A 144,179-nucleotide genomic window follows, 5' to 3' on the forward strand; every position below is an offset into this window, starting at 1 on the left:
ATTTTTATATTGTGCCCAGTATTTGTGTATTGTGTACACCGATCAGGCATAACATTATGATCGTGAAGCGAATAACACTGATTATCTCTTCATCACGACACCTGTTAGAGGGTGGCAGTTAGTGAACATTTTGTCCTCAAAGTTGATGTGTTAGAAGCAGGAAAAATGGGAAAGTGTAAGGATTTGAGCAAGTTTGACAAGGGCCAAATTGTGATGGCTAGACAACTGGGGCAGAACATCTCCAAACTGCAGCTTTTGTGGGGTGTTCCAGGTCTGCAGTGGTCCATATCTATCAAAAGTGGTCCAAGGAAGGGTCATGGGCAGCCAAGGCTCATTGATGCACGTGTGGAGCGAAGGCTGGCCCTTGTGGTCCAATCCAACAGATGAGCTACTGTAGCTCAAATTGCTAAAGAAGTTAATGCTGTTTCTGATAGAAAGGTGTCAGAATACACATGGCATCGCAGTTTGTTGTGTATGGGGCTGCATAGCCACAGACCAGTCAGGGTGCCCATGCTGACCCCTGTCCACCTCCGAAAGAACCACCAGTGGGCATGTGAGCATCAGAGTTAGACCACAGAGCAATGGAAGAATGTGGCCTGGTCTGATGAATCACAATTTCTTTTACATCACGTGGATGGCCGGGTGCGTATGCGTCACTTACCTAGGGAGCACATGGCACCAGGATGCACTATGGGAAGAAGGCAAGCCGGTGGCGGCAGTGTGATGCATTGGGCAATGTTCTGCTTGAAAACCTTGGGTCCTGCCATCCATGTGGATGTTACTTTGACACGTACCACCTACCTAAGCATTGTTGCAGACCATGTACACTCTTTCATGGAAACGGTATTCCCTGGTGGCTGTGGCCTCTTTCAGCAGGATAATGCACTCTGCCACAAAGCAAAAATGGTTCAGGAATGATTTGAGGAGCACAACAATGAGTTTGAGGTGTTGACTTGGCCTTCAATTTCCTCAGATCTCCATCCAATCGAGTATCTGTGGGATGTGCTGAACAAACAAATCTGATCCTTGGCGGCCCCACCTCACAACTTACAGGACTTAAAGGATCTGCTGCTAACATCCTTTGCCAGATACCACAGCACACTTTTAGGGGTCTAGTGGAGTCCATGCCTCAACAGGTCAGGGGTGTTTTTGCAGCAAAAGGGGGACCAACACAATATTAGGAAGGTGGTCATAATGTTATGCCTGATCGGTCTATATTGTATTCAACATTGCACTGCATGTCGTACTCATGATTTTCATTCACTATAGCATTAGTGTATTTACAATAAGTTGATCAGATTTGACTATAGATATTTATGCTGTCTGTTGGTGTAAGAAACATATTTTAAACATACATATTTTGTAATATCCACACTTGCCCCAGTCATACCCCTCACCTGCCACATAAAGGAGCATCACCAAAATACTCGTACCTGAACCACATTAGCCTACACTGGGTAAACCCAGCCTGATCTGCCGGCGATTTGATTTTGCCCGGCAACTCAGTCTGGAAACCTGTACATTAATTTCTACTGCTTATGTTACACTTTTGCGGGAACCAATCACAGAGTGGCTTATCCACCTTGCTCGCTATTGGCAGGTATAACACGATGACAATAGAGAAGCGACGGCAAGCACGACCGTCAATCAAATTCCTTTTAACCTCTCGATGATCCTGAATGACTTCTTTAGTTTAGCAAACAAATCGCTCGAGTGGGTGTAAATACAACTCACTTTCATGTTTTTTTTTTGCAAAGCCTGCAAAAATCATTTGATGCCAGTAGAAAATACATAGCAGACTCCCCAAACCAATGTTCAATTTTAAATTGAGCTTGGTCTGGTGATAGCCAGACAAACATTAGCCCTTATTAGCCACCAAATATAAAGCCCTGAACCTTCTCTATCCTTGCTAAGTCTTGTACCTTTCAAGTGCATTTGAGTGTTTCTCTTACCTGTGGATTTACCCATGTACTACCCTGCTGCATTTGTGTTTCCCCTTTATTACCTTGTGATTTGAATTTGTCTGCTCAGATTGTTCTCTCTGATTTTGAAAGGTTTGTCCCTTCTAATAAACTTTGCACATGGATCCTAGAGAGTCTTCTGTCACATTTTTTTTTTTCTTTTTCCCAATCCATTTTGTTATTTTGACTTGGTAAAAGAATTAAGGGCATCTGTTATGCTTTTGGATAAGTGGATTTTTGGAGAACGCAATAAGCAGTGAAAAAGAACTCAATTTTGTACTGAGAGGAGGCTTTATGTGCATGCACTCAACATACGCAACCCTGTGCCGAAATTCAAGTCCTGTAACATCAACAATATTCATCCTGAGCAAATAAAAAAAAAGAGTGAGTGAGGGGAGGAAGGTTTGTGTGTCAACTTGCTTTCGGAGAGATGAGAGTGTGAGAAAACAGCTGATATCATTTATCTACTCAGCGGAAATTGGTATTGGAAGCGTTTATTATTACAGATATTTCAGTATTGATATATATCAAGAACTCAATATTTTTGACAACCCTACATTGCTCTTTCAGATGGCTTTTAAAGGGGTCTTGAACTGCATTTTTTTATTATTTCCTAGTGTTTCCCGACGTGAACTTGTAATGTTTGTACAATTTTTACATCAAACATTGTTATAATTTAGAAGTAAAATCTATTTTTCTCTGGTCTGAGGGCTTAAAAAGGCGTGTCTGCTATGAGACTTCAGTGTAAACACCCACTGCTGTGATTGGCTGGCATGTTTGCATATAAAATAAGTCTTATATGTAGAACTGGTACTTCCAAGTATTTAGGGATTGAACCCCCACTGCGATAACTTTACCATGTTTTTATTGTTACAGCTGTCAAGATTAACTAATTGTAAAAAAAAAAAGTGTTGATTATAGCACGGTCCACTCTCGTCGCATGAAAGCATTGTTGCCAATGACAGACAGCCTGTCGATCGTGTGATGGCAGTGATCATTAGGGCCCAAGCCCTGAAAGGGTGAAGGCCCTATTGTTCCCTAAATTGTGTCTAAAGCGAGTCGAATCACGCCAATCCTATTGGCCGGCGACAGCCTATGACGTCATACTAGTGCGACCAGACAGTATATAAGGGGCGACTAGAGGACATGTCATCCTCTTTTCGTCTTCAGTGACTGTTTTGTCTGTTGCGATTGTTGTTTCAAGGTAAGCCAAAACTAACTATGTCTGAGAAGCATTTCAAGTGTTGTGCTGATCTGTGTCTGAGATTTCTGGCACCTGAGGACACACACAACTTGTGCGTACAATGCCTGAGTGAGTAGCATGCGCATTCAGTTCTCGAGGGATCTGTTTGTGTTCATTGTGAGCGTCTGCCTATGCAGATGCTCACAATCTGCCTGTCAATCTTCTCGAGGGAAGAGGGACAGGCATCTGCACCTGGCGGCTCAGGTCCTTTTCGTGCTGAGGCTGAAAGGAGACTCAGGTCGACTCAAGTCAGGTTCAGCAGATAGTGCTCTTTTGGCTCCTAGTCACACTGAAGAGCAGATGATGGTTGTTGAGGGCAGTGAGAGTATTTCAACTGAGCCCGCGCGACCGCCGAGACGTTTGTGAACTATCTCGTTGGTGGTGGAGCGTCAACTTTGAAGGCTCCGGCCCTGCCTACTAGACTGCTTAAAACAACTTCACGTTTGAATGGCAGGGCATACGCGGCTGCAGGTCAGGCTGGTGCTGCACTGCACACTATGGTAGTGCTTCAAGCATAACAGGCTGATCTGTTGAAAGATTTGGACCAGGGCCAAGGTCTTTTCCCTGATGCGGTGGCCGAGCTGTGCCGCACCACAGACCTGGCTTTCCACGCCACCAAACAAACTGCTGCCGCAATCGGTCGATCGATGGCGGCGATGGTGGCAACGGAGAGACACCTGTGAACCTGGCTGACATCGGAGAGAAAAAGAAGGGTTTTCTCCTCGATGCGCCGGTCTCGCCCCTTGAGCTTTTCGGGACTTCCATCAAGGCGGTGGTTGGGAAGTTCAAGGAGGCGAGGGCACGCTTGGTGGCTTTTAACCCTTTGAGCGGTACGGTCCCAGATATGGGATTTTTATTTCTGTGCCCCTGGGCATACGGTCCCACCTTTGGGATTTTGGAACATTCAGCGACGTCACAGATTCAAGCTGTGCTTTCACGCTTTGGCTGCGAGACGGATACGCGCAGCTCTTGTCATATATCACAGCTATGCAGTGTTTTCAGCCACACATTTTTTTTTTTAAGGTTTCATACATTTAAATATGCATAAGCATTAAAACAATACATTTAGAATTTATAAAATACACACTGATGTCAGACATACATAATTTACCAAAGAATCCACAGTGAAATGTATAGAGAATACAAACAAGTAATGCTTTGCTGAGACTTTCACATAGTTGAAAATAACCAATTCCGAGCAGCATTAGGATCCTTTGGAAGGTAATGTTATTTTATTCCAGTCAGTATCCTCACCTCACCCTCACTAATGCGACAGTATAGGCAGCACCAAAGCACCATACGATGTAGAAGCAGGTGTTGATTTTTCACAGAGGCAGTCTTTCGCTTCACTATGGCATAAAAAACAGCACATTCCACAATGAGTCATTCACTGACCTTGGTTTCAATAAAAGTTGTTTTTGGACTAATGGGGAAGTTTTCAGTTCTGAAACTTACAGGATATTCTTATAGTATGATGACCTCTTATATGTCAAAAGCTCAAGGAAAATTTTATTTCTCAATTCATGACCCCTTTAAAAGACTAGCTACAACTGAAAATGTATATTATATATAAAATTAAACCCGCTAAAGTGGCTAGAAGTGACTGCATTACACAGAACGGCTGAAATCCACCTGCATTTGGCGGCATGAAAAAATGCTATAGTAATTTATAGTAAATACTATTGTGTTTTTTAACCATACTATAGTAAATTGTAGTATACTGTATATTATAGTATTTACAACACTTTTTTAATGAATGCTACAGCATACTGTAGTATTAACTATAGTGATTTGATAAACTGTAATAAATACTGTAAACTGTAGTGTATTTATAATACAGTTATAGAAAACTTAGTACACTATTGGGTAAGTATTTGTTAGCCTACTATGTTATATTACACCTATAGAAATACCACAACAAATTAATTCAAGTACTTTACTATAATATGGTTTAAAAACACTATAGTATTAACTATAAATTAAAGTATTTTTTCAGTATTCCAAGTATTCCAACTCTAGTATTCCAACACTAAGTGAACACAAAAACGTGCTTTTTCCACCATTGGCATTTATTGCAACAAGGATTTAATGCAACAAACATTTGTACTATTTAACTGGACCAGAGGTGCTTTTTCCCCTTAAAAACAAGATACTTATTGATCCCGCCTCTACAACAGCCCAGAAGGCGGCGGCATGCACTCGGTAATGCGAACCGCCAATAAACCAAAGAAGAAGAAGAAAAAGAAAAAGAGCAACAACAACACGCGCTTCAAAGTTGTTTGTACATCCACCGAATCTAACAAACGTATTTTAAAGTTTAGCTAGCTCAGTATAGGCACTTTTACTGCGTTGAATTAGTATGCGAGTTTCATTGCATATAATCTCCGCATCCTAATGTGGAGAAGATGCTTTTAAAAACAAGCAGGAATAACTCCATTAAACAACGGAGATATATGTAACAGTTAGTGCATACGTTTGCAATTCAGGCATACTGTTATAACGATGGAGTTTATTAAAGAAGAAAGTGAAGACATGAGTTATTGTGAGCCATGCAGAGTGAAAGATGAAGATCCCGAGGAACAAAGAGGTTGGTGTAATTCTTGATTGATTGATTCATTCATTAATAACTGCTGAGGAACAATAATGTAACAAAGTTGGCTGTAGTTATGCATACGATAGTTCACATTTAAGTTAGCATATGGTATCCGGTCTCACTTTATATTACATGTCTGTAACTACTATGTTCTAACGTTTAAATTGATAATTTGATACTGCACTTATTCTGTATACATGTTCATTTAAAAAATACCTGCATGTAATTACAGCTGTGATTAATTTCTGAAAGTAAAACTATTATTACACTGTGGATTCTCCCTTATTCTTGCCTTTTTAACATTATTGGGAAAACCAAAATGTTAAGCACACATTCATTGACAACCAAAAACATTCACACACAGCGCTATCTAGGTAGTCAGCTTCCTGACAATTCTGGAATTTGTCAAATATACAGGGATATTTTTGCTGTTTATAAATCATACAACACGCTTCAAATGATAATTCATGTAAATATGCAGTAATCCATATTCACCTTTCAGATTTCACTTCCAAAATATCCATTCTGTTTAAAAATACAACCTACAATATTCAGCAGGCAATTTTACTGTAAATCTGTTACTGTAAATCCGTTTTAATGAAATGAATGACTTGCTCTAACTGTTGCTCTGCTCTTCGAGAACACGCTTGCACCACCTGATGGTGAGGTAGACTAACAGCAGATGGAGATTATGCTCGGTATTCTACTGCTTTTCCTGCAGTTTCCTGCAAGTCCTAGTTTCCACAGACCAATTTCACCTCAGATGGAGAGTACACCTTCTCACGGTGTCAACTACATCGTTTCAGTACATTTTGATGTCCCCATTGGCTACACAATCATGGGGAAGACTGCTGACTTGACAGTTGTCCAAAAGATGACCATTGACACCTTGCACAAGGAGGGCAAGAAGACACAAAAGGTCATTGCAAAAGAGGCTGGCTTTTCACAGAGCTCTGTGTCCAACCACTACACACAGACGTATGCAAGACATGAGTTTCAGCTGTCGCATTCCTTGTGTCAAGCCACTCTTGAACAACAGACAGCGTCAGAAGCGTCTCGCCTGGGCTAAAGACAAAAAGGACTGGACTGTTGCTGAGTGGTCCAAAGTTATGTTCTCTGATGAAAGTAAATTTTGCATTTCCTTTGGAAATCAGGGTCCCAGAGTCTGGAGGAAGAGAGGAGAGGCACACAATCCACATTGCTTGAGGTCCAGTGTAAAGTTTCCACAGTCAGTGATGGTTTGGGGTGCCATGTCACCTGCTGGTGTTGGTCCACTGTGTTTTCTGAGGTCCAAGGTCAACACAGCCGTATACCAGGAAGTTTTAGAGCACTTCATGCTTTCTGCTGCTGACCAACTTTATGGAGATGGAGATTTCATTTTCCAACAAGACTTGGCACCTGCACACAGTGCCAAAGCTACCAGTACCTGGTTTAAGGACTATGGTATCCCTGTTCTTAATTGGCCAGCAAACTCGCTTGACCTTAACCCCATAAAAAAATCTATGGAGTATTGTGAAGAGGAAGATGTGATATGCCAGACCCAACAATGCAGAAGAGCTGAAGGCCACTATCAGAGCAACCTGGGCTCTCATAACACCTGAGCAGTGCCACAGACTGATCGACTCCATGCCACGCCGCATTACTGCAGTAATTCAGGCAAAAGGAGCCCCAACTAAGTATTGAGTGCTGTACATGCTCATACTTTTCATGTTCATACTTTTCAGTTGGCCAAGATTTCTAAAAATCCTTTCTTTGTATTGGGCTTAAGTAATATTCTAATTTTCTGAGATACTGAATTTGGGATTTTCCTTAGTTGTCATTTATAATCTTCGTAATTAAAAGAAATATATCAGGCTGTGTGTGTTTTTGAATGGAAATAGTTAAAAAAAATAAACTTTTTGATGATATTCTAATTATATGACCAGCACCTGTATAGACAAAAGTGCATAGATATGAAGTTTGGTGGGCTTTTATTTTGGAATAGAACATCAGAATGTCATGAAACTGTGTAGTTGACACCGTGAGAAGGTGTACTCTCCATCTGAAGTGAATTTGGTCTGTGGAAACTAGGACTTTCCTTAGTTTTATAAATGTATGGACAAAACATTGTATATATGAGTGTTGGAGGGCTTTTATTTTGGAATTTAGCAGCAGACAGTGTCAGACTGTGAGGTGTACTATCATTTTCAGGTGACTTTGGCCTGTTAAATTTTTATTTATATTTATTTATTTAGGCCTTTTTTCCCCCATTTGCTCTGGGAGACTTTTGTTTTGGAATTCAGCATATCATACAGTGACAGGGTCCGAGGTGTAGGCTACTATAATTTTCAGGTGAAATTGGGCTGTGAAATATATAAATTTTCATTTATATTTATTTATATAGGCCTGTTTTATTATTATTATTCAGGCAGACATTTATTTTGCATTTCAGCATATCATACAGTGACTGTGAGGTGTACTATCCTTTTTTTTTCTAGTTATTTTCATTTATTCAGACAGACTGAGTGAATAAATGAATGTGAAACCGCTTTGACAGAAGAATACTTTTCAGATCAGTTCTCTGACGGTCTTATTGTTAAGCCCCACAAAAGGCACAAAAACATTAAAAAGCACTATAAAGTTTCCTTGCACTATATACCAAGTGTTCTGAAGCCATTCCATAGTTTAATTTGAGGTACAGCTAAATATTTAAGTCGTTAAATTAAAGTTCACGAACTTCACGTAAATGCCTCCCTCCGCTGCGGCTGTCAATTCAGCCTTCAAACTGCGTGTCACGTTCGGTTACGACAGTCAACACAATGAAACTCCCTCCAAGATGATTCACTGTTCCTATTATTATACATCATCTGTAGACAAAGATACCAGTAATACAATACCCATCAATATATTTGTGCTTTTAACTTTTCAATGCGGAGCGCTGCCGCTGCGCACTGTGAGTCCATGTTGCTTCAAGCGCATCATTCTGCACACGGGATGCGCATTTGCGCTTTGTGCCGCTCTGCATGGTAGCCGTTCATATTATTACTTTTGCGCAATGAAAGATTAATAGCATTTTTTGTTCTGTCCTATATATAATATGTTGCTGCCTCATTAAAAAAACTCCACTATAAATTTAAAAGAAATGTCTTTTTAATTTTATAGTATATATTTATGTGTAATTATATTTAGTTTGTCATGTATGACTCAAACATTCATGAAAAACAAGTCCTGAGTCATGGATGAAGGAGTCAGAGAGAGAGAGAGACCGTGCACTACATACAACAATACATTACAATAAATGTATACACACACAAAACAATAATACGTCCATGACGTAACACACATTTTTTTATTATTACTTGAATATCGGATCGGTATAGGCCGATACTGAATCCCAGGTATCAGTATCGGAAGCCAAAAAGGCGTATCGGAGCATCCCTAAAATATACAACCATGATGATTTTCAGCCCATAAAAATGCGAGCCCTAAAAATACAATGCATTAAAATACAAGCATGGTTAATGCAATGCATATTTTTATCAAGTAGTGCAATTCAAGATGCTTTTTGTTTCAAAAACGTATGGCATTATTTTACTTCCATATGCTCTGAACCACTGATTCAAAACAAAAGATTTGCAAAGCTTCGAAGCTTCTTGAAGCAGTGTTTTGAAATCGCCCATCACTAGATATTGTTGAATAAAGTTTTGTTTTTTGGCACACAAAAAGCATTCTCGACGCTTCATAACATTAAGGTTGAAACACTGTAGTCACATGAACTGTTTTAAATACGTCTTTAGTAGCTTTCTGGTCAATGAAATTGTTAATTATCTTGCTGGCAATGCAGGCCTCACTGAGCCATCGGATTGTATGAAAAATCTTAATTTGTGTTCCAAAGATGAACGAAGGTCTTATGGGTGTGGAATGACATGAGGGTTAGTAATTAATGACAGAATTTTTATTTTTGGGTGAACTAACCCTTTAAAGGTGCTACAGAGGGTGTTTTGTTTTATACATTTTTGCAATATTACTTGAAACTGTCTTTACTAACTGATAAAAGACTATTCATTAGCTGCACTGAAAGGAATAATATTAATATACAAACATCAGCCAAAACATCAGCCAATCGTTTACGCTTGTCAATCACTGCCATTACGTTCCTTGTGAGAGACGTGCACGTTGGCCCTCTGGCTTGTCAGTCACTGCCATGACGTTCCTTGTGAGAGACGTGTGCGGCTGCGCGCTCCAGTAACTTTCCACACTCCACAGGTGCCGCATGCAATGTTTTTGTCAGGAGACAGGAGTAACAACTGCAGATTATGAGTTACCTGCGGTGAGTCCGACATAATGAATCCACTAACACGACACAGCGAATGCCGGTGGTAAACACTCGTGTTCCAATACTCACGCACGAGTTTTGGGAGGCGTTCCCTCGAAATGTATATCAATATTTATAATATAAATCAAAATGTATTGCATTTATGAAGAAAAAGTTCAGCACCCAAGGCTCAATTGCTATTGCCTCAATGGTGTAGTGTCTTTGGATGGATTAGGACTGTTTGTGATTTGGTCTTAGTGACTTAGGAGTCCTCTTGACTACTCCTAACTTTTCACAGACTTAGGAGCTAGTTTTAGCGCTAAAATGCTTTGTGAAGTACTCCTAGAGCAAAAATTTAGGACTCCTAAAATTAGGACTGACATGCCCATTATTTTTAAGAGTTTCTCCTAAATTGGCAAGTTAGGAGCTACTTTTAGCCTTAAGATGTTTTGTGAATACAGTCCCTGAATTGCAGAGCTGGCACATATTTACATTTACATGTTCATCTAAACGCCACTCTGAGCAGCATTGGCGGCATCGGGATGTTCGTTTACATTATATCGCTACAAGGTATTTCCAGCTCCTTAGTGAAAAATGGAAAAGAACTTTGTTTTGAGAATATCATGGCCTTAAAAGAACTTGTCCATATCTTGGAATGAATTTTGACTTTTTGTTTCTTATCACTTTAGGCTTAATGAAAGTGAAAGAAGAAAGTGAAGAACCGAATGAACTTGACGACAAGCACCATTACTATCAGAATTCTTCTAATTTCAATACTGAAGAAAAATCTTTAAGTTGCATACAGACTGACAGGCATTTGAACCAAGAAAAGCCAGAACGAAAAGAAGCCAAAAGGTCATTCACTTGTTCAGAGTGTGGAAGGATTTTCACTCAAAAAAGATTCCTGACGAGGCACTTAAGAGTTCACACTGGAGAGAAGCCTTTCACATGCGTTCAGTGTAGGAAAAGTTTCACACGCAAAGAAAGGCTTCATATGCACATGAGAATTCACAATGGAGAGAAGCCGTTCACATGCCCTCAGTGTGGAAAGTGCTTCAGAGAGAAAAGGATCCTTAAGAATCACATAAGAGTTCACACTGGAGAAAAGCCATTCACGTGTCTTCAGTGTGGAAAGAGCTTCACACAGAAAGTAAACCTGAACACACACATGAGAATTCACACTGGAGAGAAGCCGTTTGCATGCCATCATTGTGGAAAGAGTTTCGCTTGCAAAGGTAACCTTACTATGCATGTGCGAATTCACACCGGAGAGAAGCCTTTCAAATGTCAGCAGTGTGGAGTGAGTTTTACAGAGAAGAAAATCCTTAAGAATCACATTAGAATTCACACTGGAGAGAAGCCCTTCACGTGCTTTCAGTGTGGAAAGGCTTGCACGCAGAAAGGTAACCTGAGGATTCATATGAGAGTTCACACCCGAGAGAAGCCTTTCACCTGCCATCAATGTGGAAACAACTTCAAATGTAAAGCAAGCTTTAATTTGCACATGCGAATTCATACTCAGGAGAAACCTTTCACATGCCTTCAATGTGGAAAAAGGTTTTCGCAAAAATCACACCTGAAGATTCACATGGTAGTTCACACTGGAGAGAAGCCTTTCACGTGCCAGCAGTGCGGGAAGGGTTTTAAACGTAAAGAAAGTTTTAACGTGCATATGCGGATTCACACTGGAGAGCGGCCTTATGCGTGTGACCAGTGTGGAAAGAGTTTCATACAGGTAGTCAGTCTTAAAACTCATCTGTGCTTTAAATCCCCATCAGCACTGAAAAAACACCTGAAGATGAATGGGAATGAGAAGCATCAGGAAACACATAAGAGTGTAAACGCTCATGAGTGTGGTGAAGCCTTCACTAAAACTCGTGAATTGAGAATGCACCAAAGAAATCACAAAGAAGAACAACACTACAAGTGCTCAGAATCCCTGAAAACAAATGAGCGCGTGCACACTGCAGAGAAGCCGTATCACTGCCTTTTATGTGGGAAGAGGTTCAGCTCCTCCAGAAATCTACAGACTCATAGAAAAATACTCTGCTCACTAGGCAAAGAAGTGGAAACTGTGTAAATGGTATGACATTTAAAGTAACACCCAAAAACCCAAAAATGAGGGGCAGTAATAAAGTAAGTAGATTATTGATTCATAAACCTAGGTATGATATTGAAAAATGCTACTATTTTCTTCACTCATATTTAGGCACAATATTAAGATGTACGTATTTGAATTGCATATAAGATTTCCATCCAGTTTGATGGGGGATTTTGATCTAATTGACTTGAGAAATTCAAAGCTCACAGGGAAACCCATCTCTAGTCTCTAATTATAGTCTCTTTGATTCATATTTTACTAAGAATGAATAAGAAAAAAATAAGAATATTGTTCAAACTTCTAATTGTGTAAATTTTTTTCTTTTTTTCTGTTTTGGGGAAAAGACCATTAGCTTTTACTTGAGGAAGAGTTGTGTGTGTGTGTGTGTGTGTGTGTGTTCTGTCTCTTTCTCTGTCCTTTATAGGATTTGGACTGGCGGCAGCAAGGTGAGAGATTAAACAACTGTGCAGGGGTTGAAAGGCCCATATGAGAGGATAGAACTATGAATATGCTGTTGCGTGACATTCTGAACTGAAAGACTCTTTTACAATTTGACAACTGATTTACAAACATGAAGGCCATGTTGGAGATTTTCCAAGTTTATCTATGTGTTAATAAATCAGAATCCTGTGCGCACTTGCGTAAATCATTGATACTTGGCTGCTATAAGTTGCACGTGATGTCACCGTCAGTTATGCCCATTGAGTGGCAGCGTTGGTTTTAAGCGTGATTGCCGGTGAAAAACGCATAAAAAATGGGAAAGAGCTTTTATGCGATTACACAATAGATTTGACAAGAAATCAGAGGTATATTTTTACAGACTGCTGAAAGCTAAAGAAAAGAGAAGCAAATTGATTGTTGCAATTCACAGAAACAACTGGACTCAAGGCAGCAAAATGTGGATTTGCAGATATTTTGTCAATATGTTGAATTTTGCGGTAAAATCATACCATATATACAGTATTGTGTTGGTATATATTGTATTGACAACACATCAGTTAAATATTGGCAGGCTCTTTCGCCACTCAATCCAACTGAGGGGCGGGTTCTGGCAGGAAAGTGACGTCAATGCGTACCCTCTATTGCTGTATTCAGTTGTAAAGCAGAAGCGGCCTACAAACTCCTTGATGAATGCTAAAACAACTTTCTTTTAAGTAAAACATTATTTAATTGTTTGTAACCTTGATTTGTGGTCTTCATTTATCTACTGGTCTGCAGGTCTTAACTGTATTAACCCCTGCAATATATTATCAACTAAATAATTTCCAAGACAACTGACTGAGCAAAATGGACTAGTGATATTAAAATTGAGTGATATAGCATCTTACACACAAAAGCCATTGGCACATGCTGCTCTGCATAGTGGCACATCAGGTTTTCATTGGCTTGTGCCACTTCAGCTTCATACTCGTTGGTCCTGTTCACTGCCATTATAAAGCTTGGATGTGTCAGGATACGTATTAGTATACCTCTGATTGTGTTCATCAGAAAGAAGAAAGTCATATACACACCTATGGTATGTAATCGGGTTTATTACATCCCAGAGTTGTTTCTTTTTAATATAATTTTTACAGTATATTTAAATATATATATAATATAGTTTTGATAACCAGCATGAATATGCCATCATAAATTGACACTTACCAATCGGATATTTCATATAATTGTAAACTAGCATGAGAGAAAATGACACAAGCCATTATAAAGTGACTGGCATCAACCATTCAGAAGTGTGCTGGACCTTGACACTGGCCCTTCACAATGCACATAGATTGAAACTCATCACCTTTTAGTGAAAATTCACCTTTTTGAGATCAAAATAAATCAAAGTACTAAGAGAGCAATTTAGGCTTTCTGCTCTCTAATCACTTTCAAAAAGCCCACTACTTCAAAAAGGAGCAGGCGTAATAAGCCATTGCTTGTTCCACTTCTCACAATTTAAAAATTCTTATATTTTACAGACCTATTAAACATCTCAAGCAACAGAAAATGGCCTTTTAGCTATATCTTTTCAAATTATTTCAACTACATTTAAAGAAAATTGCTTTCCGTTAGGCTTAAGTAATAGAATTTTTGTATGTTAAAAACAACAAATAGGCTATAACACTTAGGCTATGGGGAAATGGCTAACACATGTTAAAGATTTGTTTTAGTATTATTATACTATAGTACAATGAACATTTCCACGGTCATCATCTCATCCAAGTTTGTTACTTGGTAGAAGGAAAGACTTATTCACCAAGTCATCAATAACTCTTATTAATTAGGAATATATGCATATTACAATGTAGTATAACACATCCAAGTGCATTTATAACCTAAATATTAATCAATAAAATGTAATTTAAAAGTAGCCTAACTAGCTAAACTTATTGATAAATGTCTGTTGCGATGTTTAATAAGAAAATAAGCGTAATTTGGTTTAAATACATAGCTAGTAGGCTAGCCTACATATAACCAAATTATGTTTATTTTCATGAACTGTGATAAATGAAGTGTAGGCTACAGGCAAAAATCTCTCTGTATTTTCCTCTCCTATAAAAGTATCACGCAGACCCTTTTGTGCAAATATTCTCTGTATGTTATTTGGAAAACATTGTGAACGACAATAAGAGAGTTAAAGCATACGTGTGAAATCCAAAATAACGCGAGAGATGATTTGAATCACGTGAGTTGGACGATTGATCACATGATCCAGTCACAACAAACGCGCACACTGGGAGGAGTTTATGCCAAAATCACATTAATCTAACGAAAGTCCATAAAAGAGTTTTGGGATTTTTATTTTACGAGGTTTTCTTTGCGGATCCTTAGTTTGGTTTTAATGCAATGAACATTGTTTTTAATGGCATTGGAATAAATTACCACGTAAAAACTGATGGCCCAGTAACAACTATCGTAAGTAGCCTACGGACCTGCGCTGATGTTACTGCTACTGACACTATTGTAACAAGACTTTCCATATAACCAGCAGAGCTCTGACATTAATCTGATTAAATCAACGCATGATTTCGCTGCTGGAAATGCCAGCAGTAAGTAAATGGGTAATTCAGTAATAATATGTCCGTATCGGCCGAGCTCCAAGGGTCCTAGACTTAAATTTGATATCAATTAACTCACAATATTCAATATACAATGTTCACAAACAGACCAAGTGCACAGTAACTCTCGAACAAACCAATGACTTAAATTGTATAAAAAGAGCAAGTCACTGAAGAAGATACACGTACGAGTTAAACCAGTAAGTTGTTAACAATATAAGATTCGACTCACACAAAATGACATTGTGATGATTTCAGATGAGATGTTTGAACATAGAATTTTAAATATGAAACTTAATTTAAGAAATGTTGCTTGAGTAAATGTCTTAATATACCTATTTTGTTTTATTACCAACATTTGTTTCTGTACTTACATTTACTTACATACTTAATGTTTTTGTTTTGTGTAAATATTTTGTCATTTCATTTTGTGAAGTATGCTATTAAACAATGTTAAAAAAAAATGTGTGGAAAATATAAATGTAAATGCATAAAGACTGATAGTCTCTATCAAAATAAAAACAGGTTATGTAAATAACGGTATGCTTGCCTTGTGTAAATTCAATTACTGTTTTGTGTTTTCCTTAGGCCTGGCACCTTTAGTGCAATTCACCTGTAAATTCTGAATAGATTTATCATCCTACAAGTGAAGAAGTGTATCCAGTCAACCAGGAAAAACTAGGTGTAACAACTGGGATCTTCATAGCATAATACTGTTAAGTTGCTGTTTATTAAAGTGGAGCCTGAAGACATGAGCGATCCAGAACCATCGCAAATAAAAAATGAAGATAAAAATGAGGAAGAAAAAGGTTTGTGTCCAATCTTGATTCATTTGTTGGCTGCTGAAGAATGCAGTCACCAGATAAATTATGTGGTGACACGAAAGAAAATCATAATGCACGTAAAATGAAAATTGCATTAAAACTGGTATCATAACCAAGTAGATCGAAATGAGTTGATCGAATTGAGTTTTGACAATATAATTTATTCATTTCAGCAGAAGAAACAGAGGAAAATCAAGAACCGAATGAAGCGGCGTGTAACCGTGAAACGGACCATCAGTATCAGAAGTCTCAGCATTTGACAGCTGGAGAAAAATCATTCAGTTCATCACAGAACATTGACAAAGAAAGAACTAAGAGAACAGAAGCCAGGCCATTCACATGCCTTCAGTGCGGGAAGACTTTTAAACGGGCCACGGATGTCAAAGGTCACCTGCGGTATCACTCTGGCGAAAGGCCATTTACATGTGATCAGTGCGGTAAGAAATTTATTTTGGCGTCACACTTAAAAACGCACCTGTCAATTCATTCAAACGAGAAGCCTTTCTTGTGTTCTGTCTGTGGCAAGAGTTTTTCACGCCTCTGCACTTTCAAAGATCATGAGAATATACACACCGGGGTGAGAGATCATGTGTGCTCTGAGTGCGGCAGCGCCTTCATTACAGCCAATGCCTTGAAAATGCATCAGCGAGTTCATACCGGAGAAAAACCGTACAAATGTTCACATTGCGGAAGGAGTTTCAGTCATTCGGGAGCCCTGAAGAGACATGAGCGAGTGCACACTGGAGAAAGGCCATATCACTGCCCTCTCTGTGGGAGGAAATTCACCCAATCCAGCAATCTGCTGACTCACGTGAAAAGACATTGTCCAAAGTCACGGTGATCAAAGTGCAAATGAGGACGAACTGACATTCGGAAAAAAAATACAACAATCACAGACAGACAAACTCCAGATATGCCATTAGTCGAGAATGAACCTGTTACAATAGCCATTGTGGCCACATCATTTTTATATTTCTGATTACATGTTCTTGATTATTTCTGATTAAACTCATGAAGGAATTAATAAGAGTATGCCTGATTAACTAAACCTAAAATTTTGATAGATGTTATTGATAGTCAACAGAAACATTGATGGGTCTCTGCATGATCAATGACACTTTTACTAGCATAACATAAAACAGTTTTTAAAACATGGACAGGACGGTCAAGTCACCTTAATGTATAGTGCTTTATACAATACATATTGTTTCAAAAAGGGTTTACAGTGATAAACAAGAAAATAATGATTCAATAGTTGTTTTCATCCACCTGTTTTTATGCGCATATCATGTTGTGGCAAATTTGATGTTTCTTCAGTTCTTGTCTCAAAGAAAGTCGAATTTCCAGGTCCCAGGAGATTAACTTTATTGACAAGCAACAAAGTGAAATGCCAGCTCCACATCTAAATCTCTCTAGCCAGGGCACAGTTTTTATACATTATTCTTATCTGTTAAAACAGTGTAAGATCCACCCCTACAGTTCTTTTCTATGATCTCATTTACAGGTGCTCTACAGGTGCCTTAATCTCTCGTGGTGGAATTCTGCCAATTGATGGTCAACCCATTTCCCATAGGCAAAATGAAACATTGTATCAAAACCAATCAACGCTCCCCAGAGGCAAGAAGCCTTCACATGACACCCCTAATATTGATCTTATTCATTTCACAGCTATCTGTTGTCTGGTGGAAAATTACCAGCAAAATATGCTTAGTGACCAAGTTAACTTCTCAGACACATCTGACCCTTAGAGTCACATAGGCCAAGAGGCCTCAAAACACTTTTAGCTTTTATAGTAAGCAAACCAGTTCTACAATTGTTTTCTATAAGATAGATAAAATACTCTGTCAATCACAGGAAAAAATGGGATATGCATAAATTCTATAAATGTGCATACAAAAATGTATGCGCTCAATTGAGGATGATTTCTTTTTTATCGATATGGATGAACTATGATGGAATTTACTGAATAAATCCCTCGATGTGCAGCAAAAATCTGGACTAACCAGTGGATCATTGCACAGCATCTCAAATGTTGGTTTTAAATTCTGAAATGCCTGAGCCAATGTCTGTCATCAGAATCATTTGGTATAATGACCTCCCAGAAGCATTTCACACGATTGCATTCACAAACACCAGCATCCAAAAGCAAGATGAAAGTGTTTATTGTTTTTCAATAGGCTTGTTTGATTCGAAGCAGCGCTGCACAGGTCGATCGGTGTATGATATCAAAATACTGCAAGAGTGATCAGAGAGCAGACTGCTCTGTATGCCTTTAAATTCACTCCTGCGGTACTGGTACCATACAGTAAAACACAATGGAAGGGAATGCTGGGGCCAATTTGTTAAGGTTAAAATATTGTTTCAATGATACAACCACAAGACATAAACAGACATCCATGTAACATGTAACTACCTTTTCAGTGTAACAACAGCCTAAATCGAATGTATAAATTATTTTTTAACAGTTTTACATAAGAATTTTCTTTATTATATTTAAATAAAGGCGGAATTACAAAATTACCTTTAGAACATCAAAGATCACAAAAAATTAAATAAAGGATTTAAATATACAGTATATTAATATTAATAGGTTTCAAAATATTGATAAACTCGATGAAGTCCAGATCTGAACAGAACATCTGGTGAGTTGTTTTACACCAGTAATTCAATCTGTATGGACCTTTTTCATCTTCTTTCTCTTTTGAAAAGTGGAAAGACAATAGTGGGTTTTGTTTATTGGAGCAAATAGGAATTTGTTGTGGTCTCCCATTCCATCCTATTTAAAAAAAAAAAAAAAAAAAAAAAAAAAAAATTAAAGAAGAAGCATTAAACAATGAGGAATGTCAATTTATGCAGTTTTTATTTTTATCCAAATGAGTGAAAAACACCACAAATAAGAAAAAGTTCTTAGTTTACTGATATAATAAAAGACTTCAAAACAAATTAACCTGAACACATGATTTATATCAAACTAAAGGTCACTGCATGCATTCAAGAGGGTCCAGCAGAGGCATTTTCTGTTTATATAGAGGCATATCTGTTTCAGAGGCATTGTTTTGTGTCTTTGCTGTCTTCACAGCTTCACAGACATTAAACCATCCTCTAGTCTCCTTCAGATCGCTGATTTACTGGAGCCTGTATGCTTTCTATCAGCTGTTGAGCAGCAGATCACCGCCACAGGATTCACTCCTTCAGGCAGATCACTTGTCTAAACTCTCGGATTCTGCACGAGTACAAGCCTTTCCCATGATCCTCCTGCTGCTTCTGGCTCTTTCCGCTGACCTGCAGCTTTCTGCCCACCTGCCTGACTGACAGTTCTTCTGGGGAAAAGTCTTGAGTGTCCAGTGTCAAAGCAAAGCCGCTTCCCTCTTTCTCCATTGTGCAGGTGACTGAGCAGATCTCCTTCTGCTTTATACTTCATGTTCATCAGCACCAGCCGGTTAATTAAACTTTCCAGGTAGTTCCAGATTTGTCCACTGGTGGGCAGCGTAGAGACAGGTGATGATTTCACATTCTCATTCTGGAACATACACTGCCTCAACAGGCATTTTAAATTTAAATGATAATTTATTTATATTTATTGATATGTATTTATTTTTATTTAATAATTAGTGTAAGAGCCACAAGTTCTTTATTTCTTTATATAGATGGAGATTTAATCACTTTGAATGGAATCAGTGTAATATTGAATTATTTGTAAATATTTATTTATTTATTTTTTTAAATATAAGATTGGAACAACAGTTTTTTATTTATTTATTTATTATGTTTTTGGGTTCATAACAATTTTCAAAAGTCAGTATGGCAGCCATAATAAACCATAGAATAAATAGGCATATTTAGTCAAAATTGAAAGTTTTGTTCCAAACTAGTTTTGGACTAGTAAAACTCCAGTTGTGACTGTGTTGAACTCAATGAATTGCTATTCAGTTCCATTTCCTGTGATTCCAATTCAAATTCCATATTAACATTCCATATGGTAAAATCACATTATGAAATAAATGTGTTTCTTTAATACACATTGACCACAATTATTGGCACCTCTACAAATTCTTAGGAGTAAAATATCTCTAAGATATATTCCCCCTTCATATTTACATTTTAGCACACCAGGGTGAACATGAAACTACCCAGCCATGGCTTCCTGTTTCACAGGAAACACAAAGGCCAAATTCCCTGAATCATCCACCACTATAAGAACTTCAGAATATGATCTGATGTGCAGCAAAAGATTGTTGAGCTTCACAAAATAGAAAGTCACTATAAGAAAATAGCTAAAGCTTTGAAAATGTCCATTTCCACCATCAGGGCAATAATTAAGAAGTTCCAGTCAACAGGAAATGTTATGAATCTGGAAGAGGACTTGTATCTATATTTTCTTAATGCAAGGCAAGGAGGATATTGACCCAAAACATCATCATATGTTTACATTACAGTCCTAAAAGTAGACAAAGAGAACCCACTCAAACAAATGAGACAAAAATATACACTTTGTTGTTATTTATTTAGAAAAAATATCCAGTATTACAAATCTGTGAGTGGCAAAAGTATGTGAAATCTTTCTCTTAGTATCTGGTCTGTTTCCGGTAACTACTGATCTGTCCTGCACAATGACTTGAAGGAATTTTAGTCCATTCCTCGGTACAGAACAGCTTCAACTCTGGGATGTTGGTGGATTTCCACATGAACTGCTTGCTTCAAGTCCTTCCATACCATTTCAATTGGATTAAGTCTGGACTTTGACTTGGCCATTCCAAACATTAACTTCGTTCTTCTTTAACCATTATTTGGTAGAACGACTTGTGTGCTTGGGCTTGTTGTCTTGCTGCGTGACCCACTTTCTCTTGAACTTCAGTTCTCGGACAGATGTCCTGACATTTTCCTTTAGAATTTGCTGGTATAATTCAGTATTCATTCCCAACCACCACCACAGTCCCAACCACCACCATGTTTCACAGAGTTGATACGGTTCTTATCCCCACAACATGTGTTTTTGGAAGTGAATCATGGTACAGACAAAGGAGATTTCTGAGGAACTCAGAAAAAGAGTTGTTGTTGCTCATCAGACTGGAAAAGGTTATAAACCATCTCTAAAGAGTTTGGAATCCACAGTCAGACAGGTTGTGTAATGGAGGAAATTGAAGGAAATTGCTAACCTCCCAAGGTCGACCAGCAAAGATCACTCCAAAAGCAAGACATGACACAGTCTGTTAGGTCACAAAGGATCCCAGGGTAACTTCTAAGCAACTAAAGGCCTCTTTCATGTTGACAGATGTTAATGTTCACGAGTCCACCATCAGGAGAACACTGACCAACCATGTTGTGCATGGCAAAGTTGCAAGGAGAAAGTCACTGCTCTCCAAAAAGAACATTGCTGCCTGTCTGCATTTTGCTAAAGATCATGTGGACAAACAGATGGCTATTGGAAAATGGAAATGTTTTGTTTCATTGGAAATGTTTTGTGGACGGATGAGACAAAAATAGAATTTTTTGATTTAACTGCTAATACTTTTGCCACACAGATATGTAATAATGGATATTTTTTCTCAATAAATAATTGACAAAGTATATATGTTTGTCTCATTTGTTTGACTGGGTTCTCTTTGTCTACTTTTAGGACTTTTGTGAAGATCTGATGATCTTTTGGGTCATATTTTTACAGAAATATAGAAAATTCTAAAGGGTTTCACAACCATTCAAGCAGAGCTGTTGAATTAAATACACTAAAACTGCACTCATTCAGGGACATAATGTTGATCCTGATCTTGTCAGGCCAACACTCCAACACCAAACCCAAAGGAGTCATGCTTTATCTGCGGAGGAAGAGTGCTTAATCGCTCTGCGCTTTTTTGCATGTGGGACTTTCTACCAAGTAATTGGTGACAATATGGGAGTGAGAAAAGCAACCATGATTAATGTGGTGAAGGCTATGTCAGTAGCACTGGGCAGTCTGATCAATCAATTTGTTTCTTTTCCCAAGGATGACCAGACAGCTCAGACCAAGCACAAGTTTTTTCAAATGGGGAACATGCCTAGCACTATTGGTGCTATTGATTGTACTCATGTGCATATCCAAAAACCTTGTGAAAGGGAGTAGGAGTATGTCAATCGAAAGGGGAGGCACAGCATCAACATCCAACTTGTGGGCAACGTCGACCTCATAATAACCAACTGTGTTGTGAAATGGCCAGGGTCTGTTCATGATGCATGTATTCTAAGAGAAATGCACTATACAGAGAGCTTCAGTCCCACCGATCAAATAGCATAGTATTGGGAGACAGCACGTATCCACTCCTACCATGGCTAATGACCCCTTTTTCAGTTGCAAACACACCTGAGCAGGCACGCTTCAACTCCTCACATTGCAAAACACGATGCCATTGAATGCATAAATGGAGTCCTGAAGAGATGGTTTGTGTGTCTTGCGAGTACAACCCAAGGTGGCATGCAACATAATCCTTGCCTGTATTGTTTTGAATTACATCGCCACCAGGCGTCATGTCCCTCTTGATGACAGTTTTGATGGGCCTGAACCTGATGTAGAACCAGAACAACCACCAATGTTCTTACCTAATGAAGGACACACTGGACATGCAATTAGAGATGCAATTGTGAGAAATTACTTTTAGCTAGGCTACTGAATATATTTGTTGTTATTGCCATTAATATACTGTGGAATTATAGAGCTGTGAGCAACAGTGACATTTATTTGACAGCTGACAGATTTTTTGTTTGTTTGTTTTTGTTGTTTACCATATCTTTTGAAAAAGTGGGCCCATTGTTTAGATACATGGCATCCCATATTCTATCAAATACCAACAAATAAAAAATCAAAACCTCACCGCCTCTGCTACAAATCTAGTAATGGGCCATTGTTGGATCTTCCATCAGGACAATGATCCAAAACAAACATCAAAATGAAAATGAGTCACTGAGCACAAAATGAAGCTTCTGCCATGACCATCCCAGTCCCCTGACCTGAACCTTATAGAAAACTGAAGATTAGAGTGTATCAACATGGATCTGGAGATTCTGTATGGAGGAATGGTCTCTGTCTATATTGCCTCATGAGTTTGGAGATCAGAGAAGACTCAGAGCTGTTATTTTGGCAAAAGAAGGTTGCAAAAAGCATTGAATAAAAGGATGCCATTAATCGTGGCCAACATGCATTATACATATACATATATATATGAAGAGTTCAGATGCAAAAGCCTCTAAGTGCCTTTTCATTGCCATTAAAGTAATATAACTGAACATAAACATACATGCTTGATAAAAATGCTCATTACAAGAAAATTTCAGATGGCATTTAGAGGCTATTGCATCTGAACTCTTCATATACACACACACACACACACACACACACACACACACACACACACACACACACACACACACACACACACACACACACACACACACACACACACACACACACACACACACACACACACACACACACACACACACACACACACACACACACACACACACACACACACACACACACACACACACACACACACACACACACACACACACACACACACACACACACACACACACACACACACACACACACACACACACACACACACACACACACACACACACACACACACACACACACACACACACACACACACACACACACACACACACACACACACACACACACACACACACACACACACACACACACACACACACACACACACACACACACACACACACACACACACACACACACACACACACACACACACACACACACACACACACACACACACACACACACACACACACACACACACACACACACACACACACACACACACACACACACACACACACACACACACACACACACACACACACACACACACACACACACACACACACACACACACACACACACACACACACACACACACACACACACACACACACACACACACACACACACACACACACACACACACACACACACACACACACACACACACACACAACTAACTAAGTAAGGGTGCTTAGTCTTATACGCTGTGTATATACCCTATTCTGAACTCCAGCTATATTCAAGGGCACTTTTCTATATAAAGCAGAACTATAAAGACAATAAACAGCAAATGATTTCATAATAGAAATAGGTTAACTTTTTAATAAAACAGTTTGGAATGATACTTTTTCAAAAACATTTAGATATACAGATGGATGACAAAAATGGCTGTTATCCTGCAGAGGGCATTTTGCTGGCATGGTTTGTGTTACAGCAGACCAATACAAAGCTTATCAGCTTTATCCTATGATGAAGCATTTCTATCCACATGGGAGTGTTATCTTCCAGTAATCGGGGCCCAGTTGCTCAAAAGAAATCTGATCGGATTTCAGCTATCCGATTGGATCAAGTCATGAAAATGTGCTGTTCACAAGAAAGAAAAAAAATTCTGGTAACACTTTACATTAAGGTTCATTTGTTAACATTAATTAATGTATTAACAAACATGAACTAACCATGAGCAATACATTTGTTACTGTATTTGTTAATCTGTTAACGTTAGTTAATAAAAATACAGCTGTTCATTGTTTGTTAGTTCACAGTGCATTAACTAATGTTAACAAATACAACTCTTGATTTTAATAACGTATTAGTAAATGTTGAAATTTACATGTTGTAGAAGTGCAGTTCATTATTAGTTCATGTTAACCTTATTGTAAAGTGTTAGAAAGATTCTGATATCAGATTAGATCACAAAATCCAATCTTGGATCAAATAGTCAGTTTGGGTTGTTCAGAATGTTTTAGTAAGATACCTCTGATCCAAAAAAATCTGGATTATCCTGATTCAGCAGAAGGGTGGATTTCAGGAACAAAAATCTAAAACTCTAAAACTGGTCAAAAAATAAAACATTTGAATAATGTAATGTATGCACACATTTATATTTTGCTCTTGATTAGTTTACCCTTTAACCGTTAAAGGGATAGTTCACCCCCAAAAAACTTTATAAACTATAATAACTAGTTAAATAACTAGTGAATCTGCTAATTCCAGATTTGGTCAACTGAAAAAGTATGTATCTGGATCAGAGTGATCCAATCCAATTGTGCTTTGAAAAACCACCACAAAAGTAAGATGGATTACCTGATCCTGGATAGCAAAACCTGGGATATTCAAATGTAGAGTTTGTTTACTTCATTACTTTGCTCACATCAGTTAATGAGTGATGCATAAGCATATCAATGCCCATTTTGTGCGTACACAATGTTTATACATCAGAATATTTTGGACTCATGCAGACAGTGCTCCACACTACCACCATCAAAAGACCAAGTGAGTGAATATCTTTTTGAAGAAAAGGTGTTTCTTCTGGCAACATGTGGTGACCCAACTCTATACTTCTTGTATGTTGGTTTTTCATTTAATTTGTCACCCATCTTTATACCAGCATTTCATTTTAAAGAAATCCCTAAACAGAAAAATCAAAATACAGCATCCTACAATCATAACATGTAATCCTTGAAAAAAAAGGTTGATTCAACTGATCAAATTCAGGAGAATGTCAGTTACCAAAAACAGATTGTAGGAGTTTAATATGAACTCAAATTACATGGCAGAAAGACATGCTATCATGTGTTTACAGCATTATAAAGAATTGTAATCATTATTCTGTAGCATCCTACATGTGTCCAGTCCAGTAAAAATGAATACACTGTGTAACATCGATGGATGTTATTCTGTCAAAAATACTGCACAGCCCTGTAATTGTTCACCTTTTGATAACGGTTGGGAGAGTTCCCTGTTTCACCCCATCCAATCCAACCCTCCAGTGAAGAAAGTAATTATGACACAACCCTACAGTGGTGTTTCAGGGGACTGCAGCACAGTCTTGAGACTTAAACAGCAGCTGCAGGAGGACGCTGGATTTGATGCAGCCCTCCAGCGCACGGCACAGTTTACCCACGGTGATACCCAGCAGACCCTCCTTCATCTTCCAGCGCTCCAGCGTCTGGTGCACTTTCTCTGCTAAGCCATCACGGTCATAGTCATGCTCGATGGTATCCACATCTATGTCGGTCAGCCCCAGTTTACGAGCCACTTGCTTCCAGTTGCCACCGACGTTCTGACGCACAAGCTCCAGGTGACCTTCAGTGACGGTGTGGTCCTCTGTTCATGACAACACAGTCAAATAGAGACATTCATCAGATGTGGCAAAGTTGGACCCTTTGAAATCTGTTTTATTTGTTTCCCAAAATCTGTGTTTTCCGTTTTAATTTTTCTGGATTGTTTTTGATGGTTCAATTCAATTTTAATAATCAAAAATAATGTCTAATCATTAAATAATTTATTAAAATTGTAACAAAAGTCATATAAAGCAGTAGGATTTAGGCATGTAATAAGGTAAGTAAAAAAAGAATACCCCCCCCCCCCCCCAAAAAAAAGTAAATATGACAGATATTTTTGTTATTAAATTAATAAAGAAATATATCTTTTCATTTGCAATAATACACTTAAGTACTGCAAATAGTCATAATAACAATAATTTATTATAATACAATATGTTATAATAAAATATCAATAGAATTGCTAATATTACTGACTTTATTATTAATAATAATAAAATATTAATAATATTTATAACAACAATAATAATAATTGTTTTATTTTTATTTTATTTTACAGAACAACAGTAAAATTACAATACTAACATGCAGGGACGTGCACAGACATTTTGGGGGGCAGGGGCTCAAGTGGAAAAAAAAGGGCACTTGTATTTATTAAAATAAATAAATAAACCCTTAAATATATTAAGACAACTCCTGACTTCCCTTACACTCATGCAATTGTTTTAGACTCCACAGATTTCTACAAAATAATTAATTCACATATAGAGACCATGGTCTTCTTTAGTATTCACTAGGTTTATCACAAGAGAAGGCAACAGCAACTATTTTCAAGCTATATATTTAGAATAAATGACTGCACCTAGGAGAGGGACATAGTTTCACTAATAATTTGTTTAAATCAATAAATCATTTTAATTTTTTTTTTTTGGTGTTATTGGAATACTTCTTTCATGAAGTGGACAGTTTTAAGATTGTGGTCCATTTTTGCTGCCATGTCTTTTACTCTAATGGAAAGAAAACTCAACCCTAACCTACACATTTAGATGGTGTTTGTTTTAAGCCTACTACCCTCCATCTGTTTGCATCTGTAGATTTATTCTAAATTAACCAAAACAAGCTAATCTGCATATTTAAACACGTCAATAATTTGTTTTCCTGAACTGTTAATGCATTATATATTATAACAAATGCCGGCAGAGGGCACCAAAAGCGTGCTGATTTTTGTTGTTAGACAGCACAGCACAATCAAATACACGATCAAAGCCAACCATGATTCAAAATATGTTATTAGCTAAATAATAATATTCGGCCACTTCTTTGTGATAGAAATGCTACAGCCACTGTAATTTCTTCAACAAGAATATGTGGACATCAAACATGCAAAGACAGAGCGAGGGTTTAAACTTTTGTTGATGTATTATCATGTGCGTAGATTTAAGAATAGAATTATGTAGCTAATGCTGTATTATGATTTTTAAATAGTTTTAATAAACCATGCATCCTTAGAAAACTGTCTAATAATGCGGTTCATGTGCGTCCATGGAATGATCCTCTTCTGGTATTGACAGCCCTACAGTTATCTTCACCATGGTTCAAAACGCAATGCATAGCACAGTAAAATAATTGAAATTATAATATAACATAAATTAGTATCAAATCAGGCAGATGCGTTGATGGTGGTCAAACTATTAATGCAGCGTTACATGTAAAAATAACCATAAATATGGCGCATGAATGGCGCGTCGCGGAGTGAGGGCATCTGAACTCGACAATGCCGACCTGATATAGTATTTTTTTAATTTGTTTTATTCAGTAAATATATTTGTTTGACAGGGAAGCTGTGCGCAAAGAGGAATATTAATTTATTTTAAAAAAAAAAAAAAAAAAAAAAAGCACCCTAGAAAAAAAAGGGCACTTTCTCTCGATAAAGAAAAAGGGCAGGTGCTCAAGCCCCTTTTTTGTCTATGTGTGCACGTGCCTGCTAACATGGTTGTCCCATTTTCTTTGCTTTCAGACATTAAACCATTGAGATTTTATTTTGGTGGAAACTTTTTGAGCAATGTTGCCAGGCAATGTTGCTGAGTGATGTTGCTTGGGCACTTTCCCATTGAGAAAAGGCAACAAATTTCTGGATAATTTAGATCGATATTTGTTGGCCATTCTCAATGGGAAAGCGCCCAAACAACATCGCTTGGCAACACTGCTCAAAAACTTGTCATGAAAACTTGTCCATACACCCCTGCATCCATGTCTGAATGGAATTGGTGCACCTGACGCAACCTAATTAATTGCACAGGACTCCCTCAACACTGACTATGACAACTGGCCGTTTTGCCCTAATAGTGGGACATTTGACCAAAAACCATGAAACAAGATAAACTTACTTGAGAAGCAACACTAGACAATTTTCTTCATTTGTTTATACTTATTAAACAAAAAAAAAATCTAACAGTTTTGGAGAAGTGTTTTAAAGTACTTAGATTAAGTTACTCAAGTAATCTAATGAAATACGTTACAGATTACATTTTATAGCATGTATTCTGTAATCTGTAGTGGAATACGTTTTAAAAGTAACCCTCCCAACCCTGAACTTTACGCAGCAACTACCTAGGCATGAAAGTGAGAAAGTCTTACCATACTTCAACAGAAGCTCATTATATCTGGTTCTGCTGGCGGATCCAATGGATAATGAGCTGAAGGGGCTGTTATCAGATAGTCGCAAATTCATTGTGTTGCAACTCCCGATTTGAATTGCACTAGCATTTGTGATGTTCACAGGCCAACCTAAGGGAAAAGCAAACAAAGCAGGAGAAAGTTAGAGAATGGTCCCAGTAAACCAACTCAGCAGTTTCTCATATCTGCAAACTCCGAACCAGCAGAAAAGGTGATGATTTAAACAACTTTACAGTTCAAATAATTAAAAAAAAAAAAAAAAAAAATGATAAACCTCAGATTTCAGCCTAATTCATAATTATGTATGTTATATATTACTGGTCTGAACAAAAATGGAAGAGGTGTTGATTGAAAATGTGAATTCACTCTCTGACAGTAGATGGCGCTTATGGAAAAGCAGAAATACAGTGGTTACTCCTGTAAAAAAAAAATAAAAGCACTGTGCTTATAAACTACTTTATTAGGCATCATATGGATGTAAGATGAAAAGAAAATGTCATTGAAACTTTTATGAAGATTTCCTTTTATTAAAATGACTGAAACATTAACTAAAATTAAAGTAAAAACAGAAAATATAATAATAAAACTCAATCCTAAGTACTAACAAAAACTGTAATATTATATCAAAGATACTAAAATAACACTGCCTTGAATTTGCACGAATTGTATGAATTGACCAATTTCAATGTCAGAATGGCAAATTTCATGCAAGCTGATGAGTTTGCAGGTATGAGTTGTTAATTGTTAAATGTACCTGAGTCAGACGGAGGACAAATGAGAGGCGAGTTAAAACGCAGGCCAGGGTTTGATTCCGACATGAGAGACTCTGCAGATACACTTTCTGGGCAGGACTTGAAACGATCATACGGTGGATGATGAGGATGATGAAGTCTGTCATACTCAGAATGCGGCACTGAAAGCTGACTTGCAAATTCTTGCCTTTGAAAATCATCAAACGAATTTGCAGCGGCAGGTCTCAGATAGAGATTGTCCTGTGGGGTTGGGTAAGTGGTGGGTTTAGTCCAAGACTTCACAGAAGACATCTGAGAAGAAACATCTCCGGCCAACCTGCTACTGGCAGGTTGCTGTGGGAGTGGATTATAGATGCTGTGTGATGCCATGTCAGGCTGATCGACTATACGACTACCATATTTGTGATAGTTGTACTCTTGTGCCAGTTTTAGTTCCAAATGGGGAGAGCTAGGAGGTGCTGCGTCAATCTCCAGGAGAGACTCTTCAGACGGCCTGAAGCTGAGGTCTTCAATACTGGCCTCCACCGGCCCGATCTCTGAGCTCCTCAAGGATGCTGGAGAGTCTCTGGAAGATGGCAGAGGGTCTGCAGACACAAGTATCATTATATTTATGAGCATCTGAATAGAACAAACATTGTTGCAAAAAAAAAAAAAAAAAATACAGACTATGAAACAACTTAATCAAATTCAGTCAGTCTTGTTGCTCTTACGGACCATTTACAGTGCAGGTCTTGATGCCCAATTACGATTTGTTGACTATATCTGTTTTTTTGTCCTATTGTAATTGCTCAGTCAATTTTTTTTTCTTCTCCGAAATGAATCTCATTTTTGAGGACCTAAACATGCTTGGAAATTTATGTCTGATATGGGTTTCAGAATCAGGTGTTGTAAAATGTAACAGCCCAATACCTACAAAAAAGTCTTGGGTGCAAAATCTGTAATCTGATATTTTGAGATTTCTCTGCAAAATTTTTACAGTTTTTGCCATTTCCAGATGTTGTATTTTAGCGAACTCCACCTAGAGCTTTAATCATATCAACATCATATTTGGTCAGTCTTATGTAAAGGTCTTTATGATGTTAAATTGCAAAGATCTAGACTTTTCACTAAAGGCTGTGTCCGTGGCGGCCTGACAAAGTTCGATGTTTCGCCATGAAACAGGAAGTTGTTGTAACTCGGGGATACAATGTCCGATCAGCCCCAAACTTCACGTTTTATTACAGTCCTGGCCTGAAGACATCTATATGGCAATATTCAGTAATAGTCAAAGTGGCAACTGTTGGCAGCAGGAAGTGTGGCACATCTAAATGACTTTGCCTTATTTCTCCTGAATTTACTCGCTTGCATTCATGCTGCCCACTGTTCACTGTTTTCCTAAAGCCACCGGGTGGCAGTGAGCCCGGGTGCGAGGGCCCTTTCATTGCTTTCATTTTTTAGCACCACTTTTAAAAGTGACCCATAACTAATATCTGCATTTACACCGTACACTTGGCAAAACAACCCAAGGTAGATGTACTGAACTGGAAAAGTTTAGGATGAAAAGGAAGTAAAAATGGCGCAATTTGCAATGGACGCAGACTTTGTCCTGGTGTCCACCAGAGTTGATGTCATTCGCCACCATCGTTTTTTCAATGTCATTCAACTTGCATTGACAGGGAAATATCTGGAGTTGTGTCAATTGAACCATGTAATGTAAATATGACCTCAGAAATGTGTGAAATTCAGGTGTGAAAAACTTGTTGCATCTTTCCCAAAAAGACTCTAATACAACATGGCTGTATTAGATCAAAAAGGTGCTTCTACTAAATACTGAGCAAAGGGTCTGAATACTTAGGACCATGTGATATTTCAGTTTTTCTTTTTTAATAAATCTGCAAAAATTCTGTGTTTTTCTGTCAATATGGGGTGCTGTGTGTACATTAATGAGGAAAAAAAAAATGAACTTGAAATGATTTTAGCAAATGGCTGCAATATAACAAAGAGTGAAAAATTTAAGGGGGTCTAAATACTTTCCGTACCACGTATATATATATTATATATATATTAGTCAACGTCCTGCTTGCCACAATGATGATAATAAATAATAAATGCCACTAAAATTTATCTTTGTTTTATAATTGTTTTATACTTGTATTTTCTTTTGCCTTTCTGTTTGGAATACAGTTAAATTTAGAGGATTTTAAAGGATTTTTATGTGTTCCAATTACAAAAGAAAAAAAAAAGATTAAAAAGTGATGTTAAAAAGAGGAAAAAATGTAGAGATTGATTGTGTTGGTCAGACGAGAAATATGTCAAATTTGCCTTCACTCCCTCAGCCATTGTATTAGAAACACTCAAGCAGCAGATTTCTGTAAATTAATATCATAATCACAGTTTTCTAGTAATGAACAGGTTTTCTAGTTCTAAACTAGTACTGTCTTTATACACCACACATTTCTAAGGTCATATTTACATTACATGGTTCAATTGACACAACTCCAGATATTTCCCTGTCAATGCGAGTCAAACGACATTGAAAAAACGATGGTGGCGAATTACGTTAACTCTAGTGGACACCAGGACAAGGTCTGCGTCCATTGTAACTTTTCCAGTTCAGTACGTCTACCTTGGGTTGATTTGCCAAGTGTACAGTGTAAATGCAGATATTAGTTATGGGTCACTTTTAACAGTGGTGCTAAAAAAACAACAACAACAACAACAATTAAAGCTGCAAGCAGCAATGACAGGGCCCTCGCACCCGGGCTCACTGCCACCCGGTGGCCTTAGGAAAACAGTGAACAGTGGGCGACATGCATGTAAGCGAGTAAATTCAGGAGAAATAAGGCAAAGTCATTTAGATGTGCCACACTTCCTGCTGCCAACAGTTGCCACTTTGACTATTATTGAATATTGCCATGTAGATGTCTTCAGGCCAGGACTGTAATAAAACATGTGAAGTTTGGGGCTGATCGGACATTGTATGCCCGAGTTACAACAACTTCCTGTTTCATGGCAAAACATCGAACTTTGTCAGGCCGCCACGGACACGGCCTTCAATCAAAACTCTAGATCTTCACAATTTAAAGCTGCAGTCCATGATTTTGGCCCTCTAGCGGTTAATAAACAGAACTGCACGCATCTTGCGGAAGAACATTGTAGCCGGAGCTACTTTTCTCCGTGTATGTCTATGGCGAGTCACGCAGTTACTGTGATACCAGTCCGGTCTGAAATAATCAGAATATAGTGTATAATATAATGTGTGTGTGTGTGTGTTTGTGGATGCCTCAGTGATAAACAAGAAAAATGGCACTTGATGTCAAATGGTTGCTGATCCCTGGTGTAAGTAAAATAGCAAAATCCCAACATAAATGTCATTTTATGAATACATTTGCTTACCTTCAGGAGTGAGTGAGTCTGTTGTGAGGGATTTCAGCTTTTCTACGAGCTCCTCAGGGCCCTCATACAATCTCTGTGGAAAAAAAAAAAAAAAAAAAATTAAATATTACTAGCACAACTGTTCTATATTTCACTTACAGGCATGCAGACTGCATCTCTAACAAAGTGTAGACATTCAAAGAGATTCACTGTGTAGTCAGCTTTTCTGATTAATATAACAGAATTTTATGAGATTGTGTTCATTGAAGTTCAGTGGCATCTTTTTAATTATTATAAAGGTAGCGCTCTTTGGGCGCTGTCTAGTCCATATAATAACTATGATATAACAAATCAGAATTCAAGCATGGAAAACGTTTTGTTTTTGACACTCAAAATTGTGATGACTGACACAGTGATAATCATAGGTTATAGCAAAGGATGAGAAATACCCTCACTAATTTCAGAAGCACCCTCTGTGATTTGATTTTGGAACCAGGCCTAGTCCAAACAAAGGATTTTGCTGCATTAGGGAAGGCAATTGTTATTTATTATTTGTATCGGCTGCCGTGCCCGACCATGCATATACTTCAGTATACTTGCTTTTACGTTAAAATTAACAGTGGTTATGAACATAGTCACTTTACTAACAAATAATGTATCTGGAGAGTTAATGTTGGGACGTGTAGGTTGTTGCAAGTGACACGTAACTTGGAACTATTTCATGGAAATCTTGACTGTGTATTGACTGTGTTACTATAAAGGAGAAGGAAGCAAAAACATACAGAAAACAATATCATATGACAGTTTTGTCAGTGCACATAAAAATGAAAAGGAATAGACATTAAATGAACATGTCTTACATCAGATTATTGTAGGCCTATTTGTGATAAAAATGAGATGGGAGGAAATGCTTTTGTGTTGAGCAAATGCAAAGTTTCTTGGGGAAACGTAAAAGTATTGTGAGAAAATGCAAAAGCATTGAAATATATTTTTTTCTTCCAGCCTTTTATTTTCCACCACCATGTCCCTTCAGGGGCCCCGTAAGGATCATAAAACAAATATTGCACAGGATAGAATATCATAGTATACTATTATACACTTATCTCAGTATTTTATGATAGTTGTATTTTTAATGTGCAAGAAATCTATATGAAATAGTGAAATCCTAACGTGAAGTGTAAACAAATAAGAGCAGCAATATATCAAATGTGAAATGTCACAGGATGTCTGTCATGAGCAATGAGGTAAAAGAGTCAATGAGTCAGTTTTTGGACTTCCCAACACTGACAGAATCACGTGACACACGAGCTGAGAGAAAACTAAAAACTCACCATCAGACTTTCCAAATCCTCTTTTACATTTGGTGCCAGCTTATCTTGGTAAAAAGGTAAAAACTTCTCATAGCTATCTGTAAAAAAAAGAAAAAAGAAAACAAACAAACAAATTGATAATCAGTTTGGTAGCTTACATAGTTTTTGGATACAAAATGATTCCAATGTGATCCAGGCCAAAAGTGAATGGTCAGCAGGTGCCAAATGCAATTAAAAACTGACTTTGACAAGCGAATAAAACAGAATGATTCATTATAATGAGAACTATATTAGCATCCATGGAGTGATCTGTCAATGTCAGTGCAGCGCACACTTCTTTTAAGATTTATTTTTCAGCCTTTATTTTTCCAGGACAGTTGAAACAGAGAGGAAAGTGGTGCACACGGGTTACTGAACATAATGAGCTGTGCTGTTTGTCACTAAAATACCGAAACTGTCAATCAATTTAAAATTCAAAATCAAATGAATTATATGCTAAGCCAATTCATCGCAATTAATTCCATATATAAGCATTAGCGTAACCGGTGTGTAAACGAAAGGTAATGATTATTGGCAGACCTTGTGTAGCCCCCGTGAGTATCAAAGGCCCCAGTTACACGCAGGCCATTGACTGGTAATCTGGCTTTGGGGCAGTTTTTTTTTTTTTTTGGACTGGCCCAGCAGGGACAGTGGCCCATTGGGTTGTCTTCTGTATTGACAAGCCAAATACAGAAAATAGCTCCCCATAGGTGCTGTTTTTCTTTAATTGGAGTGCATGGGAAACTGCAAAAGGCAAATCTGCAGTGCAAAAGCAGATCAGGATCAGTCTCACCCACACATCGCTGCCACTGATGAATGTCCGCTGCACTTCTGCCGCTCTATGAAGTGATAAAACAGCACAAGTCGCTTGATCCATTCTGATTTGACTCAGAATTTTGTTATACAGTCGTGTGATATGGGACATTACAGGTTCTGTGGTGAATTTAGCTATTAAAAAAAAGGCGGCCATGTAAATACATGACGAGGTAAATTGTATAATGGCAAAACACACAAGCTTGTCAATCCAGCACCACCCTTATAGTAATTTACCTTGAAGCTACTAACAATAAAGAAATATGGTGTTTTGGAAGAAATGTTTAATATTTATTAAAAATGATGCTATTGTTACTTACATTAAATGTTGCAGAATATAAATCACTTTTATAGAAGTTGTTTTTGTATTTTCTACATGTGTTTACAATATTTTTATTACAAATTCTATAATTTATTATTATTGATTTATTTTAGAAACAATAACCTTGGTAATCAAGAGCATGATTTTACCTGTGACTATACCATGATCTTACAGTTAAATAGAACTACACTTAAAGAACTATGGTAAATTCCATTAGGGCAAGGATAATTTAACAAAACAGCTGGATCCCATGAATTAAGGACAAAGCTTTTCTTCTCTTTAAATATGTTTTATGAACTTTTTAATTGAAGTAAAATGTTAATTCAATGAGTTAATTCAAAGATAGATATAACTCTTTACAAATGTTATGGTTTTCAAAGGGATAGTTCAAACCAAAATGTCATCATTTATGCATCCTAATGTCATTCTGAGCATGAATGACTTTCTTTCTGTGGAACATAAAAGATAATCATATGAGTCTGTTTTTTTTTTTTTTTTTTTGGTCAATAGAAGTCAAGGGTAGCCTAACCAAAATGGTTTGGTTACCAACAGTCATCAAAATATTTTTGTATGTATGTGTGTGTGTGTGTGTTTCACAGAGGACAGAAGGTCATAGAGGTTTGGAATGACATGAGGTGAGTAAGTGACAGAATTTGATAGCAGTAAATTTACTTGATGGCATCCTAGCTCAAAATCAGTTCTTTACTCTCTGTGACAAAAATGCAATATTAAATTTGTTCAGTAAATTTAATAATATCGGTCATTATTTGTCCCTGTCCTCATTTTATTTATTCATTTATTTACTCCAATTTAACCATTCAGAGATGTGAGTGCTTTGTCTGTGCACTTTACCACTTTATTTACATAATAATACTATCCAAAGCGTGTTCACACAAACAATGTCAGCTCTCACGTGAACACAACGCGCATGCGTCATGAAGCTCTCGTGAATGCGCATTGCAGATCGATATTTTTAAAGTAAAGTGGTAAATTATGTTTTATTGCACAAACAAAGCACTTGCGTCGCTTCATAAAATTGAAGCCAAATTGAACCACTGGAGTCACATGGTGTACTTTAATGATGTCATTCATTTCTGGACCTTAAAAGTGGTAGTTGCGTTGGTTTTGGTTGGAAGGGTGAGTAATACATTTTTGGATGGACTAACCCTTTAAAGCGAGTGTTTAAAATAACTTCTGTGATTCGATGTGGATTCTGATCACTGTATAAGGCAGAAATATTTATATGCGATGCAAAAGACTATACACGCTAACCATTACCTTAGTAAATATGGTAAATACGACTGCTTGAAGAAATCAGACAAATGATATAGGCTATCACAATTGTGCATTTATTTTATCTGTCAGTACGTCTCGTTTCTTATTGGACTGTCTGATATCCATTTTTTAGTTCTGCATATGTCATAAAATAAACCAGTTTCCTCTGTTTCTCTGACTGAATGTATTATATAACTGTTGGGACTGCCACTGGAGAGTGCTAAAGCTCCTCATGTCGTAGTTTCGGTGGAAAATATGTAGAAATTATAATTCTTTCTAAATACGGCAAACATACTGTCCTGTGACTACAAATAAACAGAAACAGACACAACTGAATTAGTATGTGTGTCATCTTTCTGTTGTGAAATAACTGTAAATACCACTTTATTTCTGTGACTAATGTGCAATCTTCACACAAATTAATTCATTATGATCACTTATTATTGTAAAACTGTAGTAAAATATTGATGCTTTGGTTTTAAATCTTTAGTAAACAACAAAAATGCCAACAAACGCCTGCTTTTATCATGTTCGTTTTGAGATAGCTAGTTTCCAGTGATTTCTTTCTGATTAGTTTTGTAATAAAACTTCCATTTATTGGTGAAATGATGGGTATGTGTGATGTTGTTCTAGAAAGCAGTGTTACAGACAGGTTTAGGTGAAACTTCTGGCCCGACAGTGGAAACACAGCATCATTTTGGGCTCTGTGCTACAGGTCCGGGGCTATTAGCCCAGCCAGGTCCGTTGAAAGCCCTGGCTTGTGCTGGCCCGACAGTGGAAAAACGGCTATTGAATGCATTCAGCTCCCTCGAGAGCCAAACGCACTCAAGCACTAGATTCTTTTCTCTCTACAGAGAATCAAACCATAACAGAGCCTTTTATGGCAAATGCATCACCACGAGTGCCTTCAATTTCCTCGACAGCCATAAGAGGAATACAAACAAGTGGCTCCTGAAGACTAAAAAGCTGATGATGTTTAACTCAGGAGTGCTATTATACTCATGCGATGTACTGCCCTCTGCCAATGATTATTGGCTTTTGTTTACACATGCCTCAGTTACACTATGGCATTCCCCATAGTGTCAATACCAGATGCAGCGCCAAAGTTTCACTTCAAAAGGGAGCTTATTGTTGTAGAGCCCAAAATCAAAACTTTGAAAAAGGGCATTATAGACCCTCTTTAAAAATAAAGGTTCCAAATATTTTTCTTTTTACAGTGCACTAGAAGAACCATTTTTGGCTCCCCAGTGAACAGTTTTTAAAAGAACCATTGTTTCCTTAGTGTAAAGAAAATTGTAATAATCTAAAGAACCCTTTTCCACTATAACCTCCTGACACCCAGCTATGGAGTTTGGTCCTCTGTAGAGTACGTTATATTTTAGCGAATTTCTCTGAGACCTTACATGTCACATTTTAAGTCCAGATGTCTTGTAAAGAGCACATTCAGGGCTTTTCAGTGATACCAAATATTTGGAGGTTTCACCATGACCATTCCCTCTTCTTGGTTTTTAAAAATGGCTGACATTAATTTAGTGATCAAATTTAACACCCTTATATGATAATAATTTGTAATTATCATTTAAATCTGACTAATTTTCAAATAGTTTGTCATAAATCAACATCTCAGGAAGATGTTAGGGGGTTTCAAATCAAAATATGACTTTCTGTTATGAAACAGGACATTGATTTTATACATGTCCACTGTAGGTCACCAGGACTTCAAGCATGTTTATTACGCATACGAAATTATTAATCAATATTCTTATTAAATATTAGATATTATTATGAAAATCTTGCCAATTACTTTTATCATTACAAATTGGCCCAAAAACACATGAATATGTAAATTAGATACATGGGAAAACACGTTTATGGCCATTTTACACACATATTGCATAAAGCAAAATGGATCAAATCATTCTGTTATATCTTTCATAACATAGTTGAGAATTATCTTTACACAAAGTTTGTATAAAAAATAAAATAAAAAATCCTGAAAACTAAAAATGTATTGGCGATTTAAAAAAAAAATCCCATTGTTTTTGCCTTTTCATGTCTATTCATGTCTTATATTATTTTTTAAAAACTGAGTCCTCTACAGAGGGCATAGCATAACATATGAATAAAATATCATTTTTCAATAATGTTATTTTCCCATTTTTTTTTCTTATGCAATGTCTAAACAATGTAATAACATGAAAAAAAAAAATACTAAATTCACGAAACTTTTTTTTCTGGTAGTCAGGAGGATAGAAAATTTTTTACACAATGGAAAGGATGGATTTCGGTTCACTGAACCATTGATGTCAATAATGAACCTTTATTTTTAAGATTGTAAATGAAAGTCCTAAATTGACAGAAATACTGCAAAACATGTTCTGGTGAGGAAGATTTGTGGTTGGTAAATATTCTCAATTCACTCGCATTGGCACATGTGACAAAACATTCATTTTAGGAGAAATCATCAGTGCTTCTACCTTTAAATGTGGGCCGGCACTGACTATCCTTATCCCAGCATGTCTTCATGAGGTCTATGATCTCTTGAGGTGTGTCACTTGGGATGAGTGCTTCACTGGGCCTTTCCCCCTGACACACACAGTGGCAGATATGGTCCTCACTTCTGGCATCTGAAGTAACAGAAAAAACACTTTCTATTTAAATACTGGTCTTGAGAGGCACAATGGCAAAAAAGGACTAATTGTAGAAAATGTTAAACTATATCATGGCTTTGGTGCAAATAAAATTGCAAGAGGCTAATAGAATTTTTTTTATTTTAGATATGACCCTTTTAATAAGAAAATGTGTTATATCAAGGCCCCCTTACACAATTGTATTTTTCCTTTGAGTAAGAGGAACTGTGCTATTTAAACAAACAGCAATAATGAAAAAACACACAGAAAGTCCTTCTGGCACAACTGTCCCCGGTTCGAGTCCCGGCTGAGCCAGAAGGCCTTTCTGTGTGGAATTTGCATGTTTTCCCTGTATCTACGTGGGTTTCCTCCGTGTGCTCCGGTTTCCCCCACAATCCAAAAACATGCAGTATAGGTGAATTGGAGATGCTGAGAATGCATGTGTGAGTTCCAGGCCATGTAATGGGGAGGGTCGGGGAAAGACCTGGCAACCTACCCGGAAAGATCATTGCCAAGAAAATTCACTAACAGTCTCTTGTATGGAAAAGGTCAGTCTTGCATGGAAAAGAGAAGCGCTAACATTGTCCTTCAAAATCAAAATGAAGTGGTTCTGAAATAAGACTCACTTTCATACGGCTCGTGGCCCGTGAGGATGACCCAAACTACAATGGCAAAACTGTAGACGTCAGATTTTTCAGTGGAGCGGGTGTGGATGCTCTCGAGGTGCTCCGGGGCCATATAGCACAGCGTACCAGCACCGCGCACAGAGGACTTCTTGCCCAGACGACTTTGACGGCGAGATTCCTCTTTCGTCAGCTTGCTCCATGTCTCAGATGTGGCCAAACCGAGATCTGCTATCTGATGAAAAACAAACAAAACCAGTGCAGAGGATGCGTGAAAATTCTTCTGTCTTTGGGTACAGATCGAGTCAAGACGAATTTGTTTAGTGCTATTCAGCTAAGTTTCCATCCAAAGCTTTGAATTTAATTTATGTGCAAAACTGGAATATCTCACAAAATATGTGTTAATAAAGTTTCCACTTCTTGGGAAATCAGCGCAAAATATCTGTAATAAAAATGGCACCTTTAATATGAAACAGGTCTAAATATTTAACTATTGCACAACATTTACAAAAGGATGTTCTTTGGGGAATTAAGAAATGCATTTTTTTTTTTACTTTTATATGGAAATGCTTGTCCACCAAAATGTTTTCAGGTTTTAGATCTTTGTGAATAACTTGGTTCTCCATGAGATAAACCATTCCCTCCAAGATTTCCAGAATGATCCTTCCTTTCACAGATATTGGAACGGTCACCTGGGGGGGAAAAAAAGAGAAAAGAGGAGATTATTCAAGTGCCACATTTCAAAACTGAGAAGGAATTTTACAAAAATGAACGTGAATGAGTTGTGTTGTCCTGGCACCCGGTTCACTAAAGGAGTTATGCAATTCAGGTAATGAAGCAAGCAATATCTGACTTGACTAAAATACAAGGACAGGGGTTTAGATACAGAAATGTTTAAAGTCACCATGAAGTCAAAATAGACAATTCTTGTTTTTTTTTTTTGTTTTTTTTTAAATGGAATTTTGCAGTATTTATTATAAATGATTTATCTGTGCACATCATCATTTAATTTTCTTTTTTTAATTCATGTGCCTCATAATCTTTAATCAAAATAACCTTCCCTCCATCTTGCAGTGACTTCTGATGATATGTATACTGGCGTGAGGGCGGGGCAACCTGTCACTCACATGAGATCCACCAATAGCAAACCACAACCATCCAATCAATTCTCTCCATAGACAAAATCAAACCCTTCCCTGCATTTGTTCTTGTTCCAGAAGCTATTTCACTTGTTCTTGTTCCAGAAGATATACATCACAATAGGGAAGAAAAGACCAGCGTGACTTCCGTTTTTAAATAATTCAACTCAGATAGTGATAATGTTCATTTTGCACATTAAAGCTGCAGTCCGCGATTTTTACTCTTTGTCGCCATCTCTGTTTGAAACGTGATTGCAGTCATATGCGGAACAGTTATCTGGACGTGCGTTGTGCCTCGGCACAGCTCGTCAGCGCAGATGAATCTAATGCTTGCTGTCAGTCACTGCACTGGTGTGGATACTGTTTTTCAGAATCACAGTTTCTACGTCTTGATAGTATGACCAATATAAGAATTTTCACTGGAAAATATTATCTGAACAAGTAAGTAACATGTCTACCACTTTTGCTCTGACCAACTGAGGAAAAAAGCATTAGGCCTACAATAAATCGCGCTGCCGATAGTGATTAAATCTAACGATCGCTTAGCTCGGATCATGCCAAACCGTGCAAATTATTATTACTGTTGTATTGTTTTCAAATTGTTATTATTAACAACATCAGCATTGCGTGACTGTGTATTTAGTGTGTATTAGTGTTACCTGTAGATTTCAATTTCTGTAGTCACTCCACAGTCCAAAGTCTTTTGCTTTTTGGCTACGAGTGAATCTCCAGTTGTCACTGATGATTGTCATTTAGATCTTTCTGGATTACAATCCACCATCAAAATGATAAGTTTAATTATTTCAGCTGCTGTGAGAACAGGCTATAAATGTGCCGCTACCGGCAGCATCCTCACATGATATAACTGACTAAGCCTCTCGACGGGACTCCTCCTTTCTGTTAATGGATGTGTCGTAATGACGCACAGAGGAACTGCTGCATGCTCAAATTTCCAGTGGAAATCCGCCATGTCGCTCTTATTATAAAACATTATTACAAGCTTACCGTTGTGAATCGAGACAAGATAATGAGATAGTTTTGAACACTGGCTGGTTATGTACTTGCTCAAAAATTGATTTTGGATCATTTTTAACCAAAAAAAGGCAAATGTGAGTAAAACTGGGTTTGAGTGTCATTAATTGTCTGGAGCTGCTGTGCTGTTGGCGACTAACAACGATAAACAGACATCCACTCTCGCATTGTGTGTGTAACAGTGGCCAGATAGTGAGAGCTGAGCAGGTGAACCACTGTGCACTGATGACCGCTAGAGAATGCAGTGTTTGGGGTCTTTCTCAGTGTACTTGCCTTGCCTGCCAGCTGCGGACGGGCCGGGGTTCGAGACTGACTCGAAGCAGGGTGGTTAGGATTAGAGGGTGAGTTTTGGAGGTGGAGCAATGAAGAGAGGGGTGGGTTTGTTTGGGTTTTTTCAAATATCAACAATGTCCAACAGCGTTGTTGAAAAAATAAATACCCCACCTTTAAAGGCACATTATCTGGTGCTGCATTTATTTTATATAAAGGTACCAATAACTTTACAGATGTTTAGTGTCCTTGAAATGGATTCCTGTCTCTTACCGTCTCCAGCATGGTGAGCAGGTTGCCTTTAGGAATGAGCTCCATTACTAAAGAATAGTCTCCGTCTTCCAGAATAACACCCAGCAGCTTGACCACTCGCTGATGGTTTAGTCTGCTCATCAGGCTGCCTTCCTCCAGAAGAGACTGCTTCTGGCGTCTGATAGTCAGTCATATTAAATGGAATTTATTAAAGTAAACAAAACATGAAGAATCAAAGTCATGAACAGATAAGCCTATTACTAACCCATTGCGTGGCGGTCCTGTGTAGACCGTCTTTAGCACCACCTGGCCTAGTGTTTTGTGGTAACACAGGTAAACTTCCCCAAACCCTCCATAATCCAAAGGCTCTTTCTTGATCAGGTCTGCTGACTTCATGAGACTCATGCTCGATGCTGTAGACATAGTTCCTCTATTCTTAAAGAACACTTCCCTAAGAGCAACAGAAATATACAACTTTAAAACTTCATGTGCACAGGTTGGAGACTGCAATTAAGTTAGTTTTATATTTGACATTCGCGAAAATGCAATTAAAGCATACATTTTATTAGCCCTATAAATCCATTAAAACATGTAACCCTTTCTTATTATGTCATCACACCAAATGTGAAATGTTACTAAAATATCTCTTTCATGACACAAGACTCTGTTTGTGGAATTTACATTCTATCTATTTTAATATAAAGTATAGTGTAAAATGTATAAAATATTGTAATTCCATTAAACTCAATGATCGTGTGACCTATAAAAACATAAAAAAACTGTAAAACACTCAGAATATTATTCTATAGCACAATACTTGTTTTTGGGAAGTACGCCTTCAGTATTTTTTATTGGATATTTTTAATTGATTAAAAATGAATATATATTAAATTGTAGCCTACTTTAAGATCAAAAGTATTGATAGACGTTTGCATCATATTCAGGAATATGTCAGTACAGAGAAACATGAGATCATTGAGTTAAATGGAATTAGAATATTACATTTACACTATAATTATTTTAAAAGAAAGAGAATGTAAATTCCACAAACAGAGCCCTTGTGTCACGAAAGGGTGTTTTTTTTAGCAACATTTCACTTCACATTTGGTGTGATGTGATAATGAGGTTAATTTTTTTTATGCATTTATAGGGTTAATAAAAAAAATAAAAATAAATTCCGCTTTGTGCAAAGAAAACCTATTAACGCATTTCCAATTTGGTTTCGCTTAAGTATGTGATAGAAACAGAGAATGTAATGGAAATTTTAGCGAATATCAAACGAATGTCAAATATAACACTAACTTAAGTTCATACAGAATTGCGGAAGCGGCGAACATTAAGCCTAACAAATCGCTATATGCCGACGCTCAAAAGTGAGAATCGAAATAAAAAGCCACAGAAAAAGTAGTTCAGAGAAACAAATTACATACAAAATAATAATAAAAAAAAAACGTCAATTCGCGAAATGTTACATTTGGCTGCGCTGTAAGATCTGCTCTGGCAAAACTTTTCCATCCATTAGTTCCACATAGGCTACAAGTCAGATACGACGCAACTTTACTCTATCCCTTTGTTGACTTTAACAATGAGACTTTACCTACTACTATCGAAAACAACATCAACAGCAACAACAAAAACACGTTTAAAACTGACCAGAAACGCAATAGTAAATTGGTATAACATACCGTGTGACATAACGCTTATTCTCTTCTCCTTCCGGGATATTGTTTTACAAAGTGAAAGTAGGCTAAATTCGGGTAGACAAACATAATCAACAGCAGAAAACCAGATCACGAGGCCACACTTAGTGATGTCAGCTTATGTAGGTAACTGTACCAATTGAACATTTATTATTGTTTTAATAAGTAGGCTAAATAAACAGCGAAGGGAAACTTTGAAAATGCTGCATCAGTGTTAAAGAAAATTTTTAAAATCAAAGGTGTGGGTGATGGAGCAAATGGATAGATAGATAGATAGATAGATAGATAGATAGATAGATAGATAGATAGATAGATAGATAGATAGATAGATAGATAGATAGATAGATAGATAGATAATTTATTTAATAATTTACCCATTTTGCAGAGAAGGATCACATTGATGACACAAACCTTTAAACCAAATTTAAAAGACAACTGTTTTTAAATTGACTATTTATTGATTGAAATCTGAAATACAGCTATTTCACTTTAAAACAGTCCTGACTACATGAAGCACGGAGAATAAAGTAATTTGAGTACATGAAGTACTACTTGTCTGTTTTATGTGTACTGTGCCTTTAAGAGAAGCTCGTCCAGGAACTCAAGACAGTGTGTAGATAACGTTACACGACAAGTTGAATGTGAGCGCTTATAGCGATTAACTGTTGATACAAGCCTCGTTCAAGCGGACCACTGAAATACTAGCCACTGCATACACCGTGGCATGGGAAACGGAATAAATAAGGTAGATGGATATGCTTCCCTGTTCTCCTTCTGCAGTGCTTTAGGTCTGTAAATTTGAGAGGGATTATCGATGTGACACGAATCGATGCTCCTCCAACATAAACACGACGCTGCCTTCCAAGTGTTTGTGTTTATTAGTGGCGTTGGCTAAGAGAAGCGTCACTGTTGCTCATACTTTGGGCTAACGTTAGTCATTTGAACAAACCACTGAGTATGAAACTTTGTGCAGGTTGTGCCACATGAATGATTCCTCAAACTAATGTGTTTTGTTGAGGAGATGTGCGGTAGAAGTTACTTAGACTTGAAGTTGTTTTTTCTTGGGCCAGTAAGCAACCACATATAAACTACCACCAACATCACAGCAACCACGCAACAATCTGCCAGTAACCACTTGGAACACCTTAGCAACTGTATAGAAACGTGCTGACAACCATCCAGGGGTGCGTTTCCCAAAAACAACTATGGCAAGTTCTGTTGTTACCAACTAACGATGCTTTTGGGAAACACACCCCAGAGCACCATAGCAACCACATAGCAGTGTGCTGCTAACAACTACTCAAGAACACCTTAGCAACCACATAACAATGCTCTGGCAACAGATTTTAATCTCAGTAGCTCCTCACTGGATCTCGTGTACTGATCCAGGGGGTGGAGATGGGTATGTTAAGGGATCAGTGTTTGGTGTAAGCAATCAATACTGTGATTGATATGACCAATAAAATCTTAAGAATTGGCTGCAGGGCGGCATTGGCCTGTCTTCTGATGTCACATTTGGATGTGGGCCGGGTTGGATGTCCACCACAGGCTCCATTGAGATGCTTCTCATATGTAAAGTGGGAGGAGTTGGACCTGGATCCAACATCATCCCCGGATCTCATGTTTTGCAGTGAGGACCATCTCTCAATCAAACTCCTGGTGAAGGGTCAATTGGTCATTGGTTGTTTATGACACATTTTATTTGAGAGTTTGGATAAAATCATGCACAGCTTCTATGAAGAATGTACTATTCATCAAAATAAGATATCATTTTAAATAGTTAATGCATATGATTTTCTCAAATTGTAAAATCTGAAAAGCAAAAATTGTGGCAGTGTTTTCTTCCCTGCTGTGAATGAGAAAAAAGGGGGCAGGACTTGATTTTATCCATTGGGATTAGATGGTAGAAAATGTTACCTTGTTTCCATGGTTTCATGTGAGTGACAGATTTTCATCAGAGATGTTGTAGTGAGGGGGTCGGGCACGTTAATGTTTTCAATGTTTTTGTTGATTTTAGTCTTTTTCCCCCCCCATCGTGACGTAGCCAAGTGAAATGGCTTCTGGAACAATAAAAAATAATGTAGAGCAGGGCTTGATTTTATCCATGGGGAATTGACTGCATGGTTGTGGTTTGCTTTTTGGTCGATTTCATGTGAGTGACAGGTAGCCCCGCCCTCCCATCAATAAACATATCATCAGAGAAGGGAGGAGCTGCAAGATGGAGGGGAGGTTATTTTGAATAAAGATTACAAGACGCATGAATTTAAAAAAATAATGCTGTGCAGAGATAATAAATACTGCAATATTCTGAATAAAAAAGCAAGAATTGTCCATTTTTAATTTCAGCTTTCCTGTAGCTCAGGGGTTAGAGCATGGCACTAGCAATTCCAAGGTCATGGGTTCAATCCCAAGGATTGCACATACACAGATACAAATGTATAGTATAATGCAATGTAAGTCGCTTTGGATAAAAGTGTCTGCAAAATGCACAAATCTAAATCTATTTCATGGTGACTTTAAACACAGTTGTCTATTTTTGGAGTGCTATAATATGTAGTTTTGTATATTTTTTGGTTTGGTTGTGACTGAACAAACCTGCTTGTGTCATCCCAGGTTCTGTCAGACCTGTACTTGGGTAATTTCAAAGGTAAGAATGGACAACACCATTTTTAATTAGGTGCATGTTTAGGGAAGATAATAAATGTTTATTTATTTTCACAGATGCCAGAGACAGGGAGCAGTTAGCGAGAAACAACATCACACATATCCTCTCCATCCATGATACAGCCGCTCCCATTTTACAGGTAGTTGGACTCATTATTTCATGTCTTCAAAATATTTAGAAGCTTCTCTATACTAATGCAAACATAAAATCACGGTGAAATGTCAGCAGAATGATGTCACGTAGCAGCATATTTCATTCTCAGTATTTTACACTTGCAGGTTGCTTCCCTATTTAGCAGCTGAATGTGTTTTGCAGCCTGTCTTGAGATGCAAGATTTATTTTGAGATTAAATGTGTTTATTCTGCAGTAATGTTGTCAAGATACCAAAATTATGACTTCGATATGATACCTGACTAAAAGCCTCGATACTAATACTGAATCGAGAACCCCCCCCCCCCCCCCAAAAAAAAACAAAACCTAAACTAAAATAGTAAAAGTAATTAAATAATATGACAGAACTTAAAATTCACTGTTTTATAAATTAAACATTCCCTCTCCTTTATTTTAATAAATTAATAATTACATGCCTCAGTGTGAATGTCCTTACAGAGATGTTTGCAATAATCACAATTAATCTTTCACAGTTCTGAACAGGATGGGATAGGGGTGGGTGATATGACCAAAATCTTATTTCATAATTTAATATTTTTTAAATTTATAATCACAATATAGTTATTAAATTCATTTTATCTTTGTTAATAAAAATAAGCAAAGATGCAAATTACAGACAATATGACACACTATATAAGAAAGATGTAAATAAAATAAACAGTGCTTTATATTTTTCAGGTAGGCTGCAGTAGGTCTATTTAACAGCATTCAAGGAAGAAATTAAATAATCAAATGGAAAAAAAAAACAGTGGATAGCATTCACTCAATCACAATTTTTCTTTTTTTTTTTTTTTTTAACATTCATTCGTCACACAGATAGCAGCAGGTTTATTAGGCTGCTGTACCTTTAAAGGGTTAGTTCACCCAAAAATGGCTTGAGGGTGAGTAAATTATGGGATAATTTTAATTTTAGGTGAACTAACCCTTTTGAAGTGGTCATGAACTGAGAAATCAAAATTACCTGGATCTTTTTAACACATAAGAGGTCATTGTACTATATAACATCCTGCAAGTTTCAGAACTCAAAATTTTCTTGTAAGTCTAAGAACAGCTTATATTGAAGCCAATCTGTCAGAATGACAGGTCGTGGAATGTGCCACTTTATTACGTAAAACTGTGGCTAAACACTGCCTCCACAGAAGATGATCAATGTCTGCTTCGACATCACTGCCTGTTTATCCCCGCCCACCGAATCACGATTACCATGTGATAGGTAACACAGAGATACTAACAATGGGTTACTAGAGCTAGCAAGTGATAAAAATGGCTTTGGGGATGGCAAGATGTGAATGTCTAAGATGAGCATTATTTATTTGCATGTGGTACATTTCCCTGAGGATTATTTGGTCAGTTTGCAAACAGACTTTTACAATATGGACGTGACAGTAACTGTGTTAATTCTAATGCCTGATCTAGTGATTTCTGATATTAATGATTTATGTGCAGTCTAATGTTCTTTTTCTATGTGTCAGTAATTCAAATCAGTGACCAAACGGTCAACTTCACATTATTTCTGTAGAATGAAAATAAATTATGTGCTTAAATTATATATGGAAAGCGTTCAAAGAACGCTCCCTTTACAGTCGCTTGAACTGTAAAACAATGCAAGTTTATCAATGACTGAGTTCTGGACTCGTGCCAAAACTCCTGTTAAAATCAACAAATCTCTTATTTACATCATGTTTGCACTGTTAGTTATGATGAAAGCATTCGTGAGAATGCAGAAATCGAGTTGCAACGATGAGATCACTGCATTCATGTGCTCAACATCGGCTACAATGTTCATCAGTGTAACCTTTCATGCCACAGTATAATGCTATAGATCTAAATACAATGCTATAATCAACACATTTCACAATTAGTTAACTTTGAGAGCTGTAATAGTAGCTAAAAGTTTTCAAGAGAGTTCCACATAGAGAGTAATACTTAGCTATTTCATATGCAAAGATGTCAGCCAATCACAGCAGTGGGAGTTTACACTGAAGTCTGACAGCAGACACTTCAAACAGAGCATTCAAAAAAATGCCTTTTATTTCTAAATTATGACCATTTTTAATGTAAAAATTATTCTGACATTATAAGTGCACACCATGAAACATAAAACATTAAAACAATGTAGTTCATGACATTAAGAACTGCACGGATTCAATATATTGGAACGCATCTGATTTCTTTCTATGCTGTTTACGTTCACTGAAGAAATACCTGATTGTGTTTACATGAATACTCTCCAGGACATGCATTTTGACATATTTTTGACAATTCAAGCCCAATAATCTGCAAAAGAGAACTGAAGTCATGATCATCCTGTCGGAAAGGTGGCTTTCTGTGCACACGCTTTAGGTCTGAGCCCAGCAACGCAAGTAGCGCTTAGCTCATTTTAAAATAAAAAAGTTTTTTTTTTCTTTGTTTCTTTCTTCTTTTCTTTGTCATGTACTGCTCGTATATATTTTTTTATTCCCTGCAGGGAGTGGAAGCAGAGCTCTGTACACACGTCCTGGCTCCTGATGTCACACATGGACATTAAGAAATATGGCTCTTTTATAAAAATAAAAAAAATCTTATCTAATAAAAATTTGTATAAATGTACCATTTTTTATAATAGGGTATCGTGATACCTTTCTGGTATCGTGCAACACTATACTGTATTTATTTTATTTATTCAGGTCCTAAAAAGTCTTAAATTCTGCAGATACACTTCCTAAGTGAGTGGCATCTCTTACAGGAAAATGAGACCTTTAATATGCACCCATTTACTTGTGCCGAAAGCATTGCACACTGTAAAAAAATCTTTTTTGATTTTAGTAAACTAAACTTAATTTACTGCATTTGTCGAATTGATTTGTCCAGTGTTTTTGAATTAACAAAAGTTTTCGGTGTAAGTAAAACTTAAAAAGCCCATGCAAAATAATAATAATAATAATGAGAATTTTACATTGTACAGTATTCTTGCATGAAGTTGCAAGTTCTTGCATCAAAATTGCAAACTGGATAGCTGTCAGTCTGAGGCCAGTAAAATGACTTGAGATAAAACAGTAAAATATTCTGCATTTATGAATGAACTATGAGAGTGCTATGTTTTGAATTCATTATTGAAAATGAACACATTGTAGGCATGTGCAACAAAAAAGTCTGTATGTAACATGAAAAGGTTTACTCTCTGTCTTTCATACTTACATTTCGCTCTATCACATGTAATTTTGAGACATATTGAAGCACTTCTCATGTCTTTCCTCCATTTCTTTAGGAGATGACTTATCTTTGTATCCCAGCAGCAGATGCACCCACACAAAACCTGTGAGTAGGCTTTATGCATTTCTGATGGGCATCTTTGCTAATAGCTAGTCGGCCACCAGTGGGCAGCGCGAGTAACTGTGGCAACCTGAAAATGTAAATTTTTTTCATAAGCAAACTGTTTTATAAGTTCTGCATTTACACATGCTGTTCACTTTCGTCTTTTCCTCAGTCTTCATTACACTAAATCTGTGATGTTGGTTTTACATGTCATATCAAACTAGTTACATCCTTGAGTGTGCATGCATTTACACACGCACACACACACACAGACCCGCACATACGCACACTTCCTCTTGTGGCCCTCTTGGTGCAGGAAGGAAGTTATGAGCTGGGTTCTGCAGTGATGCCTTGGTCTCACTACGCCTTTATTTTTATCCCCCCTTTACCATCAACCCTCTTGTCACCCTTATGAGACTGCGAAACCCGGCCATGCGTAATGTGAAACTGACCCTCTTTAACCAAACTGGACAAACCCAACCCTTTCTCATCCTGGTCCTGTCAAAAGGATGGATGTTCTGGAGGAAACGCTACTCTACCTTACCGAGTTGTTTTTCTTCGCATGTTTAAAAGAAACCACAGTCAGATTTTTGGATTTCTTGACAGCCACTATCTGGACAGGTTCAAGCAAAACATGTCTGTATTTTGTTGCTGGTAGGGTATTCAAATAGAAAGGCAATGCTTAAAGGTTTTATTTCTTTGAACAATATATTCAGTGTATGCATGTATTCTTAAACACACATAAGGTTTTAGGAAGAAGGCACACAACATGTCCTCTAAACCCCTCATAGTAGTGTATGTCATGAAGACTTGACCACCCTGGAATGCCCAGATCATGGAAAACCTGGAATTTTATTATTGAACAAGTCGTGAAAATATCTTGAATCTAATTTTTTTTTGCTCTGCTCTGAATTATCTTTGCAAGTGCTTGTTTAGAGCAAAATCCATCAGTTTCTCCATTGGGTGCATTAAAAACAGTATCATTTAAATATATCAAATCAAATAGTTGGTACCCTACATATAAATGGAAACCAGTGTCTTTTTTAAAAAAGTAATGGAATTTCATTGGTCAAGACCAAGAACAAGGAGAGCACAATGGTTGAAAGGTTAGTTCATCAAAAAATAAAAATTCATCAGTTACTCGTTCCATACTTCTTCAAACACAAATGGAGAAATTTTTAATATTCTCTTACTGTTTTTTGCCCATTCAACACAATTTTCATGCTTTAATTTTCATGCATTAAACACCAGTAATCTTTATAAGTACAAAAAGACATCGTAAAGGTAATCCATATGAATTGAGCTGTTTAATCCAAGTCTTCTGAAGAGACATGATTGCATGTCATAAAGTTGCCCTGATCATTCAAAGGACTCATTCAAAGGGATATATATATATATATATATATATAATATATATATATATATATATAATTTATTTATTTTTTACTTGGTATTTGAAGTGTACAGATAAGAGTATAAGATAAAGCAATAAGCTAAGTGAAGCTGTGGTTTACATGAATTTAGAACAGCTAAGTGCCGTTGTTAGGCACAATGTGGAGTGGTTACTCTATAAAAATATTTATTTTAATATTTAAAATATCTATACCGGAACAAATTTTATATTTAAGCCAGTGTTTTAACGCTGTTTCGTACACGATACTGACTCAGCCTAAACACCTCACTGAAATGTTTTGATCATTTCAATACATACTTGTTTGAGTGTCAGTATCAAGCCTACATAAACTTATGACAGGAACTGTGAAGGCTGTAAATATTGAAGTTGTAAAAAAAAAAAAGATGTATTGTAGACCGGGCGGCCGCAGTGAGCAATCTGCATCTGGAAAACATCATGTATACAGGATGTCTCGTAATTCTCTGTTTACTGTTACGGTTATGACCTTCCCGCCACTGGAGGAACAGTGCTGTCAGCATCATACTGTGCTCATAGTCTGAACGCAAACCTCTATGACATGAAGATGTATTGAAACTGCCAAAATGTTTTTTTTTTTTCTGACAATTAAAGGGATAGTTCACCCAAAAATTAATATTCTGTCGTCATTTACTCACCCTCATGTCATTCCAAACCTGTTTTTTTTCTTCTTCTGTGGAGCACACAAGAAGATAATTTTAAAAATGCATCAGTTTTTTCTTTTTCTTTTTTTCCATACAGCAAAAGTTGTTTTGGACCCTGTTAACTTTCACTATTTTAAAAAACAAAACAGTTCTTCAGAATATCTTTTGGTGAACTATCCTTTAAGCCACAATTACTGTCTCATTGCATTAGATAACAAAATGTCGAAACAAACCCATGACATTAAGTGTGCATTAAATGTGTCTTCAGTGTCCAAAAATGACATCACTGCATTAAAACAGGCTATATTTCACTGTAAAATCCTTCACATTTGTGTCACTTCTGTATAGACCTACATGTGGTAAATTGGTCTCTTTCCCCTCCACAGCATTCAGCATTTTAAGAAGAGCATTATGTTCATGCACGAGTCCCGACTGAAAGGGGAGGGCTGTCTAGTTCACTGGTAAGTGAGGGGTTTTTATGTCCTCCAGCTATTGAAATCTACACTGTAAACTAACTGATGTTAGTAGATCCATATGGTTGCACGCAGGGCTTGACATCCGCCAACCCGCCAAATGTGGGTGGATTTTAGCAGTGGTGTGTAACGCAGTCACTCCTACTAGCCACTTTGGCATGTAATACAGCTATACATTTTTCAGTTGAAGTCTTTTAAAAAGGTATCTGAAATAATAAACTAAGTGCAATGTAGTGTTGTCAAAAATATAGATTTTTCAGTACATATCAATTCTGAAATGTTACAATATTAATTTTCCTCAGAATAGATATATGATACCAGCTGCGGTTTCTCGTTCTCATCTCTCCAACAGCGAATTGACACACAAACCCACCTCCCTTCACTCACTCATTTCATTTGCTCAGGATGAATATTGTTGATGTTACAGGGCTTGAATTTAGGCATGGGATTGTGCATATTGCGCATGATTTTACTAATTTCTACAGATTTTGTTGTCACACCCAAAGTGTGTGCACATAAAGATGCCTCAGAGTACCCTACTGTAACAGTATAATGGATTTGTGCATCAGGTCTTAAAGTGACAGCAGCCTTATATACCTGCTGCCAATTTATGAGATATTAAAAATATCTATATAGCAGTTTTCCCCCATGGTATTGATGTCAAAATTGTGGCCAGTGAAAATGCTGAGTGGCTTAAACTTTGAAAAACCACTACCTAAAACCACTGGCTGGTCAGCAAAAAAAAAGTTAATGTCAAGTAGGGCTGGGCGATATATCGCATATGATTGTCACGTGCATTTCATCAGTAAAGCCGGTTCCCTGATTGCCGCTAAATCGCCATCACCTGCTTTCAAATGGAGCGGCATTTAATAGACAGAGCCGTAGATCACTGATAAGCCACGCAATATCGCGTTCATTATCGAAGGCGATACATCGCCCAGCCCTAATGTCAAGCCCTGGTTGCATGCACCAAGATATAAGACCTTACCTTATGAGGAAGCAAAATATGCACACCACCAAGATATCAGCACTAATCGAGCCCTGTGTGACAATGTGAACAGCTGATAAGTAGGTGTCAGGGGGGCTATTTTTGAACTTCCCAAAAACAACAGTACAGTAAACACAAGCCTCTGTTTGATCTGACAATATAATACAGCATATGGGTAGAGTGCTTTCTTCTGGAAAACATAATGGGGTCTGTAGGATTTCTTCGAAATGTGAACGTTCGTCCTCTTGCAGTGTCAAAGTTCCAAGACGAAGTTGAATGCTTAAAGGAACACTCCACTTTTTTTGAAAATAGGCTCATTTTCCAACTCCCCTAGAGTTAAACAGTTGAGTTTTACCGTTTTCGAATCCATTCAGCCGATCTCCGGTTCTGGCGGTACCACTTTTAGCATAGCTTAGCATAGTTCATTGAATCTGATTAGACCGTTAGCATTGCGCTTAAAAATGACCAAAGAGTTTTGATATTTTTCCTATTTAAAACTTGACTCTTCTGTAGTTACATCGTGTACTAAGACCGATGGAAAATAAAAAGTGATTTTCTAGGCTGATATGGCTAGGAACTATACTCTCATTCCAGCGTAATAATCAAGGAACTTTGCTGTCGTATCATGGCTGCAGCAGTGCAATGATATTACGCAGCGTCTCTCACAAACGTCTCCATGGTTGCAAGGCACGTTCCCTGTGCAAGCAGGGGCTCACAGGTGCTGCGTAATATAATTGCACTGCTGCAGCCATGGAACGGCAGCAAAGTTCCTTGATTATTACGCCTGAATGAGAGTATAGTTCCTAGCCATATCAGCCTAGAAAATCACAACTATTTATTTTCCGTCGGTCTTAGTACACGATTTAACTACAGAAGAGTCAAGTTTTAAGTAGGAAAAATATCAAAATTCTTTGGTCATTTTTAAGCGTGATGCTAACGGTCTAATCAGATTCAATGAACTATGCTAAGCTATGCTAAAAGTGGTACCGCCAGAACCGGAGATCGGCTGAATGGATTCGAAGACGGTAAAACTCAACTGTTTAACTCTAGGGGAGTTGGAAAATTAGCCTATTTTCAAAAAAAGTGGAGTGTTCCTTTAAGGTTTGGGGCTCGCTCATTCTCATGTCTAACCTAAAGAAACACCAGTAATTATTATGTCGCATTGCCCTCATGTTAGCATCAACCAAGCTTTTGTGAAAATTTAAGCTGCGTTTCATTTCGGTAGTTGCGTCCTCAAGGATGTCTTATTTAGGAAAAGTAACCATAATAAAATTGACTGTTATTTCTCGTGAGGTGTAAAATACTGTAACTTTTTTCTTACTTTGCAATCTAACGGTTACTTTTCTTAAATTAGACTGCCTCGATGACATATGCTGCCTTCAAATGCAACCTCCGGAGGACGCAGCCTTCGAAATGAGACATCAAATTAGTAAAAGAATCTTAGTGAGTGGCTGAATTTTGATTTCATGTAATCCAGTCTTGCTGGCGTGTCACGCAGTGTGACACTGGTGGTGGCGTACATTATGACTGTGACTACTCTGGGATGGCAGGAGGCTCTGGCTGCAGTGAAGGTGGCGAGACCTTGTGCTTCACCCAATGCGGGCTTCCAGACCCAGCTGCAGGTGTTTGAGAGCACTGAACTACAGCAGGTGATTCCTTCACATTTGATGACTGAAATTCGGTCAGCAGTTAGCACCCAAATGCAATTACATGATATTGATGAAGATGTCAGTTCAACTTAAGCCAACAGGGCCATTTGAACCTCATGAATTAATGTTTCAAAAGGGTTTGTTGTTGTTGTTTTGATTTTTTTTCTGTGGCAGTATCTTTACAAACCTGACAACTTTACCACTGGCCTCTAATTATGTCAATGATCATGTTTACATGCACACTGCGCTTAACCCCGCGAAGCGATGCAGTGTTAGAATGTTAGGTCACACTATATATTAGGTGTCTTCAACTACTAGGTACTTCATCAAAAACTAAGTACAATGTACTTATTGTGTTCATGTTGTATTATAAAACTCTTGTTGTGCTATTGAGGTGGATACAGGTAAGTTTAGGATACATGTTTGGTGGTATTAGTTAGGTATAAGCATGAGTTAAGGTTTATGGGAAGGGTCAACAGTGTAAATATAGACGGGTTAAATTGGGATTTGTTATGTGGGGGGGTTCAGGCTTTCGAGGGGTGCACATTTGTACATACTCTGCTATGAACACTAAAATGCTGATCAAAAACATTCTAGATGCTGACTGTGCAAAACTACATCTGATGACAATAAAATCTTTGTGCTGTGATCTTTATTTGGAACTATTTTCGCTGCTGAAATAGAGCAAAAACAGTCTATATTGCATCTAAAAAAGTGACTTTATTAACTACTTCTTTATTGAACTGTTGTATAAAAGTAGTGTCACATTTTCAATCTTGATTTCAATAACTTGGAAAACAGCACAAAAACTTCCACATTTTGAATTTTTACAATGATTTCTTTGTGTGTGCTGCACTCATTTGTTTCGCCACGAGAGGCGTGAGTCCCAACAGTGCAACCTTATTACTGTCAGCACATCATACATTATGTATTATTATCCATTATCAATCACCACTTACACTAAATGTAATAGAACCATGCTTGTGTTTTGGTGATTCTCTAAGTATTTTTGTTATTGATGTTTTAATCAGGCTACTGATTAAAACTCTCTTTCACATGCCCCTTCAAAAATCATGTGTTAATGTCGAGCCCTGGTTATTTAAAAGGTTAGTTCACCCAAAAATGAAAATTCTGTCATTACTCGCCCTCACTTTCGTTCATCTTCAGAACACAAATTAAGATATTTTTGATGAAATCCGAGAGCTGTCTGACTCCTCCATAGACAGCAATTTAACTACCACTTTCAAGGACCAGAAGGGTCCTTGAAACATTGTTAAAGTAGTCGACGTGGAACTTCCAGTTTAGCATCTGCCATGTGAAATTGCAAGGTTGGGAGCTCTGCAAAACAGTTGTTATATTTACTTTCTACACAAGTTACAACACTTAAATTGTTTTGTGGGATATTTCTGAACTTCTCGCATCAACATTGAAGGCTCCGTGACAGAAAAAGACTGATTCGGCAAGCTTTAACGGATCTACAGAGTCAGCCAAAGATGAAACATAACTGATGGTGCTACAATAATGCTACAATTATCCATTATTAGTACAAGCCTGTTGTACTGGACCCCGTCCGAATGATGGCCAAACCTTTCTTTACTGAGTTTTATGTACTTCACACAAAAAAATGAAGCATCTGTTTTCACACCAGAAAATCACTGTAAGAGCTTGATAAAACACAGTGCAAGAAGTGTGCATTGAAATATTATCCATAAACTCTCTCTCCCTTGCATTACCATCAACATACATAGCGAATTACACAGAAAATCTTGTTACAATTAACAGTAATATATATATATATATATATAATATACCTTTTGACTTTTCGGGGGGTGCATGATAAACTGGTAAACTTTATATCCGTAAATCAACTCTGATGAACTGTAATAAAGTGCATGCTCTCCCTTTCATTACTGCTGTATCCAGTATTGCTCCAAAGACTGCAAGCTGGATCACGAGCAGTTGCTAGTGATCCATCCTTGACTAACAACTTTTTTGCTAAATCTGTGTTTTGTATTGTCCCTTTGTATTGACATTTGTTCACAAAGCAGTAGTGTAAAATGATTCAAGCACGCATAAACACATTTAGGGTGTACATTTAGGGTATATGGGGGTGCATACCCTTAAAAAAAACAAAAAAAAAAAAACAAAAAACGAATCCACTGTGTCTTCAGCGGCTCTGATGTCAGGAGTACATGGAGACTGTTATGTTCACTCTTACATCCAACAACAAAACACCTCAATCGCTTACGAGTCATTCTTGTTGCTACAGCTCCTCCAGCCTGGAGAAAATGGAGGACTGTGTACAACTCGCTCAGAGTGGGGGTCTATGGCAAAGTCTGTTATAGCAGTTGTGGACATCTGCAAATGGCTTATTCCAGACACTGCTTATAATAAAAAAAAAAAGAAGTGGGTGGATTTTTATAATTATAGGGTGGTTGTGAAATGCATCTTTGTTCTGCTGACCACTTTAGATTAAAAGGGGATCGGGTAGGACAGGTTCTCTATTCAATATTTAATTCTAAATCTAGAGGCTGTGCAATTTTAGTGCATAAATCTGTCTCATTTTTAGCCTCTGAAACTATTGTAGATCATAGAGGAAGATACATTATTGTATCATGCATACTTTTCTCGACCCCCTTGACTCTTGCAAATGTTTATGCTCCCAATTATGATGATCCTAATTTTATTTATTCTTAGTCTTGTATTCCTAATATTTATTCGCACCGACTTATGGCTGAGGACTTTAATTGCATTATGTCTCCCATTCTTGATAAATCTTCCAAAAAGATAAATCTCTATCAAAATGTGCCTCAGTTATCCACACATTTATGCAAAAGTATGGTATATATTATGCATTTCATCACTTGCATCCCTCTGAAAGGAAGTATTCATTTTTTTCTCATGTTCACCTGATGTATTCTCACATTGATTATTTCTTTTTGGACAATACATTTCTTCCATACTTACAGGACTGTTTTTACCTAAGTATTGTAATTTCTGATCATGTACCAATTATATTAGAGCTTCAAATTCCACATCAGCCACCTAAATGCTGTCGGTGTCTAAGTCTCCTATCCAACAAGGATTTTATTGAATTTGTCTCTTCCAATATATCAAGTTTTATTGAAGTCAGTACTACGGCAGGCATGCCATACTCTACTATTTGGGAAAACCTGAAATTTTATTTACGTGGTCTAATCATTTCTTATTCATCCCATAAAAATCAAGAGAAGAAAAGACATCTTAAAGAAATATCTAACGCCATAGTGCTTATTGATAGCCAGTATGCCTCGGATCCTTCCCCTGAACTTTTTGAAGAGCATCAGTTCTTACAGGCAGAATATGATATATTATCAAACGATGAAGCTGAAAAATGTATTCTTCGTGCTCAACATAGGGTTTATGAGCAAAGTGATAGGACAGGAAAGTTCTTGCCCAGCAGATTCGTGAGGCTGAAGCATCTCGTCTGATTCCCCAACTTATACTCCTCAAAATCCCCACCAGATGCTTTCGCAATGAACACTTTTCTAATTGGAATTGAATTTCCCACTATTCTTTAGATAAAGACATTCAATATGAGGGAATTAAGGAATCTGTAGCATCTATGAAATCTGTCAATATGTTAAGCCCAATTTTACTTTTGGTTTTCTCAGAAAGTCTTCAGAATGATTATTTGCCTGCAAGTCTCTATCAAGCGACTTTTTGCTGCTTTTAAAGAAAGACAAGAATCCACTAGAATGTGGTTCATATCCTCCCATCTCTTTGTTAAATTTTGACTATAAATTTTAGCCAAATTTTTATCTACCCATCTTGAAAATTCTGTGGGTCAAATAATTTTGCCTGATCAAACTGGCTTTACTCAGGATAGTCATTCTTTTTATAATATTAGGCACATTTTTAATATATTATTTTCTTCCCATTAAAACAAGATGTGGTACTGTCACTGAAAAGGTGTTTGACCGTGTTGAATGGATCTTTTTCAGGTCTTAGGAAAATTTGGATTTGTCCCTACATTTATCTCTTGGATTAAAATTTTATATGTGGGCCCTAAAGCTTCTATACATACTTATAATTACTTTTCAGAGTATTTCAAACTGCAACAGGGCACAAGACATATCTTGGTATTTGCCTATATTAGCCATAGCCATATATTTGCCTATATTAGCCATATTTGCAATTGCATAAGGTTTCTTTATATGCAGATGACCTTCTTATTTTTTATCTAATCCTCTTATTTCAATTCCTCATTTTTTTTTTTTTTTTCTATTCTAGATAACTTTAGTAGTTTCTCAGGATACAAACTAAATTTCTGTAAAAGTGAATTGTTCCCACTGAACTCATCTTCCCTTCAGATTTCATAATCAGATTTTCAATTCAAGGTTGTCAGAAATCGTTTTAAATACCTGGGATTCAGGTGATCCGTAAATACTCTGACCTGTTCAAAGCCAGCTTTAGTCCTCTCCATAATCATGTTAAGTCTCTCTCCGTGTCCTGGAAATGTCTCCCTCTATCTTTGATATAGGGTGAATGTTATCAAAATTAATATTCTTCCTACATTTTTATATAATTTCCAGTGCCCTCCTATATTTAATCCAAAATCATTTTTTCTTTTACAGTTTTGCAGCAGAATATTTCTTCTTTCATTTGGAATAAGTCAAAACAAATTAATCAAAGTCATCTTATGAAACCAAAGTGTTTGTGTGGCCTGGCTCTGTCAAATTTTCAAACCTATTATTGGGCAGCAAACATTAGGAATCTGTTATATTGGGTGCAGCAGGATTTGCAATTAAATAAGTCTCAGTGGGTACTGATGGAAGTACTCCAGCATCTTTAACATCCTTACTATGTATACCAATTCCATTTAAATATAATAATAATAATAATAATAATAATAAAAGTTGTTAAGCATTCATTAAGGATTTGGTGTCAATTCTGTTTAGCATTGGGCCTTAAAGAGCCTTTGACTGTAGCGCCTGTTTTTTGCAATATATAATTTCCACCCTCTTTGATGTATGGAGCTTTTAACATTTGGAGGGAACATGGCCTAGCTACAGTTGGTCAACTACACATAGATAACAATTTTGCATCCTTTACACAATTTAGAGAAAAATTCGACCTACCCAGCTCCCATTTTATTTAGATACTTGAAGATATGAAACTTTATTCGTAAGCAGTTTTCTAACTTTCCCTTTTTGCCAATGAAAAATATACTTGATGTATTATACCTTCATATATCTTTGAAAGGGGTTATTTCTAAAATCTTTACTATAATTAGCACAAAACTGTCCCCCTCAATGCGTACACTGAAGGCACTCTGGGAAGAGGCGAATACATTCATCATCTATAAATACTGAGTCACACAGAGTCCATTGGTCTAGAACTAAATTAAACAAAATATTCCCTGATCTCAACCCAACCTGCCTTCATTGCACAACTGAACCAGCCCAGTTAAGCATTCTCTTTGGTCTCTTCCAAAACAGAATTTTGGTTTTTGGGGAAAGTTTTCAGGTGCTTTTCTGTTATTTTTTTTCTTTACCAATAGACCACAACCCTTTAACAGTATTGTTTGGTATTTTGCCAGAATCTGTTCATTTAAACACATTACAGGCTGACAGTGTAGCCTTTGCTGGCTAGGTGACTTATTCTTGAAGAATAACTGGAAGACCGCAATTCCCCCTCCTTATCGCAATGGGTTTTTGACCTTTTGACATGCTCTTAAGATGGAAAAGATTTGGTGCGCAATTAAACAAAAGCCAAATATTTTTCTGAAAATCTGGAGCCCTTTATGGAATATTTTAAGGAGACAACTAAATCCTGTTTTTATTTGTTTTTGTTTTTTTTTTTCATAATTTTTACATTTTATTATTATTATTATTATTATATATAGATTATTATTTGTACTTGCCTGGTGTTTTTTTTTTTCCCTCTCAATCTAAATTAATGTATGGTTGTTTTTTTTATGTGTATATGTACCTATAATATTTATACTATATTACTGTATTTATGTTATTGTTACTTTCTGTCAGACCTAAGATGAACCAAATAAGAGCAAAAATAAATAAATAAATAGTCGACCTCTCCAATACTGAGCCGGCGTTCTGAAGCAGAACCTGGAAGAACTGAACGTAAACAGCATAGGAGAATAACACACAAGAGAAGACTTTCATGAATAAATTAGTTATCTTTGTTTTGCTTTTGCACACAAAAATTATTCTCGTCACTTCATAAAATTAAGGTTGAACCATTGCAGTCACGTCCACTATTTTAACAATGTCTTTAGTACCTTTCTGGACCTTGAAATTCGTGGTTAAATTGCTGTCTATGGACAAGATATGCCTTTCGGATTTCATCAAAAATATCTTAATTTGTGTTGAAGATGAACGAAGGTCTTGCAGGTGTGCAGTAACATGAGGGAGAGTAATTAATGACAGAATTTTCATTTTTGGGTGAACTAACCCTTTAAATGTAAGTACATTTTAGTTAAAGACACCTAATATAAAGTTGGACAGAATCACGGAAACACTGAAACACTGCACGCTGTATAAACAGTAGTTTATACTTTTAACCCTTTAACACGTACGATCACACCGGTGTGATCAGTCTTGGCTGGCCCCAGGAGCGTACGATCACACCGGTGTGATTAGAACGTTCAGTGCATTACGTGATCAACTGCCAAATTCAAATGTGCTTGCGCGCTTTAACTGGCGCTAAACCAGAGACGGACGCGCGCAGCGCTTTTCATATATCACATATATGCAGTGTTTTCAACCAAATAATGTTCATTTCAGGTTTCAGACATTTAAATACACATGAGTACTAACAAAACAATATATTTAGAGTTTGTAAAATACACAATGATGTCTATAGAAGCGGAAATAACAACCCTTTCCATTATAACTTGACAACACGTTTAATTCATATCAGATACACATTGTGAAAGTAACTTAAAAGCTTACTCTATTCTTCCCCAGTTCACCGGCACACTTAGTTTCACGTATTTCGGGAGAAGTGGATAAATTCACGGGTTGTAAATCCAACAGATCCGATTCTCTGCGCGGTGCAAACTAACATGGCGGCGCCCATTGCTCATATGGCTCAACTAACGCGATCGTTATAAAGCTGTTTAAACAGCAAAACACATCCACTTGCACATATTTGGCAATCGGAATATTAGATATTTCATGCTATAGTTAACAAATTTGTGAATATTTTGAATAAAAATGGAAAAATTAAATGAAAGCAGATCATCATTCATACAGTGCTGCAGTGTGTCACGTAACAAGCAATGACGCGTCACCATGGAAACCATAAAGTGATACGTTCTAAATAACGGTCGCCTTAAAAAACTCACGCTGGGGGGTCAGCCAGAATATTTGAAACTTACGTGCGAAAGGGTTGTTGACAGAAGACTCAACATTTGGTGTAAAGAAGAGACCGTTTCATTCTTACCTTTTATAGTCCAAAAAATAATTTAGGATAAACTTGATGGTACAGCAATATATAATATGAGGATGTGCAGTACTAGAGCTTTTATGTAAACATATCGCATGCGGCATTCGTCCAGTAAGGACATTAACCCAGATGAGATGTTATCTTATAAATATTAATTGCTAACCCCGTTTAAATTATTAACTGTGTAAAACATGAAGCAAGATAACCCAGTATACCAGACTACTTAAATAAAATGCATGTAAATATCAGTCGTCACTCTATATTTCTCAATAATAATCTTGGTACGATGATATTTAAATGCTTAGTTTTATGATGAAAGCTCTGTAGTTTTAATGCAATGCAATACAATAATGATTGAGAGATGAACAAATAAATCCTCATAAGCCTGATGATCATATTTGACACTCAACGTCTGAACGTATTTTTTCTAAAAAATAACATGGATAATCAAACCTAAGTTGCTTCAGTCCAGTCAGTGTTCATATTACTACAATAGACCCTTTTCACATTTCCGGGTCTCGGAAGTTGTCATAGTTGGGTTAACTTTTATAGTGGTGAGAGAGAGACTTCATTGGATATATTTTTTGTTTTCATTTGCACAAACAGCAAAAGAAAAACTCCACAATATAGTGTTTTCACAACTTTCAAAAAGAGGAACAAAATAGAGAGCGATTGATAACGGCTGTCAGAAGAGAGAAATAAGTAATTAGAAACACTCTCACAGCAGCATTAACTTGTTTTTTGTAATTTGGTGCAAAGGTAATATAATACAATGTATAGTGTTATAAATGTACATACATTTATTAAAAATGAACTTTGCAGGATTTACGATATTGATTACCGTTAAAACGCGTCATCACAGTCTGTGAAAGTTATTCTTATGTGTATGAAAACAACGGAAATCGTTTACAGTGTGGTTTATAGAAATCTGAATACAGCGGGCATAGGTTGTATTGATAAGAATCAGAGTCAATGCCCACTAAACATTCTGTGCTTGTCCGAATGAAGCGCTGGATTATAATTGTTCATATTTGTTCAGTTCAGAGAGTGGCTGAAGGAGGAGTACAAGGAAAACCCCTTTAATGATGAGGAGGAAATCCGCAACCTGCTCACACAGGTGACCGGCACCTTGACACCGGAGGAGAACGATCTTCAGGACGCCTGAGAGATCGTCACACGCCATTCCTCGAAGACTTGCGTTGTCAATGACTGTTATCTCCGATTAGAAACATGGGTTGACATCTTAATGCGTCATAGTGATGGTGTTTGTTATGGCATAGCACTGTTTATTAACTTGAGGACTCTTTTTGTAAATATGCAAGGTTTTAATGTTTACTACTGAAAAGATGTTAATGGAAAATTTTGTTGTTCAGTATTTACAGTTATATTATAAAAATTGATTTATATTATGGTCTCTAACTGACTGACTGTATTTTTCCTCTACACTTGCTGGAAATGTGAGAAGCTGAATTGCTGTTAGTTGTGTTACCAAAGCTTACCGAGGGGCTGTTTTAATGTCAAAGTCACATAAAGAAAGAGTAGAAATGTCTATTTTTAAAAAATAATAACTGCACATGTTGTTTAATATCACCATATACGGGTATTTTGTAGTGGTAGGGTAACATGGGGCAAGATGACCCCCTCACGTTCCAACACCCCTATTTCATGCTGCTGCCCATATATAACACAAAATCTCACACTTTTGATGAATGGCTATGCTATTTTTAATTTTGTCATTTCATCTGAATTTCAACATTTGTGAGATTAACTCAGTCGAAACAGTTTCGGCGTTAATTGATCTAATTTTGTGTGTTTGGAAAATTGTGTGTTTGTCAATGAGGGATTTGTAGACACATCAATGTTTTTGGATTTGTGGAGAAAAAGTTATAGTTTTTATTTTGAATTAAGATGGCATTGTGTTACTAGTGTAATTGTTTTTAAATTTAATAATCATTGTAATTAATGGGGTTATCATTTAATATTTCCATGAATTAGATGTATTTCAGACATCTTTGCTTTCATTAAAACCTATAGGTTGAGTGAAATCATTCAATTTGATTTCATAATGTTGCTATTATATATCTTTAATTAAAATATGGGCAATTAGATATGTTAATGTTCATATGCCTGTACACAAGTTATAGAATAATTTTACCTTTCAGATGAATCTCTTTTACTAGGATTCTGCTTTGTCTGTCATTAGTTATTCAATTATTCAAATTGTCGTAATAAAATTTTAAAATATAAAACTTTAAAATATATATTAATATTAATAAAAATTACATCAAAAGTACTCTAACATTCATGCTGTAAGAGTTTGTCCAGGGGGCAGCTTCCTAGGCCTACTCTTAATATTTTACATTTTGTGATATAACAACTAAATTAGAAAATGTTTGTTTATTTCCTGTAATAACACATTGGCATGCTAAACTTGTATCTAAATATGTTACAGTTTAAAAGTAAATCTACATTGTTCTAAAGGGGGGTCATCTTCCTCCATGTTACCCTAATCTAATGATGATTAGAGGTAGATGGTAACTCAGCTGTTATATCGCGGGCAGACTGCAGATGGCAGCATATTCAACACTTGGAACACGTTGATCGCAGATTTGAAATGATTTAATATGAAATGCTTGATGAGTTTCATATTTAATATATGATTTCCTTAAATATTTTTGGGGCTTAAACTGACCCCGAACATCGTACGCCTATGTGACATTTCAAAATACTCACAAAAAGACACAATTACTATTGACATAAGCATCTTTTAATGGGACACTCACACACTCTCAGATTAGTCTTGTTCCGTGACTGCGACGGCTGTGAATTTCCTCAAAGCAAACCTACATAAACAAACATCAAACACCAGGATAACTGATGACGAGTGCTGGGAGATTTTCTGGCATATTTTATCGACAGATATTTGTTCCATCGTGTGTGTATGTGTGTCTCAGAGGGATTTCCCGTATGTTGGATGTTTATTCTTGCGGTTCTGTCGTGTTTCTCTGAAGTCTTCGGCTCTTAATGCTGCTGGAGAAAGACTTCCACGTAACGCTCCACCCATCTCTCCACCTAGCGCACTTTACATTATTTAAGAATAGAAACACCTTCCTCTGACATGACTTGAGAAGTATCGGCTTTGTAAGTGAAGTCAAGCTGTCTGCATTCACTAAGGTAAGACTTGAGCCTTGATCCGTGTGACAGTCAGCCTCAAGTAGGCTAACTAATGAGCTGAATGTGACTTGATTTAAAAGAAAATAAACTTTGAGCAAGCTGGGCAACCACATGTAGCCTGTGTATTTATGATGCTTATGCTTCATGCTTTATAGGCTATTCTTTATATATATATATATATATATATATATATATATATATATATATATATATATATATATATAGTTTCTTTGAAAATAATGGGCCAGTGTATTATTAAACTACATTTATGTAACTTAGCCTATTGACTTGCATGTAAACTTTCAACGTTGAAACTTCATTCTTTTAATACTCCTAGCCTACAACATTTTCTGTTGGTTTCACCTGAACGCCTGCAGTAGACGTTATTATTTTGTTTGTTATTAAGGAATATGCATGCATGAACTCATTTGAAACACTCTTCTGCTCACTGCATGTGCACCTGCTCTCGCATGCCTCCCTGACAGACATGAACTTAGATGGGGACTGCAGCATGTCAGTCAGTTGTGGGAATGGCAAACTTAGACAGTGGCTCATCGATCAGATTGACAGCGGGGAGTATCCCGGCTTGGTTTGGGAAAATGACGAGAAAACCATTTTCAGGATTCCTTGGAAACACGCGGGGAAACAGGACTACAACCGCGATGAGGACGCGGCGCTCTTCAAGGTGATTGTTGAGGATGGGGGGTGGACCGTGATGAAATGTCAGAGGATGTGCTTTATTCAGTTTTAGACCTTATTTAAAATTGTACAGTTGTCCCCCAAAATGAGAAAATGTCTAAACGTCGTATTTATCAAACCAAGTGTAATTTAGACACACTTTTCAAGCAAGACATTTGACCGACAGAAGTTGGTTGAGCTGTTAAATGATTCAACAATAGATCAATAGTGTTGAAAATGAAGAGAGAAGTGGTTGCAAAACATTAGATAATGGCCATAGTTCACACCTGTGTGAACATGAGGAGAACTTACTTCATACATCCAACAAAAACACCAAAATACCAGCTGATTCGAAGTCAACAAGCAAACATGATGAAGAAAAGTGCAGTTTGTTCTGAGAAAAACGCATTTGTTTGCAGCCTCGTGGTTTGATATTTTGTTATCTGATGCGATGCATCAATGCACCTCTAAGTGGCTTCAGTGTCCACATACATTTTGGGGCAACTGTATGATGTATAGACATTATTATTATAGTAAATAAATCAAGGCACATATTTGACAGTGTGTGTAATGCATTTTATTTAAGCTGTGAAACACATGGATTATGAGGACTAATTTCCTGTCAGTTAGAGAAGATCTGTGCAATGGAAGTTACACTGAGCTGAAAAAAGACCATTAAATGGCTGGATTGGATTTTTTTTTCTCTTTCAAATTTCCAATTCTGGTGTAGAAACAGAAGTATTGACAGTTCAATCGATCAAATATAACGTATACAGCATTTATTTTATTAATTACATATTGTTATTATATTAATAGGAATCATAATGACTATCCATTCTGACATTCATTGTCACTTATATAAATTATATGTGGGGTTCCTATCTGTGCATAATTGGCCATTTGGCCAATTTCCTTCTGCTTCCCCCTTTTCGTCTAACTGTTCTTCTCATCTCATCTACGTGGTTGTAGGCTTGGGCCCTGTTTAAAGGCAAATACAGGGAAGGCTTGGACAAACCAGACCCTCCAACGTGGAAGACGAGACTCCGCTGTGCCCTGAACAAAAGTAATGACTTTGATGAACTGGTGGAGCGAAGCCAGTTGGACATATCGGATCCTTACAAGGTCTACAGGATAATACCAGAAGGAGCAAAGAGAGGTAATTTCCATATTTGGAGGCTTGTTTTAAGAATAGCAAAGAGTGAAATGTATTTAAAATATATATCATAGCATGCGTCAATTGACCGTCTTTTATTACCATTGTATTGGTTGCCTTCTAAAGCACAAATATATATTTTGGTAATAGGAACTCTCCTTTTTAAAATGTGCAGTTTTTGGTCTAAATTTGATGCATTGGACCTTTCCAGCTCTTGTTGAAAAATAAGCTCACAAAGGAGTTAATTTTGAGCAGAGCTAATTTGCCACACAAAGGTGAATGCATGCTATGCATTCACATTAAATATTGCTACTTGCCCTCAGTATGTGTAGCAGGAAGCTAAGAGGAAGCCACTACATGTGCTAAAATCCCTCAAGCTTTTTATAGAGAGCTTCGGTTACCAAGTGCACAGCACTAAGCAACAAAATCACCCCTTGCATAATACGAGCTTGTGCTTTTGAGATGTTGGGTCAAGATCATGAAGACTTCTGGTATAGGACCCTAAATTATCCAAGTATTTTGTGCAAGAACTAGAATTTCATAAAAGGTGACATAAAAATAGATTCACACCTTAATGTAGTTGCTATTCGTAAAGCTTGTGAACTACCTGTGAAGTAGAAGCAAGATTTGAACTGTAAGTGAACATGCATCATTGAGTATGTGTTTTAGCAGATATACACATTCAAAAAAATGTACAGATCTTCTCTTCCAGTGAAACAGAACAAAAATATTGATTGCTTATCTTGGACTGATTTTTGACCAATCAAAGGAATGAAAATGTCCACCTGCCCCTGACTAGCAAGTAGCAGATCATGACTGTGGTGTAAATTAAAGGCTGTTGACTATTTTTATTTTTTTTTCTAGCTTCTGTTTTAAAGAGAAATACATCAACACAGGAAGGAACGTTGCACTTGTGATAACTATTTGCATCTTGGCAAATTGGTGGTGAATTCAAATGAATTGTACATTCGTATGTTTTCGTACAATTGTCTGTCTAAAAACCACAAAAATAAATTGTTCGAATTCATACAAAATCGCTGACTTTCTCATAAGATCGGGTTGGCTGTTTAATAGCTTCCCCGAAATCTATGCTTGCTTTCTACAAGCAACCAAAATAAAAGTCAAATTTAAAGTCGAAGTGTTTTCTTCCCTATTGTGACGTATATCCCAGTGAAATGGTTTCTGGAACGAGAACAAATGTAGGGTGGGGCTTGGTTTTGTCCATGGGGAATTGATTGGATGGTTATGGTTTGTTATTGGTTGATCTCTTGTTGCCCCTCCCTCACACCATTAAACACATCATCAGAGAAATGATGTCACTGCAAGAGGGAGGGAAAGTTATTTTGATTCAAGATAATGATGAGAAATGAATAAAAACAATAATGATGTGCAGCTAAAGATCTATAAGCATTGGTGTGCAGTTATACTCTGCGAAGGGTATGAAGAGCTGTTATTTTGCATTTTAGGCTCTAAGGCCAGTAGTATGGAGGACAACACGACGCACGTAACTCCTATTAGTTATCCCATGCATTCTCCTTATCCACCTCTACAGCCTCAGGTAAGATGCGATGATGTCACACTTTTCACAAAATATTAATATCCATGGGAGACATCTCATGTCCTGTTAGCATTGCATCTACTACATTTACATTTACTGCTTTTTAGCACATGCTTTTTAAGTGAAACTGTTTTTCTGTTTTAGTTAAAATTGTAGTAATTTTTTGTTATTTTTTTATAATTTATTTTTTATAATTTTTTAGTTTAATTTATTATTATTATTATGTTTTTGTCTATAGGCCTATAGTTTTTGTTTTTATTTAAGTAGTTTTAGTTAAATTAGTATAAAACAAAAACAAAAATGTTTTTTTTTCTTTTTTTTTTTTTATATTTCAAGCAGTGAAAGTATTTATGGTTTTAGTTTTAGTTCTAGTTTTGGTTAACTATAATAACCCTGAAGTGAAAGTACGTAATCAACACTGCTGAAAAAAACAGCTGGTCCAGGGCTGCGTTTTTCAAAAGCATTGTGAGCTAAGTTGATCGTAGAGACCATTGGTGGCAATAGTTATGATCTACTTAGGCTTTCAATGCTTTTAGGAAACGCAGCCCTTGACCAGCGTACCCATATGAAGCATGACTGGTGAAGCTGGTCATCCAAGTCAATCTCATTTGGTTAAGCTAGTTATGAACTCTAATAGCCATTCCTGCATACTGGCATCCCATGCTTTGTATCAGTAACCAAAACAAAACCTACACTGGTGACCAGCAACCCTGTTGTTTTTCTCAGGGAAGTCAAGTGATAGTGATAAGGCCTCAAAAACCTTCCCATTGTCTCCTTGCAGATGCCGGGATATATGCACCCCCAGGAGAGACGTGATTGGAGAGAATATAGTGCAGACCAGCCTCATGCCCAAACGCCTCATGCAGAGTTACCATACGGCCAGTGTCCGTACCCACCAACGCGCTCTTTACCCTGGCATGCATCGCCCTGTGACAATGGTACCGGCTTCCAGCTTCTTGAATAGTACAAAATGAGTTGACAGCTTTAATGGCATTTACTCACTGGCAAACAACTGTCTTAAGTAACTGAAAGTAATTGTAGGCCATATTTAAAGGTTCTGTACCATATTAAGGTTTTTTTTTTTTTCATAGAAGCTAGATGCTATTCTTGGAGCTACATGCTCTCATTTGTTCGCTTGTTCCTGTAACAATTGAGAAGAGCGTTTATCAAAAGCGAGCAACATTAGTCGACTTTAAAAAAGAAAGAGGAAATCCATATATATGATACACTCTGTATTAAAGGTTGTTTATTAATGTCTCTTCTCACTCTGTAAAATGGTTAACTCAACTCAACTCATACTTTGTGCTTAGCTGACATTTTGCTAAAGCCTCTTTATTAACTGTAGCTAGAAATAAGTAAATAATAAACATTAAATATATATAGACTTTTGACTGTCGGCAACTAATTTTTTATCAGAGTCTTGGTCTTGTGGCCTCTCAAGATGACACAAGCAGTGCCTTGGTCAAACCTCAAAATGTAGAGTTGAGTCTTTGTCCAGATCTGGGTTTTATTATTGTTTATTTCAGGGATACATTTTTACTAAAGTTGATAATTACCTCATGGTATTTTCACCATTAGAGAATTTGCAAGAACTGCATGGTCCCGAAAGTCTACGTAACCACTATCTGATTTTAAAATGAAGGTAGCAGAAATAAGTTTGTTAAAAAGGAAAGCATGGTTCTTGGATTGACAAGTCTTGATCTGGGTTTCTGGTTTAGGCCTTGGTCTAGTCCTTATCTGGATCTAAGCATGTCCTGTCATGGTCTGGGTCTGGTCTCCATTCCGACTTTGATTGTTGAAGAATTGCAATGAGAGAGCCAAACAATCCCGCTAACAGGGAACATTCTTAGAACTTTAGCTAATGTTTTTGCAAGGATCTTTTAAAGTTATGAACAAATGAAAAGTTCTTCCAGTAATGTTAATAGAACGCCCGTTAAGAGTTATCTGGTCTTTAATAATGTTCTCAAAATGTAAGCACAAAAATGTTATTTATACATTGTCCATGGTATTTTTTTTTCTTCCCTTAAACGTTTAATTCTACCATTTTTAAAAAAAATGTTTCAGAATGTTTAGAGAACATTCAAGTGTAACTTTTTTATGTTTGCAGAATGATGAAATAGAAGTTTGCATGAAAGTTTTGAATGTTCAGAGAACTTTCAGAAATAACGTTGTCATAACTTAAACGGACAAATGTTAACATATATTTGTTAGCTGGGATATTATTTTATATAGTTAACTTCTTAGGCACCTTTGTCATCACATTGCATAATTATTTTTGATGGCGCTTTGAAAATATTAGTGTCAGCTGTGGTAAAAAAATCAGCTATTTTAATGCTCGTACACTTTCCAGGATACCAGATATCTGGCTCCTTCTACACCTACTCTCCTACAGAAACCCATCCAGTGGCAATGGACCCCAATATGAGATCCGCTGAAGCCATGGCCATTTCAGGTAAATGAACACAACTCACACACAGAGCATTATATGACATTATTATATGATCAAAAGACTTTTGGGGTTTTCAAAGGTCTTTGTTGGGTGGACTCTTTGGTATTGGGCCAATAAGCAACCACCTAGAAACCACCTAAATTGTGGCAGTGAGTTTTGCTTAAAAATGTGAAAAACAGTCACCATGTCTGAACCCTAAAGCGTTTTATGTTCTGTCTTCTGTAGACTGTCGTCTGCACGTCTCCCTGTACTACCGTGAGTCACTTGTTAAGGAAGTCACCACTAACAGCCCTGAAGGCTGTCGAATCTCCTCCTCTTCGTCCCCGGGATCCCCTTCATCTCCTTCTTCTCCTTGCCCAGAGGAAAGGCTCTATGGTGGGGCAGAGCCCGTGCTCTTTCCCTTCCCATACCCCCAGTCCCAGCGGCGTGGGGCCGAGAAGCTGCCCAACATCTTGGAGCGTGGCGTTCTGCTGTGGTTGGCACCGGACGGGCTATACGCCAAGCGGCTGTGCCAAGGCAGAGTGTATTGGGAAGGTCCGCTGGCACCGTATGCAGACAAGCCAAACAAGCTGGAGAAAGAGCAGACCTGCAAGCTGATGGATACACAGCAGTTCCTCTCAGGTTAGGGGAGATTTCAGTCTTCACTGCAACATTACTAGAGAAGTGCTTGGTTTAGATGTTACAGACCTGCCTCTGACTTGGGTTCATGGTATGTTTTAAAGATCTCAGGCCAGTGGTGTGTTTTCTGTAGACTGAAGTCCAGTTTGACTAAAGCCCCTTTAATTAAGATGCAGCTTGATTAGACCTTTTGAACACAATTATGGGCTGTTAGATAAACATAGTGTGATTATTTGGGTTGGCGATGTGGCACACATGCTTCCACACATATCATATATATATATATGATTTATGAAACACGTGCAGGCGTGCAATTCATTCGTGAAACCACTCTTACATAAGCTATCACATTCAGTTTAATGCAACCATTTAAGGAAGAAGTACCATATGAATGATTCGCAATGTAAAAATGAAGTCTTTTTGAAGAGTCCATGCTCTTCTTACAGTCTTAAAAATAAAGGTTCCAAAAGAGGGTTTTCATACACCCTTATGGCATTTTTCCACTGCATGGTACAGTTCAGTACAACTCACTTTTTTGGCGCTTTTCCACTGCATGGGACAGCTCGGTATGGCATGGTACGGCTCACGTAAATAGTATAACCTCCAATCGAGCCGTACCGATACTAAATGTGATGTGTAAACACTACAGATCACTGAATGGTCACTACCAGCATCATTGGATTTGAAACACGAGACACCAAAACCGCTACACAGCAAAATCCCCAGAGTTAAATCAACTCTGCTCAGAGAACATATGGTCGCTCTCTACATAATGTTAAAATAACACTGAAGCAGAGTTAATGAGAGAATTAAGCAACTAATTAAATAATGATTGAAAATTGATGATGAACACCTGCTATTAACAAGCAGAATCACTGAAGAAAAGAGAAACACAAGAACTATTTTAAGAATTATTTTAAAGGCATACAAGGGTCAAGATCCCAACTAAAACAAACCCTGACCACCATGATGGTGACATAATTTTTGACCAATACAACACCAACATCTAAACCTCTGTTGATTCTCAATAAGAACTTCTTTAGATGTGTGACAGAAATAAAGTCAATCTGATTAGTAATAAGTGAATCAGATCTTTTAATCAATAAGATGAGTTGATTTAACTCTGGGGATTTTACTGTGTAGATTTAGTCAGTAACAGCCAGCACAATATAATTTGTCCAAGCGAGTTTTTTTAAACGACTTGCTTTAAACGACCTTCGCATGCAACTTGACAAAAAAAGAAATGGCTGTATCCTGGTCAGTAGATGAGGTGCAGACTTGTTGGTAGCTGAGGAGCAGATCCACGGCAGTAGAAGTGGCGCAACTATACGATCAGTCTAATCCCACCACTTTGAAGCGGTACTAAACTGCAGTGGAAATGCAAATTGAAAGTAAGGTTCTATATAGAAACTTAAACAGTTCTTTCAGGTGCTTCATATATAGAACCTTTTAGGGGTTCCCATCATGGGATCATTTTGTGGAATTAGTTTTAATTAATTAATTTTGTTTTAAGTAATTTATAATTGTAATTCAATTTTATGAATTAAATAGCTTGCAAACATACTTGATCACTAGAAATAATACTGAAACAACTTAACAATAACCATTAAATATGTAAGTATTATGCAATCATTGAAGCCATTTCTCCTCTTTATTGGCATTTATGGTTCCATGAAGAACTTTTAACATCCACAGAACCTTTCCATTCCACAAGTTCCCAATTTTACAAGTTCCAAAAGTTTCTCTATGGTGAAAAAGATTCCTCAGATTATTAAAATGTTGACACATTATTTTAAGAACGGTTCACTGAAAGGTTCTTTGGGGAATCCAAGATGGTTCTTCTATGGTATCACTGCAACAAAAAAAGAAAGCTCTTTTAGAACCTTTATAGTGTTGTATATACCCTTTTTGGCATAAAGAATTCTTTAAAATTGAGTCAATATCCCTAGGGTTCTATAAAGAACTATTTGAGCCTTTTTTTTCTAAGAGTGTAGCAATGCAATAGATCAAGGATGTCCAATCCAATGCTGTCCTGCAGAGAATCCACTGTCCTGCAGACTTCAGTTCCAACCCTAACTAAACATACAAATGAATCAGCTAGTTAAGATCTTATTAAGCATACTAGAAACTTTCTAGCAGGTAAGTTGAGGCAAGTTGGAGCTAAACTCTGCAGTACATCCTTGCAATAGACAAACCATTTTGGGTTCCTCAAAGAGCCTTTTCATAGTATGGAGAAAATTCTAATAATATGAAGTAACTTTTTCCACTATAAAAAAATCTTTTTTTCAGTGGAAAGCTTCTGTGGATTTTAAAGGTTCTTCATGTAACCACCAATGCCAGTAAATAACCTTTATTTTTAAGAGTGTAGAGACTTTAGGACGATGGGAAACAGTGTTACATAAATAATCTTAATCGAATGGCACCCCCCTTTTAAAGCTGTTTGCTTATCTTTTGATATACTGAAGAAGTGTTTTGATGTGTTTTTAACTTCAACTGAGCATCTTTTCTAGCCCATATTCAGATCTTTTGTCAAATCAGGGGAAAGGCCTGTCATTTAACTTGTGTCAGAGAGCGGTGTGTACGTGAAACCATGTTCATTAACCTATGTGTGGTTTGCCACATGTCATGATTAGGTCTGTCTCTAATGTCACATGTTTCACTTGATGTTTGACACTGTGGGATTTTCCAGCGTGTCCATCACACACATGTATACAGACTCCATTTGCACCTGCTAAAGTTAATTTGCATTTCAGCTTTCTACTAGTCATCAGTTTATGTGAACACGCTTAGAGGGGGTCTTGTGTTCACATTATTGCTCATCAGGAGTTTTTTTAATCTTTGATGGGAAGAGTAATGACTGTAATGAATGTCTATTGACATTAAAACCCATCAGCAATTTTAAACATTTTTGTACCACTTCATATTTTGTAAGGCATAATTAATGGTTTCTTAAATTAAATTTGAATCATTACAATTTTTATTTATACTGAATTAAATGCAAAAATGTATGCTGAAAAAAATAATTGATGTAGAAAAAAACTCTCTTAATTTCACAATTAATTACAACAAAACACATTGATTCAGTTCTTAAATCTGAAATAGTATTTTCTTGTGTAACATACTCCAATAATTTTTGTTTTATTTACAAACTTCTAAAAAATTGTTTTACAGTGTTTTTATTGTAAAAAAAATATTAATAATAATATATATATATATATATATATATATATATATATATATATATATATATATATATATATATATATATATATATATAAATTAACTACCATTGATAAATGATTACAAAGGTAAAACATGCATTTGGTAATGAGAATTTAGTGGGGAAATGTGCTTAATTGTAAAGAAAAAAATTGCCTAATGCAAAATGAGAAAAAAATCTCAATTATCCAAAATGGGTTCATTTTTTTTTTCTTTTAATAGTAGCGTGAACTTTTTTTGTGTGAGATTCACCCTTTAATAAAATTTGACTTTATTATCTGTTTAATGATGATGTGATCTGTTGTTCTTCTCAATGCAGAATTGCAGGGTTTCATTCACCATGGCCGCCCCATGCCACGTTCTCAGGTGGTGCTGTGCTTTGGAGACGAGTTCCCGGACCCTCAGCGGCAGAGCAAAATGATCACAGCTCAGGTAAAACCAGCCACCTTCATACTAATCATAGCCTGTCTGCAGCTTGATGTACCATGATTTAATTTAGATGTATTAGTCTGAACTCAGTAGATGCATATTTCTACAAACACTGTATTTAGATACGTATCACTATGTTCAGTGCAATAAATATCTAGTTCAGTCATGAAACTCTACAGGGCGTAGGCTGATAGGTCCTTTACATGAAATCTGCAAGCAATCACATCATTACTGCATGGCACAAGCTGATTGGCCCATGCTGATCCTGCAGCCAATGAGGTTGCTTGCTCAACATTTAAATAGTCTGGTTCATTGTTTGCTGTAAGCCAATCCTGCAGCGCACTATTAGAGTTCCTCTGAAACCCTCCACTTCCCACAGCTCCACCTGCCAAGATCTGTTACGGGATTTATGCATGTCTATTCATGCTGCAGCAGCATATCTTACATGCTCATATGCTCGTTTTTGGTCATACAGATAAGAGTAAGACATCATGCGAAACTAAAATGTCTACTTTTATTCATGCTCTGTGTATTGCTATTGGTGCTATTGGCAGTAGCAGGTCCATACTTGCTCTGCAGCAGCAGCAGTACTCAACAGCAGCAAAAGCGTAGCAAATCTAGTATGCCAAGACTAAATGCATTAACACTGCCATATTAAATAACACGCTAAAACTATTTAGAGATTTCATGATTGAAATAATCAGGGTGCGATTTGCGGGGGTGATGTGGGGATTTCCTCCTGCTTCCGCTGAATTATTTTTATCCCCGGTGGGGATAAAATGTACCCCCCCTCAGCAGTAATCATTGCTACTTCACCAATAGACCATATAAAATATATAAAGTCAATATATACATTATCTTATCTAAGATATGCACATTTAGAAACAATAACAACTGTTAGCGCTTCTGCTCCTGTGATGAGAGATTACACATGCAGCGCATTTAAGTTACGATACTGGTTCCAGTGGCCGTAATGCATGCATGGCTTTTCAAAATGTCACAAAGCATTTTGTGATTGTTTTGTATGAAATATTGAAGTTTATAAATAAATGTTTTGAAAACTGAATCTCTATAGGTTACTTGCCTCAGTCACGATAACAAATAAAAACTAAATTTCAAAAACATCCCACAAATTTTTCACAAATCGCATCCTGGAATTAATCATAATTCGCCAACAGTGCTTTGAAATTTCAGAGGAACATATGTGATGTTTAGAATGAAATGTCAGCCTCATCTTGGTAACTACAGAACAAAATTACTTCACGATGCATAAAATGCACAGGATGTCTCAATTTGAACCCAGAAGAGTAGCAAGATCTGCAATAGAGTGCAACTTTAGAGTGCAAGTCATCAACTGTTTTTAACAGCAGAATTTGTGGTGAAAAACTACATGACCCATGATGCTTGTCAGAAAATTCCATCAATCAGTCATGCCAAGCAAACTGCACCAAAAGAGCTCTCATGCTGTTTGCAGTGCTTCATGGGATTGTAATGCTTTCCCTCACTAAAGACCCATTCATTCCAAGTGCAATAACTATAAAGATAACCATAAAGATAACTATATTCCCACACAAGCAGACGATAACGCTTTGTATATTCTAAGCGAGCATTGCAGTTTTGTCATCTGCTCAAGCTCTTTAAAGCAGAATGGATTCTGATTGGCTGTCAGTGTTTTTATCATTCATCAGCTGGAAAAAAAAAATGTGATTCCAACTATATAGTTTCTCAATGCCATTGTAGTGTGAAGTCTGCTATTCTTTTAGTCTGGTGTAGTCACAGTGTTAGTCCAGTCTGATGAACATGTCTTGTTTCACAGGTGGAGCCCATGTTTGCCAGACAGCTCCTGTATTTTGCAGGCCAGACCAATGGTCACTACTTGCGCGGGTATGAGCTTCAGAGTCAAGGTGCTTTACCCGTAGAAGAGTATCAGAGAAGCATCCAACACTTGCAAGAGTAACCATCACATAAATCAGCTCATGTCTCCAGAGCCAGCAAAGAAACCAAATGGAGGATTATTAACATGGTAATGAAGACTTGAAATCATATTGCGTTTGCCTAACCAAGTACCCGCTTTCACATCCCAAAAGCTACAATGCGCATCTAAACATGTTTTGAAAGAAAATCCAGCTCTTCGGACACAATGATCATACAGTAATTTTCTATGAAACTGTTCTTGATGATCAAAGTTTCTGGTGAATTATGTCTCAATATACTGTGAGGTTGAGAAGTCTGAGAACACATGGAATATCTGAGATTCTTTTCTCAGCTTTAGGATTTTGAAAAGTGTAAAACAAAGTCAGGTTATGACATCATATATGGTAGATAATAGTACATATATGTCATGGATCATGTGATTCTTTATACAGACGGTCAGATTTTATGTTCATAAGACGATCATCAGGTTTTGTTCATGTCAGCTGTCATGAAAGCAAACAAACAGGCAAGTTAAGACAAGACAAGTTCAACTTTTCACTCAAATCGTCATGCTGATAATATCATTTGTAATGAAATGTTGTATTAAATTAGAAAAAAATGCAAAGATGAAGCTTGTTTTGAGTGGACTTTTGGACCCCGCTGGACTTCTAAATATTGCATATGGACATTTCTGACTGAAGCTAACAACTAAAATTAAAAGTAACAACTACAAATGTAACTATTTTCTCACAAAATATAATAATAATTGTTTGTTAGTGGGCCAAATATTTTTTGATAAATTGCTGTATATTTGCATAGATTTTCTTTTTACAGTCTGTATTCCTCTGCCTTTCTAACACAATTCTTTATTTTTCTCATTGTTTTTAACTCGGCGACATGTGAGTATTTATATTGCATGCATGTAGGTGTCTATATGCAAAGCCGAATGTACTGTATAGGTGTATAGATATCTTGAATGTAATCAAAGTAATTATTTCTCTGAATGGCATCTGACAAGAAGTTATATAATGCAAAATACTAAGAAACAGTTTGTGGCTGTGTGTGTGCGTTTGTGTGTGTGTGTGTGTGTGTGTGTGTGTGTGCACGTGTGTGTGTATGATTGTTATCTGCCTATGACTAAAGATCTAAGTTGCAAATGTTATCATAAAATCTGCATCTCCCCAGTGTGTGTGTTTGTGTGTGTGTGTGTGTGTGTCGCACGAGATCAGGTAACTGCCCACAAAACTGTGATGATGTCAGATGTGTGAATGAAAGTGGCATGAAGAGAAAGAACTTTTAAATTTTCTTGTTTCCAGCTGTTTTCATTGTCTCTTTGTTGTTTTGTCTATTTTTTTTATTTTATTTTATTTTTTCAAATCTGGATGTTTTTTTTTTAAGTCAAATAAAAATATTTTCCTATTATCCTAGTTTTGTCCTGTACATTGTTTGCTTCCTCTTGGTTTAAATTTTGCTGATTTTTTTACATACAACTAACATAATTGAGTGCAACAGAGCAGCATTAAGAATATCAGATAGATTGAAGTGAATCTCTTATTTGTGTCTACAGTATATTGGCTATGATTACAGGATTGCAAAAGTGTAGAACTCAGTGAGTTTGTGCAAAACATCTTCAGAGCAGCAACTCATTTAAACTCCTCTGATTGGCCATTGCGTTCAACAGACATGTCTGTGATTGGCTACATTGCTCAACACTGCAAAGGCATAGTGTAAGTACCTTTGATACAAAGGGAGAAAATATTAATATAATGCTTTAATATGCACTTTTCACAATTAGTTAATCACGGCAGCTGTAATCGTATTCACAATTATTTTTCTGATTAATTGTTAAGCTCTATGAGAAAGACAAGGTTTACATGAGTAACAAAACATTTAGGGCTTAGGGCCCTTAGCCCACACCTAGCACCACCCCTGGGTTAAAATCATTTTTAAAGTTCAAATATTTGGGAAGTATTTTTAGAGTCATGACATGAGAAATAAAATTTGCCTTGATCTTTTGACATATAAGAGATCTTTGTACAATAAAGCTCCATTGGATATTGTGGGATTTGTGACGTCACATGGGCAAATACATTTGCATATAACTGCCTCCAGAGCAAGACATGAGGCTTGTTCGACTTTATCCAGCACTGCACAGACCGATTGGCGGCTGACTTGAAGCAGTGCATGCTAGTTAGAAATTTTGTCCGACTTGTGTCATATTTATCAAAATAAAACTGATAAAAACCGTAGACCCCACAACATTTGTATTTAAATAGTATATACTTATATTGAACTTTACTCTACAAACAGACGCTGTAAACAGTACATAAAGTATTGAATGAAAATGTCTCAGAACCATAGGTGTATTAGTCAAATGTTGCGTTTATTTCACTATACAGCAGTGGTAAGTATGCAAACGCAGGCATCACTGTAGGAATCAGAAAGTGTCCGACTTCACGTCTCCGTTTTCAGCTCCTCCCCGCCTGCACGTGGCTACTCTTGCCGATCGGTTGCATCCAGCCGCAGTCGATGTCGAACACACCTATGGACAAATAGTTTTACATCATCGCACCATAGGCCCCGCCAACTGGTGTTCAGTCACTTTAAGGTGCAATAGGTGTTTCTCTACAGAAACATTTTTTGTTATACTGGTTAAAAGTCTCCTCATGTCCTCACAGCAATTACTTTGTTAAATGGTTTAAATGTATTTTTATAAATATACATATACATCTGTGGAAGGCTTAAGGCCATAAAATGTTCATCCAATTATTACATTCGATCTTAATGAAATAATGCATACCCTGTTCGCACAGACATCATACATCATCAGCGTGTTTCATGCTATGTAGAGATAGTACAGACAGACCTCATTCACGCAGCACCGCAAACAAAGCTTTTACAGTTACAGACTCGTGTACAATTATGTGTATCCATGTCAACAGTATCAACACTAAAATGAATCTGTAGCTGTCAGATACAAGCTCTCAAAGTTGTTTACGTTATTATTGTAATGTTATGCTTTGAGATATGAGGTAGTTTAACGCCGTCTCTTGTGACGCTTTGCCGAGAGCAGGTGTGCTTTTGTGCATTCATGTTTTGGAGGAGGTGTGGCTTTGGATGGAGATTTGCAGGGAGGGTGGGATCGTATGTGTGGCGAGCAGGGCGGGCGAGAGCCGTGAGGGAACGGCGCGAGGCCTGTGACGCAAGAGATAATGAGCTCCACCTGTGAGGCGCACCGGCCTTGAGTCTCTCACAGCTCTCGCCCGCCCTGCTCGCCACAGTATGCTTTCAATGCTTGCAGGCTAACGTTAGCATTTCCCAGATCACCTACTGCACCTTTAACGGCTGACATTTGCCTACTCTGGATGTGAGCGTTTCGTGGCATCAAAAGCAAATAGAACCCTTTATAATTATTAATGCTGTCTACACTAGATTCAGTATACAGATGCACGTTCATTTTCTGACATAATTCACACGCTTGAGTCTGCTGACAACAGAACAAATGGAAGACTAAATGGAAGCATAAACAGGAATGTTCGCTTTGGTGCGTCTTCGAAAGGATACCAGCGTCATTATATGTTTATTCTGAGTATTTGTCTGCTGATGGTTTTTGTCAGTGAGGCACAGTGTAATGTTCACAAAAAAAAAAAAAAAAAAAAAAAAAAAAAAACTGACAGCAGCTGCATCAAAAACTGTAAGTAAATTATTTCATAATGCTTTGTCAGCAAATGATAGTTTTAGATGGATATTTTTTTTCAAAACACTTACTCATGTGCAATAGCGAGTGACCATTGATACTGTTTCCTATGCAATAACATTAGCCAATCATAACTATTTACTGACAAGCCTTAAAGCCCCTTAAAAAAAATAATGAAGGTTGAAAATAATAATTTTTCTGCATATATATATATATATATATATATATATATATATATATATATATATATATATATATATATATATATATATATTTTTTTTTTTTTTTTTTTTTTTTGTGCAAACCTCACTCAAAAAAATTAGCTCTTTGGCTGGAGAGTGGTTCCATGTGATTTAAGCAAGTAAAACCAAAGAATCAACCATGTACAACTAACTAGAGTCAATAATTTGAATGAATAGTTTTAGTTTAACTTAAATAAATGGTTTTCATGTAAATTGACATTCAAATAATCATACAAGTAATGCTTCCTGTTTAATCCTGTGATGTAACAAACTAAAATTAACTTTTTTTCTTTTTTCTTTTTTTTTTTTTTTACACGTGATGTTTGGTGTTGGCAGTTCAGAAGTGATACTGGTTTCATCCAGAGCTCTACCATAATGGTTGTTATTAACATTAACAAGTCTCTCCATTTCTCATCTTGCTTAAAAATGCATACAAAAACTCTTTATTTCAACATTTACTATCCCAATTCAGCTCCTTTGCAAAGCATGATGGGAAGTGAAAGTCCTGTTTGATTGGGTTACTTGAATTAAACATGTTATTTCGAAATGAAAACATCAAGTTAAGTCAAAGAGTAACCGTTTCAAATCAATTTAATATGAAGTAATCACATTTGAACCAGAAACCTGCAAAATGGTATTAAATCAATATAAATAGTTTAAATAAATTGAACAGCATCAAAAAAAAAAAATATATATATATATATATTTTTTTTTTTTGAGTGCTCAAAGAGCATATTAAAATAATAAAAAAAAATCATGTCATGACCCCTTTATCTGTAATTTCTTATAGAAGCTTGTTTACGCCGTGGGAAAAAAAAATATAAAAGGTAACTGCAAGTGTATATCTCACTTGATATTTTTTTGAATTATGGAGTTTTGAAAAGTTAGAATTTTTTATTTTTCATTATGAATTTTTTCATTGCAAAAACAATCTTCCATAGTTTCTGGTCCATCAGTGGCACCAAAAATAATTGCACAAATTTGTTTTCAAACCAGTTTCCCAAACACTGTCATTGGTAAGCCCAGCAGATGTCCTGCCCCCAAACTCAAGCTATTGGCTGATTAATTGTTGTTGTGGTTAGCATGCTCAGACACACAGGGCAATTATGAGAATTATACAATTACATGAGTGTGACTTGCTTAATTTCATGGACGAAATTCTGTTCTTGACACAAATGGGGTTACTTTTTGTACCCCCTGGCAGGCAGGACGAGGCCAATCCATGAGAGATGGGTGGGGGTGGGGCCGGTGGCACAAGTTTGTTTGTTTAGCATATGTTGTCGCCGATTACGTTCCCCTCCAGTGTAGTTCTTATAATAATATGACCCGCTGTCTCACTGCCTGTATCCACTTTTGTGTCCTTAAACATTAGTTTTTTTGGGGTCGACAGCTTATAAAATCTTATTTCTGGGTTTTTTAGCTTGTTAGCTGTACACCTTGTCACACAGCAGCTTTTAGGCATTGTTCTGTTTTTTAGGCATTGTTCTGTTTTTTTGTAATAAAGACAAGAAGGCAGCCTCATGCAATACAAAGTCAATGGAGATGGTTGGATTGTTTTCCCCCCCGGTGGGCGTGGTTTTCAGATTATACTAAATGCGCTCTGTCTCTATGAGTGTCACCTGCGCACCACACCGGTCTCGTATCACATGGAGAAGCTCAGAAGGATAAAAGGAGGAGTGACAACAGTGAAGGACGAGAGAGGACCAGGCCTGGACTTTATGTTTTGGTTATGTGTGTGTAACAGTCGTCCGTGAGGGGCTGCCGTTTTTAGTTTTGTTTTGTGTTTTTTTATTTTGATATATTAAAGTGTGTTAAACGGTCACCGGTTCCCGCCTCCTTCTTTCATTAACAACATACCTTGCCACATAACCCAAGACAAAAGCCAGTTGTATATTGTGAAAAAAACAGTCATCACATAATTTTGTGCACCAAATTGTAAACCATAATCTGATTATGTGTAAAAAATGTATTCACTTTGTATACATGTGGTGAATTTACAGCAGCACAAAATATTCATTATGTGAATGTGATATTTATTTTATCCACAAAAGGGGATCATGAAATGCATTTTTTATTTTTATTTTTTTTTCGTAAACTAAAGTTTGCAGTTTGTGGTTTAGAATTTTGTACACAAAATGATGTGAGGACTTTACATTTCAGTAAACAAAAAGTAAGTGGCTTTTGTATTCCTCTGTACAAAAACGCATTAAAACGTATCAGCATTTTGTCATGAAATACAGCATTTCGTGTCACAAAATGAATTTTCGCCCACGAAATTAGGCAGGTCACACTTGGCGCCCCATGCAAAACCAAATTTTTATGGTTGTTTGTTGATATGATTGTAGGCATTTAACTGAAGTGCTGCTGTCTGTGTGCTCACACGACTAGTTGACTTTTTGTTATGCTTGAGCGATAGAAGTCGCGAGCAGAGTGGTTTTAGGGGACAGTGTGAGCGCAGAGAGAAAGACACAGGAAGCTTGATTCACAGGTGCACAGGAAGACTAGCCCACAAGAAAAACAATGAGACGAAGTGAAGCGGGTGGGGGGCTGCAGGGTGGAGGGAGGGCAACAGTTCAACCTAAAGGGGACTATTTCCCATTCTCAGATATTTGGATTACTGCGTGAACAGACAAATTCATATTTACATTCTTGCTGTGTCCATTCACATGATTTTCTAAAATTTTCAATTTCATTTTTTTTCCTGATATGGGCCATTTACTGTAAAAATGTCAAACCTTTGAAATTTAATTTTTGTTGTTGTTGTTTTTTTTTTTTTTAAAGTTAAAATGAAACCCAAATTGGAACTATTTACTCTCCTAATGTACTCTTACAATCACAACCTTATTGCGAATGATCAACACAGTCACACAACAATTAGTAGCTTTTTTTTTGGTGCACATTTGTATGAATTTGTAAAACCTTATTTGTATGTTTTTGTTTTAGTGATTGAACTCCATACTTACATTTTTTCATACAAATCATACATTTTTATATGAATCATGTATGAAATTGTACTGAATTGCACACTAATTAAAAGTGACACTAATTCTTGTGAGATTGTGTTGAAGCAATTAATCAGTGCACATTATATATTTAAAATTTGCTCGTTTCTGAAACGATTTTCCTTTTCAGCTGACATGATCAATCCCTCTTATCTTTCAAGAGAAACCTTTTTTGAAATCCAATGAATTCTTCATAGATAATTCATGAGTATAATTTAGAGAATTTAGAGATCTTAACAATGATAAAGATTATGAAGGTATTTTATCATATGTATTAACCTTCTGTTCAAACTGTAAATGAGTTTAAAGTGTTTAATCTCACATGTCTGAGAAGTTTAAATGCCACTGACTGAGAAAATGTTAAAGGGCAGAAAGGGGAATCCTTATTTTATCTGCCTCTTTCTCTCTGTCAAGGTTGACTAAACTGACTGGTTACACTATAGTGAGACACAGCACTCGTGATCGCTCTTCAAGTCTGCACCATCAACCCACAGTTCAGTAGAAATATTCATCAGGAAACAAAGCATTTCAAAGAAACTTTCTGAGCACTACAAAATATTTTTTTTTTTTTCTCTTTGGTCTTTCTCAGAAGAAAGTCTTTCAAATGTGAAATGAGATACAAATATCTAATAAAAATACTTAAAGGCTACACTATCAAAGTATAATGATCAAAAATTACGTATTGTTGCACAATGGAAGTGATTAACCCTATGGTAGCTGCTGCTGCTTTTTTCAGCAAGTTTTTTTTTCTTTTTTTCATTTTTTCATGTCAAGTCTCTCTAATTACATAATCATCCAGGGGCACCCCCAAATATTGTAAAGACACGTGCAGGCGTTCTTGGTGGTAACTGTTCCTACTCTCCCAATGTTAAACCTATGTAAAAGGTTTTGTCAATTCCATGAGTCGAACATGCAAATGAGGTGGTTTTTCAAAGTTACAACAGGACTTATTTTACACTAGAAGTAAAATACTGATATGTCTTAAATTTTTCACTTTCAGATGTTACACATTCAAGCTTTTATTTTGGAGGAAAACTGCTTGAAGTCGTTTAAGTCTATGTTTAGTATAAAAACAAACATTGAAACACTTATCAAAATATCTTCTCTTATGTTCCACAGAAGAAAGTAAATGTTGGTCACTAGAAGGAGCTCCTGCTGGATGCTCAAATGTTACTGGCGGGCTGCATAACTAGCTAAAGCTTTTAAAATCCTGATCACAAATGAGATGCGTTATTGAGATGGTCTTATAGTGTGGTGCAGGGATGACATTTTTTATAGGCCAACCCAGAAGTTAGCATCACCATGGTTCCCTTGACAAAAACCCAATAGGATTTTTCCATTGTATTATTGCAGAAAATAAGGTCTGTGACCAACAAACGTTTATGATTCTTATACATTTTGTTCATCGTGACAAACTTTTGTGCAAATACAATTGGCAGTTGTCAAATGCTAAATGTAGGCTATCAATGAACTACACCGCAATCACATGACTTCTGCATCACCATAAGCATCACTGACAACTCTTTCAGTCTTTGTTTAAAAAACATTTTTTCCTGAAAGTTTGAATTTTAATAGTTTGCATGATTATAACCACAACAAGGCTGTGAAAGTGACTAGTGAGTAGATGAGTTACTTGTTCAGCTGAAGACATGACATGACAAACCTCTGTAGTCACATTTAGCCATACATTAGCAACTTCCTTTGCAAGACAAGTAAAAGGGGGGTGTTGATGAAGTATTTTATATTGTAGAATAAAGCGTGAAAATATCTTGAGCTTGTGTTCACCATAGACCTTATTTCAGGTATTTAACCAAAAACCCATTCGAAGAACCCACTGACTTCACGACAATGGAACCGTAAGTGCAAAAATGCTAACTCGTTTCCAGGTTTTGGCATACAAAAATATGTCATCCCTCCAGCCCTCTATTACAGTTTTTTTCAGCTGCTTATTCACAAAATCTTTACTTGTCTCACAATTTCTGAAACCTGACACTCAACCACCAGAACCACACACCAAACATGCAAAATACATACACTAATTCTTGGCCTTCGACTCAGTTTTCAATTTCATAAAACACTTTTTGTAAAACACAACACACAATTCTCTATGTAACACACACAAAAATCTAACAGGAAGTATCTTGATTTCCTTTTTCAAACACAACCATTGTTTGTGTTTTTGTCTTTTTTTCTTTCGTACTGTTTAATACTGTATTCACAACCAAAAAAGCTTACAGTAAAAATAAATAACCAATCACAGGTGCCTTGACATCATTGAACTTCTGAGTTGTGTGACAGCTGTTTGCGGATACCACAGAAAAGAATGAGAAGTGTCATAAACGGAATCCTGCGCAACTCTCTGTGACTTCTCTCATAAAACAGTTTTTTTTTTTTTTTTGTAAACTGTTGAAGTTTAGCCAATGTCGATTCATTTAATAATAATTTAATAAGTTTTCCCACAATAACAGTTTATTCAAAGCCTCTCCTCCATTCAAGCTTTGACATCCATTCAAAAAAACAAAAACAAAAATGCATCTGGAGGATATTCCAGAAAGCAAGGTTACCTTACCATCAAACATACCCTGAACTCTTGGTTGATTAACCCAAACCTTGCTTACTCGTGGTATGCTGGTTCCAAAAACCCATCTGGGAGTAAGTAGGTTCAGTACACCCAGAGTATGTTCCCGGTTAACAAACAAGACATTCTCAGCAGTGCAATGAATTGACGAGTCACCATGGAAATGGACGCTAAGAAAAAGCTTACCATACTTCTTTCTTTTTCTTTTGTTTAATGGCTACCATATGCATATCACCACCTAGTTGGTAGTTGTGCAATTATTTTTCAGTCATTTCATTTAATAATCTCTACTTACTGTGAATAAGAACTTATATTGTCATATTGTTTGTCTGATTATATAATTATATAATAAATAATATAAATCTAATTATATATATATAAAAAAAAAAGAATGATTAAACTAAATAACAGTCTGTAATTGCAAAGATAACATGGCTGTATAAGTTTATTTTTTTATTTTTAGACATTTTCCTTCCACATTGCTTGTATGGTAAGATATACGATATATAATATTGTGCGCAATCTGTCACGCCCACTGGGGCCTCATCAATAGGGCACGTATGCGCTGAACACCTCTGAAGTAAACTAAACCTTGAACAGAACCTGCTCAGGAGCAGGTTATGTTCAGAGAGTAGGTTGCTATGGTTACTTACATACCTTAAAAGTTACCTCCATTTTTGGAAACCGAAAGTTAAGGTTATCTACATACTTATCCTTAAACATACCTGGTTATGTCACATATCCTACTTTCTGAAAGACCCTCCAGTCTCGTTCCCCGCCTACCACCATGTCACGCTCTTTTTATTAATTTTTTGCTAACCTTGGAGGCTTGCCTTAAAGTGGCTTTGTGTATTACTGCTAAAAACAATGTATTCTTTTTTTCATTTTGAAAAAAAAAAAAAAAAAAAAAAAAAATATATATATATATATATATATATATATATATATATATATATATATATATATATATATATATATATATATATATATATCGATTTATTTTCAAAATGAAAAAAAAAAAAAAACATTGTTTTTAGCATATATATATATATATATATACACACACACACACACACACTGTAACATTATGATTTGGAGTCAACACCTCAAACTCGTTGTTGTGCTCCTCAAACCATTCCTGAACCATTTTTACTTTTTGTTTGAAAGAGGCCACAGCCACCGGGGAATACTGTTTCCATGACAGGGTATACATGGTCTGCAAAAATGCTTAGGTAGGTGGTAAATGTCAAAGTAACATCCACATGGATGGCAGGACCAGCAGAACATTGCCCAAAGCATCGCACTGCCTCTGCCAGCTTGCCTTCTTCCCATAGTGCATCCACATGATGTAAAAGAAAATGTGATTCATTAGACCAGGCCACATTCTTCCATTGCTCCATGATCTAGTTCTGATACTCATGTGCCCACTGTTGGTGCTTTTGGCGGTGGACAGGAGTCAGCAATGACACCCTGATTGGTCTGTGGCTATGCAGCCCCATACACAACAAACTGCGATGCATTGTGTATTTTGACACCTTTATATCAGAATCAGCATTAACTTCTTGAGCAATTTGAGCTACATCTGCTTGTCTGTTGGATCGGACCACACGGGCCAGCTTTCGCTCCCCACATGCATCAGTGAGCCTTGGCCGCCCATAACCCTGTCCATTTTCTCTGTTACCATTTTGCTTGTGTTTCTGATCATTATTAGCCTCACTGGTTCTTAATTATTTAACACTTGTTCTGTTTCAGTCGATCATCCTCTGTGTATTTAAGCCCCCTGTTTCCTGTGTTTCATTGTCTGGTATCATCTTAGTTTAACATGGTTGTGTATATTTCTCCTGCAATCTTTTGTGGATTAAATAAAGAGTTTTTTTTTTTTCTTTCATCATGTTTATTTCTACACCTAAGTGTGACAAGGATATTGTCAAAGTGTATTTATTAAATATAGATTCAAAAACATGGATTCCTATATAACACAAAGCTTGTTAAAGAGAATGTTGGGAAATAATTTAAGGATTATTCGTCTAATGCTGGGCTCAGGAGTTTTTAAATCCTAACCAATGAAATCTGTTTGCATCACACACAAAAGGAGAATCTTTACAGATTGTCTTCTCTCAAATTTCAAACATGCACACACTACAAGTTTTGAAAATTGTGGTACATCACATACAAGATATTAAGATTATCCTGCCAGAGGGAGCACTTCATGTGATCTTGTGTGAAAAGCGGATGTAAACATAATGGATATTGTATGTTCTTCAGAGAGAATTGGAGGTGAGATTTAAAACATAATGGATATTGTATGTTCTTCAGAGAGAATTGGAGGTGAGATTTAACTGTCAGTTACTGTTACAGTTTTTTTTTTTTTTTTTTTTTCTTTTGCTAACATACTGTTGTCCAATTTGTAGTTGTGGCGACCAGGGCGGGCGAGAGCCGTGAGGGAACGGCGCGAGGCCGGTGGCGCGAGTGTTATTGAGCTTCACCTGGGAGGCGCACCGGCCTTGAGTCCCTCACGGAGGAGCTCCGGGAGCATAAAAGGAGGAGCAAATTCCGTGAAGGACGAGAGAGGACCAGGCCTGGACTTTATTTTATGTTGTGTTATGTTTGTGTGGCCGGCAGACATCCGCGAGGGTCTGCCGGCATTACTTTCGTTTTGTTCTTTGTTTATTTTGAGATTAAACTTTGTTTGAACGTTCGCCGGTTCCCACCTCCTTCTTCCCATATTTACGAACTGTGTTACATTGGTGCCGAAACCCGGGAGGAAGGAGGGACATGCTGTCGAAGAGCCCTCGCTGCTGAGGGGGATCGCGGTGCTGCGGAGTTCGGGCAGCGCGGGAGTGAAGACCGCGAGAGGCTTCCCGAGGCGGTGGTGCTGGAGCCTTGTGAAGGGTGGGACGGAGACCCGGATGCCGTGCTCCTGGGACGAGGTGGGGTGGCTGCCGTCCTGGACCTGGAGGGAGCGGAGGAGTCGCCGCCGTCTGCCGTGGGCCGGAGCCTGCTGCCGTCCGCCATGAAGGGGAGGAGCAGGGGACAGGGGACTCGCCGCCGTCTTCCCTCAGTCGGAGGAGCCATCGCCGGCCGCCAGGAGGCGGTCGAGGATCGGGCCGTCCACCGAGTGTCCAGTGCCACCGCATGGCACCGCGAAGAAGAGCCTCTTGGCAGGCTGAGGACCGAGCGGCAGTGTGTCGGGGAACCAGACCCAGAATTTTTTTTCCTCTTTCTTTTTCTTCTCTCCCCTCTCTCGTCCTGTCGCTCCCCTTGCTTCCGTCTCCTTTCTCTCGTCTCGTCTGTCCTTACCCCCAGGTGCTGCGGCCGCCGAGACAGGCCCCGGGGGGGGGAGTAGAGCGCAGTCTCGAGAGTACCCCCCGGCCTGCGAGGGGCGATGGGGGTATGTGGCGACCAGGGCGGGCGAGAGCCGTGAGGGAACGGCGCGAGGCCGGTGGCGCGAGTGTTAATGAGCTTCACCTGGGAGGCGCACCGGCCTTGAGTCCCTCACGGAGGAGCTCCGGGAGCATAAAAGGAGGAGCGACTACCGTGAAGGACGAGAGAGGACCAGGCCTGGACTTTATTTTATGTTTTGTTATGTTTGTGTGGCCGGCAGACGTCCGCGTCCTTTGTTTATTTTGGAATTAAACTTTGTTTGAACGTTCGCCGGTTCCCGCCTCCTTCTTCCCATATTTACGAACTGTGTTACAGTAGTCATTTTTAAAACTCTAAACACAGTTAGCACAACATACGTCTGTTGTGACCATACCCAAAGTCCCTTTAAGACAAGTAATTTCACTCGGCGGCCATCTTTGAAACGCCTCTCAGGCATCCAAGTGCAGCTCCTATCTCTTTGAATGGGGAAACATCAAATTCTCTAAAGCTGTTTGCCAAGCTTTTGATTAAATTTCATATTTGAACTCACCAATGAAATCTGACAACATCCGTCTCATAAATTTTGTTTCTAAACGCTCGAATCATGACAAAAAACTTTTTCAGGCTGGATCAACCTAATGCGCATGCGCAGTCCTAAATGCGCGTCTCTTGTGCCTCATTTCGGAGGTGCGCGTCTGACTGTTTCTATAGAAACCGGAGCTTCTAACGGCTGCTGCAGTGACGCGATGACTTGTCGGTGATTTGCCCTTATTTAGAAGGTGGGACTTACAGTATTCTGCCATATTGCGCGATGCACTTTCTCCCATTCAAAATAATACGAGTGACGCGTCTTGTGTAATTCTAGTCTTCGCCATACCACACTCTTAGAAAAAAGGTTCTTTGGGGTTCTATATAGGAGAAAGAACTCTTTTGGCACAAAGGGTTCTCTGGGCTAAATGTGCTTTATATACATTATTAGTGCTTTATTTAAATGATTACACTATTGAACATTATATTTGTGTTTTTACTTAAATTTTACTTAGACACACCTTTCATTCTGAAGAAAACAAACTTATATACATTTTCAAATGTATTAGAAAATAATAATTGCCGCATTATCCTGTAATGAAAAAAAAAATCTAAATTAAATATAAGTTGTTTCTGGATCGAGGCGCTAGGGGCAGAATTCTGCGATCTGCGGGTTAAAGAAAATCCTGTAGGAATTACTTAGATTCTGAAAGTCAATTCTTATAACTCAACCCTCCAAACAGATGCACTAAATGATCTTCGACAAACAGCAAATAACTTGCATGTGTATGATCAGTTCTGATCAGTTCTGTACTGTCTGCACGCACAGTGTCGGATTTCAGCCGCGCGAGTCTTGCGAAAGCTAGAAAGCGCGTGAACGGACGTCCATTTGAGCTCAGCCCTCGAGAGGACGACGATTAAATCGGTGAGAAAATTAATATCTCTTACGTTATTTTAATTACATTTACCTAAATCCTTGATATTTTAACACACCTTACATGTTTTTTTCAAGAAGCAAAAAGAAGATTTGTGGTTTACAGTGCTTTCCGGGCCTGCGCTATTCTCCGTCAGGAGGTTTGTCATTTCTTACATGAATTATTAAATTAAAAAAAAAAAAAAAAACGGTGGCGACTGATCAATAATGGTGGAGAGTTCATGTTATACCCTAATACACTTTTCTTTGTACTGTAGATTGTATTGGACCTAGAAAACGCATAAGAAAACAATGTTTCAGGAGCAGTCAAATCACGTGATCACTGTACAGCCAGACCGCACTGTTATAGCTAAACATGAATTCAATAGAAATCCCGAGGATCAAAGAGAGGAGCTGATGAAGTTGTTTCTTCTGTGGATATAGCTGTGAGTATTTGGTGTTTGCAGTTATAGTACACTTTTTCTGAATTAATTGAAGGCCTAATTTATGCTAAACACTGTATTTGGTTCTTGAAGATGCATTATGGAATGAAGATGAATAAAATACCTTCACCTAACTGCAAACCAATGACACTAAAAAGTACATTATTTTTACACACAGTACCAACTTTGGGAAATCTGCTAACCTGAAGTGGCTGATATTTGTTTTTCTATTTTCCATGGTTAATCATGCAGGTTATTGTGCAATAATTAATATTAATTATAAATAAATTAACATTTCTGTTTGTACTCTCACTGCAGGGATGGACTCTGGAGTGCAGCATTACTTCAATAAGATGAAAATAGCAATCCTCTATGATTCAAGTAAGTTTTAAGATGTAATTGTGAGAGATTCCTTTCTGTTTTCTGTTGTAGCCTACTGTACTCCATAAGTCTAATAAATGTTTTTCTGACTTGCATCTCCATCTTGGAGGATGTCAAGCCCCAGAACGCAAAGAGAGTCAGCATTAAAATGGACGAGCCCCTGATTGAAACACAGAGATGTCAAAAGTATCTGTTTGCTGTCTACTTTTTGTTCAATATGGAGAATTCAAAAGCCAGCTTCTTTCATTCAGCACTATTTAGCCCTTCTCAGAACATAATTTGCAAATGCTTATCTGAATGTTAAATTATTATTTAAAGCTTTTGAATTTAAAAACTATTCTAGTTAGTCTTTTCGTTCCTTTTTTTTTTTTTTTTTTTTTTTTTTAGAAATGTTTATTTATGTTAACTCTTCTAACTATTGCTCTATGAATTGCAGTGTGTTTAATATTGCTCGTGTCATTGTAAATGCTAATAAAAATGTCTTAAATGATTACATATTATTTTGATGTGTTATGCCTATGGGTATTTATGTTTTTCTAGTGATAAAGTAACTATAAGCAGGTTAATTCATAAAATTTAATTAAAATAAATTAAAAACTAAATCAATAAAATGAACCCATAAAAGTTTCTATATAGAACAGGGACGTGCACAGGAATTTTGAGGGGCAGTTGCTCTGACCTAAAAAAAGGGGCGGGGCGGGGCGGGGCGGGGCACCCCCCCCCCAAAAAAAAACAAAAAACAAAAAAAAAACACACGGTCTATATGGTATAAGCGGAATAATTGACTCCGCTTCGAGTCGTGACCGAATCACCACCTCAGGTGTGCATTATTTTTCTAATGATTCAACGGCCCCTTACTTGAATCACAGCTTAAATAGTGTTTTGACATCGCCAACCCAAGTGCATTTTACCTCAAACTTGCGTCTAGTTAACTAGCAATCGCTTCTCGGGTCGACATTAACACACTGACAAAATTATATTCAGAATTAAAAATATTTTTATACCACTTTTTAATGTGTGATTGTGTAAAGGTTTTCACGAGATACCAACCTTTCGCGAACTTGCTTCCAACACTCGTTCTCATGGAGGCGCGGTGTGCACGGAGGGGTGGGGCTGTGCGCGCGCGAGTATGTGAGATAGACGCGTGACTGAGAGACGCAGGGAAATGAAATGCAGCTGAACGTTTGCTCTATGAAAGACATTGACAAAGATGAAAACTAAGGACATTTAATCTATAATTTTATTTTATTTTAGTTAGTTTTGCCAAACACACATTACAGTTTTGGTTAGTTATCGTTTTTTTGTAATGCCTCGTTTTTATTTTTATTTCAGTTAACGACGATGTTTTTTCCCACCTAGTTTTCGTTCGTTTTCGTTAACGATTATAACCTTACTCACCTTTCCGACAATGTTAAGTCGTCTCACCCGACAACCGCGACAATCTCCTTCTAGTGCCGCTCATGCAGGCTCAGCTCAGGTGCCGGTCGCGTGCAGCGCTGCAGCCAAGTAAACAGAGTTTGCCCTTCCCCTACTGACTTTCACTTTCGGACGGGTGCCCGAATATGGAAGTGAATGAGGCTTTGCGATTTTTTATTTTTTATCTAGGCCTACGTGAAATTCTGCATCCATTGTACGATTTTTTATTTATTTTTTTTCCACCTCGGAAGGGCAACGTAAGTCGAGAAGGGCATATGGGCAGTTGCCCAGGCAACCTGAGCAACCCCCCTGTGCACGTCCCTGATATAGAACCTTTTTCCTGGCAATGAAGAACCCTAAAGGGTTCTTTTGATTGAACCCTTAAAAAGTTTCTATATAGAACCTTTTAGAGGTTCCAAATACGAAGTGCCTATATATAACCTTTTCTTCTAAGACACAATTCATGTCACTTTCACACGAAATGCAGGAAGAATATGTGCTGAACTGTGAGTGTGCATCTTTATGTTTTCCCCCTTACACATGTGGAACCTATGAAAGCTACCACAGAATAGAAAATACAAAAGGTAATTGTGACTTTTTATCTCACAATTCTGAATTTTTTCCTCTAAATCCCTAGTTAATATCTTACAATTCAGAAAAAAAAAAGTCAGGAATTGAGAGTTGTAAACTGGCAATTGCAAGAAAAAAAGGCTTTGTGTAAAGCTTTTACTACAGCAATTCCATGTACAGCTGTTCCATATATGCAGAATATATGGTCTGTGTAGGGCATTTTGAAATAAGAGTTTTGGGCAGAAAGTTAACTATTTGGATAATTTTGTGATGCAGGTATGTTGCTGTGTTAAGAGTTTAAAAAAAAAAAAAAAAAAAAACACTTTAAGTGTTGGTAAACGTTTGTTAGCAATTGTAAAAAAAAAAAAAAAAAAAAAAATGTAACAGTATGCTAACTAACATTAGCCTCAAGAGCTAAAATGTTTACCGTTGCTTGGCAACACCATCAGCATACTAAAGGTCCAGGGCTGAGGTCCTTGGAACTCACAGCATTGTTCAATGTGTTGACATAATTTCCACTGGAACAGGAAGACAGGGTGGGACATATTGAACAGCCCCTCCCCTTTTTTTAATAAAATAGCCAATAACATGTAATTTATATCACAGCTCAGCCAAAGCCGTTGAGCTTGGGAAAGCCTCCGTTTCCTTCTAATCTGTAACCATTTCTCCTCCTAATCTCCTCCATTTCGCTTTAAAATTTAGCATTCTGTGCAGAATTTAAATGGGTCCGAATAATCCGCTCTGTGCTATCATGTCTCATGTCTTCATTCGCCTCAGTGGAAAGCATATTTACACTGTCTTAATCATTACCTATCCATTACCCCCTAGGTGGGGGACTCAAGTCACATGACTTGACTCGAGTCAGACTTATTTTTTATTTTTATTAAGACTTATTTTTAATTGGTTTTGTGTTCATTAAACAGAAAATTGGATTAAAATCAGTGCTGTCAACGTTTTCCTGTTTAAAGCATCAAAAATATTTAACGCTGCATTCACACGGGGCGCCGGCGTTAACGCTTCTCATTTACTTTGAATGGGTGACGTCATGCGTTTGCCGAACTGAACTGTGGGTTCTGTCGCGTCGCTTCACTTGCGTTGCAAGCGGCAGAAGTTGAAGATTTCTCAAGCACCAATGTAGGCGTCATCCAATCAGATGGCCCTATGCAAATTCCCTAGAGCAGTCGCTAGCCAACTACATTCATGCAACACCGGAAAGTAATGTGACAGGCTGTAATCACTATTAGAGCAGCCTTGAATGAGTTAAATAAAGTCTTAAACGAAAGTAAATAGTTGAGAAAGTGAGATGCACGTGAGATCCGCGTCAAGTGCGGCAGATCTTAAAGTGACAGCAACCAATGCTGTCTGTCATTGACGAACAATGGTAACAGAGAAAATGATCATATTTAGTTTTTTGCAAGTGCAATGCATTGTAAATGGTTATTCACTGTTTATAAGGAAATGTCAGCTTTTTTTTTTCTTTTTGCAATAGCACTTAGTATGTGTAGTGTTTAATAATTGGTCTTCAATGTTAGACTTTGAGTGAAAAGCCTCATACACACACACACACAAAGAAAAAAAAAAATCATACAGGCTTGCGAACCCAACACATGCAAACAATACACTTTTCACTCATACATGCATACACGCACACACATTCATTTATTTATTTTTTTAGATTTTTATTGTATTGACAGCTCAGCTGTAAGTGGACACCTTTTGAGTAGAAATGCATATTGCACTTTTCTTGTTGCAAATAAAATCCCATAGTCCATAACTACTGTAGTTTTAACTTATTTTAATATAAATTCAGTTAAATCATCAAACATTTGTATGACTTGCCAGTGACTTGTTTGACCCAAGCTACGACTTGAATTGCTTGACATAAAGCAGTGACTTGACTTGACTTGCTTGATTCTAATAAAAACTGACTTGGACTTGCTTGAGACTTGAAGGCTAAGACTTGAGACTTACTTGTGACTTGCACATGTGTGACTTACTCCCACCTCTGCTATATAGTGCACTATGTGCCATTCACCATGTAGAAAACAGTAAATGTGTGAACAAGTGACCAATTTTAGCTGCAGCTTCAGCGTCTATTTATAATGTAGAAGGCGGGGTGCTTTAGATTCTAGAGAGCATTACAGAAAATCTGATGAGAAGCATGATGCATTATGCCATCAAAATTGTTGATCCATATTGGTGGAGAGACTGTAAGTTTTGAACACTTATATCTTCTAAATACAAATTTTGTCATTGTTTTGGAGCACCCTAACTTATTGATAAGAGTAAGTCTATAGTCATACTAAAAGCCAAAAAACTTCCATTTTGATTTCATCGACTTTATGCTTATAGCACTAGCAGCTTTTCTACCCTCATCTGGTAGTTTCATTTGTTTCCATCAGCTGCTTAAAGCAGTAAGTTTACCATATCAGTAATACAAAAAATATGGAGCTGCTTATGTGATACAAACATCAAAATGTATAAGTTTAAGTTTTTTTCATCTTGGCACAGCACTAAATCTACCAAAACACTTCATCCATGTCTCAAATCAACTCATTCTTCCAAAACATTAGCAAAGGTTTTCACCCAGCAAACACTTTTTTTTTTTTTTTTAACAAAACAAGAATCACACTCTCTATTGTTTATAATTCACTGAAGTTTGTTACATGAACCATGTTTACATTACAGTACAAAATGATTCCGATGTTTTCCCCTTTACAGTTTTTTACGATTACTTAAGCACAATTTTAAAAACAAGGCTCATTTTGTCAAAACACTACTCACAATTCACAGATCCACACACACAAGTAGCAGAACACATCAGTTCTTTTGCAAAATGAAACACTTCATTCAAAACTTTACAATAATTTAACAAAACTCAACTTTAACACTGTATGGAACACACATGGTTCAAACATTCTGATTCATTTGATTCATTTACACACTGCTGTGCTCAATCTTAAACACTTGTAACTTTTATACTTTTCTAATGATATAGTCTGGGTTTGATTTTTTCAGAGATATTGTTACAGTTTTTTTTACGATTGCTTCCACACTAAAATTAAACTTTTCCCACAATTAGCAAAACCTTACACTCAAGGAGCAAAACAAACAAAGCTAGATCTGCACAACTATAAGCACATTCTCAGCCTCACACTTTTTCCAAAATACACACATTGTTTTGCACAACACTAAACACACTTCTCTACATTAGACACAGAAATCTAACATAATGTCACTTCTTTGCCATTTCAAGACACTGCTGTCCAAAATACCACCCCTATAAACCAATTGATCAAACACAGCCGTCAGGTGTGAAGACACTTGGGTGCTTAACTTTAAACTCAACAATCAGGTGCTATAGTACTATAAAAAGGCAAAATGTGAGTTTATGAGTCTTCAACAAAATGAAAGGCAATGTTGCAGTAAGAGGGAGAGGGAGAAACATAATTTTGAATCATTTTGAATGTCCCGGGCCAACGCGGTGGTAACATCCCAATGTATGTTGCAATAACGCAGAATGTGGTCCTCCACCTGCATGCCAACTTAGACCCTTACAACACAGCCCACATATTCACATTTTAGACAGACTGCATAAAATCGTCACAGCAGAAGACCAAATGGATGCAGAGCAAATGAGATACATTGTCATATGGGGACAATGTAAATTTCCACCTATCTGCCCTGGTCAAAAAACTGGTTTCATTAGCATCCACAATTTTCACTCCAATACATCCCACCATACGGTCCCTTCCTTAAACCCATTGAGGAGTTTTTTGTTTGTTTGTTGTTTTTTTTGGCATGGAAGGTTTACAACCTCCAGCCCTGTGTCAGGATATGCCTTATTCAAGCCATGGAGAAGGCCTGACTGAACTGATGCAGGATCTGTGCAAGGATGGATTCACCTTTCAAGAAGATTCTTCCCTCGCTGTCTTGCGTGAAAGGACATCGCCTGAGATGTGGATAAAGCGCTATGGCCAGATCCAGCTAGGCCAAGAGATGATGCTTTGGTGATATATATATTTACTCTAACAATATCTCTGAAAAAATCAAACCCAGACTATATAATTAGAAAAGTATAAAAGTTACAAGTGTTTAAGATTGAGCGCAGCAGTGTGTAAATGAATCAAACAGAATCAGAATGTATGAACCATGTGTGTTCCATACGGTGTCAAAGTCGGGTTTTGTTAAATTACAGTTTTTTCCAATTGCTAACACACAATTTTTCAAACTAGTCTGGTTTTATCAAAACACTTAACACAATTCACAAAACCACACACCCAAACTGCAAAATACCTCATATATCCTGCAAAATGAAGCACTGCAACCGAAACTACACAGAGCATTATCAAAATCAAACTTTTGCATGAAATTGCACACACTTCATTCATATTACCAGATTTTTGCCTAACCACCTACACACTGTTGGGCATAATGAAAAGCACCCCCATCTTTAGTATGCTTTGCCATAATACTAAAATATGTATCAGATTGTTCACATGCACAGGAATATTTGCAGATACACACACATGCTGTTGCAACATTTTTATTTTTTTTCCTTCACTACAGTAAACAAGTCAGTACAACATAAGCACAGCAGATATATTTACATGGGACTGAACAAAAATATTCTTACAAAAAAAGTAAACTGAAAAAGAAAATTTCTGAAAAAAATATATTACAGTAAAAAAAACAAAAAACAAAAAAAGGCAAGAAAAATAATTAGGCAGCATCTTGCCGCACAGCCGGGTCTGGCCACAACGCCTCGTCAACATCACAGGCAATATCTTCCCTTGCCAGACATCGAGGGAAGAAGCGCCTTGAGTGCCTTATCCATCCCTGAATTGCACCCACATCAATCTCATCACATGCCTCTTCCATGGCCTGCACAAGAGGCATGCGCACAAAGGGCTGCCGGTCGTATACCTTCCACCGCCATGCCGAAAAGAATTCTTCTATGGGGTTCAGAAATGGTGAGTATGGTGGGAGGTATTGCACGAGAAATGTTGGGTGGTCAGCAAACCAGTTTTGGACTGGGGCTGCACGATGAAAGCTCACGTTGTCCCATACTACAACGTACCGGTTTCTTTGATGGTCTGCATCATTCATACGCTCTGGTGGTATGAGAATGTTGTGAAGTCTGTCCAGAAATGTGAGAATATGGGCTGTGTTGTATGGTCCAAGTTTGGCATGACGGTGGAGGACACCATGCATATTGGAGATGGCAGCGCACATTGTGATGTTCCCACCACGTTGGCCAGGAACATCTATAATGGCTCTGTGGCCAATGAGGTTTCTCCCTCTTCTTCTGGTCTTTGCTAGGTTGAATCCAGCCTCATCTATAAAGATGAACTCATGTGGGATTGCATGAGCATCCATTTCCAGTACTCCCTGAAAACAAAGAACAAAAATCACTCAATATGGTGTTATCCAGTACACTGGGAAACAATGTTGTGTGTAGTGTACTGCAGTCAGTATAGTACTTACATCCACATATGCTCGTCTGAACTCTTTGTTTCTTTGAGAGTTTCTCTCAAACGGCACCTTATAAAGTTGTTTCATTCTGATTTGGTTTCGCTTGAGAATGCGAGCCAATGTGGACAGACTAACTCGTTGAATGTTGTTGAATAAGGTGTTGTCTTGGATGATGTGGCTTTGAATTTCTCGTAATCTGATTTCATTATTTTCCAAAACCAAGTTTACAATGGCAGCTTCCTGTACCCCGGTGAACATTTGGCCCCTTCCTCCACCATGGTGTCGTCTCTCAGTCCTTTAGAAAAAATAAAATAAAAATATATATAGGGCTTGGACAATGCAGCCTAAATATTTTCCCCCACAGTAGAGTACATTGTACAGGAAACTTGTACAGTTCATGAATGGCTGATGTCATACACTAAGTAAACAGGTGTCACCCAACTGATACACTATGACATGGGGTATACTACATGTGTACTACATGAAATTTTGGTTACATACCTGTTCTCCAGTCTAAAGGTCCGGATGACAGAGGCGACAGTAAAACGGCTCAAGTTTGGCTGCACTCTCTGTCCAGCCTCACGCATTGTCAACCCATGGTTGATGACATGATCTACTAAGGTTGCTCTGATTTCATTTGAAAGTGTTTGTCTTCTTTGGCCATGAACTCCTCTACCTGCTCTACCCCTACCTCTCACTCTTCCTCCCCCTCTTATTCTCAACCTCCCTCTTCCTCTTCCTCTTCCTCTTCCTCTTCCTCTTCCTCTCTCTGCAATGTCTTCCATTGTTGTTGTAAAAAAAAAAGGTTCTCACCTGTGGTCTTTTCATAGTGCTTACATCCTGATTGAAGTGTTAACAATTAACCACTGAGGTGTTTGGCCAGGTGGCACATGTAATTGGCCAATTAGCTCATGTAGTGTCATTTTGAATGGCAGTGTTTTGAAATGGCAAACATGTGACTTTATGTCAGATTGTTGTGTCTTATGCAGAGAACTGTATTTAGTGAATTTAAAAAGTGCTATTTTGAAATGCAAAATGTGTGTAAAACAGAAAAGGTGTTTAGACTTTTGGAGACTTGAGAAGAAGTTTTGCTCTCTGTGTGTCAGTTTAAATAATTGTGCTGTGCATGTCATTTTAGTGTGTTAGCAATTGGAAAAAACTGTAATGTAAAGTTTTGAATGAAGTGTTTCATTTTGCAAATGATCTTAAGCGTTGTGCTACTTTGGTGTAGGGTTGTGTTAATTGTGTGTAGTGTTTTGACAAACCGGGCCCTGTTTTCAAAATTGTGCTTAAGCAATCGTAAAAAACTGTAAAGTACATGAATATATTGACAAAAAACAAACAAACAAGCACAAGGCCAGTAGTGCACATTGATGAAAATATTTATTTCTCACCACATTGTAAAACCATTCAATACATCCATGCCTTTCTAAAATTTACATTTTGCACTGAAAATTAGAACATATTCTAAATACAATATAGTACATGAACAAAAACATTTGAGGAGACAAAACAAAAGCATGATTTTAAATGAAAAAAATCATCATCTCTTGGCCTAGCTGGATCTGGCCATACACTTCATCCACATCACAGGTGATGTCCTCTCATGCAAGATAGCGAGGGAAGAATCTTCTTGAATGGCGAATCCATCCTTGCACAGACCCTGCATCAGTTAGGTCAGGCCTTCTCCATGGCTTGAATACAGCACATCCTGTTATAGGGCTGGAGATTGTAAACCTTCCATGCCAAAAAAACAACCCCTCCTCAATGGGTTTAAGGAAGGGACCGTATGGTGGGATGTATTGGAGTGAAAATTGTGGATGCTAATGAAACCAGTTTTGGACCGGAGCAGATGGTGGAAATTTACATTGTCCCATATGACAATGTATCTCATCTGCTCTGCATTCATTTGGTCTTCTGCTGTGACGATTTTGTGTAGTCTTTCTAAAATGTGAATATGTGGGCCGTGTTGTAAGGGCCTAAGTTTGCATGCTGGTGGAGGACCCCATTCTGGGTGATTGCAACATACATTGTGATGTTACCACCACGTTGTCCCGGGACATTCAAAATAGCTCTGAGGCCAATGATGTGTCTCCCTCTTACTGCAGCATTGCCTTCCATTTTGTTGAAGACACATAAACTCACCTTTTGCCTTTTTATAGTACTTGCACGTGATTGTTGAGTTTACAGTTAAGCACAAGTGTCTTCACACCTGACGGCTGTGTTTGATCAATTGGTTTATAGGGGTGGTATTTTAGACAGCAGTGTCTTGAAATGGCAAAGAAGTGACATTATGTTAGATTTCTGTGTCTAATGTAGAGAAGTGTGTTTAGTGTTGTGCAAAACAATGTGTGTAGTGTTTTGCAAAAAGTGTGAGGCTGAGAATGTGCTTATAGTTGTGCAAATCTGGGCTAAGGTTTTGCTCCTTGAGTGTAAGGTTTCAGTAACTGTGTGTTATTTTTAATTTAAGTGTGTAAGCAATCATAAAAAACTGTAAATGGATGATAATGAAATTGAAAGACGCTTGTGTTCAGTTTCACCTAATTGTAGTATTTGATTTTTTTAGATTCAGAATATATTTCATTACAATATTGTAGCATATTTCTGTCTTATTCTGTTTTGTATTATGTTATTGTTTTGAGCTTAAGTTTAACAGTTTTGGAAACAGTATGTAAGCATGTGCAAATTGGCCTGTAGGTACACTGAGTTTTGGCATTTGTTGTGTCGAAGTGAGAAAAGAATGAATGCAATTTGAAAGATGTGTCAAAGCAATGATAAATTATCCAGTTTATCCAACATTGATTGTTGTTGTGCTCACTGTTTTGAAAAAGTGACCCAAGTATTGAGAAATGGGTCCTACACTCTAAAAAATGCTGGGTTAAAAACAACCCAAGTTGGGTTGAAAATGGACAAACCCAGCAATTGGGTTGTTTTAACCCAGTGGTAGGGTTAAATGTTTGCCCAACCTGCTGGGTAGTTTTATTTAACTCAACTATTGTTTAAAAATTACTGTATTGCTTAATTAAAATTAACCCAAAGTATGTTGGAAATGAACATTTATTAATGTTCAATGAATAATTATTAAACAATAAACATTTATTAAATTTCTTATTAATAAATTTATATTCATAAACCATTAAACTATTAAATTTATATTAATAAAATATTAATGCTTATTAATAAATTTTTTTGTCCTTTTGTCTATTATTGTTGCCTCTTATTGCATCTGGTTTTTAATTTCCCAACTATTTTGGGTTCATTTTAAGCTAGCCATATAGCAATTTTTAAACAATAGTTGGTTTAAATAAAACTACCCAGCAGGTTGGGCAAACATTTAACCCAAACGCTGGGTTAAAACAACCCAATCGCTGGGTTTTGTCCATTTTCAACCCAACTTGGGTTGTTTTTAACCCAGCAATTTTTAGAGTGTAGCGATTGTAAAAAACTGCAATCAATATTTTGCAACTGTAATAATAATATTTGTGTATATAGGTAAAGGTTGTTGGTGTTTTACTGCCCCTAGTAGTTATTTCAGCTGGAAACTGCTGTGAATTGTATATAGATGATTTTTTTTTTTTTTTTTTTTTTTTTTGAATTTTGCAAAAATGTTATAGAGGCACATTTTTTCAATGAGCCTAGGTTGCAAATGTAGATGGTCATAACAGTATTGTGCAAAGATCCATGTGAAAGTCTTTACTTAATCTGCCCCTGTAATCATAATTTGTTTGATAAATTTTTTTAAATTTGTGGCGTTTTACTGCATAGTGTTTATTTGGAAACTGTTGTGAATTATATGTATAGTTTTGGGGGTTTTGCAGGGCGTGTTTTTCCAATGAGCCTATGTTGCCTAAACATGGCTTCTTCAGATCAGGTAACATAGCTGACAAAAATATTGGTTTCGAAATGTTTCTTCCTGAGACAGGTAGAACTTTAAAATATCAACCTAGCCTCATGTAATAGATTATGACAAATATGTCAACTGATAATACCCTATTTAAGGAACATGAGACACCATCTGTACAGTAGGAGGATTTTGTGTGATCTGTCATACTAACGGTAAAGCCTGCAAATGTGAAACTACAAATCCGTGTTTGTACTGGTGAACCTGATTTACCAGGTGTTTCACATCCACTTTCCCACAACCTCTTTCTGAATCTCCATAGAGACTCAGTGCACCACAAACCTTCTACCATTGGATGTCCAGTTGACTCTTGTCATGTTATATGCAGCTTGTAAAAGGTTGAGGTGAGATCCTGTCTCTGAACAACAGAACAATACCTGTGTAGTGAGAGACACTGCCAGATCAACATCACAAAGGTTCAATGCTTGTGATGTATGCATATCACTTGTAGACTGCCTGAAAGTCAGTGAAACAAAGACATTTCAAAGTTATGAATGTTTTCAATGGACTAAATGCAAGCATCAAAAGAACTCAAAAGACAGGAAAGCATGGCTAGATGTCATGTTTTAAATATGAACATAATTTTTCACCCCCAAAACAAACAATAACGTTTTGCACAAAGTAAATGAAGAAACATTTCAAGGACCATTTGAAGGTTTTGCATTGGTATATGACAATTATGTCAAGCTCAACTTGTATTGGTCTTGGAAGATTTCTTTGATGTAAATTATAGTTTTGATTTTGTGGTGAAATATGACCTGGACATATTCCTGACAGATTCTTAAATAAATTAATCTCAGTGCAATGCAGACATGAGTAGAACTGCAGCATAAACCTAGTACAATAAAATGTCCAGTGTCTGGTAAATAGCAGAAACGCCAGTCTCTTGCGGTCCATATTCAGAACTGTTTACTCAAAACACACTTCCCCAGACACAAACAGAAACCTGAAGCACTCATGTGCCATTTTTAGAGCTTCTTACTGATTTACAGATTGTTGTGGGATACGTAATGGCATGTATTCACATAAGTGATTCTACATTTCAGCCGTTTCTAGGTCCTGTTGTTAAGTTGCATCAAGAGGTCATTGGATGATGCCACAAGAGCAATGGATTGAGTTTCATTGTCCTTCATTAAAGTGCAAACATTTCGAGTTCAAAATAAGATTATGAATGAAATAGTGGAATAATATGGAATAAATCAAAATGAATCAATTATGTCTACAAACTGTGGTTTGAAAACTCTTGATTGTTAAAATTGGCCTTAATAAGGGAGAAGTGACTTTACCAGGTTTCACTTCATTCACTGAATTATTGTAAAGTGTGTTGAGTCTCTCTCTCTCTCTCACACACACGCACACACACACACACACACGCACACACTTGTATATGCGGTTTATGGGGACTCTCCATAGGCGTAATGGTTTTTATACTGTACAAACTTTACATTCTATCCCCCTATACTACCCCACCCCTAAACCCATCACAGAAAAATGTCTGCATTTTTGGAATTAAAAAAAAAAAAAAAAAACACTGTTTAGTATGTTTTTTTTTAAGCCATTTGGTTTAAGAGGGCACAGGAAGTGTTTATGTTGTAATACCCATGTTATTATACACATTTGTGTCCTCATAAACCATGTACACAGGAATACACGGACACACACTGGATTTCCATGTTTTATGGGGACTTTCCATAGACATAATGATTTTATACTGTACAGCCTGTATATTCTATCCCCTCTCCCTAAACCTATACCCATCACAGAAAACTGCATTTTTACATTTAAAAAAAAAACATAATTCTGTATAATTATATATGCTGATTTCCTAATGTGGACCAAAAATGTCCCCACAATGACAAGGATTTCGGATATTACCATCTTTATGGGGACATTTTGTTCCCATAACGTAGGGTTTACCAAGATAACATGCAATATTTGTTTTTTGTACAAGATCTGACCATGGATAATCTATAAAACTTGATGCACATTTTAGAAACCAATTAAGTTACATTTATTTATGTTACTGTAATTCTTCATAATTAACTTTGAGAGAATGTTAGCTAAAGTTCTGAGAATGTTCCCTGTTAGCTGGGTTACTTTATATTAACATAAAAGGAAATAACTTAAACATGCAACAAAAAAGAAATAACCGACACCAATGAATACTTTCTGAATGAAGTCTGGAATCAAAGTCAGTTTTTTTTCTGTCTAGACACAATGAGAGAAGATATCAGGTAAGGCTTTACTGTGACCTGAACTCTACATCTCAGTTTCATTCTTTACCATTTAAAGAAGTTCACAACTTTAGTTTTTTTTTTTTTTGTACATCTCTGTCCACAGCATTGTTTAAATGTTTAAACCACAAAACTTTCACTCTGTCCTCCAACAAAACCAAATGTGTGTGTATGTGTGTGTGTGTTTCTACAAGCTCATAGTTCAACCACTTACTCTACAGCCTGACTAAGAAACATGGACCTGGTTTACTGTTAAAGTAAAGACTTTGAGTCATCGTCTGAGGTGCGTGTGTATACGTTCATGTGTCTCTGTTCATGTGAGGCAATGAGAGACTGATAAATGAAGGATATTGACAGAGAGAGAGAGAGAGAGAGAGAGAGAGAGAGAGAAAGAGAGAGAAGAAGAAGAGAATGTAGTGTATATACATGTTGACTGGGCTTTATTGACATTTGAGAAGACATGTGCCTCCCCCACCCACATGCCTGATAACCCGGTTAGCTGCCTAGCTCTCTGACTAATGAGCTGTCTCTCAAATGCACACATTCACATTTACTGAAAATGATTCATTGTTCACCAATTAGTAGCTTTACTTTTCTGTAACAACAGCTACTTATCAACAACAAGAGACCACAAAATAACCTGCTGCATAATTACAAGATATTCCACATCACTAAATCTGTGTGCCTGAACTGCGTAGAAAGCAGATGTTTTATTGACACTGACTTACTACACTCATTGGAATAGAATAGAATAAAATAGAATAGAATATGAAAATGTATTTTATCAGTTTAATGTGGTAACATCTAAATTCTAAAACTCACAAATACTTACCACGACTAAAATCAGCCAGATTACATTAAAGAGATAATTCACAACAAATTGAAAATTCTGTCATTAATTCCTCACCATCATGTTGTTTCAAACCTGTAAGACTTTTGTTCATCTTTGGAGCACAAATGAAGATATTTTTTAATGAAATCTGAGAGCTTTCTGTCCCTCCTTTGACAGCCTACACTACCACTTTCAAGCCCTAGATAGGTAGTAAAGACATCATTAAAGTAATCCACGTGACTCTGATTTGGAATGACACAAGGGAGTGTAAATTATGACAGAATTTTCATTTTTGGGTGTACAAATGTTCTCTGTAACTGGTAAAGGTTCATATCTGGTAGAAATAGCAACTGTACAGATTTTACTGATTTGCAAAACATCATATGTTGGGAGTGATAAATGCACTATAATCTTGAAGAAAAATTCACCATTTACATTTATGCTCTTGATAGACTCTTATCCAAAGCGACAATCTGTTATTCCCAGGGCCCAGTTGTTTAAAAAGTTATTCTGGATCAGAATGATCCAATTTATCTAACATTTGTGCTGGTTTTTCAAAGCAAGGATTGAATCACTCGGATCCAGAAACAAACTTTTCCAGATTACCAATTTTTTTTGGGGGGGAACAGTCTCATCATTTGAGCTGAAATCTGATCAAATTACTTATGGACAACTGAGCTGAGGAGATCAAATCCATGACCTTTGATATTATTCAGCTTGAGCTATAGAGGTTCAAATGTCTTAGGCTGCATTTATTTGATTAAAAAACAGTAATACTGTGAAATAATGTGATTTTTTTAAAATTTTATTATTATTATTTTTAAATTATACAATACAGTATATTGTGATCAATAGATTGTGATCAAAGCTGAATTTTTAGCATGCAGTCTTCAGTGTCACATGACCCTAACCCTTCAGAAATCATTCTAATATGCTAATTTGCTGCTTAAGAACTTATTATTATCAATGTTGAATAGAAGGTTCAAAAGAAGAGTATTTATTTGAATTAGAACTATTTTGTAACATCATGTCTTTACTGTTTCTTTTGATCAATTTAATGCATTAAAAAATATATACATTTCATACTGACACTAATTATAATCTATGACTGTAAATCACTACATTTGTATTTGTCCTGTGGTTAATGAGTGATCCCATCATTTGCAGTGGTTCATGGGTCATTCAGTCACATTCAGTAGCGTGTTATGAATGAAATTCTTACATGCTATTTCATGTTATACAAATGTAATAACAAAGGCCAAGCAAATGAATGACAGTGAGGTTCAGTTATTCCAGCAGAAGAGTCTTGTGGCTTGATCTGCTTTCCAAAACAGGGTGCACCATTCTGTAATTGACTTGCAATTTCTGATAAGTCTATTTATAGGTTTGAATGAAGATCCATTGTCAGGTTATTCCCCACACGGCCTCCCTGCGGCCTGGAGACAACCTACTGCCGCAGCCAGGCTGGCACATCAGAGAGCAACCAAAGGCCAGAGAACCAACCGCAGATCTGCAGCGCACCGCGTCTCTTGCTTTCATTCAGCAAAGCCGTATACAAACTCAAAGGGACAAAACAAGCGATTGATAAACAGGGCCGGACCTCTTTGAAATGGTAGGCGAAGACCGTGAGCGGGAAGAGGTGCGCAACCGCCTGCGCGCTGGTGCTTTCCCCCAACAGGAAGCCGAGGTGACGGGTAAAATCTTTCCGTGAGCTTTCTCTCTCGCGCTCACTCACTGTGTCAGCGAGGACGTGTTTTGGGTAGACATGGAGGGAAAGTGTCGTCTGTCTCTGCCAATGTAAACAAACGATGTTATCGTCGCCTTCAAAGAAATGAAACCTTCAAAACGCGTGGGCAGCGCTGGGATAATGATTTCCACTCCATTATTAATTCTACTTAGTCATTTTCCAGTTTTTCAACCACAAGTGCTGCTATAACAGGATGTAAACATGACTCTAGCGCATATATTTGTAACATAGCGCCGAAACGAGCGAGGCCTTAGAAGAAATATACACTGAATCATTTTGTATGAAATATGTTGAGCATTCATTGATGAGTGAAGACCTTTATTTACAGCCTATCTGTGACATAAACTACATTAATTTCACATCATGTTTTTGTTCTGTATTGCTTCACTATGAAATTCACTGTCAATGTGTATTCTAGCACGTTTGAAAAATAATTATTAATTTTCCAATTCTTTTTAAAAAATATCTTTATATTGATATTGTGCCAAAGATCTGGGGCCGTATTCACAAAACATTTTATCTTACCACTAAGAGTTCTCCTAAATAGCAGTAAAAGTTCTTAGCTAAGAGTTTTCTCTTATAACCTATTCACAAAGCTGCTGAGACAAACTTTTACTAAGGAATATTTGGAAGTCTTAAGCTAAGAGTAAGGGTGGGGTTGACCTGATGGAGGAGGAGTCAGCAATTTAATCATTGAAATATTGTAGAATGAGGTGTCATGTTTCCATAATAAAATAAAGGTTTTAAAATACAAATGTTGCCATATTCAAATAAAGGTTTTAAAATGTAGGCTAAGTGTCACTAATTAAACTAGTATACACAGTTAATTGTCCACCTCTTGGATGTCTGCATCTCAAGAGAATGAAGAATTCAAGTGACAAATTATGTTTTATATACAAAGTCTGGGAGGAACACATTCTAACGGTCTTTCTAATCAGCACGAGAAGAGGAATAAATACACAGATGAGAGCTGACTCGCCTAGTTACTTTGACAGTTTTCTGCATCCCTCTGCCACCCTGTCCCTCACTCTCGGTTGGGGATATGGGGAGAACTTTGGGTTTGGGCTAAATTCCAAGCTCAGAGCCCTCGATCCCCTTGGACAGTACACCAAATATGATTTTTTTTTTTTTTACTCTATTCAATCATTTCTAGGCCTAAGTGTGAACTCATGAAAACCACTGCCACAGGTAATCGGACAATATTTATTTATTTGTGAAAGATTTATTTTTGGCGTCTCGTCATAGATTCAGATCTATAAATCAAAATGTATTTCATTTATGAAGAAAAAGTTCAGTTCAGTTTGGTCTTAGTGACTTAGGAGTCCTCTTGACTACTCCTAATGTTTCACAGATTTAGGAGCTAATTTTAGCGCTAAATGCTTTGTGAAGTACTCTTAGAGCAAAAATGTAGGACTCCTAAAATTAGGACTGACATGCCCATAATTTTAAGAGTTTATCCTAAATTGGCGATTTAGAATCTACTTTTAGCCTTAAGATTTTTTTGTGAATAAGGCCCCTGATGTATATTTCCCAAACTCGTGATCAGTGCTGTCTGTTTTTGTCAAAATTCAAAAGTATTAGTATGCTCTCATAGTGTTCAGCAACACCATAAAAAGATTCAGAAAACTCTAAATAATATGGCGACTAAAATGTTCAGTTCTATGCAAGTTATCACATTAAACCCACAATACTAGACGGAAATGTAGCTCTTTAGATGTGTGCTTTAGTAAGTGACTCATTCGGGACAGAACCCAAGGATAAAATCACTCTTAAGGTCATGACCTACAGATGAAATGTATTGAATCATCATCGAAACAGAGAATGTTTTCTCTCAAATGAACCTGTTCAATTCAATGTAATGACAATGTGACAACTGCTACAGGATGCTTCTGCTCACTGACAAGAAAATGTGTAAATTTTTTTAATTTCTGCTCCAAAATTATTTGAAATAACTATTTCCATGTGTAATAGAAATTCATTGATACCATCTGTATGTAAAATGTGTCTAATGGCATGAATTATGTAAAATGTATATGTGTTTGTAAGTGTATTGTATATTTAGTATTAAGTTGATACAGATTTCTGATTAAGTGATAATACGGTTAACTGATTGTGTAATGATCTAATTACGTTTCACAAAATGCATTAAATTTAAATATGAAAGGTGCAAAAAAGGCTATTTCTAATGGGGGGATACAGTATTTTCTTTTTATTGAAGTCCAATCTGTTAGCAAAAAGAGCAATAAAGGTAACGTAAAAAAAAAGAAAGAAAAGTTGTTGACTCTTTCCTGAATGTATACCTGTATTCACTTAGCCAACAGATATTACAAGAATATGTTAAAATTACAATTTTTAATTTGAAAGACAAAATAATTTACAAAATTTACAAAATTTAAAAAATACTTTTTGAAGGAGTTTTCTCTCCTTTGAACAAGCATTTATGCAATTGAACTTTTGACACAAAACCTGGTTTCTAATACAAACCTTGTGACAACGAGCCCCAGATTCCCTTAAATAGCCAACATATTTAATCTAGGTAAGGTTATTCTCTTTGTTTAAGAGTATGACCGTGCTGCAATATTGCATTTCTGCTAATGTCAGACATTTTTTTCTAAGCAAAAGACATGAAGGTTCATGTTTTCATCGCCCATCCAGAAGGAACATTTGCAGATGTTTCTACAAACCGTTACATGGAGCATTACAGTTACCGTTCAAAGATACAAAACTTCTGCTTTTGTTTCAAACACATGAGCCACCGGCACAGAAGGAGTAAATCACTTCAGCCGAGGGGGGTTACTCTGTTCTTTTAAATCATGCACATGTACAGTAAACTGTTGTGTCACAAAGGCAATATACACCCTCACATGCTGTGCTAAAATTATATGACTAGAGCGCACTGTCTCTGGGAAATCAAAAAGAAAATTCCCCCTGGTTAATATAGACCGGCACTGGTTTGGTGGTGAGACAGGGGACTTAAATCATGTGTTATTGTAAGTATATTGGGTGTGGGGGTGTTTGAGTAGTGGGCAGATTGGAGAAAGACGAGGTGTGTGTACCGTATGTGCCTTCAAAGAATCTTGAGCCATTTTTATAAAGCCATGCTTTACAAACCGGCATCAGAGAAATCATTCAGTGGTATATGTCTAAAGACTCAAAGGGCCAGAATAGAGGCTCACATCCCTCAGTCCTAGTAAACGGGGTAGGGTTGCACCAGCTGTTCGTAAGTTCGTTTTAAATTGGAACGTAAAGTCCACACTAGAGGCTTAGTAACTACTAGCTAGTTTGTAACTAATTGTGTACTTTATTTGGTTGCACTATTTGTTCTTAAGGCAAAACGTAGATAGTTTGTAAGCTCTCCGTAAAATAACGTGTAGTCGCATAATATGACGTTTACCTACAGTGATCCAATGGCAGCCTTCAAATAGCCTACATGAGCAAAGGTTGTGTTGAAATGCAGTGAATTTCAGTTTATCCTTCATTCTAACTTCTTTTGCCTCATGTAACTAATGGTAAAAATAAGTTTCCATTAAATATGATACTACTCAATCATGAATAAGTGTTTTTATATGTAAATAACATTCAGAAACAATAAATAAGGATCAATAAATAAATACTGATGCAAAAAAACAAACAAACTAACAAAAAACATAAGAAATGACTTATTAATTCAATGCCCTGATATACTCATGGCAAAGTTATTTTTTGTTCTTTGCTTAGAAGCACAATAAAGTTGGAAATACCTTTGCAGCGATATACTGTTTGTGAACATCCACACTGCTGAGTGCACCGTTTAGATGAATGTAAATATGTGCTGCGTGCTTTCCACTCAATAAACACACAATAAAAATGACAGAGGTGAGAAAACAGCAGTTAAGAAGCAGATCTGATCATAGCGATGTGGATATGTTTGCACAAGCTCTGCAATTCAATGAGTTAATTAAAATGACACTGTTATGACAGTTTGATAGTATATTTGAGACTATAGCTGATAGCACATGTACAACGTGGAGATGTCTAGTGTGTTTTCATCTGGAAGATAGAGTGTTTTAGAGTGTTTGCTCATCTGCAATACATCTCTGAGACGTTTCCTGTCAGATGTTCTAGACATTTCGAAAATGTTTTTAAGATGTTTATGATTTAGAATGTATGTAAAACTGCTTTTTAAACGATGTTTATCAGATGTTTCTACACAACAGATGTTTTCCAGATGAAGTGCTCTGTAAAAGACCTTTTGGAGACGTACATGTGCTATCTCTCGCTATGCGAGACTATAGTTTGTAGTCTGTAGTTCTTCTGTACAGAACAGCTCTTTCAGAATCCTGAACATTGTATAAGCATTAGTTTCATGTGTTACTGAACAGAAGACAAGCCTGTGATTTTTCACATAAAAATCACAGGCTTGCACAGACAGCATAGGAAGTCTGGTATGGTCTCGTTTTTTAAGCTTCGTTACAAGCTGTTCACACATTGGCAATAAAAAAGGCCTTTTAACACAACCTTGCAAACACCCAGAACATATTAACAACAGCATGTAAACATGCTCCGAATACCTTAGCAAACGAATAATGATGCTCTGGCAATTAATGGCGATGACTTTTCCACCGACACGCTCTTTCTTCAGACAGTCCATTTGTGTTATTTGACTTGTTCAACATCTACTTCATGACTTGATTTTTCTCTTACATTCTGGAGTTGGGAAAGTGAAGAGTTTTAAAAATAGACTTCATAGAAACTTTGAAGAGACGCAGGGCTACAATTTGTGCTAAGCTTTGATGACCTGCGAGTGGAGGCGTTTGGACTGATTTCCATCGGGTTTTGTTTCCCATAGAAGAGGGGCCACAAACTGTCCTGCTTCTTATTTTTGGAGGTAAAAATAGCAGGAGGCAGAAGTGTGGACAGGAACCTCCTGAAAGGAGTGTCACTTTCGCTTGGGTTAGAGCTGTGATCACGTCTCACCTGGTAAGCAGAAGTGCTACCTGAGGAGAACGAAGATAGCTTGAAAACTTATTTTACTTTCAGCTGATCAAACATTATGATCAGTCAGATGAGAACTCTGAACTACCAAGATGTACCTTGCAAAATGCAGGTATTCTGTGCCAGAAATGTCCTAAAATAAGGTAAAGATCAATACTATCATTACTTGTTTGCAGAAAACAAGTTTCCGTTTCACTGATAGAACCTGATTTTTTACTTCAAATTCACATTTTTTGTTTGTTTGTTGATAAAATGTGCAGATGGACATTAAAGCCTGATGGTCAAATTCAGTTAATCATATTTAACATATTTAACATATATTGTGAAAAAACAAAAAGAAAAAAAAAAACAAACAAACATTAATGCAATCCATTGCTCTGAGCTAGTCTTGAATCTGGTTGTTAATAATAATGTTTAATATTTAAATCTGACCTTCTAAAATAAATAAAAATATAAATTTCTATATAGATTCTATATAGAAGCTTAAATGATTCTGCCCAGTTCTTTTAAGGGTTCCAATGGGATCATTTTATGAATTTAGATTTATTTAATTTATTTGTAACTTTAAATGCAATTTTATGAATTAAACAGCTCGTTGACATACTTTATCACTAGAGAGAAAAAAAAAAAACCCTGAAACAAACAACCCGTTAAACATTTAAGTATGAAGACATTTTTCATTATACAGAACCTTTTTATCATAAAGCCAAGAACCCTAAGAATCCCACTGAACCTTTTTTCTAAGAGTGTTATTCAGTATAGGCCTACTTATTTAAGTACTTAGATCTATAAAAGATGAAATTAGATTCTTTAACAATATGCACCTCTCAATTTGCATATCGATATCCAGACGGAATATGGACAGAAGTCGTGCGGATGCTCTGATGAATGCAAAGGGAAAGGAAAGAAGAAGTAAGAAGAAGAAGTGTTTTCTGCTGCCCTCCTCTGGTCGCTGTACAAATTGCATCCTTATAACACGACCGCTTGTCTGAGACAGCGTGTCAAATATCCTAAACACAGGCTAATGTGTTTTAAATCTGTAGCAATATTTTGACAAGAAATAAATATTACAATTCTATTACATTGGTAATGTTGCACTTGAGCGTCATTAATAATGTTCTTAGTATTTTAAAGTATGCCTACAGTAGCCTATAGGCTAGCTATCACACAATACCGATTTCTAACACACAGGAGTCAGTTACCGAGTTATCTTTTAAAATGCTTTATTAATCAGTAATTTGACAGCTAGTAGGACAATGATGTTTTAATTTTTATTTTAGGATATCTGAAGCTGGAGTCATTGAAACCTGATTTTCAGATATAGGCCTAAAGAATTACTTTATTTCATTGATAACCTACTAAAATAAACAACAACATCAACAACAAAAGTAAATTAAGTTAACCGGACCACACTGTAAAAAATGGTAACCTGCAATTGTTACTTTAGGGAGCCATTTCTACCTGATTCAACCTATAAATATTTGTTTTGTTGGTTTAACTTGATGTATATGGTTCACTGATGTGTTAAATAATATTTTTGACGAATAAAACTTGTTAGGCTAATCTAGATGTTACAATTTTCAGGTTACCATTTTATTCGGTGTAACATTTAAAAATAATCAGTTGATATGCACTTATTGTGTACATAGGCTACATGTTCTTACACTGTACTTTAAAAAATTAATACTTTTTTTTTTTTTTAAAGTCCTGTTCCCCATGTACATACCATTTACTTATTATAGTAATTACAATAACTGGGTAATAACTAGGTATTAACCCTGAGCTTACCCCTAAACCTAACCTTAACCCATGTAGTTGCCTCATATTAACCAGTACTTTCTTAGGTAAGTACGCTGTAAGAACTAAGTGCAATTACTGTAAAATGAAATGCAACCTAAAACACAGCTGTAATTCATTTAATTTAAACCTGTCCTAATCTTACCCGTATCACGCTCAATAGCAGCACAAGTGTTTTGCAATACAACATAAACACAGTAATATATTGTTCTTAATAATTACTATGGTTACACTTTATTTTAAGGTGTCTTTGTTACACTGTAATTCTACATTTGAGTACTATAGTAATATTACTGTAAGTAACTACATGTAGGTTTTGGGTTTGGTTTGGGGTTAGTTGCATGTAAGTATGCATAATGTATAGTTATTACATGTAACATATGTAACAATGACACGGTAAAATCAAGTGTCACTGTTATTATTAATATTATTATTATTATTACTTGTAAAGAACATAGTAGTTAAAGACACCTAATAAAACGTGACACCAGTTACATTCATCTTATAGAGCAAACATACACCAAACATATTTCTCTGTCAATAACTCTTTAAAAACAAACACAACTCTTTTCCAGTGTAGAGTGAGCCTTTCAAATCAAAATCAAAACAAGACCAAATTTATATATAGTATATGATTACAAGATTGCTTATACATTTACTTTGTGTCGTAGTACTTGAGACTGATCTCGAGACCATTTTTGAAGGTCTTGGTCTTGAGTGCATTTGAACTCGGTCATGTCTCGGTCTCAGACTAAGAGGACTTTGGATTTTATTTCAAGACTGGTAAGGACCACAACTGTGGGGAAATCACTGAATTACTGATTCACTTGTATGATTTATTTTTTAAAACATCATTACTGTGATTGGATGTAAAACTGCCTGCAAATGCAATCAATAACTTATTATAATTTGATTTCTTTTGTTACTGTTGTGCTGGGTCAGAAATCAACGAGGGCTTGTGTCAAAAATGAATACAAATGACCACAATATTCACGATATAATTGTAAAAAAAGTACTTGTATGAGATCTTGATTTTTATATTATAACATATGATATATGTAGGCATTATCAAAAGAGCAAGAGAGCTGATTTCACAAACACGAGCACAACTTGTGAACACAAATGTGATACTGATTTTATACGAACGTTCAATAAACTAAATTTTATTTTTAAAACATTAATTTCAACAATATTTATGCAGTTGTAATAATATGAATTCAGATGCAGCTTCTGTACCACCTCTGCAGTGCAAAGATGAATTGGTTACACTTTATTTTAAGGTGTCCTTGTTACAGTGTAATTATACATTAAGTACTAAGTAATATTAATTAACTACATGTACTTACTATAGGGTTAGGATTAAGGTTTGGTTTAGGGTTATTTGCATGTGATTATGCACAATTACTACAGTAACTGCATATAACAAGTTACAGGACACTGTGAAATAGTGTTATTGATTCATTTTATTGTTAGTGATTTGATGGGTAACAGCTCTATATAGTGTCTTATTATTCTAGTTGTATGTCTAAGACATTTAAGACATTTCTCAGGCAGTAAATGTGAATCTTAGATGAATTTAAGGAGTGCTGGTCTGGTCTTGGTCTTGACACACACTGGTCTTGGTCTCAGTTTAGGTGGTCCTGACTACAACTACGTTTACTAAATAGAAATGTTTTGATCATTTCACTGTAAGAAAAAAAAAAAGGAAGCCTCCAAGAGTCATTATTTATTTCTTACATTACCATTAAAAATGACCTTCATTGTAGCCTGATATATTAATGTACATTCAATTGGATTAAATCTTTTTTTTTTTTTTTTTTTTTACAGCAGCTCATTTAGTTGCTGACTCGAAACACATATTTAGAGAATCCGAAAATTGATTTTTAAGCTGCACCGAGTGTTTCATGTGGTAACATCTAAAGTATTTGATTTTATTTAAATAAAAATTTTACATTCCTGAATCAATCTAAATAACACCAAGAAAACCAAATTCAATGGTAATATCAGGTAGAAATTGTTCTTTAACTTAACAGTTGCAGGTTACTACTTTTTACAATTTCCTGAGATGGTTCGTTTAGGTAAATCAATGCATGCAAATAAAATCCAACATAAAACAGACAAAAACACAATGTAGGAATAAAAAAAAAAAATGTTTGTTTGTTTTTGGTGCAATCAGTACCTCGCATTTTGGGTTAAAGCATGTTTGTGACTGCATGCGTGTGATTTTTGTGTGAGTAAGAGAGGTTGGCATTGGCCTTGCTGGGTGGTTTGTGTCTGATTTTCAGATGACAGCTCAATGGGTGGTCCCAGCGGTGCTAAAGCCCCCGGCAAATTAAGGAACATTGTACACTCTCTTCCCTTTTAAAACTCGACAGCTGCCCATGTGTCTCAGATGTTTAACTTTTAGGTTAAGTAAATCAAACACCAAGATCAAGGCGAATGAATACATCATCTATAAAAGTGGTCAGACTCTCAATGAGGGAAAAGCTATTTGCCAAAGTGCGTGAACAGAGATCACATTAGTTCACTGAAATCAGCATTATATTTAAGAAGAAAAAAATGGCCATGCAGGCTTTCCAAGTGAAAAGATAATGCTTAGAGAAAGACATCCGTTTGTGGGTCAGTGACTAGTGGATGGGGTGGAAGATCTATTTTAAGATGTAGGTGGCAGTTCGCTGTCACTCAGCATGACTGGCAGCGGTCCAGGACATTTTCAGATTCAGGAACTGGAGGTAAAACAATAAACAAGGCCCCTTCATTCTTGGATCCCTGATGGGAGATAAAAAAGGGAAGGCAGAACATACACAGAACAACTAGAACATGCAACCTCCCGCGTCGCTTTCTCTTCCTCTGCCTATTTCTCTCCTTCTCTACTTCTCTGGCACACACACACACACACACACACACACACACACACACACACACACACACACACACACACACACACACACACACACACACACACACACACACACACACACACACACACACACACACACACACACACACACACACACACACACACACACAATAATTCATGCTCGCAAACACCTTTTGATGAAGTGGATTGAATGCAAAAATCTAGTATTAAGTTTTGAAATTCATTTGTATCCATTCAAACTTCATAAAAAGTCCAAAGACTTCATAAAAAAATTGTATTGAAGCATATTATTAAATGTGATAATGTATAACTGTATTTTTATATAAATAATTTAATATACATTTTTTTTGTGTTGATGTTGTATTGCAAAACACTTGTGCTGCTATTGAGGAGGGATACGTTTAGATTTGGTGGTATGGGTAGGTTTAAGGGTGGGTAAATGTGTAAGGGAAGGCTGCAATTATAGATGTAATTACTGAAATTACAGGTATTTCTTAAATATAAGTAAAAACATGTATGTGCACAATAAGTGCATTGTATAAAATGATTAATGTATATGTTAGTACGTGGTAGTTAAAGACACTTAATATAAAGTGGGACCAAAATATTTCTAGACCAATTGTTTTAACACAAAAAAATTGTCATGATCAAATGTGCATTGGATTTCCAAGTCACATTATCAATCAGATTTATTTAAAACATTCACTTTAACTGAAAACTATATTTTCAGAGGTTTTCAGAGGAATTCATATTTAGATTTTTCGAGTATAGTAATAAAAACGCCATCTCCGCATTGCTTATTACAACATTTCAAATCTCTAATTTCTTGCCATCTTTGAAAAGCCAAGCTAATGTTGATTCTTGTTTTATTACGAGCTCTGACGTGTTCTCTCTTTTTTTTTTTTGCCAGTAGACTCTCAACTGTTTGGTTCTTGTTTACAACCGGTGATTCCCCAGATGTTAAAGATTTAGGTGCTCCATGTTATCCTTCCTCACTCACACACCATTCACACATCAAAGTAGCTTTACTCTATGTACAGATATGACGAGACACACACAGGTGAGTGACGTATATACAATTTTCCACGAAAACCAACAGACAGGTCTAAATTATAGCCTAAATACTTATAATAGGCTTACCATAGTGAATCAGGGTAAGACAAAAACAAAAAAAAGTTACATATTGCACATTTAATTTTCTGAGGTTAACCCACTAAGCCAGAAGTGAACCCCCCCCCCCATTCATAACCATTTGATAATTAATAATCAAATAAGCAAACACTGAATTGAATAACATAAAATAGGTGTCATTTGAAAGCTCACAAGACCCATATGTATGGATAGGCTACGGCATTTATGTCTCAGTTTCGATAACTTCATGTTCTGATCTAGGAAAATGGCACATTTTTATTTACAGCAAATTCTCAGATTCTCGATCACCACATATTCCTCATGTAGCTTTCACGTGTGCCGTTTTATCTAACTTCATAGATAGTAGAAAATGGTACATCATAACTTACAGTGGATGCTCCCGATTGAAATGAGTCAAAATAATCCATTGTGTCAATCACAAGATATTCTTCATGGAGGAAAAATGTAAAAATGCCCACACTCAAATGCTGTAACTTTTGATTACTTTATGCTATCACCACAAAATTTGATCCATATGCAGCTCACATGAAACTTCACCAAAACTTCACCAAAAAGAATTGTCCTCTAACCTTATTGCATGTCAAATAAACAAGTTATTGCATGTCAAATAAAAAAGATATGTAAAATTATCAGCAGTTTCTTAGCATGAGAATGTCCAAATGTAATGACATTTTTCCCCCCTAAAAAAATGTAAAATGTTTTCTATCAAACGATACCTACCTTTTGACTCTCCTTACTATAGTTTTGGAATTATGAGTCTTTACATTTGTGTATGTCACTCAGAAAAAAAAAAAACAACTTTAAAAATGCACTCAGGGCTTAAAGGGTTAATTTAATAACTATCATATAGCTGCCCACAGCTAAAGCACAAAAGTATTCAGCACAATGGTAACCACAAAATTAAAAAACATTAAATGTCCAACATAACTGAACATTAAACACTAACATGCTTTTCCATATCTGATATGGAAAAACACATAAAATAACACCTGGCTCTAGATTTACTCTCCTAATGCACTCCCCTTGCAAAGCATGCTGGGAGTTACAGATCCACTGCCCAGTTAGTTATGTCAACAAAAATGATTCATGTAGTCCTAATACAAAAGGATTCATTAAAATTCAGTTTTAAATATATTAGTTGGATGGAACACAACGAAATAAAATTCTGACAAAATGTTCAAAAATGGTGTTACTTCGACTCATTTTAATTAAGTAAACTGAACAAGAGGCACAAATTATTTTATGAGTGTTGATAGAATGTTTAAAGTCTTATAAAACTTACTTTTAAAAAAAATAATCATCTTTCAAAAATGAAAAGGACATTCATGACTCATATATTTCTACTGTGCAACAGAAACAAACCTACTCGAATGTTAATAAAAGCTATATCAAACGCATATAAACATTAATATATCAATATCCTAAACCTTTTCATGCAATAGCTTCATAACACATGAACACATATGAATGGGGTTCTGTGGTAGGAAAGGGTTGTGTGATGTAACTGCCACTTTGCATGAACAGGGTTTGAAACTTGTAAAAAATGAACACTTCTTTCAGTATGTCAAACTAAACAATTTTTGTTGTATTATTTTATATTTATTTGATAAGAGGTTTTCCATTTTTGCAACCTTGTTACTGTTATTTCTGCAATGCAATATTGTCAATTATAAATGGTACAGTTAATAAATGTCACTACCAATAAAAAAAAAAAAAAAAAAAAAAATTGCTTTTAGGAAATAATAGGATAAAGTGCACTCTTATTTGTGGAAATTAACAATTATAATTGTCAAAAAGTGAAATTTTAAATAATCATCATTATTCTAAGGATTGAAATGTTGTCTCTGCTCAATGACGCCTCAAATGCTCTTTCACATTTTCTTCATGAACTGTTTGATTAGGACTGAGAATTTACACACCAGTCCTCTACAGGCCCGAACACAAACACACACACACACACACACACACACACACACACACACACACACACACACACACACACACACACACACACACACACACACACACACATACACACACGACTGGAGAGGTCTGCTTTTCATCAGCGTAGGCCAGCACCAGCTGGAAGCTCTCTCACTGTCTATAATCCATTATCGGAGCAAATGGATGTACTCCCAAAGAGATCCTTCAGAGCTAAACATGGACAAAAGACTCGACCTGAATCCCTCCAACAGTGACTCAGCACCAGAGAAACAAATCTAGCATTGTTTTAAACCCAATGTGTGGCGGTCAGAAGATTTTGAGATCGTATTTAGGAGCAATTGAAGATTTTTCAGACTGGACAAGTTGAGAGGTCTTTTGGTGAAGATCCTACAAACATCTCTGAAGCTCAAATCACTCTCTGTATGTCGGTGAAGGTTTGTGCTGGACCTCCCCGAAGAGAGTCAGGAGATATCATCTGTTTGGTTCAATTGAATTTAGTCCTACAATGAAGTTTTTGTTCATTAATTAAAGTATTTATCTGTAGCAAAAAGACAGACACTTTTAATTACTGAGTTTCTGGTCAAAATACACCATGCATACATGTTACTTTACTCACTATTTTCATACATGTTAATTTTAATGAATTAAAGTTTTATTTCAAGCTAAATCAAGAAGGAAAAGTTTAATTTTTTTTTTCCAAACAAAAGGTACATCCTTTTCATTAGTTTTACTTTTTAAAATATAGTTTCATTGTAACATGAACATGTAATGTTACTGTAGCCATAAGTGTGACTTTCTGGTAACTGTATTTTAAGGTTAAGGTGATGTTTAAGGTCACATGTTATGTACTTACTATAATAATAAACATAAATAATGCCTAATTACAAGCAACTAACCCTAAACTAAACCCTAATTCTAACCCCTACAGTAAGTACTTTTAAGTAATTAATATTACTCAGCAGTAACACTTTCTTTTAGAGTCTTTGTTACACATGTAACATCTAGTTACTGCAACAATGACTATAACTTAGGCATAATTACATGCAACTAACTCTAAATCAAACCACAATCCTAACCTTATTATAATAAATACACGTAGTTAATTATTATTACACAGTACTTACAATGTAATTACAATGTTATTACTTGTTTAACATTGTGCTAAAATCAACTTTATTTTACGATGTTGTTACAGTCTAATTACACAAATAAGTGCAGAGTAATATTAATTAAATACATGTACTTACCATTGGGATAGGACTTGGTTTATAGGTTTAGTTGCTTATACTGTTATTTCTATAATTATTGACTGATATTATCACAGTAAGCAGCCTACATGTGTAACTAAGAAAAAGTTTCACTATTATTTTTTATTTTACACGCTGACTATTTTCCTGTTCAAACTCTTTAATAAACTTTTACCCTCTTGTCAACACCTCATAGAGAAAAACATATGGGTCGCTGGCCCACTGTGACCTTTGCTTGTCCTTTCATGACCTCGGTGTTTGTCAGCCTGTTTTGTGAACCGCTCCGAGCGTTTCTAACAGAAAGAGACCGTCGGCTGTCTCTCTCTTCACGTTTTCTGCAGTGACACACAACGACATCCTGTGTTAAAGGAGAGCCGTGACTTTTCTGTTACTCATTACTTGCATTATTTGTCATTATTATTATATTTAATATGATTATATTATTATAGATTAAGTTTTAGGTTTTATGTATTCATTTATGCTTTACAAAGGAGCAGCACTGTATATTCAAATATTCAAAAAGAAGAAACAACTCGGCCTAAATTAATAACAATGATAATACTAATGATTGCAGCTCAACATTTATGGATGATAATTCTGAGGTTAGTTTTATTTACACTATAATAAGTGGTAACCTGTTCCCTTAAAGAGCTTACTTGATTTAACTCATAAAAATGTTTTTTTTTTTTTTTTTTTTTTTTTGGGCAGCCTATAATGTAGGATTACTTAAGTTGATTAAAAAATATTGCATAATATTTTTTTAACCAGTTAATTTAGATGTCATAATTTCTAGTTTACCATTTTCTTCAGTGTAGTTTATTTTTTATCGCAGTAGCCTACACGTCAACAAGTTCTCTCGGATCATCCCAAAATTGCGACTTGAATGAGAGAAACAAGACAACCGGTCTGAGATCCGTAAAAAATCAGATCCCATCGGCCAATACAAACGCAGGAAAATCCACGCACATCCCAAGACTTATTGTTCTTTCAGAACTTATTGTTGTTTCATTTTGAACAGCAGTGCAAAATGAAATATTGGCGATAACAGTATTTGTATACTTGTGTTTATTTGAACGATGAAAACAATGAGTCTGCGTCCGTATCAGGAAAGCAATAACTGATGTACGATTGTAATAAAATTGTAAGAATGGCGATTGTAAGCAACTGATTGGCACGGGCTGTCTGGATAAACAGATGAGGAGATAAAGAAATTATTTGGACTACCTGGTAGAGGTGCAAGCCAGTGTATGTGCGTGTGTGTGTGTGTGTGTGTTATGTCGTGAATCTGTGAGAACTCAGCAGAGGACGCGTTCTCTCAAAACACTGGACACGCGCCCAAACTCCAGACGGGCAATCGTACAAACTGTCTGCTTACAAAGCAAACTTTTAACCCACTCTGAGTTTTGTATGGTTACATCAAACTGGAAGCAATGAACTTAAAGTACGCCTAATGTACGAAGTCGTTTTTACATAACCATGAAATGAAAAGTATTATTCTATTACTAAAATTAAAAATTTAGTTTTCTGGACACAAAGGATTTTTTTGTGCGTTTTGTGTCCCTCTAATGTTTCTATATAGGTAGCAGAGGAGCATTCGGTCCAGCTAATGATAACATCTCAAAACAAGAAACCAATCCAGCCAGTCTGCTGTTTATTTTCATAGCATTTATAACTTGAAGTAAAGCAGTCTCTTGTGATCTTATGGGTTAAAAAGAGATCGAGAGGGGGTAAAATGAAACAAATAGAATTATAAGCACTCCAACATTTTTTTTTCTTCGATCTTTAGAACAGGGAGCTGATTGTCACAGTGCCCCCCTCTCTCTCCCCATCATATATATATATATATATATATATATATATATATATATAGTCAAACCAATTATTCAGACGTTTTTGATATTTTTTGATATATTTTTACTAGTGGGTGCAGGACACTCATTTGTGTAAGTGAGGATAGCAAAATAAATTAAACATAAATTTATCTTCATACAGTAAAACTGATAAAAATTTGGAACCAAAAATTATTCAGACACTTTGACCTGACCATGTTTTGCTTAAGTGTTATCTGACATAATTAAGACTATTTTTTATAACACAGTTTAAATCTGAGATCTTGTCATATTTTATTACAACTTTTTTTAAACTAATGAATACACTGTATTAATGAATGAAATGTTCAAGGTGTCTGAATATATATATATATATATATATATATATATATACATACATACATACATGCGTATATATATATATATATATATATATATATATATATATATACATACATATATATACATACATACATACATACATGCGTATATATATATATATATATATATATATATATATATATATATATATATATATATATATGTATGGGACATATTGTCACAATGGTAATTTGCTGTTTATTGAAACTGCCCAGTTAACAAAATATGTACCTTTTCTAAGGTTCCCATTAAGTTATGAAGTTATGGGAACATTACATTTGATAATTCTCTAAGCATTATGTGAACGTAACTTTTCAATGTTCTCTAAACAAGTTGAAACAGTTTCTTCAACTGTAAAAGAGTCATCTTCAACAGCTGTAACAATTTTCATTTTGGACAATAGAAACTGTAATTATAATCAGTATAAAAGCACACAGTATCTGTTTCTGGTCAGCTAACTACCAATTAGCAATATGCCTATACAATTCCCTTTCAGTATATAAATCTACCTTCGTTACACGCTTGGCTAAATGGATGCCAATGTGTTTGTACTCATCAGATTTCAGAAAATATGGTGATGATGAAGTTTTAGTTTACATATGTGTAGTATCCGTCATCCCCAGTAGGGGGCGGTGGTTGTTGTGCAGTAGATTAGCAGGATGAGCTCTTCTCCAGCGGGAGTCTATGTGCTGTGACTGCAGTGTTTACATGCACTCTGATCTCTGCTAATGACCCATGACTCGCCTCTTCTGACGTCACTGATCTCGCTTCAGCTCTGCTTTATGCTTAGATGAGACACCAGGGCATGAATCACCGCTGAGACACGAGGATTTGTGCTTACCACTTCATTCTTTTTTTGGGGGGTCATTTTTACTTATCAGATTTGTTTCCCATCTGATTACATTCCTTGATAGTCACTAAAGGATAGTAAATGTCTACATAATAACTCTTAAAATAAGGAGCCATCTCACAAAACAAAATTAATGTCAGGAGATTGTGGTATTTGTATAAATGTTATTTTTTTTTAATAACTGAATTATGCCACAACAAAGTTTTAGAATATTTTTTATTTGACTAATTATTACATTTCTAATATTAGATTTTCTGTTCATGTCAGTGATAGCAGTTGCTTGGCTGCATGTAAAAGACATGAAGAAAATATCCCATAAGTGAGAAGCTAGCATTAACAAAATAAAATCATACAAATAATAATTAATAAAAAAAAAAAAAATGAAGCAAATCTTTTATATTTTTATATTGTTTTTTTCTCTTTTTTTCATTCATTTTTATTTAATTGATGGAGAAAACATGTAGGGAGGTTTTATTATTAAATTTGGTTACACTTTATTTTGATGGTCCATTTTAGACATTCTAACGTGTCTAAAGTGTAACTGCAACATATCAACTAATTTGCAAAGTTACTTAAGTCAGTAGAATGTCTGTTGAGGAGCATCAAAATAAAGTGTTGGCAATATATTAAGCAGACAGTCTACTAATACTCTAATGAGAGTTAGTTGACATAGTTACAAAGTTAATAACAGTTAGTAGAATGTCTAAAATGGACCATCAAAAAAAGATTCCTAAGATTCTTTGCATCACAATCACAATTATCCGAGTGGTCTAAAAATGTTCATATTCTCGTCGCTCCAGAAAAGACTTACTCTACACTTACTCCACATTTCAGTGAATCGGCTGTATATTTATTCTAGATTCACAAGTAAAATACAAGCATTCACACGTGACCCCGGGGGCACAATGTGGAGGGTAAAGGGTCAGAAGGTGCTGGACGAGGTGAAACAAACCATCAGTCAGCAAACAGTGTCTGGACGTCCTGCATCTGAACCACTGGAAAATGAAAGCACCACTTTCATCGCTTCAGGACCGGCAATCTTAGACGACTAAATTGTTAGTCTCTTGACTTCACAATGAAGCAACGCATAAACTAACCTTTCAGCGTGCAATCCTGTTGATTTTGTGTGTGTATGTGTAGGTGTGTGTGTGTATTTATCCAGTTTACCACTAACACATCATGTGAAACAAAGCTAAAAATGCTGCCTCTTACCATTTTAAATTGAATATGACACCAAATACAAACTTAATACAAAAAAGGAATACAATTAGGGAATACATTTTCCCAATCTTGCTTGTAATTTCATGAATTCAAACTGTAACTGATGTACAAATATTCACTTTATTAAAGAAAATCAGTAAGGAATAAACAGCCGTGTCTACTGATACTGCAATATGAGCATATTACACGTCTTTAGGTCAGTATTTTTAGATCTGAGACTGAACACACACACACAAATATGCAACCAAGACAAGTATGAATCACAGAATAAAACAGTTGTCCATGGCCAATATTTCAGAATCATTTTTACTGTGCTATTTTCATAAACACAGCTGTTTGGTAGTTCACTTTAACCATCTACGATAGAAAACACAACTCAAATTAGAATAGTGTCCCTTTTTGAAAATCAGTAGAAACACCTTGTGAGCAAATGAATAAGTCATGTTTAGTATGCGCTCTCATGAGAAATCCATTAGAAGCTCTTTGAACTGCAATTCTTTTAATGTACATCTCAACAAAATACAATTCACTCAGTATTTTATGTAAACACGCATTCATGGAAAACACCAGTGCGGGTGCGCGTAATGAAACATGCCCTGTGCGGTGAGTGTGCGAGTTGGGGTTGTGTTGCGTGCGAGGGGCCGGGGCCGACACAGACTCTGTGTGGTCTGACTGTGTGGTCTCCAGCTGACAGACTGAGAGAATGAGAAAAGTCAAGGGAGAGAGCGAGAAAGAGAGAGAGAGTGTGTGTTTACTTTAAGGAGGCCTGAATCTGACATCCTACAGCCGCTCCTGAGAGCCCTGATAGAGCGAGAGCAGCCTCATACATCACACACGCGCACACGCACACGCACACACACACACACACACACACACACACACACACACACACACACACACACACACACACACACACACACACACACACACACACACACACACACACACACACACACACACACATGTTTGTTTTTGTGAATTGTGGGGACTTTCCATAGACTTCAATGCATTTTACACTGAACAAACTGTACATTCTATCCCCCTACCCTGCCCCTACCCCTAAACCTAACCCTCACAGGAAACTGTGCAAACTTTTACTTTTTCACAAAAACTCATTCTATATGATTTATAAACCCATTTACATTGTGGGGACCGCTGGCTGGTCCCCACGATGTAGGTGAACTCAGGTTTATATTACATCATGGGGACATTTGGTCCCCACAATGTAATATAAACAAAAGCACACACACACACACACACACACACACACACACACACACACACACACACACACACACACACACACACACACACACACACACACACACACACACACACACACACACACACACACACACAGTGTGTGTAAACAAATATCTCTACAGAGGCACAAGGAAATATGTTCATTCACTTAAGCAAGCATGTAAAGATACTCTGGTAACACTTTACATTAAGGTATCATGTGTTAACATTAACAAATGCATTAGTGAACTAATAGTGTTGGGTAGTAACTGATTACTTGGAATCTCGATTACGTAATCAGATTCTAAAAATCAAGTTCTTGATTGTAATTAGATTACATTTTAAAATACCTGTAATCAGACTACATTACTTTTTATTGAATACGATTATATGTTATTCCCACAATGGCAGTAAATTAATAGTTGATTGATTCTCCCTACTACTTTTGTTATCTTTTAAATGTTCCTTTCTAAAAGAAGCCTGCTTATATACGCTTATCAGAAGGTCTTCCAGGTTTATGGAATTACTCACACAGCCTCTAGTCATGAGCCTATCACTGAAAACTGAGATCCACAGCATTTGTTCACTGGATTTACACAAATCATTTCACTTTTAAGAAGTGCTTTCTCAACATTGCAACATTGCATATCTAATCAGCTCCTGAGAACACATTAATTATTATTTGACTTGTCTCTTAGTGAGTGATTTAACAATGTATTACTATCTTTTGAAGGCTTTCAAACACATTAAAATGTACAAATTCTCATAATTTTTCCCTACTTTTTTGGGTCAGCTGAACCTCTTTGACCTAATATATATAACTGAAGATTTTACCCCCTGAGATTTTAAGTTAACAAGTTAGGTCAATAATAAAATTCAGTAAATAAAAGTTCACAGTTCTCTGATGTCGGTTAATGGTCACATGACATGCATGTATATTTCAATAATTTAATAAATAGCTTTTCTTTAAACAGTTTCTTCACAAACCCCATTCTGGGAAACCCTTACGTAACATAATACCTCATATGCTTCATGTTGTTGATAATGAAGAATGGAATATATTTTCATTCTCTTTGTATTGTTATATAAATATATAACATTATCCTATTCAAATTAATGTGATAAACAATTTAGGGCAAAAGTAATCAAAAAGTAGTCAGGAATCAGTAACCAACTACAATTGTAAGTAATCTACCCAGCACTGGCAATATATTTTTAAAGCATTTATTAATCATTGTTAATTATAGTTGGTAAAAATATAATTGTTCATTGTTTGTTCACAGTGCATAGACTAATGTTAACAAATACAACTTTTGAATTAAATAATGTATTAGTAAATGTTATAACACGAACTAAGATTAATAAATGCTGTAAAGTATTGTTCATTCTTAATTCATGTGTTAACCAATGTTATGAAATTAAACCTACTCTCTTGCCTTCAATGTATAGTAGTTAAATGAATATTTATAGTTTTGGTAACAGTTTATTTTGATGGTCCCGCAACAGACATTCTATTGACTAAAAGTAACTTTGCAAGTACATGTCAACCCTAACCCTACCAGTTTACTAATACTCTACTAACACGCTAATGAGAGTTAGTAGACATGTAGGTGCAATGTTATTTATAGCAGAATGTGTTAAAGGAACCATCAAAATTAATTGAAACCACAGTTTATTCACTTTAAACAACAACAACAAAAAAAGAACAATACCTCCAAAATACTACAACATGCTATTTGCTAATATTGCAGTTTCTCATGGTACTCCACATTAACATTTACATGTTACACACACTTTACGGTGTCTCTTAAAAATAAAGGTTTCGAAAGGGGGATTCACAGCGATGCCGTGAAGAGCTATTTTTGTTTCCCCAAAGAATCTTTCAGTGAACAGTTCTTAAAGAACCATCTGTTCTTATTGTGAAGAACATGTTAATAATCTAAAGAACCTTTTTCCACTAATAAGAAACTTTTTTGGAATGGAAAAGTTCAGTGGATGTTAAAGGTTCTTCGTCGAAGTGTTGAACCCTCCCAGTAAGGTGTGTATGTATTTATATCCTCCATTGTATAAACTGTACTTGGTAATATGGGTATACTGTATTTTGAAAATGCATATCGCAATGTGTATTCTGTAATGTGTATGTGCCAGTGAATAACAGAGATTGTGTGTCTGAAAGAATCCTTACACCAAACACTGGCTTTTTCTGCTAGCTTCAGGCTGTGCACTACATCTGTATCTTGTTTATATTTCAAAAACAGTGTTAGCAATGCTGTTTGGAATGATGAACTGTCCAATCACAACATTCAGCAGTGAATTGTTCAAATATAGGTGCGTTTAGACAGATTAACTGTCCAGTGATGGAAGAAAACACGGTGTGCACTGTAAAAAATAAAAACGGAAAATGTACTGGTAATTTTCTGCCAGAACATTATCCTGTAACTTTAATGAAATTTCCGTTAACCCTCAGAACACATTCTAATGCAATGCGTAATTCAAAAAACTGTTAAAACACCTGTAAAAAACCAATATGGAAAATTCCTTATTCCATATTTATACAGTGCATCTATTTTTACGGACTTTACAGTGTGGAACATTACAAAAACAAAGACATATACAAACAAACACACAAAAGCAAAGATAGTGCAAAATGTGTTATATAGGGGCACCATTTCTATTCCCATTTCTATTCCCATTATATATATATATATATATATATATATATATATATATATATATATATATATATATATATATATATATATATATATATATATAACACATATGTGTGTGTGTGTGTCATTGGAAAATATTGTTCTAAATCTCGAGTACACAATATAATCTTGAGTACACATCATATATAAATGTAATTGAAATCTTTATGCTCTGCAGGCTTATTGAAAGATAGACTCTCTTATTTCATGATGAACAACGTGACGTATGACGTATACTGTAAAATCTATAGTTTTTGTGTGTACAAATGTTATTTGTGGTTACCATAGATTAACATATATGAATACATTAGTTTATAAGTGTTGCTATCGTATTTGATCCTTAAATACAGTTTCATTTGTCATTAAGTCAGTTTGCTGTGTACAGTACGTGTGAAGTGCCTGATAAACTGTTAAGATCACATTTACAAAGTGCATGACATCATTAAAAACATACTAATAAGTGGGGCCTTAGTAGAATAGTAATTTAAACATAATACTGAGGCAGATTTACAGTGACATATTTGTATTTATTGTAAATAATTAAGCATTGCCTTTAGTCAAATTTTAGACTTGATAAGATCCCATGCAGATTTGTTTTTGTTTGAGGAAAAAAAATCTTTGGAATATAATGTTGAATTTAATACTCAAACATCTTCAAACTTAATTCAGCCATCATAAGAGAAATTATCTAATTTGGCAGACAAATTAATTTTATTATAAATATTTTTATCAACTCAACTTTTTTGTTTTTGTAATATGCAAATTCAAAGATACCCTAAATCTACAAAATGATGCATTCATAATGTATTATTTAATCACATACAGTAATTCATAATTTCTTGTGGCAGTATCGACAATGTTTATTCAATTTCTTTCATTTTTAACCACTTTATTGATTCTAGTTTAAAGAGGTTACTTCCCAACTGATGAATATCCACATAAACTGAGAAACAGTATGTTTTCAATTTCATGCAATACTGACCACTTTAAAAGAATAGTAATAAATGTTACCTGCTATTTGTTTTTTTAGGGAAGAAAACAAAATTATACAATGATACATCTCCAAATGTAGTTGTTTGTTTCTAAGCACATAAATCTCCATTTTCTTTGTGTGTTATGACGTGCTATTGAAGAAACGGGACACTGTGATATTTTGGTGTACAGACGGTGTACAGAGCAGAGCAAAGCGGCGGCCGTGGCTGGCAGGACTGGAGGCAGAACGGCTTGTTTCTCTTCCTTCCCAATCACATCGCTCCCTCCCGTCTCCAACAGCTCTCTTGGGACGGGCCCAGTAATGCTGCACTGCTGAGAAAGCGGTGTGCAAATGTTAATATAATCCACCGTTCTTCAGCAAAGTCAATAAACAGGGCCACCCAAATATCTAATTAGTGTGGGTGTGGAGGACAGGAAATGGATTTGCAAGAACAACCCCTTCACCATCACCACCACCCCAAAGGCAAAGGCCTTCCTCTGCTAGGAATGAAGGAACATGGGACAGTGACAGCGTCAAGCATCTTTGTGTGTCTGAACCAATCCAAACAGTCTGAATTTAAGCTTCTCATGACCCTAAAAACATTTGATTCTGAAGCTTCTGCTAAAATGCTTGAAATAAGTTTTGCAGGCAAATATATATTGTGCCAAGTTTGAATTTCTTTACAAAACTACATAAAAGAAAAAAAAAAAAAAAAAAAAAAAAAAATTGTGACATGGAGTGGATAGTAAAGAAAATGCATGCAAACTCCTTCAGCAGTTTTTAAAAGCATCCCAGGATGCAGTTCGTGAAGATGCTTGAGAATGTCCAGATTGAGCAGAGCAGCAACTATAAGAATGTTTTTATTTGTTTAAATCACCATGAAATCAAAATGAACAAGTCTTATTTTTATAGAATATTGCAGTGTTTATTATAAATGATTCATCCATGCACATCATTATTTCATGTGCCTCATAATCTTGAGTCAAAATAACTTTCCTGCCTCTTGCAGTGACTTCTCTTCTCCGATGATGTGTTTACTGGCATGAGGGCGGGGCAAGCTGGCACTCACATGAGATCCACCAATAGCAAACCACAACCATTTGATAAATTTCCCACCGACAAAATCAAGCCCGCCCCATATTTGTTCTTGCTCCAGAAGCTGTTTCACTCTGATATATGTCACAATAGGGAAGAAAAGACTATTGCAACTTCTGTTTCATGTTGACTTTTTACTGTGTGGTCACCAGGGATTTTATGACTGACAAACTATACTGTAAAATAGTTTGCAAATGAGACTTAACTTGCTGATTCCTATGATGATGATGATGGACTGTCATAGGTTTGTAATATTACATTCAACAACTGCATTATTTTTTGTTCAAAATAGATAGAATACGACAAATAAAATGAAAGATGACTTTCCTTTTCTCATGTTCAGATTGAGGCGATCTGTGTATAGTAACTGCTATAGCGTTGGGCTTCACAAGCGCATGTGAGTGAATCTCTGGCCCCGTCCTGAACAGAGTGCTGATCCTCAGCTGAAACAGCAACCTAATAACCATCTTGATCAACACAGCACACGAATACATGTGACACAAACATATATCAGTCTTTCAGTGGTACTATTCTGTCAGGGAAGACACTTTGAAACTTTACATCATTTGAAGTAGTTAAAGGACGTTAAACTTAAAAGCGAAAAAAAAAAAAAAGCAACCACATATTTTCCAGTTTACGGGACCATTTGAGTCACAAATGCTAAGCAATGTGAATTATTTGAAACTACATAAAACTCATCTTTTTCTACTTGTTCATCACCATTTTTGAGGTTTGAGAGTCAAGTGTAAAAACTATATCCCAGATATCCTTGCTTTGTAAACTGACCATGCCTTCAGAAACAAAGATAGCATTGTTGACTTAATTTATTAAGTATCGTACAGTATACATTTGTTGCCAATTAAAAATTCATTGAACAAGAATGTAGTTTCCTCATTAAATTTATTGGCTGAATGAGACATTGTGCAATTAGGAAACAAACAAATTTAACAAAGTATTGTTAGGACAATATTTAAGAAAATAGTTGAGAGAGCAAGTTGCGTTGAATTGAATTAAATTTTACAATTTCTCAATTCCTTTTTAACAGTGTAAGCAAAAAAATGGAAGGTGGAAACATATGGAATTATTTTGTAAACAAATTAGTATGTATCAGTCACAAAAACAAAGAGGATCTCAATTAAGGTGACAGCATTACACCTGAACAAACTCAACTAAGAAAACTAGTCAAACACATTTTTTTTTTTTAATTTTTTATAAATGAATCAAAATAGCTAAATTCTAAACATTTCAGTACAAAACAGACATATGGTACAAAGCAAAATTACTCATTCTATGCCTTCAGAATCTAGAATAAATGTGACTTCTTACACTATTAAAAATAAATGTGAAAATGTAAAAAAGGGTGTTTTCACAGCAATGCCAAGAACCATTTTGGTTCTCCAGAGAATATTTCTTAATTCTTTCTTTTTTTTTTCTTAGTGTGTCAACATATTAATAATCTAAAGAACTTTTTTCCACAGTATAGAACCTTTTGTGAAAAGGGAAGATTCCATTTTAAATGGATGTTAAAGGCTCTTCATGGAACAATCAATGCAAAGTAATATTTGTTTACTGCATTGCCACATATGCCTACTGTATTGAGAAAAAGGACACTTTGATTATGGCTCTTGTTGGAAAAAGTATTGCTTGTTTTTGGATAATTTACATTATTTTGATCTGAAGAATGTAAGTATAGGCGTCATTTCTTTAAAGTTCCCCGACACTGGTGCTATCCTTTGGTATGCACTTAGAATACGACTGCCTTTGCTTTTTAACTCCCTTGACGCAATGTGTTCGTTCTTTTTAAATGAAGCATTCGCGTTGCGCTTCCACTTGTTCTGGGAACGACATATCGTTGATAACGTGGCCACACTTTGGACCACCCAGGCTCACTGTGGATGTTTAGTGCGAACACTCGCAAGCTCAAGACAAGGGCCGCTCTGATAAGCAAAAGGAGTTTGTTAGGCTACCTGGGAACTGGAGTGCTTTCGTGGTGTGAAGGGTTTGGTCTGATAACTTGATGAAAGTTATACAGGACTTGATTGGTGCTTACCTTGAAAGACTAGTCGATTCATGACTGCAGTAAGTGGCTGTACATCAAGGGGCTAGTTAGTTAGCATAAACACTGCACTTAGCAAAATTACCTCAGGGACCCACACGGGTATTTGGTGGAAGATGTTTTGTGGTGACGTTCAATAAACAACGCAACTAATGACCTCATGGTTTTCTGGGAGCCGGGAGTGAGGTTTTAGCTCTCTTGTTGCGAGTTTAAGCTCATGTGAACGTGGCCTTGATAGTCTGATGGCGGCATGCAGTGCAACACCTGAACAAATATTTGCACGGTGTCGAGATCCTTGTATTCTTTCCTCTTACCTGTCTGGTCTCTATAGATTCAGACTATAATAGATTGTTTTCAGAATCATGTTGGCTATGATAGTGTTGTACAACATTTACCTGTGATTTATTATAATCACAAGGTTAAATTCCTGAGAATCTAGAAAGCTAATCTCGCAAAAACACTCAGATTACAGCTGTTACTGTGCTAAATTGCTTCGGCTCATGTTTAAAGCTAGAGCCTTCAAAATTAAAGTCTACAGCATTTTCAACATTCCATTGCTTTTTTCTGCATAACATTCCTTTTTAGCTCTCCATCCTAACACTCCACAAACATGGAATATGTATTTAGCAAACGTCTTTGGTTTTTTCAAGCTAAATCCAGCAGACTTTTTAAACAGCTTTAGGTTATATGCTACTTACTGTGGTATGTTCCTTTAATTCTGCATGAGCCCGTATGTCCCTGTAAATGAGTATCTGCTGCAGGTAATGACATTTTCCAACTAAAAGATAACTAAAAAGATTACTTGGCTATATACTGTAAATGGACACATTCTATAGACTTGCATAGCTTTAAAATAATCTAACCTTAACAGAAAACGTTCTGGACACAAATAGGCCTAAAGATATTTTTAATGAAATACGAGAGGTTTCTGTCTGTCCATAGAGGTCCAAAGCAACTACCACTTTCAAGGTCCAGAGAGGTAGGAAAGACATCATTGAAGTACTCCATGTGACTCCAGTAGTTTAACCTCAATTTTATGAAGTGGCACAAGTGCTTTGTTTGTGCAAGAAACATAATTTACCACTTTATTTACAAAATAATATTATCCAAAGCATGTTCACGCAACAATGTCACCTCTCGTGTGAACATAAAATGCATGCGTCATGGTGCTCTCGTGAACATTATGTTTTTTTTTTCTCCGCAAACAAAGCATTCACGTTGCTAAAATTGAGGTTAAACCACTGGAGTCACATGGAGTAATTTTAATGATACCTTTCTGGACCTTGAAAGTGGTAGTTTCATTAAATCTCTGGACAGAAAGCTCTCTGATTTTATTAAAAATATTTTAATTTGTGTTCCAAAGATGAATGAAGGTCTTGTGGAACAACATGAGGGTGAGTAATTAATGAGTTTTCATTTTTGGGTGAACTAACCCTTTAAGCTTTCTTTAATGCAACTCACTGGCTGCCAGTTATGGTATCTAGAAAAAATTGGTAATTATAAACAACGGCTGAGGTCTAAATCCCTAGTAATTCCTAGACAAATTTTAAAAACAGGGCTTTTATCTGTAGAAAAGCCAGCTTTACTGATCCCATACTTCTTTTCATGAGTTCACACTTGTGAAGTCAGATAAATTAATTGGTAAACGTATTTGGCGTGCTGTCTGGGGAGAGGGCTTTGAGCTCGGAAAATGAAGGATTTGAATGTCCAATGACATTAAACATGCTTTCAGATGTTTTCAAGACTTACACAATAGGCTTGAGAAACTTCATATTATATTTCATATTGTCCTTTAAAGTCTCCTGAAATCAAAATTTAAAACAATATTAAAATATGTGTTCTGAGTTTGTCACACCACAGAAAAATGTGTTATTAACCACCCAGCCAAATTTGAATGATTAAAAAACCCAGCAAGTAAATGAAATGTTATCAAAATCTTGAAAAAATAAGCAGTATTCTCTGCTCTCAAGCACTGGGGGCATGTCCGCTGTCTGCACTGAAACCACACCCACTCGCGAAAACGGCCACCCGGATGTTGGTGGTGATTGTCAGCTCTCCATCAAGATGTCTCTTCACAAAATTAATCCACCTCTTCTTCAAATCAATGTTTTTAGCAAATTTAAATAAGGAGACCAAGCTGTTTTGTATATTATTGCAACCAGGTGATATGCATTTGCGTGACAAAGCTAGATAGCAAAATGTAGGCTGTAGTAACTAACGTAATAATGTAGTAATGACAGTAACTCACAATTGTTACCACTGATGCTACTAACCTACGATGTAGTTATTATTGTGTTAGGGTCAGAGCCATGCTCGGTGGCTCCAGTGTGTCATCGACAGTTATATAGTGTAAGGGACGGGGCCATGTTCGGTGGCTTCAGTGCGTCATCGAACCACCGTTTTAGCCCCGCCCTATCTGTTCTGGCACAACTGACCAAACTATTTACATTTTTTAAACAAGACTTTAAGTTGGCTTTAAGACAAGCCAGCATAAATTTGTCTTTCAAATTGTAAAACCGGATAAGTTTTTCAAAATTTCAGACACCGATTACCTCAAGTTAAAAGGAATTTACATTTTTTAATTAAACAAAAATTAAAAATAACAATTAAGTCAAACTGAAAGTTTTTTTATTTTATTTCATGTTTAAGTCCACTGTACTTAAAACTATTGTTTACCAATCGTAATGTTTCTCATTTTTCAATTATTTTGATGCAGTGATTGTAAAACCCAATAAGTTCAGAATACTCAAAACATTTAAGTAAACAACTCAAAGATCATTTTAGTAGAACTTAAAAAAATGAATTTTGTACTACACAAACTCGCTAATTACAATTAAATTGAAATATTGAATAAACTAACACCTAAACTTTATGGTTAAGTGTTAGTAACAGCACACCAGCATGCGCTAATGTAACCAAACAGACTATAACTATTTACTTGCATGAACTGTTAATCAACATGCGTTATATAGCCTTGAAGTTTCACAGCCCATTATTGACCTAACCTCAGGTGGTGGTAACCCTACAAAACTTTACCCTACGAAACACCTTTAAAAATCAAAATAACAGAACATTAAACAATAACAAATCTTCCCCTGTATTAATCTTGTGCAAAAACACACACTATAACACTCAATTTCAACATTTATTCTCCTTACACAGCGTGACGTAAAGCATGCTGGGAACTTGAAATCTGCTGTAACTCACTTTAATGTTGAATGGATTCTTCTTCGGTTACGTCGGTAACATTGGCAACGACGTGATGTGGATGATGTCACTTTATGTTGCTCAGTAAACTTAAAAATAATAATTTAAGCATTAAGGGTTTACTCAAAAAAGTTGAGCTGCACAAAAATAAAACTAAACTCCTTGTTCAAAATGTAATTGTTTTAAGTTGCATCAGTGGTTTGACTTTAATTGCAGTGTACTCAATCTTTATAAGGTAGTAGTACCGCTCAGGTTTACAGTGTAGTTATTGCAGTTTTTCTTGATTGCTAACACAATTCATGAAACAATTCACCATTTTCTCACAACTATAAGCACAATCTCAAAACTGCACACCAACTTGCACAATCCTCAAACTTCCAGGTCAAAATAAACCATTCTAGTCAAAAACATTCTCCTAAATACACAGACTACTTTCCTGCCCAGTGAGATCAATTCATAGCAAACATTTTATTGGGATTCGGGAATTAATTATGTTACAGCTCAATGAATATTACAGTATACAACATAAATACATTTACAGATAGATACAGTAAATAAATAAATAAATAAAAAACAGCAATGAACTTCTGGGGAAAAAAAAAAAAAAAGAATAATTTTACTATTGTTTGTGGTCATGCAGTAGATGAAAAGCACTAGAAAATAATTTCAAGTTCAAATACCAAAGAATTGTATATGAATTCAGCATCCTTTGCACATTTTGCCAAATTTCATTACATTACACATTAGCAGTTTATTGGTTTTCTGACACTAGACTATATCCATTGGCAGTCATTTCTGTTCTGTAAAAATACAGTACACAAAAAAAATGGCTACAAATAAAATTGACAATAATCACAAGTTTGAGGGTGTACATGTGTTACAGTTTACTGTACACAGAATAGTGAAATTGACCTCATCAAAAATACTGGTATTGTGTACTATAATTGTATGTGTAAGTAGTATAAAAACCCTGTAGATGATGTAGATGTAGATGACATTTTGAGAAATGTGTCTTTGTTTTGAGAGCTGAATGAATGGTTTGAGAAATTGGGTCAACTTAGCTATAATGTGGTAGCAATTGAGAAAAACTGCAATACGATTAGATTCTTCAGTTTCTGTGATCTGGATCTTCTTATTCATTTCATGTTATCATTTAGTTGGATGACAAAAAGGCCTATATCCATGATGAAAGTGGAGCACGCGGTTGGAGAATCAGCTCACCAAACAATTAAAAAAATGAATCTCAGACGCATAAGGACGGGATTAGATTCCTCAGTTAGCCGAGAAGCAGTAATTTTTTCAAGAATTTTCAGATTCGCAAACAAATGGAAAAACAATTCATAAGTAAACTGGGCTGTGTGTTTTTGACTCACAAAGAACCGGTTCATAAGAGTCATTTGTTAATGAAGCTGACTACACTGGGTGTGCTGCAGGCGCATGCAACCATGATACACGGTTTGCTGAAAGATGTGTTTTCTTGCCATTATTTTCCGCTCTGCTGTCTTTTTTTGTCATCACATTGAAGCACCAAAAGCAGTACTTGAAACACTGCTTTATTCTGCGATAATTCTGGGGTGGTGCAGGGTGGCAACTGCCACCCTAAGAAAAAGTTTGAAGCATTATTTAGGTGGCAGTTGCCACCACGTGCCACCCGGGTAGAGCCGCCCCTAGAGATTAGAAGAAAACTGAGGTTTTGCCAAGCTCAACGGTTCTGGCCAAGCTGTGACATAAACGAGAAGCTATTGGCTATTTTAAAAAAGGGGAGGAGCTGTTTGATATGTCCCACCCTGTCTTCCTGTTTCATATGAAATTACGTCAATACATTGAATAATGCTGCGCATTCCAAGACACTTCAGTGAGCCTTTAAAGATTAATTCCAACTATTAAAGGATCAAAACATCCTTTAAGAATCCATATACAGGTCAATTAAAGGTCTCCTCTTGGGGGGAGGATAATTCACACCAAATATGTATATATAACTTGCTTGAATTGAGGTGGCTCTGCTTCCAACCGCTTATCGCGTTTTTCTTTATCGAACAAAGATGTTCTGTGGGAGAGCAATGATTTGTATTGTGTTGTCACGGGCTCAGTGTGAACTCATCACAAAGAGAAAGAGTACATAGAGATCAGCTATAAACACAGAGGCCTCCTTCACCGTTACGCAAAACAGACATCCAGATGAGGGTCAAGATGGAAAACTCTGCCCACAAAATTAGCCACAGGACTGAAAGGTAGAGAACGTAATACTGTCACATTACCTAACAGCCCCTCTGAGAACAGTTCTTGTAAAATGTTCAGATTGAAAAGGACACAGTGCTAAGCTTGCGCTAATATTGTGCTTCCATTAAGCGAGGCTTACGGGGCTCGGCCGCCGTTTATGACGGGAGGGCGGTACTAACTCCACCAGGAAGCCATGTTTTCACAGAAACGCTGAGATTTTAACAACCTCGGTTAGAACAATAACCCCAGCACCTCGTGTGGCACTGGATGAGATGCTTCAGAGCTTTTCCCTCGACCCAAACGCTGGTGGGAACTCGCATCGAAACGAGCATTAGCACATGGTTATCATTACATTAATGTCCCGAGTGTTTGCTTACATTCACTGGCTGTGCGATAATCTCGCAGATTAGGAACTAGGCAGATCCTGATTTCATATGACTGATGGCTTGCTCTATTTTTATGGGCTGAAGCTGCATCAAGGTATTTGACAACAGTAGGGGTGTGTGGATTTATTTTACATTCGTGGATGATAATACTGTTTTAGCAATGACAAAAGTCTTGATGTCTCTTTTGTACAAAAGAGTGTAGGCTAAGCAGTAAATTATTTAAAATTGTTAAGCTGTGAATGGAAAAAAAAAATCTTGTGATCTCAAAATCACACTGTATACAATGAAAAAATGGTAACATCTAAATTAACTGCCATTAGTCAATATTATTTAACATCACTGAATCAATCTACATTCATTAATTTATACCAACAAAACTCAATTTTATGAGTTAAATAAGCTAGAATTAGCTTTTTAAGATAACAATTGTGGCTTACTACTTTTTACCATGTATAAATTGAATGTACCCTTATTACACTGCAGTTAAAGGACTGAAGGGGGGTTGTCTGTGTATTTTTTTAAGCTGCAGCAGAGGGCGCACTTCAACACTCTTGAGTGTTATATTGTTTGTGTACGTCGGTGTGCAGCCAACAGAAATGTCTTTGCATCATTTACTATTAGATTAACCTATTAATCTACTATTAATCTATTTTTATGCTTCGTAGCTCACACAACAAATAATTACTGAGCATTTCTGTGCATGGATCCACATAGACACATAATGTTGAGCAGATGATGCTGGATCTGAACATGTTGGACTTGCAGAAATTGCATCTGACCTCAGATGTCGAATGATTGTTGGCTAAGTACATAATTGCAGCCTCCCTGTTTGTCTGAGGCACCAGGCATGACCATGTGAGTCTGAACTTTGACCCCCATTCATTTTCCCCTCTTCCTGTGTCTGTGGTTTGTTACTGGAATTCGCTGAGCAGGACAGGGTGGTTTTAGGACACTTCATCTGTAGGGTGCCGTGTCTCTGGACCTCGGCTGAACTTGAGGTCCTAGTCCTGAAAATGTCCTGTGTCAAATTCCTCGCATTCGCACAGAGAGACTTTTTAGTTCAGATTATCCTGGTTTGTCATAATAGACATGAAATATAGTATGCATCTAGACGCTTATCAGAATAATTGTCTGTAGTATTTATACTTCTCTACCTATAAATTGCTATTAATGTTTTGGCCTGTAGAGCAGCGCTGTATTTATTGAGTCTGTAGGCAGAAGCAGACCACCCTGTTACAGGAGCAGACTACCTAATGCAACGCGCAGAAAGACATGCAGAAAACTAGACGGCTGTCCGGAGTAACTCTGACCTCATGGTTAGACGAAGGTCCTTTGGGACAAACTGTGGGAATGTGGTTTTTTTTTGTTTTTTTATTCTAAGATAGGAAGAACTAGGCCTATGTAATTTTTATGTTTTTTCTTTAAATGCATTATATTTGTCAGTGAAACCGCTAGTAAGGCAATTACTGAATTGTTTTATTCAAAGAATATCATATATCACTAACTTGCTGCCTAACCACAAGGACACACAAAGTATTATGAATATAGTAATGATAATGGTGGATTTTATGTAAAATCATCCATTTTTATTTTATATTACTTTTGTATATATTTTATATAACTTAATGCATCGAGTTGTGCACTACAATAAAAAAATAAATAAAACAAAGACAGTCATTTTAACCTTTTGACAACCTTAATATAAGTCACAGTTTCTGTCGATATTTGATAGATGTGTTTAATGTATATAAAATAATTAAAAAATTGTGATGGTGCTGAAAAATAAATATTTATTTGACACATTTTAAAGGTCTTTTGGCATTAATTGGATCTGAGTATGTTTTTGTCACATTTTATGAGGAACTTTTAGGGTCCCGTTTCAGAAGAATTCAAGAATATGAATATTTGGTGAAGTTTTGAAACATTTTATTGTGACACTAGACATGACACTTTAAGTATGTTTTCAGTGTGGTGCAGAGCAGTTTCAACACATTGTGTGTGCATGAGCCATTTTATCCTGCTCATAACAAGCATTATGCCTAAGGGTTTGTCCACTGTAATTGTACATGATTTGTGGCTTATGCGTGTATGTGCTTGTTCCAACAGTAGATGCCCCTTATAAACAAGGTGTCAGGATTTTGCGTTAACATTAAACCCAAAATGACTCACCTCTGCCTGTCTTAGGGACATTACTATTTTTATTTCAGTTGTAGTTTTATTTATTTCAAGTTAATAATTTTAGTGCTTAAACTTAAATGTATTTTCAGTTAAATTTATTTTAGTTTACTTTTTTTTCCGACTATACAGTTGATGAGGTACCAAAATTCATATTTTGAATTAATTTGACTGTTTGTTGTATTCCTCGCAC

The 144,179-nt window shown here is 36.5% G+C and overlaps 5 protein-coding genes and 1 pseudogene across 8 annotated transcripts; 5 read left to right on the top strand and 1 right to left on the bottom strand.

The window, feature by feature from the left end:
* Positions 1-5,436: 5,436 nt before the first annotated feature.
* On the top strand, positions 5,437-15,900 carry LOC137002496 (gastrula zinc finger protein XlCGF57.1-like). 2 transcript variants are annotated; one of them, XR_010891878.1, is made up of 3 exons: positions 5,437-5,791; positions 10,781-12,227; positions 15,822-15,900. XR_010891878.1 is itself a non-coding variant. In XM_067362196.1 (2 exons), the coding sequence occupies exons 1-2, from the start codon at positions 5,707-5,709 to the stop codon at positions 12,169-12,171; spliced, it is 1,476 nt and encodes a 491-aa protein (XP_067218297.1). In that variant the 5' UTR covers positions 5,437-5,706; the 3' UTR covers positions 12,172-13,487. The 2 variants fall into 2 exon arrangements, 1 of the variants encoding a protein (XP_067218297.1); XM_067362196.1 differs by lacking the exon at positions 15,822-15,900 and having other exon boundaries at positions 10,781-13,487.
* Positions 15,901-15,902: 2 nt separating this feature from the next.
* Positions 15,903-17,803, top strand: LOC137002512 (zinc finger protein interacting with ribonucleoprotein K). Its single transcript, XM_067362220.1, has 2 exons — positions 15,903-16,042; positions 16,231-17,803. The coding sequence occupies exons 1-2, from the start codon at positions 15,985-15,987 to the stop codon at positions 16,896-16,898; spliced, it is 726 nt and encodes a 241-aa protein (XP_067218321.1). The 5' UTR covers positions 15,903-15,984; the 3' UTR covers positions 16,899-17,803.
* Positions 17,804-21,063: 3,260 nt separating this feature from the next.
* Positions 21,064-22,686, top strand: LOC137003059 (putative nuclease HARBI1; annotated as a pseudogene).
* Positions 22,687-24,209: 1,523 nt separating this feature from the next.
* On the bottom strand, positions 24,210-44,293 carry ripk1l (receptor (TNFRSF)-interacting serine-threonine kinase 1, like). Of its 2 annotated transcripts, none has more exons than XM_067363281.1 (11): positions 44,139-44,292; positions 42,932-43,117; positions 42,688-42,844; positions 40,528-40,665; positions 39,977-40,208; positions 39,198-39,347; positions 34,293-34,369; positions 32,983-33,055; positions 29,610-30,191; positions 28,817-28,966; positions 24,210-26,222 (listed from the first exon to the last, which is right to left on the bottom strand). In XM_067363281.1, exons 1-11 carry the CDS (start codon positions 44,183-44,185, stop codon positions 25,924-25,926), a joined length of 2,091 nt encoding a protein of 696 aa, XP_067219382.1. In that variant the 5' UTR covers positions 44,186-44,292; the 3' UTR covers positions 24,210-25,923. The 2 variants fall into 2 exon arrangements, with proteins under 2 accessions (XP_067219382.1, XP_067219383.1); XM_067363282.1 differs by having other exon boundaries at positions 26,071-26,222; positions 28,822-28,966; positions 44,139-44,293.
* Positions 44,294-44,966: 673 nt separating this feature from the next.
* On the top strand, positions 44,967-65,531 carry dusp22b (dual specificity phosphatase 22b). Of its 2 annotated transcripts, none has more exons than XM_067362914.1 (7): positions 44,967-45,111; positions 46,980-47,013; positions 47,088-47,170; positions 50,450-50,499; positions 52,956-53,030; positions 55,508-55,679; positions 64,176-65,531. In XM_067362914.1, exons 1-7 carry the CDS (start codon positions 45,091-45,093, stop codon positions 64,212-64,214), a joined length of 474 nt encoding a protein of 157 aa, XP_067219015.1. In that variant the 5' UTR covers positions 44,967-45,090; the 3' UTR covers positions 64,215-65,531. The 2 variants fall into 2 exon arrangements, with proteins under 2 accessions (XP_067219015.1, XP_067219014.1); XM_067362913.1 differs by having other exon boundaries at positions 64,171-65,479.
* Positions 65,532-65,710: 179 nt separating this feature from the next.
* Positions 65,711-79,700, top strand: irf4a (interferon regulatory factor 4a). The gene is made up of 9 exons (XM_067362912.1): positions 65,711-66,305; positions 66,791-66,990; positions 67,953-68,139; positions 69,603-69,694; positions 70,476-70,632; positions 72,045-72,146; positions 72,369-72,764; positions 76,300-76,412; positions 78,226-79,700. The coding sequence occupies exons 2-9, from the start codon at positions 66,793-66,795 to the stop codon at positions 78,364-78,366; spliced, it is 1,386 nt and encodes a 461-aa protein (XP_067219013.1). The 5' UTR covers positions 65,711-66,305; positions 66,791-66,792; the 3' UTR covers positions 78,367-79,700.
* The last annotated feature ends 64,479 nt before the right edge of the window (positions 79,701-144,179 follow it).

This window comes from Chanodichthys erythropterus, chromosome 16 (assembly GCF_024489055.1).
Source record: "Chanodichthys erythropterus isolate Z2021 chromosome 16, ASM2448905v1, whole genome shotgun sequence".
Lineage (NCBI taxonomy): Eukaryota > Metazoa > Chordata > Actinopteri > Cypriniformes > Xenocyprididae > Chanodichthys > Chanodichthys erythropterus.

Bases quoted from the DNA above. Each gene is read 5' to 3' on its own strand.
- irf4a (XM_067362912.1), top strand. From the start codon at position 66,793: ATGAACTTAGATGGGGACTGCAGCATGTCAGTCAGTTGTGGGAATGGC. The intron at 68,140-69,602 runs GTAATTTCCATA...TTTGCATTTTAG, and splicing joins ACCAGAAGGAGCAAAGAGAG to GCTCTAAGGCCAGTAGTATG. The intron at 76,413-78,225 runs GTAAAACCAGCC...CTTGTTTCACAG, and splicing joins GCAAAATGATCACAGCTCAG to GTGGAGCCCATGTTTGCCAG.
- LOC137002512 (XM_067362220.1), top strand. From the start codon at position 15,985: ATGAGCGATCCAGAACCATCGCAAATAAAAAATGAAGATAAAAATGAG. The intron at 16,043-16,230 runs GTTTGTGTCCAA...TATTCATTTCAG, and splicing joins TAAAAATGAGGAAGAAAAAG to CAGAAGAAACAGAGGAAAAT.
- ripk1l (XM_067363281.1), bottom strand. From the start codon at position 44,185: ATGGATGGAAAAGTTTTGCCAGAGCAGATCTTACAGCGCAGCCAAAT. The intron at 40,666-42,687 runs GTAAGAGACAGG...TTTCCCCCCCAG, and splicing joins TGCTCACCATGCTGGAGACG to GTGACCGTTCCAATATCTGT. The intron at 33,056-34,292 runs GTGAGTTTTTAG...TTTTTTCCACAG, and splicing joins AGGATTTGGAAAGTCTGATG to AGATTGTATGAGGGCCCTGA.
- LOC137002496 (XM_067362196.1), top strand. From the start codon at position 5,707: ATGGAGTTTATTAAAGAAGAAAGTGAAGACATGAGTTATTGTGAGCCA. The intron at 5,792-10,780 runs GTTGGTGTAATT...TTATCACTTTAG, and splicing joins AGATCCCGAGGAACAAAGAG to GCTTAATGAAAGTGAAAGAA.
- dusp22b (XM_067362913.1), top strand. From the start codon at position 45,091: ATGGGAAACGGAATAAATAAG. The intron at 47,014-47,087 runs GTAAGAATGGAC...TTATTTTCACAG, and splicing joins GTACTTGGGTAATTTCAAAG to ATGCCAGAGACAGGGAGCAG. The intron at 50,500-52,955 runs GTGAGTAGGCTT...TCCCCTCCACAG, and splicing joins GATGCACCCACACAAAACCT to CATTCAGCATTTTAAGAAGA.